Source organism: Schistocerca nitens, chromosome 1 (assembly GCF_023898315.1).
Source record: "Schistocerca nitens isolate TAMUIC-IGC-003100 chromosome 1, iqSchNite1.1, whole genome shotgun sequence".
In the NCBI taxonomy this organism is placed as follows: domain Eukaryota; kingdom Metazoa; phylum Arthropoda; class Insecta; order Orthoptera; family Acrididae; genus Schistocerca; species Schistocerca nitens.
Window position 1 is genome coordinate 382254256 of NC_064614.1, and position 144179 is coordinate 382398434.

At 41.9% G+C, this 144179-nt stretch overlaps 1 protein-coding gene and 1 non-coding gene across 2 annotated transcripts; one reads left to right on the forward strand and one right to left on the reverse strand.

Annotated features, from left to right (window-relative positions):
* Positions 1-9625: 9625 nt before the first annotated feature.
* Positions 9626-102368, forward strand: LOC126248591 (pickpocket protein 28-like). The gene is made up of 6 exons (XM_049949757.1): positions 9626-9780; positions 22953-23118; positions 47658-47815; positions 65675-65861; positions 74877-75075; positions 102208-102368. The coding sequence occupies exons 1-6, from the start codon at positions 9626-9628 to the stop codon at positions 102366-102368; spliced, it is 1026 nt and encodes a 341-aa protein (XP_049805714.1).
* A 25486-nt stretch (positions 102369-127854) lies between these two features.
* Positions 127855-127929, reverse strand: Trnat-ugu (transfer RNA threonine (anticodon UGU)). Its single transcript has one exon. It is a non-coding gene; the product is annotated as a tRNA-Thr (tRNA).
* Positions 127930-144179: the final 16250 nt, after the last annotated feature.

A 144179-nucleotide genomic window follows, 5' to 3' on the forward strand; every position in this document is an offset into this window, starting at 1 on the left:
GACCGTGAGGCTGTGCGCGAGTGTCTCCCACTTGGCGTCAGTGTAATTTCTGCGTCGACATTTGGTGTATGGTGACGTGCATTATCATCAAGCAGCAACATCCTTGTCGCACACCACTCCACGACGGTGATTTCCGACAGACATGCTGCCACATACACATTTCTCATTCTTCGATTGATGTAACCCGTTGTAACACGAGTATAATACACTTTTCCACGAAGTTGGAAAAAATGTCGATTATTTACGATCGATAGTGGCTAAACGGTTGCACCGATTTTAACTTAAAGTGGGTCATTCTACACGAAATTTTATGCTCTTTCATGTTGGTACCGGAAAAAAGTTCTGTAGGATGCATCGTTTTCAAATCATAGGCAAAAAACCGAAATAATTCAAAATATTTCATTGTTTTCCTGTATATATATATATATATATATATATATATATATATATATATATATATATATATATATATATATATATAAGATCCATAGTAAAATCCTCGTCGTACATGTAAGTAAATACAAATAAAATGTATAGATGCTCCATTTGCAGGTAAAGTTTATCATAAGAAGAAACAGTCGCAAACTCATGTAACTCTTACTTGGGGTGCCCAACAACGATTAAAATTATTTCCAGCTTGTGCAACTTTTTTCAGAAAAAGTCTAATTTGCCTGGTCTGCTGGCCCAATGAAGGAAATCAGTCTCCTTGATTGTGCCGTTGACACATTTTCGTTTTTCAGAACTTTCATTAAATGTGAATAATTATGTCTTGTGTTTCTACTATAGTGAAATGTAAAAACCAAGATTCAAGTTACGTTGAAAATAAAATAGTTTTTATTACAATATCCGAGGATTCTATTGCAAATTTTCTTTAGCTTGCCTATTGATAGAACCTTCCCTTATATTTGTCACAGAGAAACTGTATGTTATAACAATCTTTTTTCCCCCGAGTATACATCTTTTCATTGTTTTGTGGCTAGTTGGTTAATAATTAAAAACTAAAAGACTGTTTTAAATTCCAATTATTGCTAGAATTTTTTCTGTTACATAATGCAACGTCCAGCTCTAACACTTCTTTATGTGTGTGTAAAGCCCCACAGTGTTGCAAAGTGTTTCTTACATAATATCAAGCTGTAAAGCTCCACACAACAGGTTGGATAAATTAGTTTACAGCATAGATAAAAATGAAGGCATATCACAACCAGTAAAATCATTTCTAATCATTTTTCAGTTTCAACATTTTGTTGATTCTTTTTTTGACATTTCATGGAGCTTTCATTAACAAATCTGTCACAGTTGCAATGCCTAAGTCTGGTGACTAGTTTCGAACCAACTGGTTCGGTCTGAAGCCTGACCCACCGAGGCTGTACTGAAAGAACACAACCTTAATGAAGAACATCAAAATAGCAATATATGCTTTAAAAACAATTATAAATGACTGTCACACTCAGTATGCCTACTTACCAAGTTAGAATCAAACTCCAGTAAAGCACTGTAGATCTCAAAACAAGTTTCAGAAGACTTCTTCAACAATGAAGGACTAAGGGTAACCACTTTGCCTTATGGTTGCGGTGATGAGTGTTCAGCTGGCACATTAACAACTCTGAAAATATCACTAAGTTTTTTTTACACTGCCATTTCCGAAGCTACCTAACAAAAACAAGGCCTGGATGTCAAAGGTACAGAATGGAATCATTCTGCGCAGCATAATGAGCGGTCTAATGTAGCCTACCCATTGAGCTTTTGTACCTCTTTGGATACAGACGATGTTATTGTACCCATTATACACACATCAAATGGTTAAAATGGCTCTAAGTACTATGGGACTTAACATATGAGGTTATCAGTCCCCTAGACTTAGAACTACTTAAACGTAACTAACCTAAGGACAGCACACACATTCACGCCCGAGGCAGGATTCGAACCTGCAACCGTAGCAGCAGGGCTGTTCCGGACTGAAGCGCCTAGAACCACTCGGACACAGCGGCCGGCTATACACACATCAAAAAATGTTTTGCATCATCTCGGTTCCGAGAGTTCCAGATCCTGTGCAGAAAATTGGAATAGAGATCAACATAAACATCATTTTCGGAATTTTTATTGATAATGAAAACCACACATTCCATGTTGTACCACCATACAGCGAGACCTTCAGAGGTGGTGGTCCAGATAGATGTACACACCGCTATCACTAATACCCAGTAGCACATCCTTTTGCATTGATGCATGCCTGTATTCGTCGTGGCATACTATCCACAAGTTCATCAAGGCACTGTTGGTCCAGATTGTCCCACTCCTCAACAGCGATTCGAGGTAGAGTCCTCAGAGTGATTGGGGGGTCACGTCGTCCATAAACATCCTTTTTCAGTCCATCCCAGGCATGTGTGGAGAACATGTTGGCCACTCTAGTCGAAAGATGGCGTTATCCTGAAGGAATCCATTCACAAGTTGTGCACGATGAGGGCGCGAATTGTCGTCCATGAAGACGAATGCCTCGCTAATATGCTGCCGATATGGTTGCACTATAGGTAGGAGGATGACATCCACGTATCGTACAGCCGTTACGGCGCCTTCCATGACCACCAGCGACGTCCGTCGGTCCTACATAAAGCCACCCCTCTAAGGCGTTCAGCCTGACCGGGTTGCCTCCAAACACGTCTCCGACGATTGTCTGGTTGAAGGCATATGCTACAATCATTTGTGAAGAGAACGTGATGCCAATCCTGAGTGGTTCATTCGGCAAGGTTTTTGGCCCACCCATACCGCGCTGCATGGTGCCGTGGTAGCAAAGATGGACCTCGCCATGGACAATGGGAGTTGCGCATCATGCAGCCTATTGCGCACAGTTTGAGTCGTAACGCGACGTCCTGTGGCTGCACGAAAAGCATTATTCAACATGGTGGTGTTGCTGTCATGGTTCCTCCGTAAGTAGCCGTCATCCACTGCAGTAGTAGCCCTTGAGCGGCCTGAGCGAGGCATGTCATCGACAGTTCCTGTCTCTCTATATCTCCTCCATGTCCGAAAAACATCGCTTTGGTTCACTACAAGACGCCTGGACACTTCCCTTGTTGAGAGCCCTTCCTGGCACAAAGTAACAATGCGGACGCGATCGAACCGCGGTATTGACCGTCTAGGTATGATTGTACTACAGACAACTCGAGCCGTGTACCTCCTTCCTGGTAGAATAACTGGAACTGATCGGCAGTCGAACCCCCTCCGTCTAATAGGCGCTGCTCATGCATGGTTGTTTACATCTTTGGGCGGAATTAGTGACATCTCTGAACAGTCAAAGGGACTATGTTTGTGATAAAATATCCACAGTCCTCAGGAGTTCTGGGAACTGGGGTGATACAAACCTTTTTTGGTGTGTGTATTTTCCATTGGGTTTATTTGTGTCATGGACGAAATAAAGTGGTGTTAACACCTGTAGTTCATGTGTTAACGTTTAAATAAAGATAACAGTAACAGAACACAGGCCTATGTTGTCTCGACCAACTGGATCTCTTGGCACTCTGCTGCATGAGAGGTGTAACGTCCCCTTAGAAAAATTATGAATTACTGTGCTGGTAAACTTCTACATTATTTGATACAAAGACAGCTGAGTAAAACTCAACGTACTGAAACAGTTTTCTCGTTACTTATTCTGATCATCACTAAACTGACACACAATACTTTTTAACGCAACGAAATCTGAATTTCAATAATCCCTACAAAGTAATGGCCCTGACTAACAAATACCTATACTTTTCATGAATCTTCGTTACTACTTCAATACAGAGAGCGCCAATACCGCCAGCTAAATAAAAGATTCTAACTTCTGAAGGCACTAACTACTGATAGGCATAGTTAGCAAGTGAAAGATTTTGATAGAGAACGAACAATGTATTTACCTTAATAATGTTCAAAAGTTATCAGATATATATATATATATATATATATATATATATATATATATATATATATATATATATATATATATATATGTGTGTGTGTTGTTGTTGTTGTGGTCTTCAGTCCTGAGACTGGTTTGATGCAGCTCTCCATGCTACTCTATCCTGTGCAAGCTTCTTCATCTCCCAGTACCTACTGCAACCTACATCCTTCTGAATTTGCTTAGTGTATTCATCTCTTGGTCTCCCCCTACGATTTTTACCCTCCACGCTGCCCTCCAATACTAAATTGGTGATCCCTTGATGCCTCAGAACATGTCCTACCAACCGATCCCTTCTTCTGGTCAAGTTGTGCCACAAACTCCTCTTCTCCCCAATCCTATTCAGTACCTCCTCATTAGTTATGTGATCTACCCATCTAATCTTCAGCATTCTTCTGTAGCACCACATTTCGAAAGCTTCTATTCTCTTCTTGTCCAAACTATTTACCATCCATGTTTCACTTCCATACATGGCTACACTCCATACAAATACTTTCAGAAGTGACTTCCTGACACTTAAATCTATACTCGATGTTAACAAATTTCTCTTCTTCAGAAACGCTTTCCTTGCCATTGCCAGTCTACATTTTATATCCTCTCTACTTCGACCATCATCAGTTATTTTGCTCCCCAAATAGCAAAACACCTTTACTATTTTAAGTGTCTCATTTCCTAATCTAATACCCTCAACATCACCCGACTTAATTCGACTACATTCCATTATCCTCGTTTTGCTTTTGTTGATGTTCATCTTATATCCTCCCTTCAAGACACCATCCATTCCGTTCAACTGTTCTTCCAAGTCCTATGCTGTCTCTGACAGAATTACAATGTCATCGGGGAACCTCAAAGTTTTTATTTCTTCTCCATGGATTTTAATACCTACTCCGAATTTTTCTTTTGTTTCCTTTACTGCTTGCTCAATATAGAGATTGAATAACATCGGGGAGAGGCTACAACCCTGTCTTACTCCCTTCCCAACCACTGCTTCCCTTTCATGTCCCTCGACTCTTATAACTGCCGTCTGGTTTCTGTACAAATTGTTCATAGCCTTTCGCTCCCTGTATTTTACCCCTGCCACCTTCAGAATTTGAAAGAGAGTATTCCAGTCAACATTGTCAAAAGCTTTCTCTAAGTCTACAAATGCTAGAAACGTAGGTTTGCCTTTCCTTAATCTTTCTTCTAAGATAAGTCGTAAGGTCAGTATTGCCGCACGTGTTCCAGTATTTCTACGGAATCCAAACTGATCTTCCCCGAGGTCGGCTTCTACTAGTTTTTCCATTCGTCTGTAAAGAATTTGTGTTAGTATTTTGCAGCTGTGGCTTATTAACCTGATTGTTCGGTAATTCTCACATCTGTAAACACCTGCTTTCTTTGGGATTGGAATTATTATATTCTTCTTGAAGTCTGAGGGTATTTCGCCTGTTTCATACATCTTGCTCACCAGATGGTAGAGTTTTGTCATGACTGGCTCTCCCAGTGGAATGTTGTCTACTCCGGGGGCCTTGTTTCGACTCAGGTCTTTCAGTGCTCTGTCAAACTCTTCACACAGTATCATATCTCCCATTTCATCTTCATCTACATCCTCTTCCATTTCCATAATATTGTTCTCAAGTACATCGCCCTTGTATAGACCCTCTATATACTCCTTCCACCTTTCTGCTTTCCCTTCTTTGCTTAGAACTGGGTTTCCATCTGAGCTCTTGATGTTCATACAAGTGGTTCTCTTATCTCCAAAGGTCTCTTTAATTTTCCCGTAGGCAGTATCTATCTTACCCCTAGTGAGATAAGCCTCTACATCCTTACATTTGTCCTCTAGCCATCCCTGCTTATTCATTTTGCACTTCCTGTCGATCTCTTTTTTGAGACGTTTGTATTCCTTTTTGCCTGCTTCATTTACTGCATTTTTATATTTTCTCCTTTCATCAGTTAAATTCAATATTTCTTCTGTTACCCAAGGATTTCTACTAGCCCTCGTCTTTTTACCTACTTGATCCTCTGCTGCCTTCACTATTTCATCCCTCAAAGCTACCCATTCTTCTTCTACTGTATTTCTGTCCCCCATTCCTGTCAATTGTTCCCTTATGCTCTCCCTGAAACTCTCTACAACCTCTGGTTCTTTCAGTTTATCCAGGTCCCATCTCCTTAAATTCCCACCTTTTTGCAGTTTCTTCAGTTTTAATCTACAGGTCATAACCAATAGATTGTGGTCAGAGTCCACATCTGCCCCTGGAAATGTCTTACAATTTAAAACTTGGTTCCTAAATCTCTGTCCTACCATTATATAATCTATCTGATACCTTTTAGTATCTCCAGGGTTCTTCCATGTATACAACCTTCTATCATGATTCTTAAACCAAGTGTTAGCTATGATTAAGTTGTGCTCTGTGCAAAATTCTACAAGGCGGCTTCCTCTTTCATTTCTTAGCCCCAATCCATATTCACCTACTACGTTTCCTTCTCTCCCTTTTCCTACACTCGAATTCCAGTCACCCATGACTATTAAATTTTCGTCGCCCTTCACTATCTGAATAATTTCTTTTATTTCATCATACATTTCTTCAATTTCTTCGTCATCTGCAGAGCTAGTTGGCATATAAACTTGTACTACTGTAGTAGGTGTGGGCTTCGTATCTGTCTTGGCCACAATAATGCGTTCACTATGCTGTTTGTAGTAGCTTACCCGCATTCCTATTTTCCTATTCATTATTAAACCTACTCCTGCATTACCCCTATTTGACTTTGTGTTTATAATCCTGTAGTCACCTGACCAGAAGTCTTGTTCCTCCTGCCACCGAACTTCACTAATTCCCACTATATCTAACTTTAACCTATCCATTTCCCTTTTCAAATTTTCTAACCTACCTGCCCGATTAAGGGACCTGACATTCCACGCTCCGATGCGCAGAACGCCAGTTTTCTTTCTCCTGATAACGACATCCTCTTGAGTATTCCCCGCCCGGAGATCCGAATGGGGGACTATTTTACCTCCGGAATATTTTACCCAAGAGGACGCCATCATCATTTAATCATACAGTAAAGCTGCATGCCCTCGGGAAAAATTACGGCCGTAGTTTCCCCTTGCTTTCAGCCGTTCGCAGTACCAGCACAGCAAGGCCGTTTTGGTTATTGTTACAAGGCCAGATCAGTCAATCATCCAGACTGTTGCCCTTGCAACTACTGAAAAGGCTGCTGCCCCTCTTCAGGAACCACACGTTTGTCTGGCCTCTCAACAGATACCCCTCCGTTGTGGTTGTACCTACGGTACGGCTATCTGTATCGCTGAGGCACGCAAGCCTCCCCACCAACGGCAAGGTCCATGGTTCATGGGCGATATATATATATCAATTCATGACCTCCATCTTTACAAATTTCCTTTTTCTGATGAACACACGTCCAAATCGTTCGCTCAAAACTCTGGCATCTCTCTCTCCACATCCACTACTGTTGGCCGCTCACCTCCAACTGCCCAACACTACACAAGCGAATATTCCAACAATGAGTCCAAGCAGGCACAGACTGCACACAGCACAGTCAGTGATTTTCATACAGAGCGCTACGTGGCGTTACCAACATAAAAACCTAAACAGCCTGCTTACAGGGGTAGTACAGGCTGGAGACGGAGAGGGGAGCAGGAGGGTAGAGAATGATGGGGAGACTGACAGCTGAAGGGGACAAGCAGTAGGGAGCTGGAACAGGAGCAGTGAGCTAGCCTTGGCGTGGGTATATGGGAGTAGTGTGTGGCATACAGTGAATCATAGAGGGAGCGAGGGGTGTGATAGAGGAAGACTGCAGAGAGAAAAGTGTTTAACATAAAATGTGGACGTAGCTATGGGACGAATTCCGGTCGGATTTGGTGCTACCAGGGCTGCAAGTATTGGGAGGCGTGATGTGAAGCAATTCCCATCTGTGTAGTTGGGAGAAGCTGATATTTGGGAGTAGTATCCAGATATCATGGCATGGGAATCAGCTATCGATCTCGAGCATGTTGTGCCCATCAGTACTGTATAATCAATTTTGCGCTCTGTCGCAGTTCTCCGGTGGCCATTCATTCAAGTCGAAATTTGACTGGTGATCATGCTCACATAATAGGATATGCAGCAGATTTGGTATGTGACATGACTTCTTTAATACGTGACCTTGCCTATGGTAGGTTTCACTTCTGACAGCACTAGAATGGTATATTGGGTGGTGGGCAGATTATCACATACGAAGACGTGGGAAGGATGTTGGTACTTTGAGGGTAGACTGAAAGTTAGTCGAAGCCCTGGAACAGGGTACGGTTAAATTGTTCCAGTTTGGGTTATATTGGGTAATGAGAAGGGGAAGACGTAGCACTACCATGGTGCTGAGTCATAGGAGTTGTTGGAGAATTAAGGGCATGTGTTTATATGGTACAGGAGACTACAGAGATCCTTTGGGAACTCAAATGCGAATCCGTGGATGGATGGCGACGTTCTTTTCGAGGAAAATTTAGAGAATCAGCGTTTGAAGCTGATTACAGGACGATTTAACTGTCACCAACGTACATTTCGCGTAAGGACAAATCTGCAGCTCGTGGTCTAGTGGCTGTCTCTGGATTACAGGGTCCTGGATTCGATTGGGGATTTTCTCTGCCCGGGGACTGGGTGTTTGTGTTGTCCTCATCATTTCACCATAATCATCATTCATGACAGTGGCTACGTTGGACTGTGAAAAAATTAGAGTGTAAAAAAATTGGGACTTTGTGCGGGCGCTGATGGCCGCTCAGTTGAGCGCCCTACAAACCAAACAGCATCATCGTCATCATCATCGCGTAAGTACAACGAAAATAAGGTAAGAAAAATTGGGGTTCATATGGAGACATATAGATAGTCGTTTTTCCGTTGCTGTATTTGCGAGTGGAACTAGAAACGAAATGTAATTGCATTTTTCTGGAGACGCACTGAGTCTCAACATTATCTCCAGTAGGGGTAGAAGCTGAAGTAATGAATTAACATTTGTGCAAAGCTCAGGACTTGAACATGGATCTCCTGATTACTAGGCAATTTGCTATCCACTAAAAAACCGTTGCATTGTGGCTAATACTGTTACATACAATACTCTATCCCAGTGCCCTCTCTAACACCTCAGCCCATCTTGATCTCCACTTCTTTAGTCATCAGTATTGTCGATAAAATTGAGACTCAGTACGTGTCCAGGAAAATGTAATTACACCTTATCAATAGATGTACGGGCAAGGTTTCGTCGTTATGTTCCAATTTGGCGTGCTATATGAATATCGTCGAGCCGTGGCAGCTCTGAGGATTTAAGAAGGGGAAACCGAGATGGTCTGAGGTGTGTTAAGGGAGGCACTGGACTAGGGTATTCCATGCAGCTTTGTTAGCCAGCACACCAGAGTGGTATAGTGAACAGCATATCTGATTTGTAAGTAGGAGAGCACAGTTCACGTTCCGACCTTTGCACAAAGTTTAATTCATTACTTCAGCTTTTGTTCTTACCGAAGGAAAGGAAATCACTATTTGTGGTACATGGTACCCTTCGCTACACACTGCATGGTGGCTTGCCAAGTATGTGTGTGGCTGTAGACGTAGATGCTGTCGATGTAGCACTCGCTGCCACACCTAGAGCTTCCTCTGACACGCCTCCTGATGTGAGTCCAGGCTGCTGTGGGCCGGCGGGGTGTTGGCGAGCCTGGCGGGCGCGGCGCTCTTCATGCGCGACCTGTGGCGGACTGCGAGCGAGACGCCCACCGCCACGTCGGTGGCCACCACGCACCACCCGCTGTCCTCCGTGCCCTTCCCCGCCGTCACCGTCTGCTCCATCAACAGGGTCCAGGCCGCCGCCGCCGCCCGCTTCTACTCCTCCTCGTGAGTATACCTACGGACTCGTCTGAAATGTCTCGTGCTTCTGTTACGTTACTGTCCCCCACCTTGCCTCCACGACAAATTCCGCTCCAGCCGCGCGGGATTAGCCGAGCGGTCTGGGCGCTACAGTCATGGACTGTGCGGCTGATCCCGGCGGAGGTTCGAATCCTCCCTCGGGCATGGGTGTGTGTGTTTGTCCTCAGGATAATTTAGATTAAGTAGTGTGTAAGCTAAGGGACTGATGACCTCTGCATTTAAGTCCTATAAGATTTCACACACATTTGAACATTTTTCACAAATTCCGCTCCAGTAGGTATACTCGCAGTCTAATGCGTGAAAGGATTCAAACAATATTCCGTATCTGTCCTACAGTGCTGCAGGTGGCGTGTAAGAATGCGGGTAGTGGGGCCACACGTAGCGGCAAGGAGCGGAGTACCACGAGTCGCTCCAACCAATAGCGTCTGTAGCGAGCGCTTCTCAGGGCACATTTATCGCTGATTTTCATAACAGTTCTGTTGGGATGCGCTTTCATGGTGATTCAGTTGAATTGCATACTTCTCCTACGTACTATCTATTGTTGGATGTTCTCTGTTAGGTCATGATTTACATGTTCATCTTCATTGCAGTCTTACGAAAACATCTCATCAGGTTACTGCTTTCAGGATACTATAGTACAGTTCTCGCTCAGAAGTTTTTGTTATTATAGTGTCACTTAATTTCCAGAGAGTGTTCACAGGCTAAGTACCAATTCTTTTATGTGAATTTGCCACATATTTATATACTGCCTCATTTTAGCGTTTTCATGGCGGTTTCTCTTTACAGGCTTTGTCCCGTAACCAGTGAGAATGGCGCCTATTTGTTATGATTATAGTAAATTCATTTTACTTCATTATATCTTTTAACTATATTTATCAATGTAAATTAGCATTACTTACGGCGATACTCCTCGCTGTTTACGACACGCTAACCAGCTTCACATGACATACTTCATATCTTTTGCCCACCTCTTTTTCGATTGAGGACTTGGTAGCCTACAGTATTAGTTTTTTAGCCTTATTGCCGTTTCAGTTGTGTGACATACTTTTTCTACACTACTGGCCATTACAATTGCTACACCACGAAGATGACGTGCTACAGACGCGAAATTTAATCGACAGGAAGAAGATGCTGTCATATACAAATGATTAGCTTTTCAGAGCATTCACACAAGGTTGGCGCCGGTGACGACACCTACCCTCTCATACACAAACAGCAATTGACCGGCGTTGCCTGGTGAAACGTTATTGTGATGCCTCGTGTAAAGAGGAGAAATGCGTACCATCACGTTTCCGACTTTGATAAAGGTCGGATTGTAGCCTATCACGATTGTGGTTTATCGTATCGCGACATTGCTGCTCGCGTTGGTCGAGATCCAATGATTGTTAGCAGAATATGGAATCGGTGGGTTCAGGAACGCCGTGCTGGATCCCAACGGCCTCGCATCACTAGCAGTCGAGATGACCGGCATGTTACCCGCGTGGCTGTAACGGATCGTGCAGCCACGTCTCCATCCCTGAGTCAACAGATGGGGACGTCTACAAGACAACAACCATCTGCACGAACAGTTCGACGACGTTTGCAGCAGCATGCACTATCAGCTCGGAGACCATGGCTGCGGTTACCCTTGACGCTGCATCACAGACAGGAGCGCCTGCGATGGTGTACTCAAAGACGAACCTGGGTGCATGAATGCCAAAACGTCATTTTTCCGGATGAATCAAGGTTCTGTTTACAGAATCATGATGGTCGCCTCCGTGTTTGGCGACATCGCGATGAACGCACATTGGAAGCGTGTATTCGTCATCGTCATATTGGCGTATCACCCTGCGTGATGGTATGGGGTGTCACTGGTTACACGTCTCGGTCACCTCTTGCTCGCATTGACGGAACTTTGAACACTGGACGTTACATTTCAGATGTGTTACGACCCGTGGCTCTACCCTGAATTCGATGCAAATCCTACATTTCAGCAGGATAATGCACGACTGCATGTTGCAGGTCCTGTACGGGCCTTTCTGGATACAGAAAATGTTCGACTGCTGCCCTGGCCAGCACATTCTCCAGATCTCTCACAAATTGAAAACGTCTGGTCGATGGTGGCCGAGTAACTGGCTCGTCACAATACGCCAGTCACTGCTCTTGATGAACTGTGTTATCGTGTTGAAGCTGCATGGGCAGCTGTACCTGTACAGGCCATCCAAGCTCTGTTTGACTCAATGCCCAGGTGCATCAAGGCCGTTATTACGGCCAGAGGTGGTTGTTCTGGGTACTGATTTCTCAGGATCTATGCACCCACATTGCGTGAAAATGTAATCACATGTCGGTTTTAGTATAATATATTTGTCCAATGAATACCCGTTTATCATCTGCATTTCGTCTTGGTGTAGCAATTTTAATGGCCAGTAGTGTATATTCGATTCGCTACTCAAATGTTTCCTATATGTCTTTAATTCACATTTCATCTGTTGTTTGACCTTCTTATGGATGCTAACTTGCTAACAAATGGATAAGGATGTCCTGGTTACGCTGTATCAGATTGCCACTATTACTTTTGGCTAGTGCATCGCATTGAATTCATGAGTTACTTCTTAACGGTGCATTCACCTACAGGTTACAAGATATCTATGCATATAATACTTGATATGCTTCACTTTTACTTATAGTTTGTTGACATTTGTACACTACGTTACTTTGATTCTAGTCCTATGGTCTATAGCACTAATGCCTATTTGGTTTATTTAGTCATATTATGTAGTAGTAACAGCTTTCTTTACAACCTTCGCCAGTTATGAACCACTACGGTTATTTTTCGCCTGTGGTTATTAATTTGTTACTTTTCTCTAAGATGTTTATCGTTTCTTACGTTAGGTATACGGCGCTATTCCATAATAGATCTTTGTCACATTATACCTTCACATAGTTGTAGACAATGAATGTATAGAAATAATGTATGCATTAAATTGACACTACTGTTTTACAGTTATTCTTGTTAGGTGACTGTTATGTTTTATGTATGCATATTGTGTTGTATGTTCATGCTCATCTTTCATTATAGATAATGGAAGATAATGAAAGATAACCTAAATATTTCACTTCATTACTGTTTATTTCTCATATATACTCTAATAAGTATTAATTGTTTTGTTCATGTAGTACTATGTGTCACATCCTACTTTGTGCTTATCTGCTGTCTTGTAACTTCATTGTACGGGGCTGAAGATGTGATCGGAACATCCAAACTGTTGTTGCCTAATAAAACAATATCAAAATAATGGCTGTTCCTACGTCATTCTTATATTTCATCGACCAGCCGCTGTTCCACCCTCCTGCCCTCCTGAGCTCAATATGGAGCTACATTCACTGTGAGGCCGTCACGGCCGTCGCGTAGTCCCAGTTAGTGAGCGTCATTCTATTGAAGACGGCCGAGTTCCTGCTTTCGTTTACCTTTTAATATAAAAATAATGTTGCGTGTTTTGCAAAATTTCAGCGCCGCATTCGGCTTCAGTGTAATGTGTGTCTTGTACTGCTTGTTGTTTTGAAAGAAATATCATAATATTTTTGCAACAGTTCATTTAACTTTCCATTCGAATCATCAACTCAAATTCGATTCGCTCCTTCCTGAATTTTGAAGCCCAAAGCACTGAAAAGATCCAGTCCTAGTTATTAGTTGCTCCTTTTGAATGCATAACTATGAATGTAGCCTGTTTCGTAGGTTGTTTATAAATAAAATCTGCCGTTTGACTGGAATCTTCTGGTTGCTGTAAGCAAAAAGCGAAATTTTAAAGTCTGTTAATTCAGGCGATCCTAATTTTCGGTACTCCTTTAGGTTAACGATTGAGCTTGAAGATCGTATGACAATTTCAAAACTGATTTCCGCTTTGTTCAAATGGTTCAAATGGCTCTGAGCACTATGGGACTCAACTGCTGTGGTCATAAGTCCCCTAGAACTTAGAACTACTTAAACCTAACTAACCTAAGGACAGCACACAACACCCAGCCATCACGAGGCAGAGAAAATCCCTGGCCCCGCCGGGAATCGAACCCGGGAACCCGGGCGTGGGAAGCGAGAACGCTACCGCACGACCACGAGATGCGGGCCCCGCTTTGTTAACTCGAAAAGTTACGGATAACGAGTTATTACTGACAGAAAAGATAGCATTCACGTGAAGTTCCCCATGTGAAAGTTTTTGAAATTCGACATGTGCATTATGAGCATTACCTGACTTCTTGTTGCTAAACGGTATTTTTGAGAGTCCGATTTTTTGTTTTTTTTTTTTTGCTTTTTTTTCACACCTCAATTTTGTCCGGTCTTTTTACGGTAATTACAACTTGCGCTCCGGTGGAAACAACTGTCTCTTTTTTAGTTTATGCCACAGCGTGAACAAGATTGTAATTTAGCAGTCCTGAACATGTTAACTGACTGTTTCAAGCAAGTAACATGCTCGTCCTTTGTTTTACGGATTTGGTCATCCTCGTCTCTTGACTGTGCCGATCGTTGGCGCGTAGTGAGTCCTCGCACTGTAACGCTTTAACAGAGAGGCACATTTGTTCGTATTCTCAAATCAATGATAGACAGTCTTGTACAGACAGGTCTGTTAGACTAAGCAGATCCTTTAATTTATCGCCGGCCGAAGTGGCCGTGCGGTTAAAGGCGCTGCAGTCTGGAACCGCAAGACCGCTACGGTCGCAGGTTCGAATCCTGCCTGGGGCATGGATGTTTGTGATGTCCTTAGGTTAGTTAGGTTTAACTAGTTCTAAGTTCTAGGGGACTAATGACCTCAGCAGTTGAGTCCCATAGCGCTCAGAGCCATTTGAACCTTTAATTTATCGTCAGGTATGGGGAAGGCATGAAAAGTATGTCATCAAGCAGTGAATCTGCGTAAGGTACCTCACATTGGTTATTTTCACAAGGAAATTTACATTCCCTAGTCGAGCTCTTTATTTGTGTAATCCACTCTTTAATCTGACTTCTTGAAAAATTAAAAAAAAAGTCTATGTCTGACAACAGTAAAATGTACTTGTCACACGAAATAATTCTCGAGAGCGTGCTTAGTGACAGAATAAGGTAGAGTCATAGGTTCAAAGATGGGTAACAAGTTCTGGAGAAGTTGGCATACAATGCGGCCCGAGTAGGCTAGTAAGAATTATTGCCTTTCCATATCACACGATATCAGAAGCCTGAGGAAGTGCTGCTTCAGACGCTCTATACAGGGTGAAGAAAAAATGCCGCACTTGGACGTCGGCATGCGGTTACTCAAACAGATTCAAGACAAAAGTTTCTCTAGCAAAATTAGATCGGTTGCATTTTGAAAACACATGTTTGAAAACAAGGAGCTGGCAACACTATAACATCATGCAGCGCATCGGAATATAGAGAGGAACGTGTATCACCCAATATTAGCGTACTTGCCGCCATAGCTCACTGAGTAGACTGCTGGAACATCAAACCCGAATCCAACATTTAGCTAGGGTTGGAATTCTCTTCAGGTTACTCTCCTATTTCTTAGACATTCCTTCCTTAGTTCTATCCATTTATAAGCAGGATCTTATCACACGAAAATAGCCTATCACTTGACAGTGCGATTCGTTAAACTAATCCATTTGTCTACAAACCGTGCAGTACATAAAAATAACTCGTCCTGTCGAGTCCATGTAGGGGCGGTTTTCCGTTGGAATACACCAACGAGGAATACGATATGCTTTTGGTGCTGGGAACATCCCATAACCAAGCTGCTGGTGCAACTCGTGCGTAAGCTGCACGATACTCTCGAAGGAGTCACTCCGATAAGAATGTTTTTTGTCGCCTGGATCAAGGCCTTCGGGAAACCGGTAATCTTCGTCGGCAAATAACGGACAGCGGCACTCCAGGGACTAGACGTACTCCGCAGAAGGGGACGCGACTTTTGAAACCGTTCACCAGTCACCTCGGCAAAGTACTCGTGATATTGCAAGGCTGTTTCAGATGTCTCGAAGACTGGGTGTTGAAGTGTTGTGAGACGAATAATCACATCCATATCATTACGTGTTAACTCAATACCAGCGGCCGGAAGATCGCATTCGATGAGTACAGTTTTGTGACTAGCTTTTGCACCAGTTGGAAAATAACGAACATTTTATAAACAACATCATATGTACTGTCGAACCTAGCTTCACTGGTCAAGGTATTTCCAATCTTCACATCAGCCGTTATTGATCAGAACACAAGCAACATGTTACCAGTAAACTTGGCTTTCAGGCACGCTTTGGCATAAACCTGTGGGCTGGAATCATGGTAGGGGTGCGTTCGGGCCCTTACATATTGATCGACAAGTTGAATACGCCCCTGTATCATATGTTTCTTTGCAGTACTTTGCCTGACACATTAAAAAACTTTCGACCTGGTGTTCGGCGACAGCTATGTTTTCAGCATGATGGTACACCGCCTCACCTTTGGAATGAATGGTCCAGATAAATGAAATGGTCGTGGAGGGCCAATAATTGGTCCCCAGATTTCCCGGACCTTAATACATTATATCTTTATTTGCAGCCACACTTAAAGAAACAAGTTTATAGTTCTCCATCCTTGGACGTACACGACCTAATAGCTCGCGTGCATGCCGCTTCGGCAATGGTGGATGGAGATGTGTTGCGTAGGGTCCAGCAACGTATAGTCCAGCGAGTGGTGGCGAAGTGTTTGCCAATGGAAGGTGGTCGCTTTAAGCACCACCTCTAAAGTGAACGTGCTTGTACGTATACGTACCAGCTCTGCAAAGGTAAGCCTGGAGGTCAAACGTACAGAATAGAATTATGGTGCGTAGCATAATGTGTAATCTAGTGCAGTCTACCTGTAGTGATTTTTGTACCTCACTAAATACATACGATGTTACTATAGCCACTATTATTTTCTATTGGCTTTATTTGTAAAGGAAGGCAGAAACTGGAATACTTCCGACATGTAATTGATGAGGGTGGGTGCAAGAGCTGCTCTGAGATAAAGAAGTTGGCACAAGAAAGGAATTCGTGGCGGGATACATCAAAATCGTCCGAAAAATGATGGTTCGAAAAAAAAAAAGAAAGAAAAAGAAAAAGGAAAGAAGGAAGAAACGTTATAAATTTGCCAGGAATGTGCCTGATACACACACACTTACAGTTACATATATACACAAATTGTGTTATGTCAGTTCCGCAGCTTGTTTTAAAAAATAAAAATTCAGGAGACATGGGTTCAAACTGGTATAACAGAGAAAACCGCGTTGATTAGCCACTGCATTAGTTAAGTGTGGCGCAGGAAGTATGGAACACACTGTAACCTCCAGCCTAAAACCTTAGAAAGGAAAGAGACAATAGACAAGTTTTTAAATTTCTACGACGCTGTTATCGTTATCATCTTCTTTCGGACTCACCTGTACGACATTCGCCAAGGTCGGATATTTGGTTCAACTGACCGGTGTCTCACCGCCAAACACTTTTTCCCACAGTTACTCGTTTCTCTTCTGGCACAGCCAGATACAAGACTGAAGTTCTGTACTATGTACTCCGTACTCTTTGGAAAGGCGAATCCTTCAGAAACGATTCATGAAATAGAGTAAGCAGCCAATAAAATCTCTTGCGTCCATCCGGCAACGTAAAATGTAATAAAATCACGATACTTAGCTATAAAATAAGTACAAGTTACGTGTAGAGAACATTCTTTAAAAAAATATCAGTTCTATAATTATTCCAGGCCTCTTAAGACGCCAAGAACATGGCTTGGTACAGACTTGGTATAAAACTTTGGTATGACTAATCATCTCTAAAACACAACTCTTTTCATGGATTCAGAAACTCTTCGTTCCTCACAGACAATTCGGAATAACACTGGCACTGCAACATCATATTTATCTGCCGATGCTGGGCAAGCGACCTTCAAGTACGAGTCTCCCCTGTGCGAGAATATACGAGGGTGAGTCAAATGAAAACCTTTAATTTGTGATAACAAATAGAAATTTCACTCCGTTATCGTGTAAATTGGTAAGCGTGCTACAAACAGCGTGCAGAATGGCCTGTAGGCGGCAGCGTAGTGCAGATGCACACATACCATCGCAGTATCAGTATAAAGATGGCCGCCCCACTTGCGACTTGCGCCATGGAAGAACATCGTTCTGTTATTCGGTTTTTGGGTAGTGAAGATGTGAAACCTATTGAAATTCATAGACGAATGAAGGTTCAGCACGGTGATGCATGTTTGTCACAGCAGGAAGTCTACGAATGGAGTGCGAAGTTCGCAAATGGTGTGACTTCACTGGAAGATGCTCCTCGTCCAGGTCAGACACAACGAGTTGTAACTCCACAAAACATTGCAGCTGTTGAAGCCATAGTGAAGGAAAACTGCTAAGTGACACTGAATGACATATTAGCATGTTTACAGGTTAGTCATGGCTCAGCACACCACATAGCGCATGATGTGCTCCAGTTTCACAAAGTGTTTGCAAGATGGGTGCCACGGCAGCTTACTCCTCAAATGAGAGAGAGACGTGTTGATGCTTGTGAAGACTTCTTTGGCGCTTTGAACGAGAAGGTGATGGTTTCCTTGCAAGAATCGTTGCTGGGGACGAAACCTGGATTCACTTCTACCAACCGGAAACGAAGAGAAGCGAGCAAGGTTCAAATGGTTCAAATGGCTCTGAGCACTATGGGACTTAACATCTGTGGTCATCAATTCCCTAGAACTTAGAACTACTTAAACCTAGGTAACCTAAGGACATCACACACATCCATGCCCGAGGCAGGATTCGAAACTGCGACCGTAGCGGTCACGCGGTTCCAGACTGAAGCGCCTAGAACCGCACGGCCACACCGGCCGGCAGCGAGCAAGGAATGGCGCCATTCCCCATCACCAAAACCTAAGAAGTTTCTAACAGAACCATCAACAGGGAAGGTTATGCTGACTCTCTTTTGGGACGAAAAAGGCGTCATTTTGGAGCATTACATGCCTAGAGGGACCACCGTCACCAGTGCATCATGCACAGATCTCCTAAAAAATCATCTGCGGCCTGCAATCAAATCAAAGCGACGTGTATTGCTGTCAGCAGGTGTCCTTTTGCAACATGACAATGCGAGGCCCCACACTGCCCGTACAACAGTTACAACAACCACAGACCAGCATTTTGAGTGTCTTCCTCATCCACCATACTCACCAGACCTTGCCCCATGTGATTTCCATATGTTTGGACCACTCAAAGACGCAATGGCAGGAAAGAAGTTCCGTTTTGATGAAGAGGTACGCCACGCATTGCATGAGTGGTTGCGTGGACTACCAAAAGAATTTTTTTTTCTAAAGGAATTTATGCACTTTGTAAGCACTGGAGGACTTGCAATGAGCGTGGGGGAGATTATGTTGAAAAGTGATACAGGTTTGTACCACTTCTGCGCAATAAATAATATTTAAAAAACATTTAAGGTTTTCATTTGACTCTCCCTCGTACATATTGAATGTATGAGTAAAGGTTGCACACACATGCCTGACGACATACGGAGGTCTGGGTTTGGCCATGAGTCGTGCTCCGATATCCTAATGGTAAGGCGGCTGCCGCAATAAGCGGGATTACTGATGATGATAGTCCATATTTGCGTCTGCGTTTATATTCCATGTATTTCGTAACGGCTATAGTCGCCGCAGTGTCTCCTTTTTGCCCATGCACGCATGTTCAAAGGAGTATTGTCTCGTAATTTGGAATAACAAAGGCACTGCAATATCGCATTTATCAGCTGACACCGAGCACGCGACTTTAAAATGAAATGTCTCTCCTGTACGGGAATACACATGATGGATGTACGAGTACGAGTTGTAGACACGTGCGTGACTACATATGGAAGTTTGGTCTTGCCGTGAGTCGTACTCGGATAGCGTAAAGGTAAGGCGGCTGCTCGCAATAAGCGGGAAATCCGGCTTTGAGTCCCGTTTTGGCACAAATTTTCAGTGTCATCATTCCATTATACAGCTCATGTAGCTCTGATAGTCGTCGTATGACGGGCCACAGTCATGGTGGTATCCCACCGCTGCCCGGATCCTCTTCATACACGTCTTCGGCCTGGAATCTCACTGGCTGGAGTAGAATTGTCTTCGGAGGTGAGTCCCGCTTCGAACAGAGGCACGATGACCACCCTGGACAGTGGTGGCATACCAGCCTCACTCGCCCACCATACAGCCCGACAACCAGGTGTGATGGCACGGGATCCAATTCATTTCATAGCTGGACCACTTTGGTTGTCATCCGCAGCACACTGACAGCACAGCAGCACGTCGACGAAACTCTGTACCTGATCTGTTACCTTCGTGGCAAGCCATCCTGGGCTTACATTTCAGGAAGATAATGCCTGCCTGCACTCTGTGAGAGTTTATATTCCTTGTCTTCGTGTTTTCCAAAACTTAGTTTAGCCAGCAAGATAGCTCCTCGATTGAGATGGTTTGGAGCATTATGGACAGAACCCTCTAACCAGTAGGGATTTTGACGATCTGACGCGCCAGTTGGACTCAATTTGACATGGTATTCCGCGGGTGGACGTCCAACAACTCTATGATTCAATGCCAAGGCAAATAATTGCTCGCTTAAGGAGCCAACGTATTATTGTCTTGCTCAATTTTTGAAGCTCTTTCAGTTGTATAAATCATCCAATTTTTGTGAAAATATAATAATTTGTTTGTCTTTATCCGTACATCATATCTACCGATTTCCGTCCCATTCGCACAATTCCTTCGAGTGTGTCGTTGTTTCGCTTTTTTTTTTATTTCTGTGGATTGTATATGCCTGTGGTCCAAGCTAATGCCCCAGTTTCACTGCCATCACCTTGTACAGATTCAGCTGTGTAAGGACCCGCGCTGTTTTCAGTGTCCTTTGAATTGTTCCACTCTTTGCCTGGTAGCTTCCTAAATTATTATTATATCTCTGTAGTAATTATATGAGATATTACATTCCAAATAAATAAAATGTTGAATTGTTTTAAAAGTCTCTCGTTCAAAATAATCTTTGCAGTTATAGGTGTTTACCCTAGAATGCCATGATTACTGATTTTGAGACAGAAATTTTAACGAGGCTATTAATCTTCCCGATCGGCAAACAAGAAGATGCTTAACACCGTTCCTGCTAATTTCATCGAATGATCGATCCTACTAGCAATATTTAGCTTCTCCTTGTCCGTCGATCGGAAGTACTCATTAGCGTCGTTAACATTATTACGTTCTACGGCTACTGTTCTTTCCACTCTACGCGTACGAGATGATTCACCCAGGCCTGCAGATTTGTGATTGCTTCTACAGGTACAGGCTGTTGTGGTTTCATTAACTATAGCCGCCTCAATACCAACACTGATTTTCGAATGCCCTACCTGATGTCTTCATTCTGTTCCCTCGGCTAAACTCGGTTTCGCTGGAATGAGCGATGAATTTGTCTTTCCCAGTGGCTTTTCTGACGAAGGATTGTCCAGAGGTGTTGAAACTCACTCTACAGGCTACCAGGATCTGCGACTACGCGTTCTCGGTGAATCAGAGCGCACAGTACCCTATAACGTTGTGCAGTTTGGTAACAATATGTAAATATAAATTCCTGTGAGTAGGTTTGCGAAACCAGACTGTCCCAGTGTTCTTTCAGCTTTACTTTGTATCGTGATTCTCTACCTTCATGATAACCTGAACATTCTGATGAAGAAATTTTACATGCAGACGAAACATGGTCGACTTTTTCGGTTCCAGGAGACCATACTACAAACATGTCGTTTAGACACAGCTGAAAGTCAAGTTTTAACGATGGTGACTGTAGTAATTTTTTTATTCAAAATCCTCCATAAGATCATTGGCCAACACAGAGAAGAGGGCTTCCAATTACCATGTTCTAAGTATTTGTTACTGAATAAAAAGTAAGATGAAGTTGGAACATGCTTTAGAAGCGCTGTAATGTCTTCCTCAAACTTGCTGCCTCTGAATGTAAGAGGATCCTGTAAAAGAATTTTTGTAAACAACAATAAAACGTCAAAACTACGAGATCTGATGGCTTCGGTGAGCGTTTTCAGGTTTAAATGGTTCAAATGGGTCTACGTACTATGAGACTTAACATCTGAGGCCATCAGTCGCCTAGACTAGGTTTAAATAGTTTTATTTAAACCTAACTGGCCTAAGGACATCGCACACATCCCTGCTCGAGGCAGGATGATCCGAAACTGCGACCGTAGCAGCAGTGCGGTTCCGGGCGGAAGCGCCTAGAACCGCTCGGCCACAGCTGCCGGAGCGTTTTCAGGCGACCTCTAAATTACTCATAGTTACAAATATGGTGGTCCAATTTGCGTACGAGTGATCACAGAAATATATAAGATATTTAGCTACAACATAGGTGAGCGCTTATACGGCACGTATAATGAGGTGAAGGGGACACTCAAAGTTGTGGATTTTTGTTAGGCCACAATGTTATAGAGAACGAGCAACCAGCTGGCGCAAATTCTTAATGGTTCTAGTTGGAAGAGAACTCTTGTTGAAGATGTCCAGGATTTTCTTCTAACCTTTCTTGTCGAGTAGCTGTTTAAATGGAGGTATAGAGGTACGCGAATTAGAGGTACGTTTAAATGTAATTGGTACTTTCGTTCTCCTTGTAGGTGGGTAATATGCCAATATCTTGTTTTCTCTAAAACTCTCAGACAGTAGTCCTTGCTGGTGGCACTGTATTGAAACAAATGGAAACAGAGAAATGTAATGCGACAAGTGTTCGGGCTAATTTATTGCTTGGCATCACTTGGGGGCTTCGATATCTGCTGTTTTACTTTACTGACAACATTTCTGATGGAAGCTGTCATGGGTCTAAGTGCGAAGCTTAGGCCCGGGATATAAAATGAAGAAATGAGGAGAGATCATGTAACCGCTCGGTACCAGGTATACCATCTGCAAAGCTTCAAAATGAAAACTGTGTATTTTTAAGGGAGTTACTAACATTTTGTGCGCTATATTTCTACTTTTCACAGCTTTCTTTTCATACTTTGGGTGCAGCTCGTCAAATATGGGAAAGGTCTCCAACAGACACATCGTTAGACCTATCTATTGTCTCTCTGTGAAAAAATGTTACCCTCAGTATGTATCAAGCTATCTTCACTGATTCTTCAAAGTTTCTACCAGTGACATTCTCTTTCTTATACAGGGGCTTAGAGTCAGCGGGCCTCAGCAGACAGGCGTACAATCAGTTCCTCTTCAATATGGTAGACATGGCACTGCCAGAGGAATCCACATCCGTGTCTGAGGACGCCATAGCGGTGCAGACCTTCCTTATGGCCAAAAACTACACGCTGGGGAGCGTAATGAAGCAGGTTAGTTTATCAACGTATTCACGAGGAGCTATATTTCCAATTATGCTAAAAGAACGTGTGAATAACGCCAGTCACAGTGCGAATGTATGGTCCTCAGGTGGCTTACAACTGCACTGCTTTGCATAAATTGAGGTATACAAAAATTATCTATTATAAAAGTAAAAACTGGATTCTGGAGCATCTTGCATCCTTAAAATTGAGTCTAAATCATTGATGTGAAAAGAGTTGATGGAATGAGCAATTGAAAATTGCGAATAATACATTACCAAACTGTTGTTGTTGTTGTTGTGGTCTTCAGTCCTGAGACTGGTTTGATGCAGCTCTCCATGCTACTCTATCTTGTGCAAGCTTCTTCATCTCCCAGTACCTACTGCAACCTACATCCTTCTGAATCTGCTTAGTGGATTCATCTCTTGGTCTCCCTCTACGATTTTTACCTTCCACGCTGCCCTCCAATAATAAACTGGTGATCCCGTGATGCCTCAGAACATGTCCTACCAACCGACCCCTTCTTCTAGTCAGGTCGTGCCACAAACTTCTCTTCTCCCCAATCCTATTCAGTACTTCCTCATTAGTTATGTGATCTACCCGTCTAATCTTCAGCATTGTTCTGTAGCACCACATTTCGAAAGCTTCTGTTCTCTTCTTGTCCAAACTATTTATCGTCCATGTTTCACTTCCATACATGGCTACACTCCATACAAATACTTTCAGAAACGACTTTCTGACAGTTAAACCTATACTCGATGTTAACAAATTTCTCTTCTTCAGAAATGCTTTCCTTGCCATTGCCAGTCTACATTTTATATCCTCTCTACTTCGACCATCATCAGTTATTTTGCTCCCCAAATAGCAAAACTCCTTTACTGCTTTAAGTGTCTCATTTCCTAATCTAATTCCCTCAGCATCACCCGACATAATTCGACTACATTCCATTATCCTTGTTTTGCTTTTGTTGATGTTCATCTTATATCCTCCTTTCAAGACACTATCCATTCCGTTCAACTACTCTTCCAAGTCCTTTGCTGTCTATGACAGCATTACAATGTCATCGGCGAACCTCAAAGTTTTTATTTCTTCTCCATGGATTTTAATACCTACTCCGAATTTTCTTGTTTGTTTCCTTCACTGCTTGCTCAATATAGAGATTGAATAACATCGGGGAGAGGCTACAACCCTATCTCACTCCCTTCCCAACCACTGCTTCCCTTTCATGTCCCTCGACTCTTATAACTGCCATCTGGTTTCTTTACAAATTGTAAATAGCTTTTCGCTCCCTGTATTTTACCCCTGCCACCTTCAGAATTTGAAAGAGAGTATTCCAGTCAACATTGTCAAAAGCTAGGAACGTAGGTTTGCCTTTCTTTCATCTGGCTTCTAAGATAATTACCAAACTAATTTCTTATAATTCGCCATAGTATTTCGTGTAGTCAGTACTATATATTGCTATGTGAGTAAAGGAGTTACGCAGGTCTTTACCATTCCTCAATGCCTGCACCTGCCAAATCTCCATGACCACCCTCCTTCCATTATTATTATTATTATACAAATTTGGCCGTTAAAGACCGTGAAAACAGTTATTTCTTGCGCTTCTGGGAAGTCTTCTTTCTCTCAGTCCACACTTCTTTCATTCTTGCGCTGAAGGCGGCTTTTCTCTCTTCAGACCATTTAGTTCCACAAGTCTTCTTAATTTTCACACCGAAACCCGTGAATGAATTCAGTTTTTTTCTAAAAAGGTTTCTGTTAAATATTGTTTCCTGATCTATGTCCATTTCGTTTAGAGCTCTTTCTGTGTTCATAAATTTTTATTTATTAGATTTGCGATGTACGAAAATATTTGTTTTGTAAGCCTATTCGGGTTCATCCTCATGATGTGAGCATAAAAGGAGCATCTTATTTTTCTAATTTCGTCTGTAGTTTTGCTGCACTTCGTATACACTTCTTTGTTGCTTTTTAGTCTGTATACAGGCTTGCCTTGATCATCTGTTATTTTCCTGTGTCCAAGAATTGTCCTCACAATTCTTCTTTCACGATTTTCTATCTGTTCTGCGTATGTAAAATTTGCCAGTGATTCTGATGCATATAGTATCTGCGGTCTAATGACAGTCTGGTAGTGTCTGAGATATACATTTTTTTGAATACATTTGTCTGCAGTAGTGAGTTGCTGTCTCTAGTTTTGGTATTCTAGCCCTGCAGGCTGGATGACCTTTTGCCACAGGCTGAATTAGTTCACCAAGATATTTAAAATGTTTAGATACCTGTATTTTCCCGTATTTCGTAGTTATTTTCTTTGGTGGATTTTTGATATTTGTAATGATTTCTGTCTTTTCAAATGAAATTTGCAAGCCTGCTTTTTCAGCAGTTTCTTTAAGTAATTCTATTTGTTTTATTGTGTCTTTTTGTGTGTAAGCTGAACAGGCGAGATCGTCAGCGAAGGCAAAACAGTTGGTTTCAATGGCTTTGTAGCACTTCCCTCCAATTTGGATTTTCTCAACTCCATGTTTTTGCGTGAGTTTTCTGCATTCTGCTATGACTTTATCCAGAACACAGTTGAAGAGTACCGGGGACAGCGCATCTCCTTGTCTGACGCCGGTTTTGACCTCGAACTGCCGTGAAATTTCTCCTTGGAATTTTACTTTTGATGTTGTATTTGTTAATGTTTCTTTGATTATGGTGATTGTTGTTTCATCTATTTCATATTCTCGAAGTGTTTTGATGAGTGTGTCCCTATCGATTGAGTCATAAGCTTTTTTGAAATCAATGAATGTTATGAAATATTTCTTGCTCCTTGTAGATAAATAGTTCATTGTTGTTTTGAGGTTAAAAATTTGTTCGGCGCAGGATCTTCCTGGTCTGAAGCCAGCTTGATATTCTCCAAGTTTTCCCTCTATAATTGGTGATACACGATTGAGCAGGGCTTTTGATAGAATATTGTATGGGACTGGGAGAAGCGATATTCCACGATAGTTGTTAACATCCCTTTTGTCACCTTTTTTAAACAAAGGATGAATTAGGGCAGTTTTCCAGTGACTTGGGATTTTCTTGGTTTCCCATACTTGTTCAAGTTCTTTGTGTAGTGCTTCTACTGATGTTTCTCCCCCAAGCTTGAGCATTTCTGCCGTAATTGTGTCTTCTCCACATGCTTTCCTGTTTTTGAGATTTTTGATTATGTTTGTGATTTCCTCTCGTGTCGGAGGTGTTGAATGTGTTGGTAATGTTTCTGGTTGCGTAAAACTGAGAGTCTGCATGGGTGTCTGGCAGTTTAGGAGTGTCTCAAAATATTCAGCCAGGATTTCACAGTTTTCAGTATTGTTGGTGGCGAGAGTCTTATTATTTCTCATAAGGTTTAGGCAAGGGGACTGGTATCCTCGGAGTTTCTGGTTGAATGTTTTGTACCAAGCTGCCGTGTTGCATTTCTTGAAATTCTCTTCGATTGAGTCCAGTTGTTGTTTTTCATATTGTCTCTTGGTGTTGCGAATGGTTTTCGAGGCATTCTTTCTGGCTTGCTTAAATTCATCAAAGTTGTTTTCAGTTTTATGTGAGTTCCACTTTTTCCAGGCTTTAAGTCTTTCATGCAGAACTTCATTACAGTTGCTGTCCCACCACGGGTGTTTCGGTTTGCTCTTTTTTGGAAAGGTTGTTTCTGTTGCCTCAATCAAGTTGTTCTGAAATTCTTGGAGGTTTCGTGAAAGGGAGAATGTCTTTAGTTTTTTCTGAAAATCCTTGAGGTTAGAGTTGGACTTAAGGTTGTAATTTCTCAGGGTTGTAAGATCAAAATTTATTTTATTTCTGTTTTTATACTCTCCGTTTCTGCTTTTCTGTTTGTTTTTTGGGATCAGTTTAGTTTTTATTTTCGTGAGATAGTGATCGGAGTCGAGGTTTAGAGATTTTCGGACACGTGTGTTCAATATTTCTTTTTCACATTTGGAGGAGATGGCAACGTGATCTATTTGAAATTCTCCGATACTCTTTATCGGAGATACCCAGGTTTTTTGTTTTCTGGGAAGATGTTTAAAACGTGTTGACATTAGCTTGAGTTTAAACTGCTTATAGAGCATAATTAACCTTTCTCCATTTTTGTGGGTTCGTTTGTGGGCGGGAAAGTTGCCGACAATATCGCGGAATTTCTTTTCTTTTCCAATCTGAGCGTTAAAATCTCCTAGAAGTATTTTTACATTGTTTTCTGGGATTTATGATATATGATCCTTAAGGTTTTCCCAGAATTCATCTGTTTCTTCCCTATTTTTAGCATTACTTTTGTCATTTGTGGGGGCGTGAACATTGATTAATGTGTATTTTTTATTTGCACATCGAAAAGTGAGGAAAGATGTTCTCGATGATGTTGACCAAAAATGTTCGACAGAGTTCAGAATTTTTGTGTTTACAGCAAAAGCTGTGCCAAGCTGAGGGCATTTCTTCATTACAATTTTTCCAGGTTTTCCTTTAAATATTCTGAATTTGTTTGATTCAAATGTGTTTTCATCAGTGAAGCGAGTTTCTTGTAGCGCCACAATTTGTATGTCTTCCGTGTGTAACTGGTCTGTAAGGTGCTTAAGTTTTCCCACTTTGAGAAGGGAGTTTATGTTGAGAGTTGCTATGTTGAAGATTTTTCTGGGTTTAATCTTGTTGGATTTGCATGGTGTTGCAGACTCTCCAGAATCCATGGGTCTGCTTGCGTCGTTGCCGACGGTGGATTGGCCACCTGGGGTAGTTTCGTTATTGAAAGACATTTCCATGATGCGTTAAGATTGTAACTGTTGAAATTCTTCAAAGTTGGGGAGATTACTTGCGTAACCTACCAGGAATACATCATAATGGCGTTGTTAGTATTTCCTGATATATGTGAGACAGTGTAAGGCGTGCTGCGTGTATGTACGTATGTGTGTGTGTGTGTGTGTGTGTGTGTGTGTGTGTGTGTGTGTGTGTGTGTGTGTGTGTGCGCGTGTGTGTGTGTGTGAGTGTGTGAGTGAGTGTGTGCTCAATTTTGGAACATCCTGCTTTCTTAGAATGCAGGTTTTTTTCACTTTATTTAACCACTTTTTTATCCTTGATCCCACATAACAAACAATTTTGAAGCACTGCTGCTCCACCATAAACGTTCCCAGAGTGGTGTTTTGTTTCCTATTATTTTTATGATAATTTCATTGGTAACAGCTTGTGTGTGAGTACTGTGTGGAGCTACATACACCAGCAAAAGCAAACGGCGTGAGAGCTACAGGTTATCTGCCCCTGCATCTGCAGTCAGCTGGTCAGGGAAGAGACAAACCGCAGTGGCCGCACTAGCTGGATGGGGACAAACGCTGCATGCCAAGGTCACTCCTGGGCTGCGGTGGATGGCAACATCTGCCCTTTCTCACATGCATGTCCATAACGACCACATGCCACCTTGTCACTGGTCCACCCCTCGAAGGGTGTGTACCTCCACATTACATACACACATACACTCACTCACACACTCACACACACACACACGCACACACACACACACACACACACACACACACACACACACACATACACACATACGTACATACACGCAGCACGCCTTACACTGTCTCACATATATCAGGAAATACTAACAACGCCATTATGATGTATCTGTCACGGTAGCCTAGCTTTAAAGGTTAAATGGGTCACAGAGATTCTATGTCTGCATGCACTGCAAGAATAAACATATTGAACATTTTTTAAAAAGTTGCGGTAGGTTGGACACAATGCATTAGTAATAGTAATAACCACTCGCTGGAAAAAAAAGTTTTCATTTACATATGAGCCACCATGTTGTAAACACGAATCATGCACCTGCAGCATTTGCATTTGTTGTACCACAGGAAGAAAACAGTGCAGACAGAAGATAAGTATTAGTTGTTGCATAGATTGTCAATACTGTATGTGTGTCTATGTGCTGTTATTCGAGTTCATACGTCAATGTTGCCATTAGTGCAGGTGACATCATCTCTAACAAAATCACAGTCTGAAACGCCAGTGGCTACAGTATCACTCTTTAACTCGATGTTCACTATTAATGCCACCGACAATAAATGATTTCTTGATGGAATTGCATCAGAACATCTCTTCAGCCCAATGCTGGTTTAAAAAAATCATTGGCATTGCAGTAATAAGGTCGCGTTGTCCAGTAATGAGTGGTTTCATCATCGTGAAAATTCGATGTTCATTGCAGCCATGCTCAACAGAAATGCTCAGACTGTCACAGCAAGTCTGGATGAGCACACGATATGCAGCAGTGCTTCCCATGAACAATGAAAACCTATAGTACAGCAGATGACACACAGAGTACACATGAACAAAAACTATCAAACTTTTCCTTCGTGGGGGACCACAGTCATGTTGAACATTTTGAAATAAATTTCCTCCATTTGACTGTAAATGTGTATTCCCTTATTTCACACAATCATGATTTCGGGTTTGTAACCACTGTCAAGAGAAATATGAAATCTCGGAAGGTATCTGCCCTGCCTAAATGACATAACATCGTCGAAATAAGACCAAATGAAAGTTATTTAGACGACGATATGTCATTAAGGCACGTCGGACTTTTTAAAGATTTCACATTGCACTTGAGAATTGCCGGCTGATGTGGCCGAGCGGTTCTAGACGCTTAAGTCTGGAACCGAGCGACCGCTACGGTCGCAGGTTCGAATCCTGCCTCGGGCATGGATGTGTGTGATGTCCTTAGGTTAGTTAGGTTTAAGTAGTTCTAAGTTCTAGGGGACTGATGACCTCAGAAGTTAAGTCCCATAGTGCTCAGAACCATTTTTTAAACTTGAGAATGGCTATAAAGCTGAAATCATGATAGTGTGGAACAAATTAAAAGAACTCCAAGGTCAAATGGCACTGTTTTTTTCCAAAGTGCATCTAAGAAGTTAACATACAAGAGATGAGCCATCCAGAATGTTGTTGATGAACACATCCACAACTGGTTGCCATATGTCAGATGCTTGCCACAGCTTCTATGAGAAATCATTGAAGACTTTGCTGAAGCTCACAGAACAGACCTGACAACAATTGGAAGAAGCTGTTTCTCAGAATTTTGGCTCATGTTGCACTTCAATACAAAATTATATGTATGACTGCTATGCCAGATGTATGCATATTTAGGCATGTTCATGTGCCCATCTATATACAAAAAATTATAAAGTATGTAGGTACAGCAAACAAAAAAGTGAAAGTAGTTTTATTTTCTTTCTATAAAATACATTGCCTGCTAATGATAATTATGATTAGATGGATGAAGCACCCTTTTCACTGCCATTTAGTAACTGACTACAGAAAAATACTACAGAAAAAAAGAATTCTCCACTTTCGTCTTCAACACATAATTGGTAATTGTGGACCAGTCACACTTTGGCAGCATGAATGTTGTCATATCATTACTTCAATATCCTGATGGAATTTGCTTTGAACATGTACATGTATACTCAAAAACATTATTTCAGATCAAGTCCTAGTTTATTACAAGATACATTGGCAGGTGTTGGTGATGTAACACACAAGGCATGCTATTAAAGTGATTCTTTTCCATCGTCAGTGAGATCCATCTCATATACAGTGTTTATATTTCATAATGTTGCTATGGAAAAACGAGCAGATGCGCAAATAATCATGTTTTTGTAGTCTCATGAAGGTAGATATTTTTTATTCGAGTCAGACACGCTCAAGGGCCCCGAAAACAAATGCTGAGGGATAACGCAAACCTTATCTCTTTCAGACAAGATAATGCGAATTGAAAATACATACACCAAGTACAATAACCATGTTCAGAAAATTAAAAAAAGGTTATAAAACGAAACATTTACATATGATAAAAAATATCTCAGATGAAGTGTTTCCCCAATAGGGATCCACAAAAATTTTGATGCTAGTGATGTTGAGATGGTATTCAAACTGCTATGTCATGAGTACTGTTTTCAAGATATTGCTGGAAACCTTATTTGTGTACATGAAAGCACAGGCATTTGTGTTTGGTGTATGAGATACCAACAGACCTCCAGAAGAGATGGTTGCTTGTTTCAATGAAGCTGCAACCGTTATTTATGAAATATTTTGTTGTTCTGAATCGGTTAGACAATCATTAGCAACCAGACGCCAGTAGTTTATAATTCTAAACAGATGACATTTTCAACAAGATCTCTAAAGGAATATTCATCATACACCAGTTTGAACATCATCTCTGACAATCACTAGTGTCAAAACTTTCATAGACTCCTTGTGCGGAAATGATACACCAATAAATTATTTTTACATAAAAAAGTGTTATTTTTATCTCCTTTAAACAATAAAAATGTTTATACCAGTCTTTTACACTCTGTATCTCAAGCACATAAAGGAACTGACATGGTCTTCAATGGAATTAGAACTTTATATGAAGATTGCGTGAACCACGAACAGTAGCAGTTATTTGTTATTGATAAAACATGACAACTGATTGAGGGACGATGTAGACGAAACTTTGTATGCTTCTCGATATTGCTTTTTAAAAATACATTGAAGTTGCATCACTGCGTAGTGTGTCAAGTGCAAATATGTTTCCAAGTGAATGCATGTAGCCTCAGATCTTTACATAAATGTTAAATATATAAATACAAAGCGCTGGAAAGCTATAGAGAAATAGGAGTTCGTATTTTGACAGACGTAAGACCAAGTAATGGAGCTTGAACCTAATGTTCATTCAGGAGCAGATAGGCCGAGGAGTGCCGTATATAAAAATATACTTGTTAAATAGAATATCCCTCTATAAGTTGTTTCGATGACTGAAATGATAAACAAAAATCTCAGGAACATAAGCGTTCAAACAGAAACCCATACACACTAAAAAAAATTCTAGAGGAAGTTTCGACAGATTAATACAAAATTCGAGAAATTATGGAGTTCAGTCAACACATTAGCTGCAAGGCTTGTGGTACTTGTAAACAAAGTAATAAGATAGAAAAAAAAACTACTCTGAGAGCATATAAATCGCATACTGTCTCAACATCTGTTTAGTGAGCGACAGCATGTCGACTACAAGAGCAAAACATGAAATCTCTGAGACTTGTGAGACAATTTAACAGAAATTACGATTGTAAGACACAGGCAATTCGAGGGAGACCCATACCTCAGAGATACGTTTAAGCCACCTAAACAAATTCTTGAACGACTCACCTTACCATACAAATGAGCAATACAAGTGGGGAAGAAGGTACAATTTGTCATTTCATTAAATGTCACAGCAATATCAGCAAGGGAGGGCCACATATCCTGGGTGTGTGACCTGTAAGAATAAAAAAGCACCTAAAAGGGGTTGCAAATAGCGAATTTGAAAGAACATCTCGTTTTAATCTTAAATTCTTAAGAACTTCGAAAAGTGACTAATATTTAGCGAAAGAATTATACGTGTACACAGAAATATTATGTATGACTAATGTTCATAACAAAAACAATTCCCCAACAGGACGAATAAAAAGTCTGAACAGCAAGAAATACAAAAACAGAATTTGACCAGTGTTAGAGGAACATGGTCGCTTTGCCGTTATTGACAATCAGCATAAAATTCATTATCAGATGATCAAAAGCAATTGCAAAATTATTTAGATACCTGTATGGTGCAAGAAGTGGCAATTGACTCTAAGTAATGAAAAGTGTAAAGTCATCCACGTGAGTACTGAAAGGAATCCGCTAAATTTCGGTTACATGATAAATCACAACTATCTGAACGTTGTGAATTTAAATAAATACGTAGGGATTTCAATTAAATATACCTTAAATTGGAACATCACATAGATAATGATGTGAGGAAACTGAAGTAAAGACTATTTTTGATTGGCAGAATACTTAGAAAATGCAACAAGTCTACTAAAGCGACTGCCGACTCCACGCTTGTCCATCATCTTGTGAAGTGCAGCTGTGCATTGTGGGATCAGCATCAGACAAGATTGACAAAAGACATCGAAAAACTTCAAAGAAAGGCAGCTCGTTTTGTATTATCGTGAAATAGGGATGAGAGTGTCGTGGATATGATACGCGACTTGAGATGGCAATCATGAAAACAAAGGTTTTCGTTGTAGCAGGATCTTATCAAGAAATTTCAATTACCAACTTTCTTCTCCAAATGCGAAAACGTTTTTTGGTGCCCACCAACATAGGAATAAATTATTTTTATAATAAAATAAGAGAAATCAGAACTCACATGGAAAGATTTAAGTGTTAGTTTTTCAGCACACGTTGTTCGAGTGTGGAACAGTAGAAAAATAGTTTCAAGGTGTTTCCATGAACCGGGTGTTTACTCGTATAACTGTTGCATTGGTAGGAAACTCAGCTGTTAGGTCATTAGCCTCAGGAGCAGCAGCCATCATCCAAACAGTGGAAAATGCTCAATAACTGCTTGATGAGGGTACAAGGCATAACAGGGTCATGTGCTCTATGGCTGTCAGAAAAGGACTATATTTAAAACCATACTGACATGAACTAAGATTTTTCGTTAGTAATGAGCAACAAAAAATGCTTCTAACTATACTGTCCACCAAACCAACTACAAATTTGTCCAAAAGATCTAGATCCCAAAATTTTGTGTACTCTGTATGCAAAATATTTTGTCTAATACTACGTGGAAATCGGAATGTGGATCTGTAAATTTAGGTATTGTGGGAGATGCAGAACTTGCTTGGTGCCATATGTTAATAGAGTCTACGACTTTGATTAATTTGGAGAACTGTAGCTGCCTGGTTAATTACTTCACTAACAACCATTTGTTCAACAGTTTTCTATGCCACCAAATATTTCATACATACATGTGTGGACATTTGTGTTTCTCATTTCTCTTAACAGTTTCAAAGAAGAATAATTAAACGTAAAAAGCAATCTTACATCTCCATTCTCTATTTGAGCTTCAGATATGCATTGCACACTCTGAAATTTCTTTTCATGAATTGATACAAGCAAAAGAGTTTGAAGTATCGTATCAATTTTTATTGAAACCTACAAAATTATTCCAAGTATCATGTATCAAACTGTAAACTATGTCCTGAAAGTGGTATAATTTTGCATGTATTAAATGGGGTACAAGATAGTGAAGATTTATACACACATTCCAAACAGTTTGTACAGCAATTGAAGATATGTGGAAAGTCGAATTGAGGTGAGAAGAACAAAAGAGACAATAGACTTTAGAAGGAAGGTTCTGTAGGATTTCTGTTTGGTTTATCAAAGGAAGAATATTTGAAACCGAATACAAAAGAATGTTATAAGCTGGCTAATCCAGCAGATATACTGCCAGTTAACATAATTCCCAGTGAGTGCAACAGCAAATTAGTTACTTTTTTATACTGCCTGCCAATTTTTAAATAGAAGTTCATTATTGTAATAGAAGAAGCTGTCCAAGAGAAGTGATTTTAAATTAGATTTAAAACTCCCTCCATTGACTGTCAGACATTTCATGTTATTATTTCGCGAATACATTTGTCAAGGTAACATATTTAAGTGATTAAGTTGCAAGGTCACAGATTAAAGTAGACATAAAAAAGTCATTGAAAATGTGAAATTCTGATACATTAATAACCTCTGAACCGCCACAATGTTGACTGCAAACATTTAAATGTGCGTGTATTGTATTGTGCAGGTGCTATACGTCAGTTTGTGGGATGGAGTTCCATGTCTGTTACACTTCGTTGGTCAATACGGGGATGGTTAATGTTGTCTGTGGGAGATGCTTGAGTTGTCGTCCCATGATATCCCAGACGTGCTCTCTTGGGGAAAGATCTGGTGATCGAGCAGCCCAAGGCAAAATGCCGACACCGTACAGTATGTTGAATTACAACGGCGGTATGTGGGCGAGAGTTATCCTGTTGGAAAACGCTCCCTGGAATGCTTTTCATGAATGGCAGCACAACAAGTCGTGTTAGCAGATTGTACAAATTTGCATTCAGGATGCCTAGGATAACCAGGAGAGTGCTCTTGCAGTCATAAGAAATCGCACCCCAGACCATTACTCCAGGTGTAGATCCATTGTGTCTAGTACACAGTAAGGTTGATTGCAAACCCTCAACTAGCCTCCTTCTAATCAAATCACGGTCATTTCTGGCACCGAGGCAGGACCAGCTTTCATCAGAAAACATATCAGAATTCCACCCAGTTCTCCAATGAGCTCTCGCTTGAAACCACTGAAACAGCAAGTGGAAGTCATTTGGAGTCAGTGGAACGCGCGCTACAGGGTGTCTGTCTCGGAGCTGCCCTTGACGTAACCGATTTGTTGCAGTTAGTTGTGTCACAGTGGTTCCAATTGCTGATGAAACTGCTACTGCAGATGCAGATAAGATGCAACTGAGCCATACTCCGAATTCAATGGTCTTCCCTGTCGGTAGAGCCACGTATCCGTCTTCTTTCAACCGTACACTCCCGTGATCCCCTCTGCCAGCAATCACGTGCACTGTTTACATTCCTGTAAGTATTTCTGAGATATTGTAGAAGGAACGTCCAGCTTCTCGTAACCCTATTACAAGACCTAATTCAAACTTAATGAGGTGCTGGTAACATCACCTTTTTCACCTTAAAGGCATTCTTGACTAACATCAACTCACTACTTCCAGTCTGAAAGGTAACTAACGCCCACGACCGTTACAGCTTGTATTTAAAGCTTTAAAGAAAACTTAATTTATATACTAACAGTGGCTCCAGGCCCGCTGAGATCCAGGACTGAGGCCAGGGCAAAACATGTGACTGGACTCCATGCCCAAACATTGTTATTTTAAAGACGGTTTGGGATGATTTAAACATAATGCAATTCGGAGAATATTGGAGATACACCAGAAATTCTCCATGGTACAATCGGTAGAATAAATGTAATCCCTTACAGAACATTACACAGATCTCTGCATATGCAACTCGAACACAACAGTGCACGGTGCCAATATGTTCCAAAAATCCGCACGCAAAAAAGCATCTTTTCAGGGGTCTTATCTGAGCCTCTATTTATCAAAGACATAGTGGGTCAATGGTTTTGGGTATCCCTTGACATAGCGGCCATTTGTATATCTAACGGAAGAACGGACACACTGTAGCTGTACTGCAGTAAAGGGTCAAAATTTAAACACTACACGCTTTCTCCAGGCCAGGCAGACCGTGGCAATCCCTGGACTCTTCAGCATTACGTGTGGTCTAGAGTGGACCTTAGGCGGCTTGTAAAAGTATCATTTGTTCATCGGCGATTCCTGAGACAATCCCGAAAAACTACGATCTTTGGGTAGGATAAGTACGAATTCCGGGGACGGCAAATTCTATAATTTCTATTGATGGCAGATCGTCGAAAATTTTACTGTATGTTCTTAAGATGATATTCCCAGGGAACGTCAAAACTTTTTTCGATATCACAATCCTTTTCGGATAGCCAAATGTTCAAAGTGGCTGAACTTATGCGGAACACCGCGAAAATAGAATTTTAGCCTTTTTTACAACATGGGTCTCAAGAATCTAAATAACTAACCATAGAAAATAGCTTAAGTTTTTACTGTACTTTCCTTATACATTCATATATAAATCCCATTTTTAACATTTTCAAAACTCTATATCCTTTATGAAGAAACACTCGAAAAATAATAATTTTTGGGTACTAAAAGTACCAATTTAGGGAATGCCCGTTTCCGTAATTTCTAGTCACTGCAGGTCGTCGAAAACCTTAGTATATGCTCTTAAGATGATTTTCTCGAGGAATTTAGACACTTTTCTTCGTATCATTATCCGTTAACAAGATCCAGAGTTTCAAAGTAGTCGTACTGATGCTGCAAACTAGGCCACAATAACCTGTCTGAGGCGTGAATGTAGTTGTAACTGACTCAGTGAACACATGGAAAGAGTTCTAGATTCATTGCAAGGATCCTGAGGTCACCAAAGTATGTTTTCTGTCATCATTTTTTCATCAATAAAACTATATAACGCAACGTCTCTGTATAATGTATACTTCACGCCCATACAAATATGCGCAAAGCCATACTGCAGTAACAAAGAAAAGGCTAAAGGATTTCTTAAAATACCTGAAAATAACTTGAACTGACTGCCAAGGTTTATATAAAATTGGGTGTTCTCAATGAAGTGTGACCTTTGAGCGAAGTATTGAGTAAAAGCCTAAAGCAAACGATTTTATGTTAACCTTATATGATGCGTAGTTATTTGTTGTTTATTCGTGTCAAGATACCGAAGTATACAAATAAACTTCAAAACTTTAGCGACCTCTAGGATCGTTTTATATAAGCTGCCTACGCCGCTTGGCAAGAAAAGAAGGGAACCAGCGGAAAAATCATCTTGACGCAGCACTAAACAAACTAATATGTTCCTCTTGAAAAGACAGCGGGAGAGAGAAAGTGTCGGTGAAAGAGAGAGAGATAGAGATGATGACAACAGCAGTCGGAGCCAAAGATAAAGGCGATACTGATGGTCAGTGAGAGACAGTGGCTACTAGGGTGGGAGGGAGTGGGGGGGGGGGGGGGGGAGAGATAGAAGCAGCAGGACGAAAAGAGAGAAGAAACTTTAACACATAAGGACTGGTGCATTTTGGACCAAAATTTTAACCACGTGTGTATAAGACAAGGCCGACGGCCTTGTCGCAGTGGTAACAACGGTTCTCGTCATATCACCAAGTTAAACGCTGTCGGGCTCGGCTAGCACTTGGATGGATGACCATCCAGTCTGCCGAGCACTGTTGGCAAGCGAGGTGCACCCAGCCATTGTGAGCGAAGCTGAGGAGGTACTTGATTGAGAAGTAGAGGCTCCGGTCTCGGAAACTGACATACGGCCGGAAGAGCGGTGTGCTGACCACATGCCCCTTCATTTCCGCATGTGGTGACGCCTGCGGGCTGAGGATGACGCGGCAACCGGTCGGTACCGTTGGGCCTTCATGGCCTGTTCGGGCGGAGTTTGGATTTGGTTTGGTGTATAAGAGAAAAATTAAGCTGGAACCACCAGAATTTCCGAACTGCCGAAAAAATGTGGCGACAGTAGCAGTCGCAAAGAAAGACAAAAGGAGACAGGTCATAAGAGAGGAGGCAGTGGCTATCAGATATATTGTAAATCAGTGGGAGAAAAATGAGACGGTGGTAGGGAGACATCGACAGCGCTAATGAGAGGGAGACGCTCAGTATGAAGACCCCACTACATAGAGAGACTGGAAAAAAGGATGTAAAATGTTCTGTGTCAAAAGCGCGCAGGTATGTTCGCATGCTAAAATGTTTGGTGAGGACAACGGAGTGAGGATTGAGTCAACTGGTTCCCCACTTTTCTGGCTGAGTCTTTTTTCAAGAGGAACAAATACGCTATTTTGTTCTCCGACAGGTGCATTTTTCCGCTGGTCTATACTGTGGCACTATACGTTGTATGAGAGTCGAAAGATTTAACAGTTGTTCGTGGTGCAATACGTTGAATGAGAGTGTGCGGTGACATACATACATACATCATCGAATCACTACTAACAGTACTAACTTCGATTGCATGTTGAATGTAGTGTTATCCTATCTATCCTATATTACAGAACATGTGAACTTTCGAGGAAGTTATACGGACCGTAACTAGTGGTAGCATTGCATTTAGAAAGCGAATGCCCCCGAAGATATAGCTCAAATGTTGTGACGTAGAGCAGGAAGTTTATATACAAGTGCATCAGAGTAACTGTGCTTGATTTTCTGACGTCGTAGAGGAGAAGAATATAATAATTACTGGTACTAATCAATAACGCAGTGTCGGAAAATGCTTCATTTTCTATAGAAAAGCCAGAACTCATCGCTCAGGTTTTAGATGTTTTTGTTTCAGTTGTTACTTTTACCATGGAAGCAATGAGCTACTGAACTTAGTTTGTTATTGTAAGTCACAGGATATCTTCTCTGAAATTTGTTTACTTAGTTGCAGGTATTAAAATATGCAACACTGCAGAAAGACAGCTTCCTAATTACACAACTGACACTGAAAGTTAAATTTACTCCCTCCGTTAAGACCTTTTTTTTTTTTTTTGGCCAAGCACATTTTCTGCATTAACATTTCTGATTTCCACACATATTTTCAATCAGAATTAGAGTAGGTTGCGGTAACTACAAATTTAAGTAACACTTATAAATATATTGGCAATTTTCATTGTATTTAATTATAATAACTTAATAGAAAGAAAACAGTTAGCAGCATACCTGCCTGAAGTGCCCTTGCTGAGATGGTGCCCTAAATATGTAACTTCCTTCAACCAAGCGCAATTCAAAATTACGCATAACTGTACACTGGTTTATTGAGAATGTTTAATTTCATGTCCTCCATTATTTCAGACAACTAATAATAGCTACAATGATTCTGAATGTAATAAACTAAAGTAGTTGTCAGCCATGTCTCCAGTTTCCTACAGCGAGCCTCGTGATGACTGGGTGTTATGTGATGTCCTTAGGTTAGTTAGGTTTAAGTAGTTCTAAGTTCTAGGGGACTGATGACCATACATGTTAAGTCCCATATTGTTCAGAGCCATTTGAACCATTTGAACCTACAGCGAGTTTTAAAGACTTAAAACACTAATCAAATCAATCAGGTATGACTGTGCAAAGGTTAAATATATCGAGAAAGAATATTAGCACCATGATGCATTCATGAAGTAGAAGACTGAAAGAATAGTAATAAACTGATTTGAAAAGTAGTGACGAAGACAGTTATAAGGATCCCGAAACTACCACAGATACGGAACTGGAAGATAGCTCAACCATGACCTACAAGGCCAGAGAGAAAACTGATACAACTGACGAACTTACAAGTTCGGCTTCAGATACTACTAGATGATAAATTATTGTGAAATGTAAGTATGTCCCATTTCATTTTATTTTTTTAAAAATGATTTAATTTACCTTCCCTCACTTCAAAACAAAAGGGTAAGTATTACACTAATTTTCATATTGACGAAATATATGGTACCAGTAACACTGGGTTAGGAGTGTTCTGTCTGCACTCACTCCCTGGCTTGCTCACACATTTCAGTAAACAGACATGAGCGCAATCGCATTTAAACCACAGTTAGTCGTGTGACAGGTACAGTACTATAAGCTAACTGACTACAAAACTGTCAATGGCGCTTTGCAAGCCTTTCGTTCAGGGAATGTTTGCGTTACTGTATAGAGTCTAGTAGCCTTGCCAAACTATATTCATTTTGCAAAGTTCCCAAATCTGTGAGACGTTGTGGATGCGTAGACAACTTCTAATCACTGGAAGAGTGTAAAATATGCACATAGACACGAAAACAAGCTCAAAATTTTAAGTTTGTGTATCTTATTCAAGAGTTCCAATGCTCCCAAAATAATGTATTCAAAGGATGAAATACGGATTGTTATGAAATATTTAATTTCGTTTTCTACATCTGTTCTGACATCATTAAGGTATTCAGTGATAAATCACTTGCATGGCTCAGCGACCTGATCGTCAGTCATCTTCCCATAAAACCCAAATGATACATCTACAATTTTAAGAGTTTCGTGTTGGCCTTTTAGGCTAGGCACTAGACTGCCAGTAATGATATAAAATACGTTTATATCGAACAAAATTCTGTTTCCACACCTGTCTCGCCGTTCCTGGTTTCACAATGAAATGATTTTCTCTTCTTAGTGTGCATCTCCAGAAGTTCAGGATCGATATTAATTCCAGTGGCAAAAAAGTAGATCACGGCGAATGATGTTCCAATTTTCGTGAAGATATTTTAATTCATTTATTAAGCTCTCAGAGTGTCTTACCTCAGCATCGGTGGAGTATTTCGAGCGTGTAGTAATTTGCTTATGTAAGTAATTGGTACAACAACTTTGGCGAAATTGATGTCAAGATTAAACACTTGATTCCTCTCACATAATTCAAAGCACCCCGTACCACAGAACGTGTTTCAGCAGTCAAATTTAACTTACTGGCAGTCTAAACAACAATGACAATCTTGTCGAAGTCAGCTGCAGCTAGTACTGCAGCGTCAACCCTAGCACTCCAGCAGGTATCAGACACGGAATATAAAGAACTTCAATACACTGTTTCAGAATTTACCGTCGTTGTGGAACGCTACTGAACAAGTTGTAAAGAAGTTGAATTACTCCAAAAAAGTATCTGCTTCGTGAAATTCTCAGCCGCATAACAACACATAAAGCTATAACAGGCACACACAGAAAATTATGCAAGAGGATTTCCCTGAAGAAAGTGTGTAAGAGTTTCTTCGTAAAGCACTCTAATATTACTTCCATTATCATGCCCTTGTTCGCAGCATTCACTGATAGGAACTGAGTGTTTTACATGTGTTGACAGACTCAAATGTGCAATAACAACTCTCTTTTTTTTTTATTACAATCTACGAATTCCAAAAACAGTTTATTTACTTCATAATCATCAGTTTCCTTCTTGAAGTAAAACGCAAGTTGAATGTTGTTTGCTCAATATGATTTGAATCAGCAGTTTCATCAACAATGACTAATACTTCTCGTTTTCTCTCTAATCCAAGATGGTGCTCCTGACATGATGAGCACAGCTGGAAATCAATACATTCTATCACTTGATAATGCACTTGTAACTGCTTTCCAGCTTCTTGTCGAGTTCTGACCTTGCTAAGGTATTTTACAAGAAATGGGTCACAGTGACTTAAACGTTTTAGTATTTCTAAGAATTGTCCTTTATTTCGATCTCCAATTTTCTGAGCTGAATTTCTGAAAGCAAAGCCACTTTGAGCAGCGAATTATGACACATCAAGTTCCCATGTGAGTTGGCTTTTCGACGGATGAAATAAAGAAAATTATTACCTCTTTCACTTCCAAGTATCAACATGTCCAATGCACCGCTTTCTTGTCGTTTCATATCTTCTCTTCTACTGTTCTGCCAGGACACCTATATACAAACAGAAATATTTTATTTTTTGTTTACACTCGGACTCAAAATATTGTCTATATACTCGTTTTTCGTGCAAAATCTCCTTTTAATGGAATTAAAAGTACCTTAACTTTGAATATTGTTGGCTAACCTACCAAATTATAGTGACCTTTCACAGTTGTTGATGCGTACATTTATTGTGGAAATCTTTTGGTAGGATTTTCAAGAAGAAAGCGCATCTTCGACTCCATATAAGGGAACTTTAGTTCACGATGTCTAAAGAATATAGTGAATTCACGATTGAACACGAAACAGAGTTGCACAAGATGGTTTTACTGCGCAATGTCTAAATAAAATACAGTGCATCAAAATTAAACACAAAATAGCATTGTGCGCAATTGACCTGTATGACTCAAAAAGCCGGAGAAATGAAGTGGAAAGGAAGAGCTAATTTGGTTATTCTGGTGCTGGGTTAATGTTCTTTTACTTATCATTTCTAATTCTGTATCGAGGATACAAATCTTTCTTCCCTGTTCCACAATTTTCTTATCTCGGTTATATAATCTACAACATTATGGAACACCCCCATCTGTCACTTTTTTTTTATCTTTCGCCTCTGCGTTCTCCCCACTGAAACATCAACGCACTGTACAGACACGTTTCTCCTACATCAGTTAATCTACGGCAACATCCACGTTTGTCACACTTGTCACTACTTTTATAGTAAACTAAAAAGCGTTGCAACACACTTCAGCTGTAACAGAGCTACAATCAGTAAAATCTTATCTTTCCTCGGGTTGTGCAGCTAACTTCTAGGCGTCAGGCAGACGTGGAGTAACATGATAGAAGTTTTTTGAACATAGGTATAACAAGACACGAAGCGAATGAAAACTGTAAAAGCACGGTATTTTCCAGTAGCACCCTTAAACTGACGCTATCACGTAAAGCACTGTAGTGGATCCAAAACAATGCGTAATGATTAGAAGACAAGAAGAAGTTAACATTAGTTTGTAAATACAACACCGATTTTCAATTAACGTATGTTTTAAGTCACAGGAGATACGAAAAAATGAAAACTCTAAAAAGCACACTATTTATAACAACAGTATTAGGCAGACACAATTTGGAAATTATGGAGAGAAAACACCGCATTCAAAACCACTCGCAACGCTCCGTCATTGCTGTTTTCTGAGCGCCAGAAATATTTAAATTAATTCTTAGCTCAATGGCAAATCGTTTCGCACAATTCTTCCTTATTGTTGGCTGGGCAATAAAATTTTTGAGACACCAGACTACGCCATATGCCTTCCGATGACATTTCAGATACAGGACAATCTCGAGTTGAATATTATAGATGTAGGCTGTAATCTCGTCGACTTTCACAATTAAGAAATCATGATATATTAACACTATAAGTAGCATGAGGTTACAGTATAAAACGGATACATGAAACCATCAGTGTTTAACTTCACAGAGGAAACGAAACGTGGTAAAGTGAAAGAACTACAGTTTCCTTAAATCGCTACGCTTGAAACCACACAATGATGTTGTTCAATATAATTGCCCTAGTAGACTGTGGTAAATGTACTGTCTTGCACAACAAGAATATTTGTTACACAGGTCTTTTGCTTCAGCAGTGTTTAATAACGGTGATGAGATTAGGATCTAGATTCAGCACCAGGATGCTTCAACAGTTCCAAGGAACAGTTTCACGTATTTGGAAAGAAAATTTGTGAAACCCGATGGAGCTCCCACAACGTCACTATCTTACGCATAATACTTCCACATTTCCATTTAGAGAAATAAGATATGAATTTCTTGGTGTTAAAATTCAGCGAACGAGAGATATAAGCATCATGTCAACCTTTAAAATATATTTTTCTGCATCGAAACTGGACTTCAGTGGTTTATAAAACGCAGAAGGTCCACAGGGAGAAAACCCTACATCGAAAAATGAAAAAAAAAAAAAAATGCTTCAGAGTGTGTAGCTCACTCAAAATGCTAGTGGGAAATTTTGAAGATATTAAACGTATTTCTCCTCAGTGTAAAACAATAATTCATTCCGATGCGAAGCACAATAGATATCAAGGTTTACATTTAAGTGCTGACTGAACCTGAAGAGAATAAGGAGTTGATCAATAAACTTATATGGAAGATGTTTCATATTACAGTAACGGAAGAGGAAATGTTTAAGCGATTACAGATATTAGGAGCAGAAGTTTAGTAGCCTTTAACTTTCCATTTATGGTAACTGTTTAAATGCGTTTCACTACCCACCATCTCCTTTCAGACATGGCGTATTAAAACAGCAGTTCAATCAGATATGCCTCAGTTCATTATACGCACACTGCAAATTGACAGGAAGACGAACGCAGAACACTAATGATCACACCTGTAGCACCATTACCTCGTGCTGCTGTTATAGCTCTGAAATCATATGAGCTGAAGGCATTTCATCTCCTTCCTCATATATTTCAGCCTTAACGCAATGTTTAATCTTGTGACATACTACTTTACGATTAGAAGCACGTTATCATTATTCGCAGGAATCCTGATAAATTCCTTTCGATCAGAGATATTCTGGGAAAGCACTAGAATGATTAGTTTCAGACACTGGTTTCTGAGCATGAAGAAATCACACGACTTGTGTACACTACTGGCTATTAAAATTGCTACACCAAGAAGAAATGCAGATGATAAGCGGTATTCATTGGATAAATATATTATACTAGAACTGACATGTGATTACATTTTCACGCAATTTGGGTGCATAGATCCTGAGAAATCAGTACCCAGAACAACCACCTCTGGCCATAATAACGGCATTGATACGCATGGGCATTGAGTCAAACAGAGCTTGGATGGTGTGTACAGGTACAGGTGCCCATGCAGCTTCAACACGATACCACACTTCATCAAGAGTAGTGACTGGCGTATTGTGACGAGCCAGTTGCTAGGCCACCATTGACCAGACGTTTCCAGTTGGTGAGAGATCTGGAGAATGTGCTGGCCAGGGCAGCAGTCGAACATTTTCTGTATCCAGAAAGAACCCGTACAGGATCTGCAACATGTGGTCGTGCATTATCCTACTGAAATATAGGGTTTCACAGGGATCGAATGAAGGGTAGAGCCACGGGTCGTAACACATCTGAAATGTAACGTCCACTGTTTAATGTGCCGTCAATGCGAACAAGAGGTGACCGAGACGTGTAACCAATGGCACCCCATACCATCACACCGGGTGATGCGCCAATATGGCGATGACGAATACATGCTTCCAATGTGCATTTACCGCGATGTCTTTAAACACGGATGCGACCATCATGATGCTGTAAACAGAACAAGGACTCATCCGAGAAAATGACGTTTTCCCATTCGTGCACCCAGGTTCGTCGTTGAGTACACCATCGCAGGCGCTCCTGTCTGTGATGCAGCTTGACGCTGCAGCTTGACCGCAGCCATGGTCTCCGAGCTGACACTCCATGCTGCTGCAAACGGCGTCGAACTGTTCTGCAGATGGTTGTCTTGCAAACGTCCCCATCCGTTGACTCAGGGATCGAGACGTGGCTGCACGATCCGTTGCAGCCATGCGGATAAAATGCCTGTCATCTCGACTGCTAGTGATACGAGGCCGTTGGGGTCCAGCACGGCGTTCCGTATTACCCTCCTGAACCCATCGATTCCATATTCTGCTAACAGTCATTGGATCTCGACCAACGCGAGCAGCAGTTTCGCGATACGATAAACCGTAGTTGCGATAGGCTACAATCCGACCTTTATCAAAGTCGGAAACGTGATGGTACGCATTTCTCCTCCTTACACGAGGTATCACAACAACGTTTCACCAGGCAACGCCAGTCACCTGCTGTTTGTGTATGATAAATTGGTTGGAAACTTTCCTCATGTCAGCACATTGTAGGTGTCGCCACCGGCGCCAACCTTGTGTGAATGCTCTGAGAAGCTAATCATTTGCATATCACAGCATCTTCTTCCTGTCGGTTAAATTTCGTTTCTGTAGCACGTCATCTTCGTGGTGTAGCAATTTTAATGGCCAGTAGTGTATATAGTTCACAATACAACTTTCGTAATTTGTGTTTTGAACTTAGCGTACGTAGCCCAGATCTGTGAGCCGTAATGTCATCAATATTCCAAGATATATAAGCACGGAAAAAAAAATCGCAGTACTAAGAAGGAATTGTGAGACATAAACTAAAGTTGGTGGGCGTCTTTCTACACCTTAAAGATGATGTCTGTTCAGATTTCGTGCCAGTCGTTTAAGAGTGGCACTAGTAGCGCCATTATGAAGATACAAATCATGTTTGCTTGAAATACACTCTGTTACGGTTGTGTGAGTTGGTTACTTTTGAGGTTGGAGGTAGTGAGTTATTATTAGTCAAGAATGCCTTTAAGGCGACGAAGACACCACTACTGACACATCATTTATTTTGCACGATATCGTGTTATAGAGCTACAGAATCTAAACGTTCCTTCTGCGATATTGCAGAAAGACTTGGAAGGAATGTAGCCATTGCACATGATTGCTGGCAGTGGTGGTCACAAGAATGTACCGTCGTAAGAAGACCGGACTCCGGACGGTCACGTGGAACTACGAAGGGGAAAGGCCATCGTGTTCGGCGTTTGGCTCTGGCGCATCGTACTGCGACTGAAGCAGCAATTTGAACAGCAGTTGGCACCCGAGTGACACAGCGAACTATTACAAATCGGTTACTTCAAGGATAGGTCCAAGCCAGACGCTCTGTAGCGTGCATTCCACTGACCCCAAACGACGGCCGTTTGTGACCTCAGCAGTATCAAGCGAGAGGGCAGGGTGGAGGTCTGTTGTGGTTCCTGATGAAACTTGGATCTGCCTGGGTGCCATGATTGTTGTGGGTTGATTAGAAGGAGTCCAGTTTAAGGCCTACAACAACCTGTCTGTGTGCTAGGCACAATGGACCTACACCTGGAGTCATGGTCTGGGCTGAGATTTCGTGTGACTGCAAGAGCACTCTTGCACTCTTGTATTGATCCCACACACGTTCACTGCAAAATTGTACGTCGGTATGGTGATTCGAGCTGTCGTGCTGCCATTCAAGAACAGCGTTTCAGGGGATGTTTTTAAACGGGACAACGCTCGCCCACATACCGCCTTAGAAACTCAACATATTCTACAGAGTATCAGAGTACCATCGGGCAACAACTCCAGCGTCATCCGCAAGCAACATTAACCGTCCCTGTACCGACCGACCAAGAGCAACAGGTATGGGACTTCATCCTTCGAACTGACATCCGGCACCTGTATAGCACAATGCATGCACGTCTGCGTGCTCACATTCAACGTTGCAATGTCATACTTCGCGCATACCTTAAAGTGTGATTTTGCAATGTTAATCGCAAAAATATGTTACCTAGACAAATGTACTCCTGAAATTTCATTACTCTGCATTAATTATTTTTGGTGTTCCGTTTTTTTTCCGTAGTGGTTATGTCATGAGCGATTTTATCTCTTTACTTCTCTCTGGTATCTGTTCTCGATATATAACAGATAGTTAAGAAAACGAAGAAACATGTTATGCACGTATTATGAAAATACGTTCGAAATATTAATGTCTTGAGCATTGTCTGTACATCATCAGTATGTCCACGCTACTTTTTTTTCTACTTCGACAAAATGTCTTATTTATTTAAATTAGAAATGTGTGTTGCAGAGTCAGGTATTATTTTCTGCACCTATGTTCCAGCTAGCTCAACCATGTGAAGAAATGGCCCTCCATTGTCGCTGGAGGGGGAAGTCCTGCAAATGCAAGGAGCTGTTCAGACGCCGGAAAACTGACGCTGGATACTGCTGCTCTTTCAACTACGAGGGGTTAGTTTCTCCAAAAGCTTGATCATGGACTTCTGAAACAAATGTTTGACATCTAGATTAGTTTAAATTGTAGCCTACAGGTAAAATATTCAAAAGCCTCGTGCCTTATCGCTTTTGTCAGTATGCTCTGACAGATTCTAAAAATTCGAATAAAGAAGCTACAGATGGATAATTTTGAATGGAAATCTTTAAATGATCCTTTACTGAATTAAGAAAAAATGTTGGCTTGATACGTGTCCGATTATATGGAACATTTACTGATCATACAGATGTTTTTTATATTTCTTATTCATTAAATATTCCCCTGCAATACACCTAGGAGATGTGTACATTACCTTCACAGAAAACAGTCACCCGAGCAAAAGCTGTAGTATCACTGAGATATATCCTGATTGCAGAACGGATGCACTGCAGATTATGAAAAACTTTTTAGCCTTTATATGTAAGGGTAGTTACGAAGTACCAGAATTTCTGAAATCTGGATTAAGCGTATTTCAGAAAGTGTGCAGATTTAAACTATCCTAGCATGTATAGTACCACTTCATAGCCTTAGGCGAAAGATAGCTTATGGTCCCTATGGATGATAACAAACTAGGACTGGGCAACGATAAGAAAAGGTATAGATGTATCCTTGTTTTAAGAAAATGTACCAGTATTTGTCTAATTACTCGTGGCCACCCATAATCACCCCGAATACGAGTCCAGTTTCACACAACTTCGCTTGCTGTTCGTACAATCATTATTTCATCACTTTCTTTGGGCCTTTATCCCACTTCAACGCGGGTTCGACCGTGTTACTATGGAATTGGCGTTGTTAGAGGGTGGCGGATGCCCTTCCTGTCGACACCCCTTACCCCCCCCTCCCCCCCCCCCCAGGACAGGATTAGTGTACCCCAGCTGTCTGCGTCCAGTGTAAGCCATGAAAGAGCGCGAACGTTTTCAAGTGTCTGCGAGGCGTGTAGCTGAGGTGGGACGTCAGGACCAGCCCAGTATTCACCTGGAGGGATGTGGAAAACCGCCAAAAACCACATCCAGGCTGGCCGGCCCTCCGGCCCTCGTCGGTAATGCTCCAGGCAGGTTCCATCAAGGACCGGGTGCGGCCTACCCTGGTCCAGGAGAGCAGCACATTAGAGCTCTCGGCTAACCTGGAGGGTTACTTGCTGTTCGTGCAGTAGCAGTAGTTTATTCATCTGTGGATCACTGTAACAGGTATGTTTGCCGTATCACGATATTACGATGTAAGAACAACAAAGTATCGTAATCCATACATACAGACATTTAACACTTACAGAGGTTTCTGTTTTACAAGGATGGTACAAATGCTCGGCCGTCGCTTTACAGTAGGAAACATCCCAGCATTTGCCTGAAGTAATTCAGGGAAATCACGGAAAAGCTAAATCACATTGGCTGGATGAGGACTGAAGCGGTCAGTGTGTTTGAGGAGGGACTTTCATAAAATTGACCGAAAATGTCAGCTTTTTGTCTGTCTTTTGTTTATTAGTGGAACTCATTGACAATCATTTCCCAAAGTTTCAATGATGGAATCGTACCAGAAGTCCCTGAAAAATAATTTGTGTGAGATTGAGGGTTTCTTGTTAGGAAGGTCACAGCAAGTAACTTTGAATGGAGTGACAGATTGTAATGTGTATACTCTTTTCAGCAATGGCTGCATATTATGCTGCAGAACTACTTACTCTGATTGGAAGAAAGTATGACTTGTAACAGACCCAGTAATGACGCAAGCAACTCATTGACAAATGCTGTCTAACTTCGGTAGGAGCAAAAAATTAGCAACACACGCTAACGTTAAAATGCATAATCGAAAATATCAGGCACAGCATTAGAAATTGAAGTGCATTGATGATGAATATCACTCACCAGATTCTAGCAATACTAAGAGTATGGCAGTGAGCAACTTGTAGTTTATCTCTCTAGAATAGGGCTGTAGGTCTCTTACTGTAATCATTATAGTTTAATTCGAAACACAGAATATCTTCTTGTAATACGATTTAAAGTCAGTTGAATAATGTTACAGTTTGAAAGATCTGAATATTCGTTTTTAGACATAGCGAGGTAATACTCTATTCGAGGTAGTTTGTAATATATGAATAAATATTCTTTTGCAGGATCATGCACAGCCTTTCTCCAACAAGCATGTGTTGTTAAGACCTACTTTTGCAGCTGAAAATGCATGCATCGGAAAGTAGTTGCGTATTGTGAAAAGTAGGGGATGCTATTTGTGAAATTAAATATTCTGTCAAAGTCGTTAAGTGCAACCAACAGCTTGTCGTAGTCCTTAATCATGAAATAGAGGCCGACAAAGATTATGACAACGTTTACTTAAAAATCTACTAATTCATTAGGAATTTGTCCGTCCCCGGTAGCTGAGTGGTCAGCGCAACAGAATATCAATCTTAAGGGCCCGGGTTCGATTCCGGGCTGGGTCGGAGATCCTCTCCGCTCAGGGACTGGGTGTTGTGTTGTCCTAATCATCATCATTTCATCCCCATCGACGCGCAAGTCGCCGAAGTGGCGTCAAATCGAAAGACTTGCACCCGGCGGACGGTCTACCCGACTGGAGGTCATAGTCACACGACATTTACATTTTATCAGGAATTTGAAGTGAGAAATATTATCTGAATTTAAATCACATAATTGGTTCAAAACCGAATGAACATAATAGCACGTGGTTCCCTGTCATCACAAAGACCCGTGAAACACAAGTCGAATGTAACAGCAGCACGTGAACTCAATTCCATACACGACAAAAAGAAAATCATTGAATCAAATACGCTGAAAAAAAGAGTGACTGAACTGACGGCACAGTTTTGTAACCAGACTCGTACCTACTGACTACACAAAGACACAAATTGCTTGCAACTCCCCGTGGATAAGCATATGTTCACTTACACAATTCACAGCAAGTTTAGCAACACGAATGAACAGTTTCAGTTCTTCAGTCAGCCAAGGCGTAGGTTTCATTCTTAGTTTTCTGGTCTTCGGGAGGGCATATTCGTCACATAGTTGATTAAGTTTGTTAGTAAATCCTTGAAGTTTTTCGTTTATGTCTGAGAAAGGAATAGAAGACTTCTCAAATTGTTTCTTGCGCCTCAGTTTCAGGTTCGGATAAATTAATAAGTTTGAAATCTCGGTGTGTAGCCAATTGTGGTTTCTTTCTAGGACATTCTACCGAGTAAATCATGAGAATTATGTCATTGACTGACATGCTAATTGCAGATATTTGAGAGATACGAATTGCTATGTTCGGGTATTTCGTTGCAAATATATGTATGATAGTGTGGCTACTGTTCATATTAAGGGTAGGAGCAAGCTGAAGTAGCAATACTTTTGAACAAGAAAGCATCCGCTTAAATTGATCACTGGAAGGAGTATTGTATATAAATTTTGTCTGCTGTCACCAGCTACAATTACGTGCCCTTATGTCGATTAGAGACTTGTAACAGCAGTCTCGAGGTAGGCGCAACAACCTGGTTTAGAAGGTTTCTAGAAGATATACAGGGTGTCCCAGCTATCTTGTCCACCCAAAATATCTCTGGAACAATAACAGCTATTGGAAAACGACTTTTACCGGTATCAATGTAGGGCTGGGGCCCATGAATGTACATATCTGGAAACATTCTAAAACGAAAGCATATGTGTTTTTTAACACAAACTTATGTTTTTTTAAATGGACCTCCTATATTTTTTTTCAGCAATCCATAGCATGACAAAGCACATACACAATGGCGTTGATTGCATCGCAATATTCCTATTACATCCCGAGATACTGAGACGCGAAGTTGACGCTTGAAACACCCGACATGCGCTGCTAGCGCACGTCCTGAGGCTCAGGCGTGAACCCCATGCTGCCCGTAATCGCGATGTGATTGACATGCGTAATCACACTTCCATACTTATCAAGAGGTCCGAAACGAATAATACGGTCTGCTGCCATCCTGCATTCAAAAATGGCTCTGAGCACTATGGGACTCAACTGCTGTGGTTATCAGTCCCCTAGAACTTAGAACTACTTAAACCTAACTAACCTAAGGACATCACACACATCCATGCCCGAGGCAGGATTCGAACCTGCGACCGTAGCAGTCCCACGGTTCCGGACTGCGCGCCTAGAACCGCGAGACCACCGCGGCCGGCATCCTGCATTAACGTCGTACGTCGTACATTCCAGCAGTATGGGGTTCACGCCTGAGCCTCAGGACGTGCGCTAGCAGCGCATGTCGGGTGTTTCAAGCGTCAACTTCGCGTCTTAATATCTCGGGATGTAATGGGAATATTGCGATGCAATCAACGCCATTGTGTATGTGCTTTGTCATGCTATGGATTAATGAAGAAAAAATATAGGAGGTCCATTTAAAAAAAAACATAAGTTTGTGATAAAAAACACATATGCTTTCGTTTTAGAATGTTTCCAAATATGTACATTCATGGGCCCCAGCCCTACATTGATACCGGTGAAAGTCGTTTTCCAATAGCTGTTATTGTTCCAGAGATATTTTGGGTGGACAAGATAGCTGGGACACCCTGTATATCAGGCATTTTCTCTTAAGGTATTTGATTTTTATAAAAATATATTCCATTTGTTTACCTTTATTATTGCTGGATGTGTGTAGCACAGTATGTGATAAATCAGAGAGCATGTACGTTCATACTCCACCCTCTCGTCTGTTACATCTGTCGTGTCTTAGAAAAATGCAGCCGTCTAGATTTACCGAAGATGTGGGAATACTTGGTTTGAGCCAGGTCTCAGACAGAAATATTACACGGACGTCTGTGTCTTGAAATATATTGCGTAACTCGTAGAGACGAACTGTCAGAGACTGAAAATTGCCTTGTGTAATGTAGAGCTTGGAGTGTTCTAATGCTGGACGCAGCTGCTGGACACTTGAGACCCTGCGTCAACGCTGGTGAGGCAACAAATTTAGCAGGTAGTTTCTGGGTGGAGGAAGACTTTGTGGCAAAGCCCAGAGTGGTTTGAAGCGGTCGTCAAACAGGGAACTGGTGCCGACAAAAGGAACTCGCTAAACATGGCTAGAATAATTTATACGTAACAGTACTGAAAGCAAGATAAAAGGAATAAAAGTAGAGTGTAATATTAATGGTGCAACTGATTAGTAACGACAATAATATGATAATAAACTCCTAAATAAAAATTAATGTAAGACTAAGTTGGCACAGTAATCGACAAAGTAAATAAGAAGCAATAAAAAACATGAATTCTTAATGAAATAAAACAGGACAGCTGACGCATTAGTTAAGTTGTGGTTGACTTCAGTTTACAATAACAACATAAACACACAATCTAGCGACAGCAAGAACTGGTATGTTCTTAGCCCCTAAAGGACAGGTTTCCGAGTTCATTTGCACTGCAAACTGATCTTTTTCCATTTTTGGTCTTCGCCATTATTTTGCCATCATCTGTCCATACGTTTTGTAGCCCATGTCTCGAAATCGCGCAGTTAAAATGTTTAATCTGTCAGAGGTGGGAGCTTTTTCTGTTGTCAGACCAGATTTCGCGAGTTTCATCTTCGCTCTGACTATTTCATATCTGTACGTGTACGACACGAACTTCACTTTTAGTAGTCTAGGGTCTGCAGATCCTGGCGTTCTACCTTCCTCTGTATGACTTCCGTCAATGTCATTCAGTCCACCTGCAGGCCTAGCTTCTCACAGACAAGATTCATCACTAATTCGTCTCTATGCCCTCTGCTATTCTCTGGAATTCCGAATAATCTGAGACTGTTGTATTTCCCATATTGTTCAAGTTGGTCAAACTGCTCGAGCAGTGTGGTTTCGAGCAATTGTGCACTATCCTCCGTTTCTTTTGATTACCTGTTCAGAGGACGGATTCCTCTCGCATTCGTCCCCAGAGTTTGCTGTATTTTGTCTGTCAGTGCTGCAGTGACAGCATCAGTGATTGTCTGGACGACGAACCCAAGCCTGTCCTGTGCTCGGTAGCGCGGCGCTAATCTCAGCCTTGACGTGCGCGGCGACGTCTGCGATGCCGGGCGATTCGGTCGGAGCTCCCGACCCCCAGCTTTCTCGGGCGCTCACCGTTCGCGGTGCTGCACGTTGTTCGACGGTCTTCCGTTTTAAAAGCAGATTCACGTGACATATGCTCATAAATAATTGCTAATGTGAAGTTCCAGAGCTGTTTCCACAAACTCTGCCAGTTACGTTTGACCGCAATATCGTTTCCAACCACTTAAAGGGCAGAGCAAAGATCCACAGATGGACATTTTATTCATAAAAAGTAGAGAGGTTTCGGTAATCTGGGAGAGTTGGTTTAAAGTTTTCCACAGAAATCACTTGGGCCAAACCTCAGTATTTTGCATTTAACGAGACACTGATGTATTCCTTCCGTTGTTTGCGTTCCACGATGAGATGGATGTACAGCTCTAGGCAAAAATGAAACTGATGCATAACTGAAAAGCAAGGGAACCGTCGAGGCAAAGACGTACATTTTTTTTTCTTATTCGAGCGTGGCCTACATCTCACAAATTTGTTTTGACAGAACATTGTACTGACACATTCAGCATGTGTCGTTGTCAACAAAATACCTACCCACCTGCATTTGTTCGGTGTATTCCTCTCTGCCATGATTTTCTACAAGCATGAATTATTCCTTAAAAAATCTTCTAAATACGATCTGCAGAAGAAAAATCTAGTAACGTCCACTATAGTGGTAAGAAATCAATGATGTACGTAAAGTTTAACAGATGATATGTATTTACACAGTGTAAGTTTTCTATTCTAAAAATGAACCAGTCAATTAGCACTTTTTTGAATTGTTACGCACACTACAGGTGAGTACCACTACGCGCTGTTTGCAGTAAAGTTAAAACTGGTGCGGAAGATATTTACAAACGATACAATCCGGAAGGCGACGATATTCGATTTCACTCAGAAACTGTAAGCCGACAAGTTTCAGAACTGATGCCAACTTCGTCGTAAAGAATGTATAAATAGTTCCTTTTGTATCCTAATCGAAATCCAAGTCCACGGCGACGTAATAAACACAACACTATCTACATCTACGTCTACATGATTACTCTGCTATTCACAACAAAGTGCCTGGTAGAGGGTCCAATGAACCACCTTCAAGCTGTCTCTCTACCGTTCCACTGTCGAACGGCGCGCGGGAAAACTAGCTCTTAAATTTTTCTGTGCGAGCTAAGATTTCTCTTATTTTATCGCGACAATCATTTCTACCTATGTAGGTAGGTGCCACAAGAACGTTTTAGGAGGAGAAAAATGGTGATTGAAATTTCATGAGAAGATCCCGTCGCAACAAAAAATGCCTGTTTTTTAAATGTTCGCCACTCCAATTCACGTATCATGTCCGTGGCACTATCTCCCCTACTTCGCATTCATACAAAACAAGCTGTCCTTCTTTGTACTTTTTCGATGTCATCCGTCAGTCCCACCTGATGCGGATCCCACACCGCACAGCAGTACTCCAGAATAGGGCGAACAAGCGTGGTGTAATCAGTCTCTTTAGTAGACCTGTTGCACCTTCTAAGTGTTCTGCCAATGAATCGCAGTCTTTGGTTTGCTCTACCCACAATATTATCTATGTGATCGTTCCAGTTTAGGTTATTTGTAATTGTAATCCCTAAGTATTTAGTTGAATTTACAGCCTTCATATTTATGACACTAATCGCGCAATCGAAATTTAGCGGATTTCTTATAGTATTCATGTGAATAACTTCACACTTTTCTTTATTCAGGGTCAATTGCCACTTCTCGCATCATACAGATATCTTATCTAAATCATTTTGCAATTCGTTTTGGTCATCTGATGATTTTACAAGACGGTAAATGACAGCATCATCTGCAAACAATCTAAGACGTCTACTGCAGCCTATATCGTTAATATAGATCAGGAACAATAGAGGGCCAGTAACACTTCCTTGGGGAACGCCGGATATAACTTCTGTTTTACTCGATGACTTTTCGTCTATTACTACGAACTGTGACCTTTCCGACAGGAAATCACCAATCCAGTCACACAACTGAGGCGATATTCCATAGGCACGCAATTTGGTTAGAAGACGCTTGTGAGGAACGGTGTCGTAAGCCTTCTGGAAATCTAAAAATATGGAATCAATTTGACATCCCCTTTTCATAACACTCATTACTTCATGAGTACAAAGAGTGCAGTAGACGTCTTAGATTGTTTGCAGATGATGTTGTCATTTACCGTCTTGTAAAATCATCAGATGACCAAAACGAATTGCAAAATGATTTAGATAAGATATCTGTATGATGCGAGAAGTGGCAATTGACCCTGAATAAAGAAAAGTGTGAAGTTATTCACATGAATACTATAAGAAATCCGCTGTGTTTCGCAAGAACGATATTTTCTGAATCCGTGCTGACTATGTATCAATAAATCGTTTTCTTCGAGGTACTTCATAATGTTCGAATACAGTACATGTTCCAAAATCCTATTGCAAATCGACTTTAGTGATAGGGGCCTGTAATTTAACTGATTACTCCTACTTACCTTTTTGGGTATTGGTTTGACTTGAGGAGTTTTCCAGTCTTTAGGTATATATCTTTCTGTGAGCTAGCGGTTGTGTAGAATTGCTAAATATGGAGCTATTGTATCAGCATACTCTGAGAAGAACCGGACTGGTATACAATCTGGACCAGAAGGCTTGCCATTATCAAGTGATTTAAGCTGCTTTGCGACACCGACGATATCTACTTCCATGTTTCTCATCTTGGCAGTTGTTCATGATTGAAATTCAGGAATATTTACTTCGTCTTCTTTGGTGAAGGAGTTTCGGAAAACCGTGTTTAATAACTCTGCTTTAGTGACACTGTCATCAGTAGCTAAAATGGTTCAAATGGCTCTGAGCACTATGGGACTTAACTGCTGAGGTCATCAGTCCCCTAGAACTTAGAACTACTTAAACCTAACTAACCTAAGAACATCATACACATCCATGCCCGAGGCAGGATTCGAACTTGCGACCGTAGCGGTTGCGCGGTTCCAGACTGTAGCGCCTAGAACCGCTCGGCCACACCGGCCGGCTGTCATCAGTGACCTCACCGTTGTTATCGCGCAGTGAAGGTATTGACTGCGTCTTGCCACTGGTGTGCTTTATGTATGATCAGAATCTCTTTGGGTTTTCTGCCAGATTCCGAGACAGAGTTTCGTTATGGAAATTATTAAATGCATCTCGCATTGAAGTACTCGCTGTATTTCGAACTTCTGTAAATCTTTACCAGTCTTTGGGATTTTGCGTGGTTTTAAATTTGGCATGCTTTTTTCGCTGCTTCTGCAACAGTGATATGACCCGTTTTGTGTACTATGGGAGATCAGTACAATCACTTATTAATTTATTTGGTATTTATGTCTCAATACTAACACTTTGAAATCATTTCACAAATTTTCTATGCTTGCATGACCAGATCGGAAGGAGTGAATTGCGCCTAAACGAGTGCTTCATATTCAGTACGTAAATTGGTTTCCCAGTCGCAGCTCACTCTTGAATGTGGCCAAGAAACCGAAGGATTTGCCCGAGTCGCACCTACAGTTAGCCTCTGCTGTCACGGAGCTCACAGGGGAAGTATCTCGTCTCCAACGGAAATTCGGTGTTCCGAATGTATTCAGAAGCCTTACGTACCACTGTGATTAGGATGGTGATAACATTCGGCGGAGTTATCCTTAGATTGCCCAATATCGGCCTTTAAGAATGTACGTGAGGTTTCTCAGAAAAAGGGATGAAACAACATGTAGAATCACAATAGTTACATTTGTCGAAAGCAATATCTTGAGAATCCTCGGAATCACATTCTCAATCTGCAAAATCAAATGCCACTTGAATCACATTCTTGAATTCAGCAAGTGTGGGAATACTGTACCCTGCCGCTTGACAGGGATATTGAAGCATATGTTGATGATACTGCAGCAGACAGCTATTTATGAATAATAGAATGCATTTTTTAAGCATGAAAATTCCATTTCGTAACTCAGTGTTGAAGTCAATGCAGAGAGTTCTCAGAGAGTCTGTTAACCTCATTTCATATATTTTATAGTTCCGGAAGAAGCATATATCCAAAGTATGTATGTATTTTGTTATATTTAGCGGTGTGATCAATCATTCAATGTGTTAGGCGACAAATGAATCATTTACTATTGTTGCGTCCTTGTGAGCACTCTAAGAATCAAAATGTAGTATGCACTTCTGGCTATTCACAGCATTGACGTGAACAACATTCACGATAAAGGAAATTAAATGGTCTTTTGACATTTTGCCACTTATACTAGCCTCCAAATGAATGTCTGGTGAAATATTATCTTCAGTAGCCTCTTTAACTTTCGGGTCGAAAGTTTTTTTTTCCCTGAAGACAAATATACAGTTTTTTGTTGGGTGTCCACTAATTGAAAGTCCAACATCTATTGTATAGGTATGAGTTATACTGTGTGGAGACGGGACCAAGGCAACTGTTGATTTTTCCTCTTTTTTAGTTAGTGTCGCATCAATGAAATCCACTTTGATCAATGTTCCAAACTCATTGTGGCATGTATCTGGGAACTTGCAGTTTTCTGGCTTACTCCTTCGACAAATCGAGCCCCAGACTGGCCAATATCTTGGTCTTCCTGTGCATCTTTGGCTGCCGTGAGAGCAGTGATTTGTCTACAGCACATTCTGTATTCTTTCTTGAGACGTGCTACGAAAGCTGCAGAACATTTGAACTTTGCGTGCCCTATTTCTTTTGCTTTATTGCCCAAACCCTGAGGTGCCAGTAATGGACACATTCCTTGCTACGTCAAATTGGGACTGAATGGTTTGTTTTATCCCAAATTCTTTGATTACCTTGTTTCCTCGAAATGGATGTTCATTACGTCTTTTTTTCTCCACATGACGAAATATTACTTTCATGTTCGACGTGCTTCTCACAGGTGGAAGTCTCTTCAATGACGAGCTGTGCGCAGCAATGTTACGTGGAGGTGTATGATAATCATCATAAATACGTTGAAGGCGCTCTTCAGAAACTTTTGTTAAAATACTAATTGTTCTGAATGTCTTATCTGGTGAAGGTTCAGAGTCAGCAGAACTCTTAGAGTCTCTTTCCGCCACAGCCGCTAGCACTATGTCTTGAACACTATTAATCACGTTATCGTCTGTAAAACCGTTTTCTTCATCCACACTGTCCTCTCCAGTGTAACTTCAGTTGAGCACTCAAATGATTATTTATGTTTCTGAAGAATCAGATCTACAAAAATACTGCAAAAGTGTCATCATACCGTCCTACACCGTCTTCCATTGGATACCACTTTCTTAACTTGGGTGCCACAATATTTAAAAAGTTCGAAATATTAATGGATTCCTTTATTTTTATTGCACATGTACGACCATACTAACACACGTATACTAAACACATCAACTACTTTGTGGCATGTTAACCGTCCCTCCCCCAAGACTGCATGCAAAGAAAGAGCAACACAATCACACGCCATCGCAGGCGTGGTTAGAAATATGAGATGTGTCTGTGAACAAATATTGAAATACATATTCCTGTTCGAGCCGAGAGACGTCCCTTGTCAGCGCCCATGCTCTACCCACTATGGGGGCGACTTCTGTGTTCCACCTCCATATAGCTGCCCGTTGGTGATATATACTCGCCGCTTCTTGGCGGAAATACAATAACTTTGTGGAATTGACTGAATATTCCAGAGTAAAACCATGAAATCAAGAATTTTCAAATATGATCTATACGAAAATAAATAAATTGTTTCATTCTGGATGAAACAACAGGAAAAGTGATGCTGCATATTACAAATTACATCTCTATTATACGAGCGTACAATCGAACATTTAACCTACTGCATCTACGCAAATACGCCGCAAGCCACCATTTGGTCCTTGCAGGAAGGATACGTTGTACCACTATTAGGCATTTCCTTTCCTGTTCCACAAGCAAATAAGAGCGGGTAAAAGACGACTTTCTATATGCCTCCGTTCGGGTCCTAATTTCCCTTGTCTTATCTTCGTTGTCCTCACGCGAAATGTTCGTAGGCTGCAGTACAATCGTTTTGCAGTCAGCTACAAATAACGGTTCTCTAAAATTTCTCAGTATTGTTCCTCGAAAGGAACACCGTCTTCCCTCCAGGGATTCCCATTTGTTCCCGAAGCACCTCTGTAATGGTTGCGTATTGATCAAACCTATTGGTAACAAATCTAGCAGCCCGCCTCTGAATTGCTCGATATCTCCCATTGATCTGACCTGGTGGCGATAACAAACACTCCAACAATACTCAAGAATGGGTCGCACTGGTGTTCTATAGGCGGTCTCCTTTACAGATGAACCACGCTGTCCTAAAATTCTCCCAATACACTGAATTATCTCAATAAATTGAAGTCGACCATTCGCCTGCCCTACTGCAATCCTTACATACTCGTTGGAATTTCAGAATGAGATTTTCACTCTGCAGCGGAGTGTGCGCTGATATGAAACTTTCGTTTCGTTGGAATTTATATGGCTTTACAAGGTTACGCTTAAATTTTTAGTCGACGTGACTCTGTCAAGCAGCCTTTCAATAATGATGTACTCGAACATTAAGGGATTGTTTTTCCGTCTCATCTGCACTAACTTTCATCTGTCTACACTTAGAGATAGCTGCCATTCATCAGAGTAACTAGAAATTTGATCAAGAGTAAATCCTCTTGTATCCTCCTAGTCACTCATCGACGACACCTTTCCGTACACCGCAGTATCGTCAGCAAACAGTCGCAAATTCTAGCTTACGTTGTGCGTCAGATCATTTTTGTGTGTAGACAATAGTAGCGAACTTATCACGCTTCCCTGGTGTCCTCCTGACAATAACCTGGACTCTAATCAACACACCCTGTCGAGGACAACATCTTCGAGGTACTCGCATACCTGGAAACCTATTCCATACACTCGTAGCTTCGTTAACGGTCCACATTAAGGCGCCGTGTCAGACGCTTACCGGAAATCTAGGAATATGGAATCTTCATCCACGGTTCGCAGGATCTGATGTAAAAAAAGGGCAAGTTGAATTTCGTACGAGTGTAGAATGAAGGCTTTCACGACCGGGTGACATGGCTGTTGATATACTTTCCGGGATGTGAGGTCGTGGTCCAAGAACTTTTCTGCTCCTTACGTTTCGTCCAGAACTGCGCTGGACTTCCTCAGAGGCGCTGCTCCGCTTGCCGACGAGTGATGCTCTTTAAAGTTGTAGCTTTTCGTTTCAAGGAAATTTATTGTGTTCGCACTGATAAAATATGTCCAAGAAATCTGCAGCAGGCCAAAGTTATAGCTTATTTCTCGAGCTAAGCAATGACCATATGACAACGGAAGAGGTTTGTAAAAGAGGAGACAAAATTATGATTGAGAAATGTCAAGGACTCCTCCTTTGTTTCCCAGAAACCATATCATACTCCAGAGCAAGAATAGCAAAAAGCAGCTCCCAGTTTAGGAGAACAATAAAAGTATCAGCTTCCATTTCATTTACCTTCCGCCGGTAAAATTAGTTTTCTTTAACAAAAAAGAGGAAACTGATCATTGGGAACTTCTTTTAGTGACTTGAAGTCCTGTTTTCGCCAGATGAGACGCCGCGGTCCAGAGGAGAGACGTCTGCCGCACAGACACAGAAGATACAGCTGCTTAGCACCCGATCTGCAAGAACCTGTTTGAAGTATGATGCCAGGGGCCTAAACAGACGCAACACGGACTCTTCTTAAATTCTACCTTATATCTAGTCAGGGCCTAGACAGCTATGGCCCGAAACGTTAGGTGGAAACAAAGTATACTCTTATGAGGACCTATTCAAAGACAGACGTGACAAAAGGACACGGCCACAGGAGTCAGTACATCGGTGCCGAGCGAGGTGGGGCAGTGGTTAGTACACTGGACTCGCTTTCGCTTGGACGACGGTTCTAGTCCGAACCGGCCATCCAGACTGAGGTTCTCCGTGACTTTCCTAAATTTCTCCAGGCAGAGGCCGGGATGGTTTCTTAGGAAGGCCATGACCGATTTATTTCCTTAATCTTGAAACTAACCGATGTTGTTCTCCGTCTCGCTTGACCTCGCTGTTGACGGGACCCTGAAACCATAAAATTTCTTTCTTTCTTCCGTCCAGATACTTGCAAGTATCTTTCCATAAGAAAAGACCAAACTAAGAAAAGTACAGGCCGTGGAAGGTCCAACGGTAGCGATGGCCGCCGTGTCATCGTCAACCCACAGGCGTCAGTGGATGCAGATATGGAGGGGTATGTCGTCAGCACACCGCTCATCCGGCTGTGTCAGTTTACGAGACCTGTAAGAAAAGACAACCCTCCGACAAAAACATTTTTGGCAAGCGTGTATGTACTTCTTTAACCATGGGAAATAAAAGTGGTACGCAGCAGATATGTAGGTAGTTGTAAAATAATTCTTTTCACAAGAAGAAGAAGCTTTTCTGGCTATTTGGATCGATGGACACACCCACAGAAGTACTTGCATAATGCTGGGAGAAGGAGCTACCTAGTGCGGCATTTCACTGCGAGACTCCAGTGTAGACGTTTCACTGACAGACTTCACGATAGGGACTTGGATGCTAGCATTGAGGATACAGATCGGAAGTCGCTAACGTATTTGCTTCCTGAAGTCACTGCGTCTAACGCTGGAGATCTGCCACAGCCTTGGCCGCCATCAAACACGTCACCGCCATTGTTGCCTGCATCCATAAGGATGCTGCATGGTAATGTGCTTTATCATGAGCTCACAGCTCCAAAAAGGTCCCATTGCCAACGTTTTGTATAAACCAGCTGATAATGAGACGCACAAATGCACTTCCGTTATAGTCAGCACCCCGAAGTTCCAACTGTCTCTGTGAAAAAATGGTTCAAATGGCTCTGAGCACTATGGGACTTAACTGCTGTGGCCATTAGTCCCCTAAACTAAGGACATCACACACATCCATGCCCGAGGCAGGATCCGAACCTGCGACCGTAGGCGTCGCGCGGTTCCAGACTGTAGCGCCTAGAACCGCAACGGCCACTCCGGCCGGCTGTCTCTGTGAACTAGCCGGTGCTAAAAAACATGTTTAAGAGGTTTCCGTCAATATATTAGGTGTATTAGTGTTTTACCATTTTAATCATACTGAAGGAAAAATATCATTTATTGTTGACAATGATTTTTAAAGGACAACCAAAGTTAACAGCCGTGATCAAAATACACTTTATGGAAATAAATGTTTGTGATGTAATCTGCTTACTTCCCGATAGCTGGCACACTTAACCCGTTTCTTTATTATTAGGGGGGAGATTCAAAAATGATCTACACTTTTCGTCCTGCAGTGTACTTACAAAAAATAGTGATCCTATATGTACGTTATTTTTCAAGATACTCTCCTTTCTTTTCAATTCCCTAGGTCCAGCGATCTGCAGCCTTTCTTATTACTGCATATCTGGAGAGAATCGTCGACCTCGTAAATTACCCTTGAACGGCTCAGACAAGTGAAAGTTGGAGCCAACGAGCTCTGAGCTGCAGAGAAGGTGTTCCAGCAGCTCAAACACCATTTCTTAATGGTTTCAACCGTATGATGAGCCGTGTGCGGTCGTACACTGTCAAGCAACAGCAACACGTTTTTTTGACAATTGACTTCGTCGTTTGGTGCGACATGCTGCATTTAGCTTTTTCCCAATAATTCACTGTAACGCTCTTTGTCATGCACTCTTCCAGAATAATCCCATTTGCGTCCCAAAAAGTGGTTGGTATAAATTTTCCTGCCGATGGCAGAGTGTTGAAATTTTTTTTAAAATTTTTTTTTTGGCTACTTGTGTGTCTACTTCATATTCTGGTTCATAGTGGTGAACAGACGTTTCATCGCTGGGGACTCTGTCGAAACAATAAAGCAAACCTTGGCAACAGATAAAAAATGAAATGAGCGTATGGCATCGTTGGCCGGGAGGCCCCATCTGGAGATGGTCGGCGGCCAAGTGCATGTCTTATTTCAGTCGACGCCACATTGGTCGACTTCATGACATGATGATGAGAACAGCACAACACCCAGTCTCCGAGCGGAGAAAATCTCCAACCCGGCCGGGAATCGGACCCAGGCCCGCTTGCACGTTACCACCCAGCTAAACAGGCGGACCCTTGGTAGCAGATATAGCGAGTCTGAGTTCTTCAGTAAGCTGTGTTAGTACCTATAGAGCAGAAACTTCATCAAAGCCAACTTCATCGTGGATGAACTAATAGGCGGAACCATGACCGACGTCCAGACAAGACGCTACGAAAGCGATGGTATCTCGCTCATCTGCTTAAACCATTTCTTCAGTTGCTGAAACTTTTCGACTTTGATGAACGTTGGCATGTGCTCCACTCCCTTTTCATGTGTCACGCCGTCTGGCCACTTTCAACATCTCGATCCACAGATAAAACACTTTCACATGGAACTACACTGAAGCCATATTGTGCTGAAAGTCTACAATGAATCTTTCCGGCCATAGAAATGGAATCACCGGTCGTTGATCCTCCTTGGCGCAAACTGCTGTAGGAGTGGACATATTGACGCTGTCACTGACAGGCTGCAGCTGAAATGGTAGGGGTTGAATGGTGGTCACATGTCCACAGTGGTACCAGCTGTAAGAGCGTATGCGCAGAAGGTAGTCCAAGAATTTTAACCCCACAAGTGTACGCCAGCGCTAATCTGGCCTTAGAGATTTTTGTTACTACGCGTGGGCCACCGCACATACACAGCCCGCTAACAACAAAGTGAATCCAGTACTGAGTGAGACCTAGCAGAAGACTGATGTTCGGAGATGTGAGACACTATTGGTTAATTAATTTGACGGAAATATTTTTTAATGGGTCACTGTGACCCTGGAGTACAAAAATTGTTGAAATGGCACTGAGCCACATTCATGCCCGAGGCAGGATTCGAACCAGCGACCGTTGCGGTCGCGCGGTTCCAGACTGAAGCGCATAGAACTTCCCGGCCACTGTGGCCGGCCCTGCAGTACACATTGAGTAACTACTTTTTCGCTGAGTGTGAAATACATTAATGTGAAAACGGCACTAAGAAATGACATTTTACTAACGGAAGTACTGTTAGAACAGTTCAATCGTAAAAGTGACATTAAGTGACTTTCCTTTCCAGCAGCAGTTATGGAAAATGCCAAAACTGATCAGTCTGCCGACAGCGATGAAGAAAATACAGACGTGCACGAAAAGAATGGTCATTGTTGCAACACAACTCTCCCTAATAGAAGATTCTGGCCAGCGGCCGGTAACATTGTAGTCCATACTCTAAGAGTCTAGAACTAATGAGTGAATGGATTTGTGGATAATGGAGAAGACCTCAAAATATTTGTATAATATGTACATTTCATTACATGAATAACATCTTCATCTAGTAGAAGGGCGTATAAAATCTTTAGATTCAGATCACTTTCAAGTTCAATCACTGAAAAGCTTACATGCCGGTTTTTTCTTTGTCTCGAATTTTAGATGCATGCATGCTAATGTTGATTGAAAAAGAATGTGACAAAGGTGAAATAAAATGCGTTTAGTATATGAGAATCCAGTTTCATCAGAAAATGTTCAATATTCAGCAATTTCTCCAGCACATAATTGAGGGTCACTGTGACCTGGTGTACAGGTCGTGTAGCAATTTTAGAGATGTGCACTATTAGGGTTAAGTATGTGCTACGAAGAAAGTATAGTAATTTTTTACTTGTCCTCATATCTTGCAGATGCTATACACAATTGCAATTACAAAATATGAATATATGTAACCTTGATTAATTAAAAAATTGGCGTCCATGGTTGGTCCAATTTCTATAACGTACTGCTCAGGTCCTTGGGCCCGACCAGCGTACGCACGAACGCTGCCGGCCTGCTGTCGGGTCTGACGGTGCTACTGGACCCCCAGCTGGAGGACTACCAGGCGGCCACCTTCTCCTTCTACGGCTTCCAGGTGCTGGTGCACTCGCCGGTCGAGTTCCCCGACGTCATCGCCAGGGGACACGTCGTGAAGCCCTCGTCGGAGGCGTTCCTCCAGGTACTGGGCTTGGCCCGTAGACATCTTAAATCGGCCGCTCACGTAACTTCAAGCCTAACAAGCATCCTTGTGCAAGAATGCTTGAGCAAGCATGCTCAAATTCCTCGCACCTCAACACGGTTCAAGCATGCTTGTACAAACATTAACTTCTTTGCCAGATAATGACGAGCTCAGACGACGATGCGCTAGCTTTGCCAGTCGTTTGGCCTGTGTTAAAATAAATAAATAAATAAATAAAAATAAAAAGAGAGAGAGAGAGACGTGGGGGTGGGGGTGGGGGTGGGAGAGAGGGGGGAGAACGTCAAATGATATGGAGCAAAGAGTGGTTAAAGAAACTAAAACATCATTCCCTTATTAGCTATTCACGTTATATTGGGTGGTCCATTGATCGTGACTGGGCCAAATATCTCACGAAATAAGCGTCAAACGAAAAAATTACAAAAAACGAAACTTGTCTAGCTTGAAGGGGAAAACCAGATGGCGCTATGGTTGGCCCGCTAGATGTCACTGCCATATGTCAAACGGATATCAACTGCCTTTTTTTAAAATAGGAACTCCCATTTTTTATTACATATTCGTGTAGTACGTAAAGAAATAGGAATGTTTTAGTTGGACCACTTTTTCGCTTTGTGATAGATGGCACTGTAATAGTCACAAACGCAACATTCCGCCAGTCTGGACGGTATTTCCTTCGTGATACATTACCCGTGTTAAAATAAACCGTTTACCAATTGCAGAAAAGGTCGAGATGGTGTTTATGTATGGCTATTGTGATCAAAATGCCCAATGGGCGTGTGCTATGTACGCTGCTCGGTATCCTGGACTACATCATCAACGATTACGTTGGACACAAGAATTTCACCACGTTATCTTCTCAATGAACTTACCCTTGAATGGAGGCTCCTACAAGAATGAAAGTTGCCAGATTTCATTCATTACCTTCACTATCCTCGTACAGACATACAACCAGGCATGATAGTATCCAATGTCATTGGGTTCTAGATCGTATGGATAGTAACTTGGAAATCAGCAGTTACATTTCTGACATTTTAAGGACAGTGATTTTGCCGTATCTTCGAGGTCTCCGAGATGTTATCTTTCATCCAGATAATTCAAGGCAGCATGTTGCTACCTTGATCTACCTCGGTCAATGATTCTTTTATCCTCAACATGGGTCAGGTCTAAATTACAAAGAACATTCCATTTAAGAATTGTTGCCTGTCATAGTTTCAGCCTGAAGGGCTAAGTCGTCTGTGAATCTAAAAAAAAAAATTATTGGTTAGCCTTTGACTTTAATTTATGTTGCGAAATTTTCTCTAATATTAAAATGTTAGCTGAACCACTTATTTACAGGATGAATAACAGCAGAATTCACACGTTTCGAAGGTAAAGCATTCATCAACAGAACTACTGTACAAGAAACTCTAAAAGCGATCAATATAAAACATAAACAAGAGCAATAAAAATAAGATAACGTCGCTACTTCTCTTGCAACCATGCTTTCTTAAGATGTACATGCACAACACCGTCAACTGTTAAAATATACCAAAACGTAATGGCAGCGTCACAATAGCAGTCAAATGCGTGCAGATAAACGCTTCTTCTTGAAAGCCACAGCGTGCAGATAAACGCAGAAGTCACTCGAGTGAGCTCCTCCTGAATGTGAACACAAAATCAAAGAGGTGCTGAAGAAACAAAGATGATGTATAACCACGTATAGCCCGGAAATTCAAATCCCATCACGAACGGAAAGCTAACGGTGTATTGTAAAGTCGCTAAATGGTTACAGATATATAAAAAATGTGCAAAGTTTCTGAAATGTATTTATGTCACCTGTAAACCGTTCATTTAATGTATCACGATTTCCTACGCTGTGTATAGTAATCTCTAATTGTTCTTGTAGACCCACTTTCTTGCCTTTATCTTGTATAATCAAAATTGCTAGATTCTCGTCTGTTCCTTATATGGAATGGCCAGTTTCATGAATATGTATGGGCACGACTGACTTCTCGAAATTGTTAGGCCGAAAACCGTTCCCAAACACCACCACCCCACAGCCTAAAACACAGCAACATTTTACATCGGAAACTAACCATAGAAGAAAGCAGTTACGTACAAAAGGGCCGGCCGTTGTGGCCGAGCGGTTCTAGGCGCTTCAGTCTGGAACCGCGCGACCGCTACGGTCGCAGGTTCGAATCCTGCCTCGGGCATGGATGTGTGTGATGTCCTTAGGTTAGTTAGGTTTAAGTAGTTCTAAGTTCTAGGGGACTTATGACCTCAGATGTTAAGTCCCATAGTGCTCAGAGCCATTTGAACGTACAAATACAAACCCAACAACTGCGAACTCAACGCTTTGCAACAACACCATCTGTCGGCTTTAAGAGATATGACGCAGGATACAGAACAGAAATCACACACACACTCGATAACTCCCTAATCGCGCACAGACGAACATAAGCCGTCAGAACTCCTGCTACACTTATCGAAACCTTATCGTCATACGCCTTACACCTCGCGCCACATGCGAACAGCAACACGGCGTAATGTTCTGAATTACTGCCAAGTTTTAAAAGCTTTTTGAGTGTGTGTGTGTGTTTTAAAGCAACAGCAAGCCGACCAGCGAAAGAGGGTACATGATAGATTACGTAACAACTTAGTGCCCATCAAAATTGTATCCACAATACTACCGTAATTCCCAAAAGTACAACACTGACGTATGTAAGATTACATTTTCATATTTTACTGTTGCAGATGACATGCTGTACACCGAAAAAGCGGCAGCAAATCGCAGATATTATGCCGAAAAAACGGCTACAAACGTAGAAACCATGTTGTGACTTAAAAGTAAATAAAGTGTTATAAAACTATTTCACGATACGGTATCTGGAACCAAATAGTACACATGTAATAACATTTTGTAATGTTTCTAACGATGCTAATTTTGCATGTTATAGAATAAATAAAACCCATTGACGCTGGCTATACAGTCGCTGAAACTAGTTTGAGGAAGGCCTCAAGATGGACCAACAATCTCAGATCGTTCCTATGTTCTTTATATCTTAACTTAAAAGGTCTTACCAGTTTCGACTATGTAGTTCACATTGCAGGTGTTACGTTGAATTCTGTAGACACCAGCTCTATCGTGTATATCGACTTCATATGGTAAGTTGGTTCTTAGCTTAATTTTCTTTCATCAGCTTTGTGATTTACACGTTAAACAACAGTGGAACTATGCTGAACTGTTGCCTTACATCAATTTTACATCAGAGGGTGATAGACTCCGCAGTTAATCTATATTCTGCACAGGACTACGACTATTGCTTATTCTATACTAGATTGCCGATTCCAGTATTTTCCAAAACGCCGCTCGCGAAAGTGTAATATTTCAGGGGTTCATATCTCAGGTTCTATTGACCAAGTGTTTTGGGTAGCCGTTGCCCAAGCGACCATTTCTATACTTTTCTATCCTATAGCGCAGGGTCAAAATTTATACGGCACTCACCACTCCCTCCAGCCCAGGAAAATTTAGCACATCGGTTGGATGTTCTGCATTAGGTATTGTCAAGAGTGGACCTTAGGTGGCTTATAAAAGCACCATTTGCTCATGGGCAGTTCTGAGAAAATCCCGGAAAAAACATGTTTTCAAGAATAGCCCCTTGTATAATTTCTGCTCATGGCACATCGTAGAAATTTTAACAAATGTTCTTAAAATGATATTCTCAAAGAACATCGAAATTTTTGCAGTATTATTATTCTTTCCCGAAGTCCAGAGGTTCAAAGTTATCCTACTTAAACACATAAAAAAATTTGCACATAATATGCCGTCTGAGTGTAAATGTAGTTTTAATTCAGGTAGTGAGCAAATGGCAAGGGTCGTAGTGTCACCGCAAGGATTTTGAGATCACCAAACTATGGTTTTAATCAGCATTTTGTCACCAATAAAACTTTATGACGCGCTGACTCTGTATAACGGTTACTTCACGCCTATATAAGTACGTCCAAAGTGGTACTGCAGTGACAAAAAATTGGCAACAAAGAGTCCTAACGTGCCTTAAAAAAACTTAGAATGACTGCCACAAAATATGTGAAAATTGGGAACCTTCAAATTCAGTTAAATATTTCTAACAATATTTTTGCTCTTATAAGATAAAAATTTCAAGCCGAGAGTTTCCGAATAACTGCTATCGATGAGCAAAGTTTCTAGAAAGAATGTAAAGGAAACGATTATATGTTACCCTTGCACAGGGTGACAATTATTACACTACACGAAATGAAATCGTCATAACTTCTGACGGGTTTGCGTTAGGACGTTCAAACTGCACGATTGGCCGCGGGGCATGGTGGGAATTAGTATGCGCATGATGGTTTTGGTTTTGCGACGAAGCCCTCTTTCATTTGGACGGGTTTGTCAATAAGCAAAACTGACGCTTTTGGAGGACTGAGAATCCGCATTTCACGATCGAGGAGACTCTTCACCCTCAACAAGTGACTGTGTGATGTGCAGTGTCCAGTCACAGAATAATTGCTGCGATATTCCTAAATGGCACGGGGACTACCGAACGGTACGTGAAGGTTTTGGAAGAAGATTTCATCCCCATTATCCAAAGTGAACCTGATTTCGACAAGATGTGGTTCATGTAAGACGGAGCTCGACTCCATAGAAATAGGAGAGTGTTTGATGTCCTGGAGGAGCACTTTAGGGACCGCATTCTGGCTATGGGGCACCCAGAGGGCACTGGCAAGGGCCTCGATTGGCCCCCATATTTTCCGGATCTGAACACATGCGAATCCTTTTTGTGGGGCTATATTAAAGACCAAGTGTACAGCAATAATCCCAAAACTCATTTCTGAGCTGAAAATAGCCATTCAGGAGGTCATCGACAGCACCGTTGTTCCGACACTTCAGCGGGTCATGTAGAATTCCGCTATTCGTCTGGGCCACATGATGACAGGCATATCGAACATATCATAACCTAAATCTAAATATCTGTAGTGACGTTTCATGTTGAATACAGTGTGTGCATGCCATAGCTTGTAACTAATTTATGTTTTTTTCATATAATTGAATAATTGTCAGCATGCATCATGCGTACTTATTTCTTGTTTATACCTTGTACAACTAAATTCCTTTTATAGACTTTGAGGACAGGTTCCTCCCACCAAAACAAGGGAAAAATTTCTAGTGAACATCGGCTTTAATATACATGCCTTAAGAGCTTTGAGCACGTGTTAATCATTGATACTGCAAAACCCATCTTTTCTACTGCACGCTCTTTGCTTTCCAATTTTGAAATGAGATAGTTTGGACAAAAACACGAAAAAAAACACGAATACCATAAGATCTATGAGCATTCGTTCAGAAGAAGAGATTTCACAGTAGCGAAGAAGAGCAAATGCTCACAGCTCTTACGAAATTCATTTTACGGCTCAAGTTCACTGGAAAGGTTTTCTTTTGTTTTGGTGCACACTACCTCTACCCAAAACATGGAAATCAAAGTGCTTCCACATATCGAAGATGAAAAAGTGCTCGTAGCTCTTAGGATACGCATTTTAGAGCCCATCTTTACTAGATATTCTCTCCTGTTTTGTTGTAAAGAACCAGTCCTCAAAGTATGTAAAGGTAATTTAGCTACACTCTGTACGTGTGAAAGTATAGAAATGTGTTGAAGTATATAAATAAACTGCCAAAACTTTACTAACCTATAAAATTCGTTTTATATCAGCAGCACACTCTGCTGTAACAGCGATAAAAAGGGAACCAGCGAACTTTAAAACACATGTAAAGGGCATGGCGCATTTTGGACTGAAATTTTGAGCAGTGGATACAGGATAAATATAAGTTAGATTCTCCCCTCCCCCTAGACGTTTTTAGATGCTAAGGTATGGAGGAAACAGGGGCAGTGGGAAAGAAAGCGTAAGTGAGAGAGGAATCAGTGGCAGTGCGATATACGAGTACTACAAACCATTGGGAGAAAAAGGAGAGAGTGGGAGAGAAACACATGTAGAGATGGAGAAGCCGAGTATGAAGCCTTAATACAGTGAGAGACTGCGTAAAAGGATTTAGAATATTCGCCATTAAAAGAGCTTGAATTTGCTTGCCAAAATATTTGGTGAAGAAGGCAGACTAATGATTGAGGCAGCTGGTTCCCCGTTTTTCAATGAGAGACTTTTAAAGAGGAAATGTTCGCCTTCTTTGTGCTCCTATAGGAGCATTTTTCCGCTGGATACGTGAGTGTCTTGGTTTTTCTTTATTAATTTTTCATTAACTAACACTAGTTCAGGATTATTTTTGTAAAATATGTCTCTTTCGTGTATCTAAACCGTTCTTTGTACAGCAGTTCTTCAGTTTTTCATACTATTTAGAAGTATATTATGGCAATCAACTGTATAGAGATATGGGATGACAGCCTGACTTCTCAAGCTTATCCGCTCATTGCTTTTTAGATTGTGTGATGAACTGACGATAATGATTTTCTTGTAATCTAAAGATGCACCGTTACATAAATACTTGTCATCAGGCCAGCAAGCTTTAACGCTGTTAGAATGCAACACATTTTTTCTCAGCCAGTTCCAGTTGAGAAATTGCGGAATTTGTTGTGGGACATCGTGGAATATTCCCGCTTCAATCTCTATAGTTCCATGCAGTTTCGATATGTAGCGACCTATACGAAACCTTCAAAATGGCGTCTACAATGGAAGAGCGTTCCAAGCAGAGAGTTGTCATTGAGTTTCTTTTGGTGGAAAACCAGAGAGTCGTAGATATTGATTGGCACCGAAAAACGTGTGCAGAGAAGTGGCAGTAAACAAAAGCATGGTTAGTCGTTTAACGAGGCGTCTGTTTTCATCGAAACAAAGTCGCGCAAACCTGTCTGATCCCCCGCGTCGCGGCCGGCCGCACATACATGTGACTCTTGCAATGTGCTACCCTCATGAAATTGAAGAAACGACTTCACCATGTTCGACACCACAAAAATGCAAACGAACTTCTTTTCCACGACATCGCAAGACTTCACACAAGTCTACACACCCATGAGGAGCTCACAAAACCTCATTGGACTGTTCTTCCTCATTCACCCTACTGCTAGGATCTCGCACCTTCCGACTTGCATCTGTTTAGCCCAATGAAGGTTGCACTCCGCGGGAAGCAGAATGTGTTGCTGGAAAGGTTATTGATGCAGCAATACGTTAGCTGCGACGTCGACCAGTGGAGTGATACCATGCGGGCATACAGATCCTCGCCCTAAGGTGGCGTAAGGCCGTCGCATTGAATGGAGATTAGTTCGGAAAAACGGATTTTGTAGCCAGAAGATTGGGGAGTAATATTGTGCATTGGAATCATGCATAAGATCAACCTGCCTTCAGAAAAATTTGTTGTATGACTTACTGAACGCCGCATGTAGTGAGAATGGGCAAGAGCTGTTGAGAAAATTCCAAGGGCTAAGTACACTTCCTGTATTTCAGACAATTTATTGATGAAGTTTAATTCCTAACATGCAGAGTTAAAAAATTGCGACGAAACAGGAAGTGATGGAGGACTGCATGCTTGAGAATGGGCAATAGATGGTCACCAGGAGTGTTGAATAATGTTCACGGTACCCCGAATGAGTGGTCTCAAGTCATGGTACGATAAACAGACCACCTCCAGCCCCCAATTAGTGCGGTTGAACGCCTTATTGGGCCGTTGGTGTGGTCGAAGACTTGCATAATTAGAAAAGACGCAATCTCGCGATTCGTCGGACCACACTACATGCCATGGTCAGATAAGATCTAGTTGTTGCGTTGTTAGCCTTAGCTTTATGTACCGCTGTGATAAATCGCCTTATGAGAGGTACCTGTCTCCAAATATGATTTGTATCGAGTTCCCTTCGTAATGTTTGCCCTGAATTTGGTTCAGCTGGATCTACATTGACAAACAGAAGAAATCCCTCTTGTGTTTGAAGGTGATTGTGTTTGAGAAGTGGCGACTCTCGTCTCCATTTCCTGCGTTAAGTATCTTCTTGTAAACACAGTTATTACAATGTGTTACATGATTGTGAATGGTGCACCGTTCCTTGTAGACATGAATGGTACACCGTTCATTGTTGACACACTGGACAGTTCATCTACATCTACATCTACATGGATACTCTGCAAATCACATTTAAGTGCCAGGCAGACGGTTCATCGAACCATCCTCACAATTCCCTATTACCCCAATCTCGTATAGCGCTCGGAAAAACGAACACCTACGTCTTTCAGTAAGAGCTCTGATGTCCCTTATTTTATTATGGTGAGCGTTTCTCTCTATGTAGATCGTTTCCTACAAATTATTTTCGCTTTCGGAGGAGAAAGTTGGTGATTGAAATTTCGTGAGAAGATTCCACCGCAATGGCAAACGCCTTCGTGTTAATGATATCTACCCTAAATCCTGTATCATTTCAGTGACTCTCTCGCCCCTATTTTACGATAATACAAAACGTGCTGCCCTTCTTTGAACGTTTCCGACGTACTCCGTCAATCCTATCTGGTAAGGATCCAACACCGCGCTGCAGTATTCTAAAGGAGGACGGAAAAGCATAGTGTAGGCAGTCTTTTTAGTAGATCTGTTAGGTTTTCTAAGCGCCCCACCAATAAAACACAGTCTTTGGTTAGCCTTCCCCACAGCATTTTCTGTGTGTTCTTTCCAATTTAATTTGATACACCAACAAATAGGGCACCTACGCTCATGGCGTGGTGAGAGGTACATCCAAACACGATAGCTCTTTTTTGCCATTCTGATAAGTCTCCACGTCGATCCATCTTACTACCCCGATTCCCTACAACAGACTAGCACAAACACACCAGCTCGCTACCAAGACTTCAGTCAGCTATAGAAGGTTACGCGATCACGTGGTGACTGTTGTGCTCCACCTACAGATCTGCAGAATAGTCAGCGTGTTCTTTTAGGGAGGGTGGACCACCACTTCGTCTTGTGTTTAATGTGTGTCTGTATCTGTAGAGAGTGACGCCGCTGGCTGCGCTGGTCGCTGTGTGCAGGTGACGGCAGAGCAGACGATGAGCACGGACGCGGTGCGCCGGCTGTCGCTGCAGCAGCGCCAGTGCCTGTACCCCAACGAGGGCGGCTACGCCACGGCGAGCGTCGACTACTCGCGCTCCAACTGCCTCACTGCCTGCCGCGCCAGACACATGATGCGCCATTGCCGCTGCGTCCCCTACTTCTACCCGTCCGTCCTCAGTACGTCCGACGCCGTAAACGTTGTTCAGCTTCCTTAAGAGCAAGCTAGTTACTGTACTGACAAACAATCGGGATCAATGAACATATTACTGAAGATCGAGGTATGGCTGCACACCTGTGTTTCTAATCCATACATACACTGAGGTGACAAAAGTCATGGGCTAGCGATATGCCATGTGCAGATGGTGGTAGTGTCCCGTAAACAGGGTATACAATGGCAGTGCATTAGCTGCATTGTCATTTGTACTCGGGTGATTCATGTGAAAAGGAGTCCAAAGTGATAGCCACCGACGGCAGTTAACAGACTTTGAACACGGAATGGTAGTTAGATGCATGGGTCATTCCATTTCCGAAATCGTTATGTGATTCTGTTGTGTACATAGTTCCGCGTAGTCAGCGCGTACACAACTTTCCCAGTAGAGCGCGCCCCGCTAAGCACAACAGCGCAGGCGCAGCGCTCGTCTGTCTCCGCACTATGAGATGGCGCTGCCATAGAGATGGACCAAATTCTGCTTCCGCCGATCCGCGTATTAATATGTAACGCAGCCAATGAGATTGCTGCTAACGTAGAACCTTTTCTCCTCGTGGATCACACTCGCTCAGTGATACATGAACGCGCGAGGTATTATAACGAGTGGACAGACATTCGATTAGTCAGTCTGCATTAGTCTGTACCAGTCTACATTTGTCTGTACCAGTCTATAGTCAAGTTTCAGTCTGCGCCTAATAAGATTACCATATTCCTGTACATGGCCATGAAGATAAATGTATAGACACTTTTGTCAAGTATCAGAGATATATGTGAGAATAAGATTAACGTACCAATACCAAAGGAACTTCAGATTGTCAATTGTAAATAGCATCCAGAACCAAGTTAAGTAATTTTCATTCTTGTTATTATTTTAATAAATGTGCGTGAAAATTAATCGAGTTCTGTTTAAAGTTGGTCACCATCAATCTGTTACTCTAAGCGTGCAAGTGGCATTTCTACCGTCTGACCTAACGGCAGAAGATAGACACGCTACGATAAGACCACGAGACATATTGCCGACACTCACCTACTTCGTTAGAGCGACAAGTCAAATAATCTGATGGTGTGTGTACTGAAGGTCTTACAGTATGCGCATCACAAATTCATTATTCCGAGATCCACAGTATTAAGAGTGTGCCGAGAACACCAAATTTCAGGCATCGCCTTTCAACACGGACAACACAGTAGCCGACGGCCTTCACCTAACGACTGAGGGCAGCGGCGTTTACATAGAGATGTCACTACTAACAGACAAGCACCAAGCGCGTGATATAACAGCAGAAATCAATGTGGGATGTACGACGAAAGTATCAGTCAGGACGGTGTTAATGGGTTATGGCAGCAGACGACACATTCGAATGCGTTTGCTAACAATACATCGCCTGCAGCGCCTCTCCTGGGCTCGAGGCCATATCGGTTGGGCCCTAGATGACCGGAAAACTGTGCCCTGTTCAGATGACATCCAATTTCGGTTGGTAAAAGATGATGGTAGGGTTCGAGTGTAGTGCAGACCCAAGTTGTCAATATGGCACTGTACAAGGCGGTGGTGGCCCCACAATGGTGTGGGCTACGTTTACATGGAATGGACTGGCTCCTTAGATCCAGCTGAACCGATCTTCGATCATTTGCAGCCGTTCATGGACTTCATGTTCCCAAGCAACGATAGAATTTTTGTGGATGACAATTCGCCACGCCACCAGAACACAATTATTTGCATTTGTTTCGAAGAAAATTCTGGACAAAATGGTTCAAATGGCTCTGAGCACTATGGGACTTAACTTCTGAGGTCATGAGTCCCCTAGAACGTAGAACTATTTAAACCTAACCAAGCTAAGGACATCACACACAGCGATGCCCGAGGCAGGATTCGAACCTGCGACCGTAGCGGTCGCGCAGAAAATTCTGGACATTTCGAGGGAATGATTTTGCCACCCAGATCGCCGGTCATGAATCCCATCGAACATTTATATACGGAATGGAGAGGTCAGTTAGTGCAAAAAATCATGCATCGGGAACATTTTTGCAGTTACGAACGGCTTTAGAGGCAGCAAAGCTCAGTATTTCTGCACAGGACTTCCAACGAATTATTGAGTCCGTGATACCTCGAGTTGCTGCACTACACCGGTCAAAAGGAGCTCCGACACGATATTAGGTTGTATCCCGGAACTTTTGTCACTTCAGTCTCGTATGTGTGTGTGTATGTATTTATGTATGTTCCATATCTCCTTCTAAATCAACTGTCCGATTTCAGCTAAACTTGGTACACATATCTCTTACTGACAGACAATAAACATCATCAGGGTAGAAAGATCTAGCTATAGTTCAGTACATGTGACGCCATAAACAATAAGGTGCTTGAAAACTGTCACATCATGCATGTTATTTAAATTTCTTACTTCTGTACTACTAGCTCTAATCGCAATACATTTTTCAGATAGTATCTACGTATGCTGCTGAATGTACCTCCAAAATTATATATATTTTTTAAATGTGTGCGAAATATTATGAGACTTAACTGCTAAGGTCATCAGTCCCTAAGCTTACACGCTACTTAACTTAAGTTATCCTAAGGACAAACACACACACACATGCTCGAGGGAGGACTCGAACCTCCGCCGGGACCAGCCGCAGAGTCCATGACTGCAGCGCATTAGACCGCTCGGCTAATCCCGCGCGGCCCAAAATTATATCATTGTATTCCACATAGATCAGGAGGTCCTATGTCATAAACACTGACATGCGTGAAAAACTGCCACATCATACATTACGTTTAAATTTATTACTTCTTTGCTACTAATTCTATTCGCAACATATCATATTTCGCAGACAATATCCAAATATACCGCTGAATGTACCTACACAAATATATCATCGTTCGACACATAGTTCAAGATATAGGGAGAGGAGGAGGTGTACAGAGAGAGGAGGAGAAAGATAGGATAGAATAGGAAAGAAGATGAGATGGACGGAGAGAAATGGGAGGAGGAGATCGACAGAGAGAGGGGGGATGAGAAGATACATCGGGGTGGAAGGACGAAACGGACTAACAGGATTGGAATACATACCCTGTAAACACCGGGAACTCAGCTGGTTGCAAAATAAGGAGAAATTCTCTTTTGACGTGTCCTCACACATCCACTGCATTTTGGTAAAGTTGGAACTAAAAGAAATGCTTCACTGCTGTTCATGCTGCACTGTACGACCAAGCAGTATTACGATAGTTCGCTGATACACCTCACGTCTTGCGAGGATCCCTATCTTCGCATCCCAAAAGTAGTAGGGAGCTGGAAGTATGGGTGCAATTTTAACGTCAATGCGTTAGGTGTTGGCAGCTGTACTACATTTACAAGCAGTTTTATAACATGGGACGAGAAGTGATGTAATGATTGCATGTATAGAAGTGACATAAAAATGCCAGAAAACACGTATAAATCGAGGGAAAATACGACGAAATGCTAGGAAATTGAGAGGGTACTTGCATGTCTTCTGATTGGTGCAGAAAATTCTTGTACATGGAAACGAGGGTATGACATCAAGCGGAATACGAGAAAACGTTGAGATGGAAGCACAGGGTACTGGTGAAATAGTCTTTTTATTTTTCGTCGAGGCAACGTTCTACTGTATGTCAATTGAGGTATTAATGCTACACGCGAGTTGACTGCTGTCTTTAATGCTTTCCTGGAAAAAAGAGAACCATTTGTCTCTAAACTTACTTACATATGCGTTAAAGGATGACAGAGAGTGGATGGAGTGATCGGTTGAGGTGGAGTCGTAACGAGGTAGGATTTAATGAAAGACTGCTGATGCTTTCCAGAGAGAGAGGGACATTTCAATGTAGGTCATTCGACCAATTTTTTTCGTTGTTCTGTCGGGATGCACCAGCTGTGTGACATAACCTGCGTTCCACTCGCATACAACTGCCTGTTCTGAGTGTGGCTTAGAGCACTGTCCACGTGCGATCGTTAACCACAAACCTCTCGGTCATCAGAGGACTTCCACCCTGTTTCGACACGTTCCTCTAGATAAATGAAGATTTATGCGACGTACTCCATTCCTTTGCCCCATCTTGGGCATAAAATAGAGTCTTCAGTTTCGTAACTACGGTGACTGTAAGTTAGCGATAGGTGTTTGTGAGGTAATACAATCGCCGTGTATACATTTGCTAGACAGATATACTGTTTACAGAGTTAGAGGCAGCATGACGTGTAATTTCACATGTCAAACACCGCTGCTATGCGTTTGTTTCTTTCTTTCTAAGAGGCATTCTTCGTTACTAACTATCATTTTATGTAGGGCTGATGCGAGCTTCGTATAATTTCTGAACTATGATTGGATGTGAACAGTGGGGGCTCTACACCTCTGGAAAGCTTATTGTACACTTATGTCACTGAATCGAAGTTTTAAGGAAGTAGTTTTTCATTTTACAGTTTGTCACCACAGTTTATCGTAGAGAAACCTGCAAGGTGAATGTTTGTCATGCTCTGGAAATATATTTCTTTCATTGGGATACTAACAGCGTTGCATTCCATGCTACTAATATGTCAGAAGCCACAAATATCTAACACCATAGAGTGTTTTAAGTGCAGAACCTTGTAGCCTTAGGAGTGCATGTGTTTATGTTCTCTCTTACCAATACTTTCTTGGTAATGACACCAGACAGTAGAACAATACTTCAGAATTGATAGCGCAGTTGATTTACTTAAAATGCAGCAAACTCCATCCGTCTGGAGCTCCATCATGCATAAAAACCACCTGCTTCTTGTTGTTAATTGTCTCTTATATCATCACAACAGTTTCATATCTACTGCACACTGATAAGGGGTGCTAACCCGCTCGACATTCGCGCATCTGGAGAAATCTTGTGCTATTGTATGGGTGTAGGACAGCAGTTACAGTCTCGGTGTGCACTGTTCCTCCACGTAATGTGGAATGTATGGAACGTAGTGGTCTACTTCTGCAGGGAGCGCTGGTCAAAGGCAATACGAGGAGATCTTTCGGTCTCTAACTTTATCCTACGAATGCGAGAATGCCCAGTGACTCCCATCCACATAGAGAAAGATCGTAAATTACACACTATGATCGAAGTGCTAAAGATATGTAGGTTGCTATCTGGTATACTTTGGTGTATCTGTTCGAGAATTAATAATGAATGAAGATACTGCACAGTCATCTATTTACATTCGCGATGGTACTTGCAAAGTAGTAGAGGGGCTGTGTAGCGATGATACAGAAATTGGTAAGCATGCTGCTGTGTCATTGGTCGATGTTGAAATTACGATACAATTGCTAAAATTGATCGTACTATCAACTATAATGCTTATTATTACAGCACATCAAGTGTGTCTTTTCCACCCCAACCGTCCACTGGTACGCTGTTGATTACCACATAGTGACTGACTGACATCGGTTGTTTGAGATGGAGAAAGTGTCTTGGTGGAGGGGGCAACACTTTTCAGGGATGGATAACACCGAAACAGTGATCGCATGCATGGAAGCAATACGAGGAATCAATCAAACAGAACACAGCGCTATCAGCTATCCTGTAACTGTGAATGATGAGTTTAAATGTAGAGGTCATCAGTAGCCTTCGAACAGGACTTTGTATACGCTCCACAATGCCTCAAAACTGTTACAGTTCCCTTACGTTGTGACTGTCTTTTATATCAATCACCCAGTGTGTAGGTATGTTGTGGGATCAGTAGCAACAACATGATTCACACCGTGTGATGTCTAGTTTTCTGGGGGAGTCAATGGACCAAAACATGTTAATGTCAGTTTAGAAACTGACACAGATGTCGAAGTAGTGGCGGAAAAAAAAATGTATGGCAATGTACAAAGCGCGTATAGCAAGAAAAAGTGCTGTAACAGGGACCATCTCCTGCGGCTGATAATCTGTGTGAGTAGGCTCCCATATAGCACAGGCGATGAAACTGTACACCAGTCTGTGCAAGCGCCGTTGATCACTGGCTGCCTGTACCAATGGATCAATACATGTATATTTAATAGGATCGCTGCATATGCTCAATGCCACCATGGAGACGGTATTCGTTTTCGATACATCAGAAGAGTGAGATGTGGTAAAAATCTGTTGCATGAAATTAGCGGAGCTTTTATAGTTCGTAATTTTTCTCTGCTTGATGGTACAGAATAGCGGTGTTAGAATGTTTGGGTGACAGACGAGAGTGGACCCTGAGGGACGTGGATCTGCTTCAGACTGCAGTACCTGTATGATGTTGAATCTTCCTAATTTTCCTGATAAGAAACACCATCATAGCTGTTTGTACTGTCTTTTATACTACGTCGTGTTGCAGGAGCAGGCTTTGTTTGGCGCTTACATTACACGTTGTACACGATTGGCGGAGCTATGACAACATGTTCCCATTTCCACTGAGTGGTCAAACACTCTCCTATAGCATTAACTCAGCTCACTCCGTTTCTGCACATGTTGCAGAATGTGGTAGATATTGCTCTCTCCAACATGTGGGTAAAATTGCTTGAATTGATCTCACTATCAACTGCAGTGTGTATTACAGCACATCGTTCCATATGAACGGTGCCTTTCCCATCCCGACCGTCCACTGGATATGCTGATGATTACCGCATAATGATTATCTGATGGCACTCAGTTGACATGGAGGGAGCCTTGGAGGAACACCAGATATCTGATATTTGTTGCTGTGGGGCATGGGATTTAATGTAGAGGTCATTATCTCCATACAGTTGTTTGGTAGCGTTCCTCAGTGCTACAGACTGGTCCTACTTCCAAATGCTGCGATGCGCTACACATGTTTTTATTCATTTTCACCAATACGGTGACAGTACCTCTTTCTATTTGTACTACCCTACGCATGTTGTGAACAGCACCTTCCGGCAATGGTCAACACTGGAACAGTAATCACGTACATGACTACAAAATGAGGGAACAATGCTTTTTGAAATGGACCACCGAGACATCCACTACCTTGTCAATGGGGAAGATGAGATTAACTGTACAGGTCATCACTTTTGAATAGCTGTTGGAAGCACTCTACAATACGGCAAACTGTTCCAGTTTTATTTCTTTTCCAGTTTTATTTCTACCATTTGTGTTGTGGTAGCTGTGGATTTTATGTCATGCGATGTTCAGCTTTCTGTGAGAGCCAGAGGATCAAAACGTGTTAATGATGGTTTAGCAGCAGCTGAAACAGATCTCTAAGTCATGCTAGAGAAAACAAAGCGAATGGCTATGTACACTATGTACACTGATTGGGTGTGTTACAACCTAAATACAATGTATTAAACTGTTTATGAAGGAACAATACAGGATACCTCTTATGTGACTAATAGTCTGTTGGATATGGTCATCCTACAATACAGGTGAAAGGAACTTTACACCGGTCTGTGGAAGCGACTTCGATCATGATCAAGATGCAGAGGGACTGTCTAAAAAACAGCGCTGGTGTTTTTGCTGTATGGGATCCTTAGCAGGTAGGTTCGAAGAAGGTGACTCATTTCGAGATATGAGAGTGGCACGAATATAATTCACCAGTGTCTGTAATCAGTAAAAGACGTCTACAGGATCCAAGCAAGTACGTGGTAGAATGGATAGACTTGATTCCAAATCGCATGCAGCATTTCTGCCCGAAAGTGGATCACTATCAGTGACTCGTATGTGTGCCTGTAGACTCAAGACCGCTTTTTAGGTAAGGTGATGGTAACATAGTCACTACAGCCATGTTTCTAATAGCGTAGTTCTTATGCCAAACGTATGTTGTGGGTCGTAGAATGCCCCTGCGGTCAACTTCAAATGTCGGTTCTCAATAGTATTCCTCGAAAAGAACATTGTCCTTCCTCCATGGATTCCCATTTGACTCATCAGTTGAGTGTAATCCGACTACTGAACACAAAAATTACTCACCATGCAAACTGCCTCTCACGATCAATTTAATTACTTAGCCTCTCAAATTTATATCACTGACGTGCCACTTGATGGGTGAAGGAGATGACTGGGGCGCCACGGAATGATTCTTGGTAGGGGTTTCTTTTTTTTCGTTCCGGCGATATCTTTTAACAAAATTTCAGTCTCCCATCTACACAGGGCAAGACAGGCTTTCATGAGTTGTTTCGTAAATGCCACTGTGATGTAGCATCGCATTGGTGAAAGGGGACCTGTCATAGTACATTGTAGTTGTCGAAGATGGTCTGAAAGATTGTCTGAAATGTTTGTAATACACACGTGCATGACAGTTTATTTACAGACACTGAATGAGAGAGATGCTCTCAGGTCGTGTAATTTGTTACCGATCGAGGTGGCGCAGTGGTTAGCACACTGGACTCGCATTCGGGAGGACGACGGTTCAATCCCGCGTCCGGCCATCCTGATTTAGGTTTTCCGTGATTTTCCTAAATCGCTCCAGGCAAATGCCGGGATGGTTCCTTTAAAAGGGCACGGCCGACATCCTTCCCCATCCTTCCCTAATCCTATGAGACCGATGACCTCGCTGTCTGGTCTCCTCCCCCAAACAACCCAACCCAACTCGTGTAATTTGTTCAACAAGCTGAAACAAATTGCTTAATACAGATTTTTTTTTCTTTGGAGCTAAAATTCTCGTTTTTTCTTTACTCCGATGACGGTTTCGAGATAACAAGGACATTCTGCGGTGATCGGTAATTTTCGCAGCAAAATAGTCAAAGTTTTTTCCTGATTTTACACATGGTGGACATGTCTCTGCTAATTATTTGTGATCGGTGGCAATGCTCTTCATTGGATGTCACAAAATAACGAGATGAGAATTATATCCTGCTGTCGAACATAAAAGCTCATAAAACTAAAAGAAAATATACTTTGCTATTTTTGTGGAGAGAGGACATTTATTATCGTCGCGATTGTGTTTTTCTTTTTTAATAGTTGCTCTATGATAGAAGTTATATTGATGTTAAATAGTCCTGTGCTCGCTATGGTGTGGTGGGAGTTCCGTAAAGGGTTAGGACTAGCGCTTTAGACGAAAAAAATGGCTGGCTCTGAGCACTGTGGGACTTATCTTCTGAGGTCATCAGTCCCCTAGAATTTATAACTACTTAAACCTAACTAACCTAAGGACATCGGAAGGGCTTCCTGTTTCACAACTAGCTGACTTTCGAAAAAGCCATCTGGAGCGTTCTACGGATGGGCAGGGTGTGCTGCTAAATTTCCTTTCTGTGTTGTCTAGGACCGTCTCCTCAAGACATGCCACATATCGCAACTGACCGCGGAGGGCCTGGTGTTGCTTGTGGCCATAAAGGGGTCGGCAGTTGAGCCACAGAACAACAGCTGGCGCCTGTATCAAATTAAAAGGGTAAAGAACTGGAGCACCGGCGAAGGGTTGTTAAATGATATTCACAGCTCCCTCTTCTCACGTGAACCATAGTTTGTGGTATAGCTGATCGTAGTTGATTCCATTCGAGTGCTGGCCGGGGTGGCCGTGCGGTTCTAGGCGCTACAGTCTGGAGCCGAGCGAAAGCTATGGTCGCAGGTTCGAATCCTGCCTCGGGCATGGATGTGTGTGATGTCTTTAGGTTAGTTAGGTTTAATTAGTTCTAAGTTCTAGGCGACTGATGAACTCAGAAGTTAAGTCGCATAGTGCTCAGAGCCATTTGAACCTTTTCTTCCATTCGAGTAGAGCTGGGCCTCACAGTGGATTCATGTAAACAAAGTCAGATTGCGTTGCAAGAGCGATTAATTCAGGGGAAACGTTGTATAGCTTCTACCCCAATGTACGCTTTACATATAAAACACCGTTCCCTATCTGGTTTGTGTTTGTTATTTCTGTGTAAGATTTGCCAGCTACTTGTAGTTACTAAAGGTTTAATAAGACGTGTCATTATTTTGTAAACTTGAATACGGCACTGTTCTCATTCACACTCCCTCTGCTATTCACAGTTTTTATTTTATAGTGGCAGTACACGAGTAACTTCGCTCAGACATATATTTATGATTAAAACGAGCTATGGCTTGCAGTACAGTGCTCTGTATTTGCTCACTTCTGACGTCTTATAAGGAGAAACTTAAAACTTAAGAATCCATTCATAGTTTCCAATGAAAATATAAAGTAGCTCATCTGTTGTCTGTGTCTACTTAGTACGGGGACTGATGACCTCAGATGTTAAATCCCTTAGTGCTTACAGTCATTTGAACCATCTACTTAGTACGCTTTTATCTGCCCTCGAAAACAAATTAACAAGAAAAACAGAGTTCTCGAAAATCAGTTTTCAGCATTTAGCGCTGACTATTCGTAATACCCAAATGGTGGTAGGATCCTCTATTACAACACGATTTTTGACTAAAATTTTAAAAAATTGAAGTCAACAGGAGAATACTGACGATTTTTTTTAGTTTTCAACCACTTATCACTTTTCGTGAAAAGCACGTTTATTACAGGAAATAATAGGAATAAAAAATCGAAAATCAGTTATTTCAGAAACAAGTGATTTGAACGGTTGTAACAGTCAGGTTAAACTTACGTTGAAATAAAAAAAGGAAAGAAAACGACAGAACCGAAAACCGGTTGCTTCAGCGACAAGCACCATCCCTACTTAAGAGCCCTCGGGAGATTTAAATAAAAAACATAGACAAGGATTTATGTGTTCACAGTAGTGTAGGGGATAGAGGTGTTGAGTTGCGAAGTGAGATGTGGGTGGTGCGCTGGTGATTAAATCAATAGAAAAACGAAACAACACTATTTTTCTGGTCATTGTGTCTGTTTTTATTTGCAGATTAAACTTTTATTTTATGTACAATAATTTTATGATATGTAAGATAATTTTACGGCCCTGAACTCATAATTCGACCTCTTCCAAATGTCAACGCTAATAAAACTAATAGTTTAAAGGAACAAATAATTTTGAGATAGTTGGGAAAAATTTGCCTAGTTTGTATCATTTTGCAGAATTTTTTGGATGCTATGGGAGACTTTCGAAAACTCAATCAGGAAACGCTGGTCTAGCTGAGTACAGTCTGAGTCTAGCGGTTGGGTTGAGACGATCCTTGAGTCGCCGCTGTTCCGATTAAACTGCTGATTCGTTTGGAATATCATAATCCACGTTGCGTTATTCATTTTATAGTTTCAGTGTGAAAAGATCGATGGCATGCGGAATATTACTAAACTGTGCCTATTTTGAAGTGAGTATTTTTTTGCTCTAAACCGTAAAGTTCGTGATCTGCTGTGCTGATAACCTCGCTGTTGAGGGCCCATAAGCTCCTCTTTCATCTGCTAGCAATAACTCTTGTTAATCGAACCAGTCATTATCCGCTTCTTTAAACTGTCAGTACCTTGAATGAATGTCTTTGAATTACTGGAGCTGAGAGGAGCAGCAGCGTCATCGTAAAATATTGCGCTCCCAGCGGTCGTGTTTTAGTCTTCGGCTTTTCCTTGAACCCTTTGCCAAATAACTGTGGTAAAGCAGTACTGTGTGCCATTTCGTTTCGTTACGTGTTATCTAATGTGTCTTTGTACTGGAAAATTTTTGTTTACTCTGTTGATCACTGAAATTGCAACACCATGAGGCTGGCGCGCAGCAAACACCAAATTGGCACGAACTGCACTACATAGTTGAATGTGCATTTTACCAAAACCTCAAGAAGTAAGTAGTATTAACGTGATCTGAATTATGTGTATAAGGAAAGGTTAGACAGACGGTTTGCTATTCAGATATCGTATTTCAATGTTGCTTGTTCGTGAGAAAATCGTGTTATCCCCACGTAAGACTGAGATACGTCTAGCAGCACACGTTCAACTCGACCGTGGGAGTTCGGCGGCCTACTGATACTGCAATTTATCGTTGCTCCATATTGCTGCTCATTTGGTTAGGCCCACGACAGCCATGAGAATATACACTGACGGAAAAAAATCGCAACACCAAAAAATAATTAATGTAGAGCAATGAAATTTCGGGGACACATGTCTCTAGGTAACATATTTAAGCGATTAACATTGCAAGATCACAGGCTAATGTAAGAGTGAGCTAAGCCACTGCAAATGTGAAATGATGGTTCTTTGATAACCAGTGTAACCGCCGGAATGTTGAATGTAGGAAAGCAGACGTGCATGCATTGTATTGTACAAGCGCCGTATGTCAGTTTCTGGGATAGAGTTCCGTGCCTGTTGCACTTGGTCGCTCAATAAAGGGGCGCTTAATGCTGGTTGTGAATGACGCTGGAGTTACCTTCCAAGGTTCCATATGTGCTCGATTGGCGATGTCCCGTATGTGCCCAATCGGGAACAGATCTGGTGATATAACAGGCTAAAGCAACATGGCGACCCTCTGGAGAGCATGTTATGCTACAGCAGCGGTAGGTGAGCGAGTGCTGTACTGTTATAACACACTCCTTACAACGCTGTTCATGAATGGTGGCACAACAGGTCGAATGACCAGACTGGTGTACAAATTTGCAGTCAGAGTGCATGGGATAACCACGAGAGCGCGCTCAGTGTCGTATTGAGTCGCAGGTAACTGCAGGGTAGGTCCAATTTGTCTATCAGGCAGGCAATTTGGTTTCTGGCCCTCAACTGGCCTCCTCCTAACCAACACACGGCCGTCACTGGCACCGAGGCAGAACCAGCTTTCATCAGGAAACACAACAGACCTCCACCAGGCTCTGCAGTGAGCTCTCGCTTTACACCGCTGGAGAGGCAAATAGCGGTGGTTTGGGGGCAGTGGAATGCATGCTACAGGGCGTCTGGCTCGGAGCTGTCATTGAGGTAATAGATTTGTAACAGTCTGTTGCGTCAGGGTGGTGCCAACTGCTGCTCGAACTGCTGCAGCAGCAGTACAATCCACCAGAGCCATAAGCCCAACATGACGGTGTTCCCTCTCTGTAGTGCCACGCTGGAGCCCGGAGCCCGTTCTTCTAGCGACAGTGCATTCCTATAACCACCACTGCCAGCAGTCTAATACGGTGGCAACACCGCTGCCAAGTCTTTCTGCAGTATCGCAGAAGGAACATCCAGCCTCTCATAGTCATATTACATGACCTCGTTCAAACTCGCTGAGGGGTTGATAAAGGCATCTTTGTCACCTTAAAGACATTCTTGACTAACATCAACTTCCTACGTCCAATTTCAAAGGAACTAGCGCACACGGCGGCTACTAGCGCCACTCTTATGCGAATGGCACAAAATTGAAACAGACATCATCTTTCAGGAGTAAAAAGATCCCCACCAACTTTCTTTTACGTCGCACAACTCCGTCTCGATGTTGCGACTTTTTTTCCCTTAGTGCAGAACTGACAGGCTCACGAGGCCCGTACCGCGATGCAGGATCTAAGCTACCAGCGCGACTAACACAGATGGGGACAGACATACTGTTCGCTCGGTCGCGCAGGATTATACAGCCACATCAGGAAATGGGCTCGTTTGCAGCAAGACTTGTATAGTGTGACGACGTCCAGCGCACCGCGATCTCTCAGTACGCCATCCACTGTTGCAGCCTCCTTTGTGTCAGCACACAGAGACCAGCAACACTGGGCAAAACAGTGGCACCGTGTCGCTGTTTCAGACAAGTCCCGGTCCTGCGTGCTGCTTCACTTTGAGGGGATCCACGTGGAGAGGCTCCGACGACAACGAACGTTGACACATGCATTCGTCATCCTCAGCCACTGACTTGATGTTACGAGGGCCACTGCGTACGCTACGCGATCACCTGTGGATGTAGCCAGTAATTTCGACAGTAGGCATTACACTTCCGATGTGTTAACATTTGTGACTGCTTCCTATCTTCAAGGTGTACGTAACGTTACTTCCCAACAAGAAAACACGAACCAACATGTTGCCTGTCCTGACGAAGTGTGTTCGACTGTTGGACTGTGCAGCACTTTCCCCATATCACTCACTCACTGCCTCATAGGTTGCCGGGGACTAGCACTGGCACGCCACCATACACCAATCCATAAGTTTGATGAACTCTTGTGAAGAGTTAAAGAATAATTGAATGACAGATCCGCATCTGTCATCGAAGTTCAGTTCCATTTCATCCCTAGCTAAGTTAGAGGTATTGTTATTGCCAGAGAATGCATCTGTATCTACTGAAGTTCTCAACCCTACATACCCCCAGATCACCGGCAAATATTAACATGTAGTCTTCCTATTACGCTTTATACGCCCAATAAGTAATATTTCGATACTTGGTAATTTTGTCGGTATTGCGATTTTAATAGCCAGCAGTGTGGATTACACTGTGGTGACAAAAGTCATGGGATACCTCGTAACATCGTGTCGGACCTCCTTTTGCCCAGAGTAGTGCTGCAGATTGATGTGGCACGGACTCAACAATTCGTTGGAAGTATCCTGCTGAAATATTGAGCCATACTGCCACTATAGGCGTCCATAGCTGTGAGCATGTGGCCGCTGCAGGATTTGGTGCGCGAAATGACCTCTCGATTATGTCCCACACATGTTCTGCTGCCACAGCCCATTAACGCCAAATTTCGCTGCACTGTCCTAACGGATACATTCGTCGTACGTCCCACATTGATTTCTTTGGTTATTTCACGCAATTATTGTTTTGCTATTAGTACTGTCATCTCTACGTAAACGCCGCTGCCCACAGTCGCTAAGTGAAAGCCGTCGGTCACTGCGCTATCCGTGGTGAGAGGTAATGCCTGAAATTCGCTACACTCGGATCGTTTTTGACACTGTGCATCTCGGAATATGAATTCTCTAACGATTTCCGAAAAGAAATGTCTGAAGCGTCTAGCTCCAACTACCATTCCATGTTCAAAGTCTGGCGTGGTCATAATCACGTCGGAAACCTTTTCGCTTGAATCAGCTGATTATAAATGACAGCTCCGCCAGTTCACTGTCCTTTTATACTTTGTGCACGGGATACTACTACCGTCTGTCTATTTGCGTATCGCTATTCCATGACTTTTCTCAACTCATTGTACGGGAAACATTTAAGTTACGAAATGTACAGGGGATGGAATAAAAAATGGAAACCAGAATCACAACATATTACCGTACCTAATACGGTGTAGAAAAGCTGTTGGCATTAATAACAGCTTCCAGTCGACTCGTAATACAGGTGCTGTACGGTTTTCAAGGGAAACTTAGACCATTTCTCCTGTAAAGCACTTGCTAGTTCTGGTAACAATGGTGGAGGTGGGTAGCGATCACGTACTCTTCTCTCCAAAGAAGAGCGTAAATACTGGTTACAGGAGAGATGCGACAGTTCGTCTTCGTGCTCACAAAACCTGTTCTGAACGATGCGAGCTGTGTGAACATGGGCCTAGTCGGCCATCACCATTGGGGAATAAACATTGTACCCTGGAGCGGACTTGAGCAGCCGAAATGCGACCTTGCAGAGTAACAATGACGCCCATGGAATACGACGGTAAGACCACCCAAATCGTCACCAATCGCCCGCCAAGTTTCACTCTTGGGAAGTAAACTCGGTTAGAAGTTGGAAACAGTTTCAAACAAGACTCATCCGACCAAATGACTTTCTTCCATTGCTCCATAATTCAGGTTTGTTGGCTTCGACTTCATGTTTTCCTTTTACGGGCATTTGCATCACTGGTGAGTGATTTTGGAGTTTCTGCTCTCCCCGCAGTTCACTGCTACGTTTTGTTTTGGTGCTGACAGGGTTCGCGTGTGCGACATTCAATTGTGCAGTGACTTTTTCAGCTGTCGTTCTCTTACTTTTCGTCCCCGTCGTCCGCAGTGACCGTCTGCCTTGATCACTCAATACACACTTTCCTCCACACGGTGACTTAGCGGTTGATATTTTTCCGCTTTGCGTGCATGAGGTAAAAATAATCGATGTGGTGCCTCTTGAAACACGAAACATTTCGACTGTCTTTGTTACAGAAGCATTCACTATTCGACCACTAACAATTTGCTAATGTACGACTTCACTTATCTCTGACGTAATGCACTCACAACTGTACTGTACAGTGTTCTGGCAGCGACGGACAGTTGCAAGGTATTGGGAACACCGCACAGGTGCCCTTCATTATCAGATGCAACACCACATCCTGCAGGCTAGGCTACTATCTGTATATATGGATAAGCAAGCATTTCTCTCTGTGTCTTCACATTTTTCTCCAGCCCTTGCACGTCACGTACACGAGTGTTTACTTACTCTAAACTTGTGCTATTACTTAATGTATAGAGTTTTCGATAAAGAGACAAAAAAAGTCCTATATTTTTTCAAAGTATTTTCGCTTTTCCTGGTATTACCACACGGATCGGTGTTAAGTTAGTATTACTTCTAATTTTATTTTTTGTGGAACGTGTAAAGCAATGCCTATCAGCAGTGAAGCAAAGGAACACTTTCCACTGCTCACACCGTATAAAGGTAAGGCCTCTGCAGCCTTCTAGCCGGCATCTTTACCTGTTCTGAACATTGCAGTCAAGCCAAGTAAATAAGCTAGAAAAATATAGCCTCACGTCTGCTTTCACGTTGGCACTGGGTCCCGAGGTATTGTATATGATACTCAAAAGTTTAAAGGATATAAATCCGTTATAACATTAATTTATACGTAGGTATTAACTGAGGAATGTCTGAACTGATTTAATAAGTGATTGAAGCTTGTATTTATAAAAAGATATGTTTTTTTCCTTTATTTCGCTCAGACGTGCTATGCAGTTGCAGAACCCGAAGTTTGCAATCAATGTTGACTTCTTGTGTTGCTCGAGAGAAGAAAGGACAAGTGAGGTGTGCAATTGCGATGTGTATCATATATGATACCTCGGGACTGAAAAGGTTATTTTAAATAACTTCGTAAAAAAATGAATGAAAGGAGTTGATAATCCAACTTTTTGCTGGTAAATAGTTAGTGAGAAATTGCATTGTTTCCACAAAAATCCAGAAGTCTGTTGGCTAGGAGCATCCCCGTGAAGAAAAGTGCTACAGATGCATTCGTCATCACCTAATGTAAATTACTTGCTGGCTGACAATTAGGGATGAAATCTCCATTAGGTTTATTGACAATACAGAACACCTATTCCACTCACTGGTCAAACTTTGTTAATTCAAAGAAATCACAGGGCCTTCATCAACAACAGTCACCAAGACAAACAGATTTTTTTTCTTTTTAAATCATCGACGCTGCATTCCGTTTTGTTTTGGAGAAATATCATTTTTCTATACTTCTTATTTGTCGCACCGGCCATTTAGAATATTATTTTTATTGTAAAATTATTACACTGGTATCTCTTTAACATCGCAGCACTGCTGTTTACGGACCCAATTTCAAAACTTTTTAGATCACAACTTTCACATACACTGAAATACTATAGTGGCTTACATAAGATACAGTATATTGCGCTAGCATTGGTGATAGTTACGGACATATATTAAGTCGAAGGCATTTTCTCCGTGTAAGGGCAAATATTTTACTAACGGTTTTTTTTCGCTGTGATTTTTGCTGTTTCTGAATAATCTGTGTGCCTTATCTTCCAGATTCAGGAAGAGAGTGCGCCTTGGCGGATCTTCCGTGTCTTGCGAACAACAGTTGTAAGTAATCTACCATATACGGTTGTAAAAGCATAAAACTACAACTTGTCAAGTACTATGCGATAATTTTGATTTCAACAACGTGAGAAATGAGAAGTCCAGCTGTACCATAGGTTACATTTAAAACTGCTAAAAAGTTGGATAAATTTTTTAATTTTCCTCAAGTTTCAGCCGATACTTAATTATTATGGAGAGACTAACCTCGACTATAAGGCTGTTTATCTTAATTATTTCACGCAAGACATTCGTACCTGTTGGTGATGTTTTATTGTACAGGATGAAGTTTATTAAGACTTCGTTAAAACTGAGACTGGGAGCGCTTGCTATAGAAAAACGTTAAAATCATATAAGATTATTTTATTCTGTTCTGCTGAGAAAGAAACTCACATTTCTTCTGACACGCAACCCCTTCAAAAGAATGTTGAGTGTACCGATGGGTGAAATGGATCAAATTTAAAATGAAGTTATCGGTCTAGTCTTAGAATCTATGCGATGCTATAGATCGTTCTGGAAAAGAGTTGAAATGAGTAAATAATGAGACGCAAGTGTCAAGTTAGAGTGTACCGGGTGATCAAAAAGTCAGTATAAATTTGAAAACTGAATAAATTACGCAATAATGTAGAGAGAGAGGTAAAAATTGGCACACATGCTTGGAATGACATGGGGTTTTATTAGAACCAAAAAAATTTAAAAATTTCAAAAAATGTCCGACAGATGGCGCTTCATCTGCTCAGAATAGCAATAATTAGCATAACAAAGTAAGACAAAGCAAAGATGATGTTCTTTACAGGAAATGCTCAATATGTCCACCATCATTCCTCAACAATAGCTGTAGTCGAGGAATAATGTTGTGAACAGCACTGTAAGGCATGTCCGGAGCTATGGTGAGGCACTGGCGCCGGATGTTGTCTTTCAGCATCCCTAGAGATGTCGTTCGATCACGATACACTTGCGACTTCAGGTAACCCCAAATCCAATAATCGCACGGACTGAGGACTGGGGATTTGGGAGGGCAAGCATGACGAAAGTGGCGGCTGAGCACACAATCATCACCAAACGACGCGCTCAAGAGATCCTTCACGCGTCTGATAATACAGCTTCACTAAAAGCGCCTTTTGAGGTAACGTCAACATCCTGCGACTGCTGGCGCATGATTCTCTCTCTCATTACAGTTCCTTTTATACACGATTGTCATGCGCAGTCACTGACGTTTTGCTGTCCAGCGCCATCTGTCAGACATTTTGTGAACTTTGTTTTTTTTTTTTCGTTCTAATAAAATCCATGTCATCCCAAGCATGCGTGTCAATTTTTACCTCTCTATCTACATTATTCGGCCGGCCGGAGTGGCCGTGCGTTTCTAGGCGCTACAGTCTGGAACCGCGAGGCCGCTACGGTCGCAGGTTCGAATCCTGCCTCGGGCATGGATGTGTGTGATGTCCTTAGGTTAGTTAGGTTTAAGTAGTTCTAAGTTCTAGGGGACTGATGACCACAGCAGTTGAGTCCCATAGTGCTCAGAGCCATTCGAACCATTCTACATTATTCCGTGGTTTATTAAGTTTTCAAATTTAAGTGACTTTTTGATCATCCAGTATAAATCCGCTATGGGAATGAACAGTGTTTAAAACGGAAAATAATTGTACGTGTCATGCATCATGGGATGGTATCTGTCCTACTCAATTAGCCTTGATCATACGGGCAGAGAAAGCAGTCAGCCTGTTAGCACTGTACATGATACTAGTCAGCTTGAATATCCCATCATTAGGGGCCCGTCAAAAGAGTGAATTAATGCCATGAATTGATTCCTGCAATTTAAGAATCCAGCAGAAGTCATAACGGCTTTTGTCCTGGTAGTGTGGTGAGTGGTACAGCATTTTCTAGCCCCATAGATTGAACAAATCAGTCTCGACTTGCGCAATATGTGTCCGAGCATTGTCCCGCAAAATGCTGGGCGGGTTCTGTGGAAAGAGTCATCGCTTCTTTCTCTAAGCTGTTCGTCACACACCCGCCACCAGCTTTGAGAAAGAAGTGGCGTCGCTTTCTGAAGGATCCGCCCATCATTTTTCAGGACAATTTCCGGGCACATATGACCCATACTACCGACATTTAAGCCATTCTTAGCTTCAATTTCATTCCTAATGTGTAGGAAGCACTTCATGGTATTCGCTTAAGAAATATTGCAGAGACTCATCGGGCAACAGACCACTTCTCGCGATCTTTCAACACAACCGGCGCTCTTAAGTGTATCCTGCGACTTCCACATTGATGGCCACAGGTTATATACCATGCTGGTGACTACTCTGAAGGATAGAAAAACTTTTAAACATGTATCTATTTTATTTAAGTTGTAAATAAAAGTTGCCACTATTAAACTTCCAACCCTCGTAGATGTAAAATCGCAAATAGAATACTTAATTCCCTATCACCTATGCCGCAGGCGGTTCCAGCGTGCTGTGTGGGGCAAAGGCTGCCCTCGCCCGCCCCCGCTCTCGTTCGCAGGCAGGGCTGTAATGCAGACTACCCGCCAGGCGGCCCGATGTCACCCGTCCGGCGCTTGCGCAACCTGCTTGCTCACCGCTGGCCCCCCTGCATTCAGTGAATGCATTGCGTATGCTACAGCCCGTCTGCGACACTGCATGTCCATCAGCCGTTTGCCGAAACTTCCCACCCACTCGTATGCTCGTGCACGAACAACTGCTCCCGGGACGGCGGGCGTGAGGATGAGGCACGTGAGCTGGGCCTGGTGGTCTAGTGTGTCACGAAAGCGAGAAGTCGGTATCGAATTACAGTCGGCCCACGGATTTTTCAGTCTTCTTATTAATCCAGCCTTCATCTCTAAATAATGCCAGGAGTCACCAGAAACTAGAGGTGGTTGGGATTCCACGTTACACTGTAGGTCCCCCTTCTCCATTTGGATGGCTGGTTTAGGATAAGGACTCGCAAGTCGCCTAGATGGCGTCCAATAGTAAGACGTGCACCCGACCCCTGAGTCACACGAAATTACACAAATCAAAAAAAGTTTTGCATCATCCCAGTTCCCAGAACTCCTGAAGACAGACGTTGACTATGGATATTGTATCACAGACACAGTCCCTTTGAATGTTCAGAGATGTCACTAAACCCGCACAAAGATGTAAGGGGTCTGACAGCCAATCAATTCAAGTCATTCCACCAGGAGGGAGGTACACGGCTCGTGTTGTCTGTAGTTCAACCATGTTTAGACGGTCAATACCGCGGATCGATCACGTCCTCATTGTTACTTTGTGTTAGGAAGGCATCTAGACAAGGGAAGTGTCCAGGCGTCTCGGAGTGAACCGAAGCGCTGTTGTTCGGACACGGAGGAGATATAGAGAGATAGGATCAGTCGATGATACGCCTCGCTCAAGCCGCCCAAGGGCTACTACTGCAGTGGATAACCGCTAGCTACGGATTATGGCTCGGAGGAACCCTTAGAGCAACGCCACCATGTTGAATAATGCTTTTCGTGCAGCCACAGGAAGTCGTGTTACCACTCAAACTGTGCGCAATAAGCTGCATGACGCGCAACTTTATTCTCAGCGTCAATGGCGAGGTCCATCTTTGCAACCACGACACCATGCATCGCGGTACACTCTGCGCCAGATATCTGAAAGCATGGGTGGCGTCACAGCGAGGAATGCTGCGGAGCTCGGAGCAAGCGTATGCACGCCGAGCTGAGAACATTGACTGCGCTCGGCTGACCAGACGTCTCGGCTTTCACATAAATGTCCCGACGTCTTCAGATAATCACTCCGGACAAGTAATTGTCCCTGTTTTAATCGAGAAACAAAATGCGTGCAGTAACATTTCTTACTTAATTAAAAATTATGAGAATTACATTCCCTAGTAGTAGGACGTTAGAGAAATGTATTACACAATATTTACCATATTTACCGTATTAATAATAAAATGTCTTCTTTCTAACGAGGAACTGCTAAAATCAGTCCATTCATTCTTCTGATAAATACTACTAAGATAAATCTTAGGATAAAATATTTACTTTGTGTCTTATTACAGATTAGTAATATTTACATTTCCCATCTCAATTCACAAATTGAAGATACACTCTTTTCTTGAATTCTTCAACTGTAGCATCATCATGGGCCTATTATCAGCTTCAAAATATCACAGTACCTGGCAAAAATAAAAGCAATACGTAACAGCAGTAATGAAGTTATGTATAAACTATAAACAAAAGTGTCCTTGTTTTTTCTCTTTGAAATCTGATCAGCTTAGAATGCGAGCACTTACCTTCAGTCATTATTAGGTAGCACAGCCACTCCTTCCAGTTCTTCGTCATCTTCAGAGCTAGAATCACAGTAATTAGTTCCGCTATCACTGTCTGCACCAACTACATCTATGATTGTCTTATCTATTTCATTGTCGATAAATATTTCTTTCTGCATGTATTCCCTCTCAATTTTTAACGTGTTCGCACAACGGAATCCAGTCTTCTTTACTCATGGATTTAAATTTCTCCTCGCATAAATTTTTCACAGACGTTACTTTGTAGAGAACGTTCCTAGAAGCTGCCCTACCAGTTACAATCGACCAAATATCTCCTATTGGATTTAATTCTAGATGGTAAGGAGGAAGGCGTAAAGTAACGTGATCAGCAGTTTTGAGGATTTTATCGACGGAATACTCGACGGTCGTTGCCTTGGTTCTTCGAACGAGCTCATAGAGAACGAGCTTCAATATATTATCCGAGAATGGGATTCGTTCCTTTGTTAGCCACTTTCTGATATCGTCTTTAGTTGAGTGAGATGTTGGAGCGCTGTTTATTTTAACATTGTGATATGGCGCATTGTCGAAAACTATTACAGAGTTAGATTGGGAATCAGCTTTCCTGTCAACCACTTCTCCTCATTTCGTTGGTTCATTTGGTTGTCTTAATCTCCCATTGCTTGATTTGTCTTCCACATAACAAGCGCATCAGGAATAAAGCCATTTTCGCCGGCTGCTTGAGTTATTATTAGGTGTTGTCCCTTTGATGCCGGTTTGAGGAGACCGTGAGCAGTATTATCACTCCATGATTTCCCAGTTACATGTGACGATAAAATAAAAGTTTCATCAACGTAAACAATGTCTTTGTTTTCTTCCCTACATTTTTTATTTACTTCAAATACGATATACTATTTTCTCTAATATCGCTTCTCTCTAACAATATCAGCCTACTTGATTTTGTTTTTTTTTCCAGCGGAAACCAAATTTCTTTAGTAGCCGCCTTACACTAGTGTTACTACCTTGAAAGTCTACTGCTTCTTTCAACTTCTGTTTAATTCCTTCCACTGGAGGCACAAGTTTTTCAGCCAGATAAAAGTTGTAAACAGTTCTCCTAACAACGGCCTCATCAAAACTATCAACATCTATAAGTCTTTTGCGTTTACGTTTTTTGTCTGGAGTTTCAAATTTCCCTTTCCCGCGATATTCTGATAGCCTGCCTTCCCTTTTAATTTTCTGGATACCGCTACGCGAAACGCCTGTGGCCACTTTAGCTCACAGCTGAGCTTGGTTCACCGGAATGTTCATCCCCTGAGAGGGCTCAGCCTCCATAAACATTAAAACCTTATGTATAATCTCCTGTGACTGACTATTCAGTTTTCTGCCTTTTAGTTTTGAAGTACTAATAGACGTCATATTCAGTATGAAGTCACTGTGCACTAGTAATATAAATACCGAAAAAGAACACAAAGGTGGAACTTGCACTGTGCTCACAAAGGACACACGTGTCACACCGAGGACAACCGAATGTATCTGGGCAGAGCTGCACACTTCCGCGCATGCGCAGTGGCTATCCAGCTCTCAGATACCTGGCGCGGACTGTACAGATGGGCCCAACAACATGCCGAATGGACCGCTCGGGACTGACATCACGTTCTCTTCACCGATGAGTGTCGCTTATGCCCTCAACCAGACAATCGTCGGAGACGTGTTTGGAGGCAACCCGGTCAGGCTGAACGCCCTAGACACACTGTCCAGCGAGTGCAGTAAGGTGGAGGTTCGCTACTGTTTTGGGGTGGCATTATGTGGGACCGACGTATGCCTTTGGTGGCCATGAAAGGCGCCGTAACGGCTGTACGATACGTGAATGCCATCCTCCGACCGATGGTGCAACCATATTGGCAGCATATTGGCGAGGCATTCGTCTTCATGGCAACAACTCGCACCCCCATCGTGCACATTTGTGAATGAGTTCCTTCACAATAACAACATCGCTCAACTAGAGTGGCCAGCATGTTCTCCACACATGAACCCTATCGAACATGCCTGGGATAGTTTGAAAAGGTCTGTTTATGAACGACGTGACCCACTAACGACTCTGAGGCATCTATGCTGGATCGCCATTGAGCAGTGGGACAATAACCACTCTGAGGGATCTACGCCGGATCGCCGTTGAGCAGTGGGACAATCTGGACCAACAGTGCCTTGATGAACTTCTGGATAGTATGCCACGACGAATATAGGCATGCATCAGTGCAAGAGGACATGTTATCAGGTATTAGAGGTACCGGTGTGTACAGCAATCTGGACCACCACCTCTGAAGGTCTCGCTGAATCCTGGTACAACATGTAATGCGTAGTTTTCATGATCAGTACAAAGGGCGGAAGTGATGTGTATGTTGATCTCTATTCCAATTTTCTGTACAGATTCAGGAACTCTAGAAACCGAGGTGATGCAAAACTTTTTTTGATGCTGTGTATTATTATTTATACATGAGCGTAAACTATGGTGTACATCAAAGATCTGAAATGGGACTTTCTCTTATGATGATTTAGATCTGTGATCAGGACATTTATACCGATTCACATAAAACAACTGAGGGCCATTTTAACATAACTCAACAAAGGCCATTTACAAAATTTTACAGGAGGCATGTTTTTTAGTTGTATTCAATATCGTTGGTTCCAAAAATCCCAAAAATTGATATCGATCATCCATATAGATAATAATTGATGAAGGACTAATTGAAGTTCGTCATTAACAACCTTTATTGAGAAAAAAGTTACAAATTGCCAATTTTTACAAAACTCAACATATCAATCTTTCATGCATGATTCTTCTTTATTTTATCAAGCTAGGTGTTACAAGCATACATTCTAACTATTTGAATTCAATGGGCTCTACCTGCAGACCCAGAAAAGACCACTGTAAGTGTGGCCGAAACGTCGGTTTCTCTAGAATGTTTATGTTTTGACTCAGTACTGTACTCAGAAAACTTTTATGTCTAATGAGAATATCTGCATTTGTACTGAAGGTTGTCCTTCTTAATGAACTGCATCTGCTGCACGTCCCTTTCATGTTGCTTGGGAGCTCGTCCATCTCAGTTTTCCTTAGACAGTTATTTTCCCTCTACAAACTGTTTCTTTACACTCAAAATAAAATCGACTTAGCTGCCACTTTTCTGAATGTTGAGACACGTACAGTGATTATACGAATGTGTGGTGTCTGTTCTTCCAGACATCCCTCCGAAAGAATAGATACCAGGCATTCATAAATATTCGATTCGCCTGGATAGGCAAATGAGCCACCTTCTTCACTGCGGATGCTCAAGTACGTCCTACCTCCTGCAGGAATCGCGGAGTAGCTAGCATGGAGAAAATGAACAGGGACTATGGATACGTGGCACTAGATAGGGATGTGGGTCGGTCGTGAGGCATGTCGAGATAGTCCGCAGTGCTGCGATGGCACCTTTCCTGGATAGCGCAGTTGAAGAACCTGCCTAGTAAGCAGGAGACCCCGGGTTCGAACCCCAGTCCGGTACGCATTTCCACTCGTCCCTACTGATTCCACGTAATGTCCCGACGCAGCTGACATCAGTAATCCCTTCCGTTTCCTTTCCTTTCTCCACCCATTCACCTTAAATTTACACATACACCCATGTCTCTGCAACCTTTTTCTGTTATACGGTATGAGATTGACACATATCTTTGTCTACATTCTGTGTCTTTTAAGTAAATTCACTCTCATGTATCGTAATAAGAAATTATCCTGCTCAGCTCTTGTCTTACTTTTTATACAGGCTATGTTTAAAATGACTAAGGTCAAAGAAACACAAACATGCTGCTTACCATGCCGTTTCCTTTGTTGTTTCAAAACCGTTACAGTCTGTATCCAGATCTTCATTTGAGAGTGCAATCGTGCTCTTATTACTATTTTGACGTTGTCGTCTCCTGCTTTTTCCTCCACTTTTCACCCGCTGCACTGATTTAGAATATTCTAGATCTTCTAATATCTTTTAATAATGATGTTCCAACAAGAACGGTCTACGACAGCTACTATTCTTATAGTGGAACAGTGGCTGAACACGAAAGAGAATTGCAATAAGCACTTTTTTAATAATCGCAGCAAACAGTTCGTTTATCTTGCAGGATGTTGTGTCATTGCCCGACAATAAACACTTGCGACTGTAAAGGTTATTGAATGTAACTTTTAAGATCAAAGTTTCAACCAACCAGAATACAAGAACGATTAGCTGACGTTGCGGAATCTTGAGAAATGGAGTGTAGAGTTTTGTGAAATGTTGTTATAATCAAGCGCCTTATATTCAGTTTCGTAGTATTTTTTGTTAGCCATTGGATGAGGCTCTTATAAAGGAACCAGGATCCGTTAAAGACATTTTGAAATAAATGGTGTTTGTTGAGTTTTGTTAAAACGGCTTCAATTATGCTTGCTGATGACACAACGTTAGTAAAAACAGCAAAAAAAAAAAAAATAGATATCCAACATGTAGTTAGCTCTGTTAGAAGTCAACTAAGTAAATGGTCAACATGAAGCAGTTTATAAAATAAACAACAGGAAAACAGTATTAACAAATTCGCATAACTCCCAAAATAGCATCTTACATTATCCTGATGTCATCATCAACACTCAATCCATTTTAAATAAAGAAGCAACAATATTTCTTGATATTTGGACACAATGTGACCTAAAATGCAACAAATATATTGGATGCAACAATTCCAAGCTGAGTACAGGATGTTAGCTTTTAAGGGCCCTAAGACGCTGCATAAATGAACAGTCACTAATGAATTGTCACTCTGGATATTTTAATGTTCATCTAAAACATGGCATCATATTCTGGGGAAATTCCGCAGCAGATATGGCGATTTTTAGGATTCAAAAGAGTGCCATTGGGTATATTGCAAGGAGTAGACCTAGACAGTTATGTAAACCATTCTTTGAAATACTGAACGTACTAGCTTTACTATGCACGTACATTATGTGCACATTAACGTGCAGGGTGTGTCAAAAAGAACTTTACAACTTTGAAATGATATAGAAATTTATTGAGATAACTTATAGAATCGATAGTTACGAAATGCTATATTCTTATCTCCTGAGTCTCAGTCTAATATTAAATGACATGAATGATCGCAAAATAGCTGCAAGCATACCTGAAACTCATGATTCAGCGAAATGGAACATTAAAATAAATACTGTGAACCAGGACACAAAAAACTATGCTAAATATAATGACGCGAATTATTCTGAAACCAGTAATAAATATCTTGGAATGAAGTCTTAATATCGTAACGCATTTAAATTCTACGTTAATCGGCTTTTGCTGTTGCTGTAAAGGGTGTTCTTTGTTAAACTCATTCTCATGCAGGGTTCTTCAGCAGCTTCAAACCAGACAGTGGGGAAGTGTCTGGAGATGAATCAGGCATGTCCTGCGACTGCTACCCTGGTTGCTTCGACACCGCTTATTACCTCAGTACTACGTCGGGATGGCTCTTCCAGTCCCAGTACGACACCACCAAGTTCTTGTAAGTACATGTGCTTCTGGGTAACCTAGATAATAAAAGTCCAAAGAATACAAAACATTTCAGTATTGTCTCCTAAAGAGCTTAAAATCTGAGAGCCAGATTATCGAATGAATGACACTCCTTTCTGACTTCTTAAAAGGAGTTCTCCAGTTAATTATATATTCAGCCTTACTCTCCTGCCTCTTGCACAAACTCATCACTCTACTTACAATTTCCATAACATCTACCTTCATTTGTTAAAGCATCCTTTTGTTTCCTACTGCCACAGGGGAAGCTCAAGTAAAGGAAGGTGTACTGATTGATTGTTGCTATAAGACAATATAAAAATAGAAAATGATGTAATACAGTGAAAACTATGGGTAAGAACGGAGTCTGGTACCACTGCGCTGGCGCGCACACGCATGTCTGTGTGTGTGTAAGGATAGGGGCATTTGTGTGAGGGGCAGAGAAGGGAGAAGAATGGGGAGGGAGGGAGCAATCGTCCATATTACGAAAGTATCAGCTTGCCAATGAGTCTTTGGCTGCACTTACTAGAGACTGGGGCTAGTTGATATAGTTTTTGATTTTTGATGACCATGTTTCTCACTTCAGTACTTAATGCTTATGAGACTGTTGGAGCTGACAGTGTTACTCTTTCGCTACTCATTAATAACGAAAATATCACTAAAAAGCTTGTACATTGAGTTCGTAAAAAAATACAGAGACTTTAGAACTATGCCAAGTTACTTCAGACTATGGTAAGTTAATATTGTCCCGGAAGTAGGTTAGAATACAAGGTTGATTAAGTGCACCTAAGAAATAAATGCACCATAAGCTAATAACGACGAAAATTTTATTCGTATGTAAAATACTGGAAAAAATGATGTGCACGTTAAGCATCATTATTAAAAAAGGTAAAAATATATGTATGAAGAGAATGTACATAAAAATCAAAAAGGATAAGGAAGGCCTCAATTGCAACCTCATATACACGAAGAAAGTAGGTCGATCAGCCACTTTACCTCCTTGAGTCCAAATAATACAAAAAATTAATATTAAAAATATTTACGAAATACTTCTTTATCATCACAGTAAGCAACTAATACAGGGAGAAGATGGCCAAAAGCAAACAATCAATTGTTTTAAGAATTTGGTTTCACTTTGGAACATGCATTTTTAAATCACCCATAATTTCATGAGATATATCTGAAAGCAATTTCACGTTTATCCGACATCTCGAAACTTTCATGAACTCATAATATCTAAAACAATTTACAGTCCTAAATAAAAATAAAAAATGGATCTAAAATTTAATAACGTTATATCAAAAGTATATACTGCCCCAGTGCTTTCATTTCGAAACTATTCATAAAAGCAGTAGAATAAACTCAAATTTATATTACAATAGCTTTGGTTATATATACTCTATTTTGTCAATGATCTTTTCAATCTGATCACAGTAAAAGAGTCACATATGACAATCTCCTATAACCACATAGCACTATCTCCACGCCGACTGTTGCTTTTACTGCTGTAAGTGCCTGCTACCATGCACTACATTCATAGAAGTACCTCATTGTACCACGAGATGTTTATGTCTCGCAGTGGCATAGGTGGTTTCATGCAAAAGACTCTGGTACGTAAAACGGTTCTGGTTGAAACCGCTGGTGTCAAAGATTAAAAAATAATTTTTGCACAATTTTGTTCCGGTTATAGCAGCTCGTGGCAGGAAAGTATCGCCATTGCCAATTTTTTTTTCTTTCATCAAGGTGCAAACAAATAATTTATTGTCATCGATTTCCTTTATCTTTCCAGTTTATAGCTGAGCACCATACTTCACTATACTCAGCACAAAGTCATCCACGTGTTGGTTATTTCCCGAATCTACATTCAAGGTGTACTCATTCGGATTTTTATACTGGCACTTTCGAAATCTGATGGCTTGGATTCGCATGGCAATGTTTAATAACATGTCGATATAATAGTAAACAGTAGCTACCCTCAAAACCAGTGTAGCTTATTAAATCTAACATTTTTTTAATTGCAACGCTTATGCCGTTCCTGCATAAAATAGGCCTAGTAAATAGTAAATTTATTTTTTATTTTTAGTGTCTTCTAAAATCGAACTGTGACCTCCTTACTGCACTGATAAGTTTTGATGCTCACCAAGTCTTAATGTGCAGAAGCAAGTTATGTGTTTCCCATTTCTAAATTTATCCAGTACTCTTTCAACTCACAGCTAAAATCAGTAACTGCTGATAAATTGATTTTGCTGCAGCAGCAACATCACCTTAAGGAATCATACCATTCTACACGTCTACTTCAAGGAAATATCGGCTGTCCTTTTCCAGAGAGACACCGTATACAACTGGAACGACTTGATAGGTAAGTCTGTGTCTCTGCACGTAACATTACAGCTTAATTGCAGAATGGAGAGAGATTTTTAAGAGCCATGTCAGTGAAGTCTTAGTCAAGCACCTATGTGAATCGTGTGACTATTAACCGACGACATTATTATTGCACTTGGAGTAAGGGCGGTTCTGTCGGCTTATCATGAGTCAGCGCGTAATCGGGGTTAATAGTTTATTCACAACTGACCTAGTATTGACACTGCCATGCACTTTCCTTGTTTTTCCAGTACCTGCTTACTGTAACGGCACGGTGTGTTTCCGGTAACAGCCAAGCGCAATAATATCGTAGTCGAGCAGCACTCCGTCTACATTTTTCTCGCGTACACTGTACAAGAGATGATTATGACAATGGACTACACTACCTATTTACCGTACTTGTGTAAAGGTCTACCTTGTGCTGCCTGTTTACTGTACTTCTGTTAAGTCCTTCGACAACTAGGCGAGTCGCATATTTTCTCTTTCCTTTGCCTTCGCTTTCGTTGATAGGCCCGCACTCGACTCTGATCAGAATGGCTGTGGCACTTGTTTCAGCGACCAAATTGACTTTGTGACAGCATGCAGTCACCTTCACGTAAGCAGACGAATGACACGTAGGTCCACGCATTTTCTCTGTGAGTTTGAAAACTCTTCTCTGTTTCCTTTCGTGTATTTCTCACGTCGGTCTGTTGTACAAATGTTCTAGGTTAGCTATTATGACATTTCTGGAGATAGAAACTCTCGACTGTAAGTATCAACATGGGTTACGAAAACAACGATCGTGTAAAACTCACCTTGCTCTGTTCGTCCACGAGACCAAGAAAGCATTAAATATCGGCGCCCCAGTTGATGTCGTGTTCCTTGTCTTTCTGGAAACAGAACACAGCACGAGTACAAGGTCTGTCCATAAAGTAATGTTATTAAGTCCATAAAAATTAATTCATTGATCAGAACGAAACATTGCATCAAAATTCTTAAAAATAAAAATTTTTATCATCGAAATTTCCAATCGTTACATGCTTTCCGGAAAGCATAGGTTGTAATGTCCTTGAGGCACACGTAACAGCAGCTCCCACATTGTCGGTGGCCCCTAAACAGTGCCTTTTCAAAGGTGTCTTGAGCTGCGGAAACAAAAAATAAAGTCTGTTCGATAATTGCTCACCAAGAAGGCAGTGTGGTTGCGTGCATTACCTTGGTGGAGCTTCCAGAAACTGTCGATGTGTGGCCTGACACCGGCAAATCTTTTTTCTTCCAGACTTTTTAGCACTTCCACATGAAAGCCAGTACTGACGGTCTATCCAACTAGTACAAACTGTTGGTGACCAGTACCACTAGCATAAAGAAGATAATGCGTATTGCCTTCACTTTGGATCCGCTCGTGTAGAGTGATAAGTGTCAGGGGTGCTAATTGTAACTCTGTCCCTCCGTCTCAGGGTTGTAGTCTAAAATCTACGAGTCATCCCCCGTTATAACATGCCCAAAACAGTAGCACCATTTGTACATAATTCCAAAAGGTCTTCAATTGGACTTGTGATCATAAGTCAAATGTTTTTGAACGAGTTTTGTGCACATTTTCTTCATCTTCAAGTGTTCAGTTACAGTCTCGTGGACAATGGTTTTGTTTATCAGAGAAACACTCATTCTATTGTTTTCTTCAAAAGTTCATGTACGTGAGTCACACTGTCTTCACCTTTCGACGATGAAGATCGTCCAATGTGAATTTCGGCGTTTACATCACTGTGGCCTTCAAAAAACGCCTTGTGACACTGAAAGATTTTTTGTTCTGAAAGACATTTTGTTTGTTTGCTGTTGTCCATGTAAACATTGCACCACAGGTAGAAACGGACGATCGAGCAGAGGTTCATGTAGAGATACATCCAGACCCTCTGGGGGTTTGAAGGAAGCTCGTGCAGGTAGGTTGTGCTCCAACCAGTAGAAGCTTCAAAATATTACTTTTGACATTATTTTGTGGACAAACGTTATTAATCTTCGTATGTGAAAGTAACTTTGTGTGTATTCCACGAGAGTATTATGAGACCATTACTTTTCACAATACATATAAATGACGTATTACATAATGTCAGATGATCCATGAGTTTTTCTGTGGATAATTATGTTTTATACCGAGAAGCCACAATACTATGAAGTTATACCAAAATGTAGGAAGGCCTGTAGAGGATCGACACTTGATACTGGATTTTGCAGCAGGTCATCAACATAAACGAATGTAATGTATTGAGCATAAACAGGCAGAAAGACTCATTATTCTAGGATTACACGGTTGCAGAACAATCACTGGAACCAGCCACACCCATTAAAGATCTAGGAATATCATTACAGAATGATTTAAAGTGGAACAACCACATAAAAACTAATAGCAGGTAAGGCGAATGTCAGACAGAGATTCTCTGGAAGGATCTTGACGGAAGTGTGTCCACCCACAAAGGAGATAGCTTACAAAACTCTGGTATGACCAATTCATCAATATTGATCGTCGTTCTGAAATCCATACCACATAGGACACATAAAGGAAATATAAGAGATCCAAAGGAGTGCAGCATATTTCATTACACAGGGTTTGGACAGAAATATGGAAACACCACGAGAAATGTGTGCACGAAGATAAACGCAGACGCTAACCATGCCTGCACGTTGCGCTGTTGTGTTTGACCATGAAAGGCAACTTTTCAATGTCTCCAATACGTTGAAAGTGTCAATTGTGGTCAGAACAGTGTTCTGTGTAGTTGAGAGTGCATCATGCTCAAGGTAAATGAATTTGAACTTAAGCAAAGTGCTGGTGCTGGTTTGGTGAGTGCTTCCCTAACCAAGGGAATCGAAGTGATTGGTATTTCAAGAGGCGCCATATCGAAGACTTGTTATGTTGAATACCAGGAAAGTGGAAAAAACGTTATCCGCTAAGTCACAACGTGGACGAAAGTACGTGTTGAGTGATCGTGACAGACGATCATTGATGAGGATGGTGACGAAAAATAAATAGACGACAGATGAAAAAGTCTCTGCAGAAATGAATGTCGCACTCACGAACCATATCAGCACCTAAGCAAAACGAAGGCAGTTCCAGAAGCAGATAATTGCACAATAACAGGAAAGAATGGTGCTAAAGCCATAAAACCTGGTCTGCCTGGTCTATGGAACTACGGATGAATGTCATTTGCTTGTATGTGTCACATTAGTAGCAAGGACTATGAGACCATTTTCGCTGCTCAGGTCAATCCCTAGGTGCATTGTTTCTCCCAAAATGGTGAATCTGTATTCCTAGATGACACAATCTCTGTTCACAGAGCTTGCGCCATCCAAGACCCATTTTGTGAGCATGGAGATGAACTGCCATTTCTCTCCTAGGCATCTCAGCCACCAGATCTCAATATTATTGCGTCTTTGGGGTCTACTTTAGTGAGAAGAGTACGTGATCGCTACCCTCAGGTAACATTGTTGGCTCAACTTGCCACTGTCTTGCTGGAAGAGTGGTGTCGCTGATCAGCGAGAACGTTATGACCACAGACCTAATGTCGACTTAAGCCCATCCAGGCGATAGCAGCGCCTCCAGGCGAGGGATAACTGCTAGTCAGACACACTCACGGTGCATGTATTACCAGACAGTGGGGAAGGCGTGCGATCTATCTGAGTCTGACCGAGGGCAGATTGTAATGGCCTGGAGGCTTGGTACGAGTATTTTTGAAATTGCACGACTTGTTAGGTGTTCAAGGAGTGAAGTAGAGATTGTCTTCAACACGTGGTGAAACCGAGGAGCAACCATGTCCAGGAATCTCATTACAGATGTCGGACATTGTAGGCTGAACAGACTGGTAAAACAGGACAGGCGACGAAGTGTGGCGGAACTGACATCAGACTTTAATGCTGGGCAGAGAAGTACCTCTGGACATACAGTGCACCGAGCACTCCTAACACTGGGCTTCCACAGCCAACGACCCATGCAAGTGCCTATGTTAACACCATGAAATTGGCAAGTACGACTAAAGTGGGTACATGACCATCAGCAGGAGACGTTGGCACAGTGGCACAGTGTTGCATGGTCTGATGAATTCTGAAACCTTCTTCATCATGCCAATGGGAGGGCGCGAATCCGTTGTCTTCCAGAACAGCTTGTTGAAACCTGTACTATGGGACAGAGACAAGATGGCGGCGGATACATTATACTCGGGGAAACATTGACGTGGGCATCTGTGATATCTATGGAGCTCTTAAAAGGCACCATGACAGCTAAGGAGCATCGTACACTGATTGCAGGCCACGTACGCCCCTTCGTGATGATCATGTTTCCCTACAGCAATGACATTTTTCAACAACAAAATGCGCCATGTCACAAGGATAGGTGTAGTGGACTGTTAAGGCAGCCAGTCCACAGTGAAGTAGCCGAAAGGGCACGCGTCAACTCACGCCGTCTGGCGTTAAGTCTGGAACAGGATTCGTAATGAATGTGATAAAGAAAAGAACGTAGCTACTAGAACACTTAACTTTTATATTGTCCTTTGGTATACAGCATTCTGGATGATACAAGTGAGACTATCTTGAGGTACATGCAACGTTACAAATGGTTAATGGCGCCTTGCTAGGTCGTAGCCATTAACTTAGCTGAAGGCTATTCTGTCTCTCGGCAAATGAGAGAAAGGCTTCGTCAGTGTAGTCGCTAGCAAAGTCGTCGTTCAACTGGGGCGAGTGCTAGTACGTCTCTCGAGACCTGCCTTGTGGTGGCGCTCGGTCTGCGATCCTGACAGTGGCGACACGCGGGTCCGACATGTACTAATGGACCGCGGCCGATTTAAGCTACCACCTAGCAAGTGTGGTGTCTAGCGGTGACACCACATTCCTCCCCCGCAAATCGGCGAACGGTCGTGTGATAAGGCTTCCGCCCGCCGTGGGGAGGACCCCATGTTGACGTATGCGATGAGGTGGGGAGCCTAACAACGGGCGAGGCCGTGCCACCCGCACCCTGCCATTCAGTCCGAGGGGAGCTAGGAAACGCCTGAAAACCTAGTCCAGGGTGCACGTCAACATGCGGTGAATGCGCCCGTAATGAGACAGGAGGGGCCGAAGGGTCGACCTCCATTGCGTCGGGGGATCCGACGCGCGATGACGACATCTGGTCCGGAGCGGGCAAGAGTTCCATGGCGGAGGACAGCTGGTCACGGGAAGCGATCGGCGGTGCGTGACCCAGGGAGGCGCTGGGCGGCTGCAGCGAAGCGTCCACTGCGGGCGGCACCGACGGGAGAACAGGCGGCGGCGGCGGCGGCGCGTCGCCATGAGGCAAAATGGAAGGCAGCGTCGGTAACACCTGGGGATGAGGCGAGCCAGGAGATGGGTCCCCAGGGCGCTGACCGGACGGCACCGTCGCTGAAAACAGACGGGGAGCGGCAGAACCCAGGCGACGACAGAGGCGCAGCTGATTGATATGCCGACGCACCTCACCAGGGGCCCCCAAAACCAAATACATCGCGCGGCCGAGGCAGCGAAGAATGCGCTTTGCGAGCCAACGCCGTGAACCGCGATAGTTGCGATAGAATACAACGTCTCCAGGAGCAAAAGCAGGAGTCTGCCGCTGCACAGGAACCTGATGCGGCGGATGCAGCAAAGACATCAAGGTTCGATGAGGACGACCGTGGAGCAACTCAGCCAGTGAGCGACCATCGCGGGGCTGAGAGCAATACGAAGACAAAAAGAGCAACAAAGCGTCCTCCCGAGAAGGCGACTCCTTCAACTTTAACATCTGTGACTTGAAAGTCCGGACCAATCGTTCAGCGGCACCGTTTGACTGAGGCGAAAACGGCGCGGATGTTAGGTTGAATACCATTGGCCTTGCAGAATGACTGAAATTTGGCAGACATGAATTGTGGGCCATTGTCGGAAACAATAGTCTGTGGAAGACCTTCAATGCAAAAAATAGCAGACAACGCTTGGATTGTGGCAGAAGACGTCGTGGAAGACATCCGGACAACAAATGGAAAATTACTGAAGGAATCGACAACAACCAACCATCGAGCATTCCAGAAGGGACCAGCAAAATCTATGTGCAAGCGTTGCCAAGGGGAAGTGGCTTTCGGCCATGCAAAGAATTTCCGCGGCGGTGCGGATTGGTGTTCGGCACACACCATGCAAGAAGAGCACATATTCGTAATCGCTGCATCGATTCCGAACCAAGTACAGTGCTGACGAGCAAGTTGTTTCGTTCGCACCATACCCCAATGTCCTTGGTGAAGAAGCCGTAAGACAGAGGACTGTAACGAACGTGGGACCACGACTCTGGACTGATCATTATCAGAACGCAACAACAAAACACTACGTCGTACAAAAAGTCACTCCTTGTGAGCAAAAAATCGGCGAACCAACGGATCGTCGATCCGTGACTTCGACAAGGGCCATTGCGTAGCAACAAAACGCAAAACAGTAGCAAGGACAGGGTCAGCAGCTGTGGCTGTAGCTACACGACGAAAATCAATCGGAAACGATTCGACCACGTCATCGGTTTCCGAGTCAATGAACATGCAAGCAAGTTCGGAAGAATCGAATGCTTTATCCTGAGCAACAGGCAAACGGGACAACGCATCAGCGTTTCCGTGCGTAGCAGCGGACCGATACAAGATATCGTAGCGATTGGCGACCTCATAATGCAATGCGTGGGGAACATTGCGCGCCCTGAAAAATTTCGGTTGCGCGTTTACTTTCAGGTCCAAATGTGCTTCATAGTTCGTAGCGCAACCAAGGCCCGGTGCAAAAATGTCTGCAAATTCGTCACATAGACTAGAAACACTGGCTGAAGGCACAGTCTGATTCACTGATAGGACCTGATTTACGATAGACAAGTTAAACAACTGAAATAAATCTAAACCAAACAAGTTCACTGCAGTAGAAGAACGAAGAACGTAAAATGACAGTTTTGTTTGTTCCTTGTATGTAGCCAGAAGAGCGCACTGTCCTAACACAGGGATAGCTTGTCCGGAATAACTATGTAACTGAACACATGCAGCACGCAACGGAGGTTTGCCCAGTTGTTTGTACGTGTCGTGATTGATCAATGAAACAGCAGCTCCGGTATCGAGCTGGAACGGTATCACTTGTCCGGCAAAGTCCAAATCTACAAAAAGTTTATTGTCCTGCTGACGACAAGAGCGACTGTTTTGTGCAACGTGAACAGACACTGGTACAGAATCACGTGCGACGTGACGGGACTGCCGTCGACGTCGACGCACACTTTTTGTGGGACGAACACAGTCACTGTTAGTGAGAGGAACACTGGGCGGAGTGGCAGTAACTACATGAATGTCCATGGGCGAAGGTTCCCGAGCCTGAGTGTCCTTGATTCGATTCCGGCGCGAAGCAAAGGGCCTGGAATGGTTGTGATTGTCTGATCTGAGCTTTTTCTGGCAAACACTTTGAACATGTCCTTTCTTGTTACAGAAAAAGCAAATAGCTTGGCGTGACGGGCAATTCTCACGCGAATGTCTAGTTGCACACCGCGGGCATGATTTCACTGCAGTTGCTTGCTTGCGCGGGACACGTGGCTGCGCGGACGTGCGCGAAGGCTGTTTACAGGTCCGCGCAGCGCGCCCGGCAGGCCGGTTAATGCGACACACTGCTGGCGAAGTTTCAAATGATTCCTGAGCAAAGTCAAGTGTGTCTTGCCTATCCAATATGTCTATCACTTGTTGAAGGGAGGGATTAACTAGTTTCAAAATCTGTTCCCGTATGCGAACATCAGAAACGTTCTGTGCAATTGCATCACGCACCATAGTATCTGAATAAGGAAGTCCACATTCACATTCAAACGCACACTCCCTAGTAAGTCCTTGCAATGTTGCAACCCACTCCCGATTAGTTTGACCAGCCGTACGTTTTGTACGAAAGAACGTATACCTTTTTGCAACGACATTAACTGTTTCTTTGAAACAGGCATCTAAAGCAGACAAAATTTCTTCGTATGACAGAGTTGCTACGTCGCGTCGGGGAAACAATTTCACTATCACACGGTAGGTGGACACACCTACACACGAAAGCAAAAACGGCTGCCGCTCATTACCTTGAATTCTGTAGGCGGCGAGATGAAATCCAAATTGTCGGGACCATTCTGTCCAGGATTCAATGGCTGCATCAAAGCCACGAAACGGGGGTGCAACGGCATGTTGTGGCTGCGGTAGCGATGAAGCGGCGGTGGCCGCATCGTTTTGCAGCACACATTGACCCTGGACGAGCTGTCCCAGGGCATCCAATAACGCCTGCGTCTGCTGATTCTGCAAGCGATAAAATTCGGACAGTACATCTGGAGAATGTGGCGAAGCCATGACACAAGTAAATGTAAGCAATGAGAAAGAACAAGATCCTGATTAATCCGCGTCGCCAATGTAGTGGACTGTTAAGGCAGCCAGTCCACAGTGAAGTAGCCGAAAGGGCACGCGTCAACTCACGCTGTCTGGCGTTAAGTCTGGAACAGGATTCGTAATGAATGTGATAAAGAAAAGAACATAGCTACTAGAACACTTAACTTTTATATTGTCCTTTGGTATACAGCATTCTGGATGATACAAGTGAGACTCTATCTTGAGGTACATGCAACGTTACAAATGGTTAATGGCACCTCGCTAGGTCGTAGCCATTAACTTAGCTGAAGGCTGTTCTAACTGTCTCTCGGCAAATGAGAGAAAGGCTTCGTCAGTGCAGTCGCTAGCAAAGTCGTCGTACAACTGGGGCGAGTGCTAGTACGTCTCTCGAGACCTGCCGTGTGGTGGCGCTCGGTCTGTGATCCTGACAGTGGCGACACGCGGGTCCGACATGTACTAATGGACCGCGGCCGATTTAAGCTACCACCTAGCAAGTGTGGTGTCTAGCGGTGACACCACAATAGGAGTGTGTCGGAATGGTTCGAGAAATAGTGTCGAGTTCCAATTGATGTGCTGGACCCCCAACCAGCCAAATCTGAACCTGTTCAAAAACATCTGGGATGTGATTGAACTTGGCGTCAGAGCTCGTTGCCTCCCTCCCCAGAATTTGCGGCACTTAGGTGACTTGTGTATGCAGATGTGGTGCCAAATTTCTCCAGCAACCTACCAGGGTCTCATTCCTTCCGTGACACAATACATTACCACTGTTACCCTGACAAAGATGTAAATACCGGCTGTTAGGTAGGTGGTCATAATGTTCTGGCTGATCAGTGTCAGACTCCCTTGAAAACCGTACAGGACCTGTATTTATCCATTCTGAGACTACTGGTAGCTGTTTTGGTTGTCAAAGTTTCCCTACACCGTTTTAGGTGTAGTAATGTGTTTGTGGCGTTTCCATATTTTTCTCCGCCCTCTTCAGGTTCATTTAGTAAGTGCGAAAGAGTCATGGACATGCTCAGCCAACACCTAGTGGCAGACACTGCAAGGGAGGTATTCTGCATCACGATGTGGTTTATTGTCAAATTTATGAGACTATATTATCCTGGACGTGTCAAGAGATATATTGTTTCCTCCTACATGTATCTCGCATTAAGATCATGAGCACAAAATTTAGAGAAATTCAAGCTCAAACGGAGGCTTACCAAAAATCATTCTTGTCGCAGATCACTTGTCACTGGAACAGGAAAGAGAGGAAGTGACAGTAGTACACACTGCGTAGTATTCATGTAGATGTAGATTACTTTCCTAACATGCAGTCCATTTTCACTGAGCACTGCGCATTTCAGCCATAAATATACAGAGACACACACGAACTCGCGTTGACAAGACGTTTTCACTTGAGTGTTAGCTGTTTTAATGTCTCATAAGCGCGGCTTTCAACAATTCTGTGCCAGCGCCCTACCATCTCTTGCTTGCGGGGTGGGTGCTGGTCGTATGATAAAGTTAGAACCCACACCACCTAGGCAGTTCAAGAAACATTTTCCACTCAAATTGCCGTCCCTGGCTCGTGGTGACGTGAACTGGAAAGTCGGAACGGGAAATCCACGTTTTTAGGGAGGCCCTCGCTGTCGTTTCTGTTTGGCACTGAGGGACAGTGGCGGCTCGTGAGTGTAGATTCTGGATATTCACAAATTTTGAGATTTAGATAAATATGAGAATGTGCAAACAATAGCATGTGCTGTATAACAGTTATCCTTATCAACATATTTATACAACTACAGCTGCTGTAACAATAATAGTTATAATAGTAATATGCATAACTTGGCTGAAAAAAGAAAGAATTTTCTTTGAGAATTTAGTTGTTTCGTACATAATTAAGTATAGTTTAGGGCAAGAACGAAATGATGTTTAAACTTTCGCTCCCCCTGATTCGCATTTTTGCGTCAATGGTAGTTTTCATGCTATTTTTCTGACAAATGTACAAAATCCCTAACACATGTATTAGTTAACGAATTAACTTCCGGGCCGAAAATCAGACATTCGTACGTTGCACCCACCCAACAACTAACGCTTATTATATACTTCATTGTTAAATGTTCGCTTATAGTCCTGCGTCTTTGATTTCTCACTCAGTCAGTCAACAGATCTCGTCTGGGAGACGCTAGTTCCTTTGCAGCTAACTTTCCCCGGTATTTTCTTTTCTGTTAGCACTTAAAATAGATTTAACAGAGTTCATGTAGAGACTGCACACAAAAGCTGATTCATGATCAGTAAACAACCAACTTCAAATACAAACTGCTGTTTGTGGAAATGATTAAATGAAGGGCTTATTTCAATAGTGGTATAAGTCCGTTTTTGTTCATTCTGAGATACAGAGTCCTAAAGTATATATATATTTCTGGTATCTCAACTGCAGATTTTTCAGCGCTCATTTGACATTAGGACTCTGTATCTCAGGATGAACAAAAATGTACTTGTACCACTATTGAAATCAGCACTTCAAATACAAGTAGTATTGTCTAGGAACACTATCAATTGACAAGAATGCAAATCATGTGCTGAGAGCCGTAAGGACGAATTGTACACCGTCTTCGCTCCCACATTTAAGTGAATATCAGAGAAACCAGTGAGACAGCTTTTCGTGGTTGATTGGTTGGTTTGATGGAGGGGACAGCTTTCGTGAATGCTCATATATACAACATGGGGCTACAGTGCAGATAAACCTGACCCACTATAAGATCATCATATGTCAGAGACATTAATAAATGATAGTCCCACAATTGATGGTGATTTGCGTTATGGTTCTCAGTGCCTCAAGTGGATTACTCTATGATAAAATCCAAAACTTAATATACTGTATCTCATTCAGAATCCGACAAAATAGATTTTTCCATCATTATAACTAGAACCTATTCTGGCGTTCGATCTAATTATACTATATAATGAATGAACTGGAATATCTGAAGAGTGTGCTGCCGTCTGGTGGGATTTATACCAAGTGGAAAGGGATAAAAATGTACTTCCACCTGGTAGCTTTGATATAAACATATACTTGACTGGGAAGGACTAGCTATCCATGTTGTTTATCAAAGCCATATGTATCTGGCGTACAAGGCAATTATGTTATGCCAGTTGCACATGCGCAAACACTCCTTAAAAGGTGCACAGCTGAAACTGTGCTCGCAACCCTGATGCCAAGTTTCACAAAGTCTAGAGGACTAACAACGTAGCCGGCCGAAGTGGCCGTGCGGTTAAAGGCGCTGCAGTCTGGAACCGCAAGACCGCTACGGTCGCAGGTTCGAATCCTGCCTCGGGCATGGATGTTTGTGATGTCCTTAGGTTAGTTAGGTTAAAGTAGTTCTAAGTTCTAGGGGACTAATGACCTCAGCAGTTGAGTCCCATAGTGCTCAGAGCCATTTGACTAACAACGTAGCATAGCGGTGTAGATTTAGTGCTCTGTATTTCAGATTACTGCATCTACATTACGTTTAACAGCATTCAAAGAAAAATAACCAATATATCCGCAAGATGCAAAATTTAGGGTGCTCATGTGCTCTTGTGCTCCTACACAAAGTCGTGGTAAACGTAGGCAACCATGATATATATATATATATATATATATATATATATATATATATAACGATTTACTTCTGACGGTGGAAGGAGGTCCGTGAGATCTATATGAACACAAGAGAAAGAACTTGTTTTAGGAAATTCTGCCACTGACTTGTTTCCATTCTTGACATGCTACATATGGTCTGGACTACTCGCTACAGTCTCTTTTAATGCTAGGCCACACAAATTTCTCCGTCATCCGTTTAATGGCGCCTTTTGTGCTGGGATGGCTGAGGTTGTGAATACTGCCAAAAACTACTCTTCGTAGCATTTTGGGCACGACTGGTCTACGTGAGGGTCTAGGCACATCGCTCCAAACAATGACCTTTGTATCTAGCAACTGCACTTGTTTGAACTGAAGAAATATTGAACTGTCTAGCAAATATTGTTGTACCTTGCACTGCCCTAAGCTGATCATAATTTATGTCAAAAAAATTGCGTCGACTCTAAAAACAATCAGCCACTAAGTTTTCTGTCCCTCTTATGCATCTTATATCTGTTGTGAATTAGCCGAGAAACTCTAGCTGGCAGCGGACAACATTCCTTGATTTTGTGAAAAGCAAAAGTGATTGCCTTATGACCTGTGTATATTGCAAATGGTCTAGCTTCAAATTAAGGGCGAAAGTGTCGAATAGCTTCATAAATGGACAATATTTCTCACTTGTACATCATCCAATTGGTATGAGCCTTCATTAGCTCCTGAGAAAGAAAAAAAGCAAAGATTTCCAGGTATTCTCGACAGACTGACGGAGAGTTGCCCTGATAGTCCGTTCGTTGGCATCCACCACTATCGCTAATGGTGCATTATGGACTGGGAGGGATAAGGGGATTGCTTTTTGCGAACTAGCTCTTATCCTTTCAATGGCATCCCGCGTCATTGGCTACCGTAGCAAGGGATGCCTTTCTGTAGCGTTGTTATTTGCCAGCACATTTGTCATCGGAGCCTGCGTCTCTATTGCTCTGGAGAGGTGACGACAATAAAAGCTGATGGTTCCCAGGAATCTTTTTAACTGCTGGCAATGCTTCAGACGAGGAATGTTCTTAATAACCTCCAAATACTGGCAACTGAGACTGTACGACCAATAAATGTCACCAGTTTTTGACACAGAACACATTTTGCTGCGTATATCACCAGACCATACAGACATGTATCCTGTCAAACATTACTTGTTCCTCATGTGATTCAGCTGTCTTTTAAAAATTGAAAAATCATTGAGGCAGATGCCGAGTAAATCCAAGCTCCTTAGTTCTTCGTCTAAAAACCTGTGCCATGACTGAAATACATTCCTTAAACCAAATGGCAGGAGTAGGTATTATAAGAGAGCAAAAGGCGTTATCATAGAAGTACAGGAAATATCTTCTTCTGGGGCTGTACTCCGGTATCTGCTTTTTCTTGCAATTTTGATGTCATAATTTATAGGCAGCTTCTTTCATTTCAGACGTAAATATGCACAGCAGTTCATGAACTCTGGTTAACAAGATTTATTCACTTGATTAATCAGAGTTTAGCTTGATAACCAAACAGTAAACAGAGAACTGTCAAGTTAGATCCAAGAGTAAATGTAACAGGAAAAACCCAGCTGGTTGGCCAATCACTGTCTGAATTCAGCGCTTCCCACAGATTCATGCTTGTCAATAGCCTAATATCATAATGCACGTCTTTGCACCACTATGCACATGCTTGAACAGGAAGTGGTTCAGAGAGAAAATAATAAATAAAGGTTGGAGACTGACATATACACAAGTTAACTTTATTATTGTTTATTTGGTACCTCTCTCCTTCAATGACTGTTGTATACAATACTTTTTCTTACTATTCGGGAGCTCCCAGTACTCTCTATGAGGTCCTCATTGGATTCCTTTCTATTTGTTCTCTTCTTCTCATTGATATGGCTCGTTGTTCTTTTTTGGACTATGATGTATTTCAGATTATTCTTGTGTTGTTCTTTGTGAGTGTGTTGGTTCAGTTATCAGACATAATGGTGCGCTAGCTAGTTCTCTGTTTCAAAATTGTAAGTTTATATTTTTTATAATGTGATGGTTTCAATAGTATAGTTAATGCAGCACAAGCAAGTTCTGTTATGGATCAGTGTGTTGCTGCCTCACTTCTTTAGTGTGATATTCCAGTTATCACGTTTAATGCTGCACTTGATCGTTCTGCTGATGAAGCCATGTGCTCTTTCCATAGGAGATTTTCTTTCCTTTCATACAATGGTTTTTACTGTACTCGTAATACTGTGGGGCAGGCCTATTGTGATCTGTATTTTGGATGTTAATACACCATGTAGTTTCTTTCTTCCATCTTTCTTATTTGTGTGTAATCCTTTCCTGTCTTCTTAGGAATCTATTTACAACTCTCTACATGAGTTATCTTATCACATGTCACAGATTAGACTAGCTGCCATTTTTGCACCCAGAAGAGAACTGAACTGCAAACTGAATTTCTTCAAAAGATGATTCCCACCTGCAGTACAGATCTGAAATAAAAATAGTACACTTGTAGTAAAACTGAGGTACTGCTGTATTTGCTGGTCACCTTAGGAAATAGCATGGTACAGTCAATAGCTTATTTGAGACATAGTTTATGGGAACATTCCAATCAAGATTTTCGTCAAACAGTATGCTGGCATTCTAAAAGTACTTACATTTCCTAAATATTCATTCCTTAAGGATATTTTCAAGCTTTCTTGCTTCTGTATCGAGAGATAGAAACTGATGTGTCTTGTCTTTCTTCATTTACAGCAAGATTTTTCTCATTGGAGTGTTTACTCAGTGATGTGCATTCTTCAAATTTTATTTATTTTTAATACAATCACTTTTTTACGACGCAATCATAACCGGTTTTCACATAGCCTACAATAGCCATCTTCAGATGCTATGTGGAGGGGGGGGGGGGGGGGCAATTTGGCATACAGATGTTCACGCACTGTCAAAAATAACAATATGGTATTCAGGTGATAAAGCCGTGTGGTACACCGTATCTTCCATGAATTCTTTTTACGCTGATGTAGGTAGGTGCTCTTCTGATCACACTTCACTTTCACACCTTTTTAAACTAGCCTTCACACGAAAATAATGTGGCATGGTTGTCTAGCGGAGCCAGCATGATAGTGCAGAGTACTCAGTCAGGACGCAGGCTGCCCTCTGTAATAAAAAAAAACTGAGTCAACTATTCAATGATCAACTTAAAAAGCTCTCATTTGATGTCTGCCCAGACCAAATGCCAGTAACAGTAATCTCCGAAATTGAAAAATGGTTGAAGTACACGCTTCGAAACTGAAAAATGGTCGAAACCTGGTTGGTCAATGGAATTTTTCAGTCTGTTTTTAAGCTACCTTTATCTGTCAACGTTGTGAAGATTCACAAGGAGTGACACATGGTTCAGATTCCATGTTAAACTGTAGGTGCCCTAGGGACATTCAACATGTCAAAGGGGATACTGATTAAAAGACCTCTCATCAGGCCATTGAGCCACGTGAAAATATTATTATTTTTATTATAAGTGACAGATAAAAATTTTGTTATAGACTAATGATTTTAGAGTTGTCTAGTTGTATTGAAATATTCATGTATAACCATTGATGTTTTTACTTTTCCAAACTCAATTTAGTGCTTTGATTATAAAGAAAATCTGTTTCCAGTTTATGGCAAAGAAAATATTGAAATAATTCCGAAAATGTGCTGAACTGATACTGTCATACAATTTATCATATGATTTCTTGATCCTTTAAGGTGATGGAGTAACTTAAGGAACTGTCAGGACGTCAGGAATAATGTCCTTTCACAAGGATTAATTTACTACACAGATTAGTCTTTTTGTCATGTCGTCCTCATATTTATTCACAATTATGTCTGGCATACTGTTATTGCCACTCAAACATTTATTTTTTTAGTATAATTATCACTGAAAGAATGTCAGTACTTGAAGCTCTGTGGAAAAACGTTTACACTTTTATCACTTTTACATGGGATGGGAGATAGGTATTGGCTCTCTTCTGGTTCCTTTTGATCACATTCTTCATTATTATACCAAAATAACCATTGAAAGTCTTTCTACTTTTCCAGGGAAAATGCCACCTCATAGTTTACATTCCGTTTTAAAGTTTTATTTCTAATATGTGGCCTGTTTTCAGTTTCATTTTTAATATCTTTCCTAATGTTTCTGACTTCATTGTCAGATACCTTTATTGCACAGTGGAAATTACTTTGCTTATTATATTAAATGTTTCTAGAGTGCAAACAAAATGTAGTGTATGGTATGTTCTAAACTTATTACCAACTTCATTGGATTTTACATTTATGTAGTTAATAAGTAACATGTTTGTTTGCCTACAGATTTTTATTCTAATCGTTACTTAACAAACAGTATGTCTGTTTCTAAGTTTCAAAGTTTCATTGCAAATGCAGTATTGAATATTGATTAAATATTTTATGGAAGAACGCAAACATATATCAACAAAATTATCACAAAACATCTATGTACTTGAATTGTGTCTTAAAACACTTAAATTTTCTTCACTAAACTGTCTTTGAATCATATCTTTTATAGAATATTGTCTCTTGCAACTTCGATTCACTATTATTTTCTGCACTATAACCTGTTTTAATTATGTCAAGTCAGTAACTAAATTTGCATATACTTACAACCCCATGCCCCACACTCACGTGCATGGTGTGGCTTCTGTGTCTCTATGATACCAATAACCACAACACGGGTGCAACCATATCAGAGGGGCATCTGTGGACAGTTCAAACAAATAAATGGTTCCCAAAGAGGGGCAGTAGTCTTTTTGCTTATTGCAGGGGCAACAGATAGTATGATTGACTGGTCTGGTCTCACAATGTTAGCCAAAATGGCCTTGCTAAGTTGGTACTGGAAACAGCTGAAAGCAAGAAGAAAATACAGCCATTAGTTTTCTTGAGGACATGCAGCTCTACTATATAGTTCAATGATCATTGCACCCTCTTGGGGAAAATATTCTGAAGGTACATCATGATCCATTTGGATTTCCATGTGAGAGGAATGTTAGCTCCCTTAATTGGGTAAATAGGCTAGAGAATTGAGAAGTAGAAATGGATAGGTTGAAGTTCGATATAATCTGAATTAATAAAGATCTAATGATGAATGAGAAAATAGGAATGCAAGTATGATACTATGAACTGTGTACTGAATACACTATTGCATCTAAGACTGACAGGAAACCAACAGCCAACACAGTAGTATTAGGGACTGTCAATATTTAAAGATACAAATTGCTGCAGAAATGAAACAGCTTGTAGGAGGAGTTTTGTACTCTCATGCCTGTATCACTGGGATGAACTGAGAAACACCAGAAGGATAAAAATTGTTTTCTTTATAACTTCAATATTGCATTTAACGGTGGCATCTCTGCTTGAAGTTTCCACATTAACTGAAAACATTCAGTGACTCATTTTTTTGAAAAATTGGGTAAAACAGTTTTTTTGAATGATTTCATAGCTTGGTGAAAGTTATTATAAGTGTAGAAATTTTATAAATGAGTAAAACAGTTTACAAATGGTTGAACCTCATTGTCTGATGAGCAACTTTCTGGCCAACAGGTCGGAGAGTCAACTCCTTCGCTTGAAACCCATATTGATGACATTGTTTGTGAAGACAAACATGTTTTAGTTGAACATACAGCAAAACCAGTTGCAATAAGTGTTGGCAAAGTTCATAAAATTTTCAGCCACCAACTCTAGTACAGCAAAACATATGCAACAAGGGTCCCAAAAGAGTTAACACCACAACACAAGAAACAAAGTGTGTGCTGACTTGAAAGAACACTGTGAAGGTGAAGGTAACCCTTTTCTAAACAAAACTTTAATGTGTGACAAAATGTGGATTTTCCATTTTGAATCAGAGTTCAAAAGAAAAATCATGGAATGAAAGCAGGCCTGCTCACCTGTCAGAAGAAAATTCAGAATGCAAGTATCAGTGTGAAATCTCATCTTCACCACCTTTTAGGATGCACAGATTATTGTCTTTTATGATTGTTTGAAACATCGGAATATAATAAACATGCTGATGAACAAAGTAAAGTCAGCAATGACAGAAAAATGTCAAGATTTTCAAAGAAAAGGCATGATATTGGTACATGACCACCTAAGAAACCATTGAAAAATGTGTTACAGATTTTACCTCATGCTCCCTACAGTCCATGCTTGGCTCTCAAGGATTTTCATTTCACTAGTCTACTCAAGGAAAAAATTCAGCAACAATGAAGAGGACAAAGAATTTGTGGTAAAGTGGCTCAAAGAACAAGACAAACACTTCTTTACATCAGGTATGAAACACTAATTCATTTTTGGGACAAGTGTGTCAATATTAGTTAGGATTACATTGACAAGTTGTAAAACTCCTATTTTTCAAAAAAGTCTTTTTTTTCTTTGGCAGTTTGTCTCTTTAGTTACTGACTGTCCGTCATACAAGATTATAAGCCAAGTAGCTCCAGAGATGATGAGGAGATAGAAAGAATGTAGCATGAGTTGAATGAAATAATTTAGAAAGTCCAGAGAGATTAAAATTTAATTCTGATGGGAATCTGGAATTGGATTGTGACGCAAGGAAGAGAAGGAAAAATACCAGGAGAATAAGTACAGGGGAAATGGAATGAAAGAGAAAGTTGTCCGGCAGTAGTCTTCACAAAGCATAATTGTTCACTGCTGATACTTGTGTTAAGAAATTGCGAAAAAGACTGTATTCATGGAAAAGACCTAGAGACACAGGAATGTCTGAAATAGATTACTAATGGTAAGACAGAGATTTCAATACTAGATTGTAAACTGCAAAACATTTCTACATGTACATGTGAACTCTTACCGTAATGTATTGATTATCGGCTGGTGATTATAACTGAAGAAATTGCAGAAGAGCGGAAAATTAAACATATGAGACCTAATTAAATTGAAAGAACCATGAATTTTTCAGAGTTTCTAAGGGAGCTTTAGGTAATAATTGACCAAAACAAATTTGAGGAATGCGAAAGAAAACAAATAGCTAGTACTGAAGGAAGGCATGTTGCAGGCAGGAGAGGATCAAATATGGAAAAGGACAAAATCCAGTGGAAATCTTTTGGTAGTGTATGAAGTATTGAATCTAATTGACAAAAGGAGAAAATATAAAAATGCAGCAACTGAAAGTGGCAAAAAAGGAACACAGATGTGTAAACATTGAATTGAAATTAAGTACAAAATGGCAAAGCAGGAACAACTATGCAAGAAATGCAAGTTTGTAAAGGTATGCATAAATAGGGGACAGGTAGATGCAATGTACAGGAAAATTAAAGAAACCTTTGGAGAAAGAGAAAGAGCTGTACAAATACAAAGAGCTCGGATTTCAAGCTAGTAGTAAGCAAATGTGGGAAAACTGGAAGTCAAGAGGGATATATAGAATGGGTACACAAGGGAAGTGAGCTTTCAGATAGCAATATAGAAAGGGAAAAAAAGTAGATGAAGGCAATATTGGAGACATAAAACTGCAAGAAGAATTTGATAGAGCACTAAAAGACCTACATTTAAACAAGACCCCTGGAGTGGACAACATTCCATCAAAAGTACTGATATTCTTGAGAGAAGCTGCCTTGACAAAACTGTTCCACCTGGTATGCAAGATGAATGAGAAGAATGTAATAATTCCAATTCCAAAGAAGACATGTCTTGACAGGTGTGAATGCTACTGTATCACCAACACTAAAAGAATTATCTACAGAAGATTGAAAAACTTGTAGAATAACACCTTGGGGAAGATCTGATTGAGTCTCAGGGACGTGTGAACATGTTAGACAATATTGACCCTATGACTTATCTTAGAAGACAGACTGTAAAAAATCAAAAGCATGTTTATAGCATTAGTAGATCTGGAGAAGCATTTTGACAATGTTGACAGAAATATGTTCTTTGAAACCCTGAATGAACAGGGATAAAATACATGGAGCGGAAGGTTATCTACAAATTGTACTAAGTCCAGACTGCAGTCATAAGAATGAGATGACATGTAAGGGAACAGTAGTCACCTATCCCCTATGTTCTTCACTCTGCACATTGAACCAGTAGTAAAATAAATCAAGGAGAAATTTTGAGAGGGAATTAAAGTTAAGGGAGAACAAGTAAAAACTATGAGGTTTGCCAATAACACTGCACTTCTGTCAGAGCCAGATAAGGACTTGAAAGTGCAGCTGAATGGAAGGGATACCATCCTGAATGTAGGATGTAAGTTGAACATCAACAAAATTAAAACTATAGTAATGGAACTTAGTTGAATTAAATATGGTGATGGAAAAAATTAAATTATGAAAGTGAGACATGGTTGAAAAGCAGTGCAGAGAAAAATACAAAAGGACCTTTAAAAATGTGGCACTACACAAGAATGCCGAAGATTTTATGGGCATATTGAATAACTAATCAGGAAGTACTGAATCCAATAAGGAAAAAAAAATTTATGGCACACTTTGATTAAAACAAGGAACTGATTGACAACACATCCCGAGGTATGAAAGAATCAATAACATAGCAAAAGAGGGAAGTGATAGGGTAAAAATTATAGAGTGAGACCAGTGGATGAGTACAGTACATGTAGGTTCAAATGGATCTATGTTTCTGTAGTTATTCAGAGATGAAGAGGCTTATATAGGACAGAATAGCATGGAGAGCTTCATCAAACTATCTCCAGACCAAAGACTTCAATGAAAACAATATGTTCACAAATATCTGTTCAGGAGGTGATTTAGAATTCTCAACCATAGCATCAAACAAGTTCTGGGATAAGTTTCCCTAAGTTGTGGGACAAATGCTCCTTCCACATTGTTAATATTTTGTGTTCTGTCATCCTCGATTGAGTGTAATATTGTGTTGGTAATTATTACATTAGAACAAGCTAATCACAATCAAATAAAACAACTTTTTCTTGCCATTCATGTTTTGCCTTTATTTATAATTATTGCTTGGGAATTGTGTAATCACAACTGCATAAAACAGTTTTGTCTGGCCATATTGTCTTTATTTACAGAACAAAATCTACAAAATTTGCCACTGAAGATTCCTTAATACTACTGCCATATTATTCATATCCACCCTCAAAGGTCTGTGTTAACTGAAAGAAATATAAATGTAAAACTCTATCCGCCCTTTCTGATGGAGAAATGGAGTGAAGCCTAAGAAGAAGGACCCCACTCCACTATCTTACATAATGAGCACCAGGATTCTTTGCCTTGATGACCATCTAGACAACACAATCTGTAACATTTCTGTAGAGCTGAATATCTTCTCTTTCAACAGTTTAGATTAGTTAAAATGCGCAATATTTAACATGTTTTCATATCTATTTTTTTAAATTAATAGGAGCTTTTGGAGGTATGGCTAGCCTTTTTCTGGGCTGCAGTGTGTTGAGTGTACTGGAGTTCCTGGATTTCTTTACCCTACGCCTAGCTTTCACCTTCCATAAGCAGTTGCATAAGAAGAGACAGAGGCTCAGACATCCAAAGATTACTTGGCTGTCCTGAGAACATACATACAGCATTTGGATAGCCCATCTATGGTTTCCCACATCCCAACAACCTGCTGATTATATTCTTGTTACCTGTGTCAGCTTTTCCTCCTAAACACAATGGCAGTAGGCAAATATTCTAGGTTTCAGTAATTTTTCAGCTATCTAATAGTATTAGTGAACATTACTTGTATATCCATGATATTCATTTAAGATAGTGTCTAAATTACAACATGTAATAGAATTATTTTCCAATGAACAAGTTTTAGAACTTTCACCAACAAATCGAAAACAGTGTATTATTAGTGTAATCATGGTATATGTTTCAAGCATAAATCTTTGTTCAGATCACAGAGATAAATATAATATTACCGGGACAAATTAAGTGGTACTCCACAATAGGAGTCATTAGATACTTCTTTAGTCATACAGATGTTCTAGAAGGATTTTATTGTATTTTTGAGCATAAAATACTACAAACTAAGAATGTTTAATCTTATAGGCTCTAAACAATAACAAAGTAGATAGTAAAGTGATCATACAAAATATGAAAACAGATAGATCATTAGGCCTGTGTATCTTAAGGCAAGTATTTGCTGCTGTCTAATGATTACACCATTCCAACTATTTGTTACTTGCTAATTTGTCCAGAGCATATATTAGAATTTTTAACTGACTTATTGCCATGTTATATACATGTAGCTTTGATGAAGTTTGTTCGTATAGAGGAAAGTGTTGTACCTAGAGGATAGTGTAGCTAGGAACACATGATGTTTTTTGGCTACTACTTTGGTCTAGATTCATATGAAGTAATTTGCACTAGAGACCTCCATAATCAATTTCCATCATTTTCTACAGTTTTGCCATTTTTAGACATGATGTTCTATTTGTGCAGCATTTGTAAATATTTTGAGTTCTACATATTTAAGTGTTGTGTAATATATTAAAGCTATTTGGAATACATTGTTAATTCTTCAACCTTACAGAACTTTATGGTGATTAAAACGCTATATATATTTTAGATGTATGACATAACATGTGAAAAATTAATCTATACTTTGTTGGTCGTGCATAATCTTGTACATTGAAACAGAAAAGGCTGGGTTACCATGGAACATGTGACACTTGTAAAGTGAACTAAGTTTCATTAGTGTCCTAAAAATTTTGCCTGCCATGAAAGTAGAAAATTTGTGTTAATTTCTAATAGTTTCTGTTTCAAAATGTATTTAACTAATAACTGCTTTTTTATAACACTTCTGCTTAATTTGAGTTCACTTGCTTGTTATTGATGTGTAGCAGAGTAACAATGTATTAGAAAGACTATTAAATACAGCACTGACAATATTTTCTTGAATTCAATGCTTTTAAATTTCAGTAGCATATTTATTCCTAGGTACATGACCACATTGTGACTTGGCATAATTTTTCACATTTGGAAAAACCTTAATTTCCTAGAGTGATAAAAAGTGAATGCCATCATTTAGAAATGGAATAAGAAACTTCTGTTACAGTGCTGACTAGAGGTGAAAGTGTGAAAAGTGTAGCAAGGTACAGTATTCTCTCCTACTGTATAATTTTTATGAAATGATAATTAAATGGACACCCTAGCTGCAAACAGGCGTTGATGTTCTTCATTGGGGACATGTTGAAAATGTGTGCCCCGACCGGGACTTGAACCCGGGATCTCCTGCTTACATGGCAGACGCTCTATCCATCTGAGCCACCGTGGGCACAGAGGATAGTGCGCCTGCAGGGACTTATCCCTTGCACGCTCCCCGTGAGATCCACATTCCCAACATGTCCACACCACTACATTCATATTGCGCCTAATAGATGTTTGCCCATCATACTCATTACTCGTGGCAGATTAATCTACCAAGTCCCGTACAAGTTTGGGCATAGCGTGTGCTAGTTAAGTAAGTAACTCTAAGCAATTGAGCAGAGAGTATTTCAAAAACTGGAGAAGAAACACAAACTACAGACAAAAACTATAAGTTCAGTTACAGAAACAGAGAACAGAAAGGAAGGAAATAAAATACACAAGCATTTAAAAAATAAATGGAAAGTAAGATTTGAAGTGATTTTACAGCACATAAGGTACAGAGAGTAGATTAGGCAACTGCATCCCCATTGTGGTTTTCCAGAGCATATTCAGTACAAATATTAGGTTATATTAGATTTAATGTACTTTTCCTCCTATGGATCCAGAGTGAGGAGATCCCCAAGTATGTAGAACTTGTCATAAAACTAGAATACACAATATAGATTTACATAGAAGAAAGAAATGCTAATGTACCTTGAGTAGTAAATTTACTTGACACAGAAAAGCTTCTTTCCACAAATCAACACAGATTTAGAAAGGATTACTTGTGCAAAACCTAGCTTGCCATTTTCTCACCTGATATCACTCCTAATGTAAGAATTCTTTAATTTATTGCTTGAGCAATACATACACACATGTGGAAGGAAAAGTACAATACAATCAGCAATAGACAAATGGCTGATAGAGCCTTTTGCTCCAGCCTATATAGTTGATGGTTACAGCAAGGAGTGCAACTGGCAGGCTGTTGCATTAGGAGATTGGGTGGCCTCTAGTGGCCAAATCAAGAACACTTCATGTGAGAACTCTGCACATGCTAAATCAGTAGTTACAGCAGTCCTCTTACCTTGCGCAAAAAGTGAGCATTGTGCTCATATCCATTTCTTCTGCAGTCAACATAGGTTGTCAAGTTACACTCTGCACAGGCAACAGTGTGTAGTGTCAGAAACAGTGCAAGTGCAGACAGCTACAGTGCTCGGTCCCCTGTGAAAGGCCATGTGGTGGGACAGACAACATCGGCATAACTTCCATAGACATCCAAGTCCAAGGTGAAGGTTGCTACAAAGGCAGCAGAACAGGCAGTACTGGCTGTGATGGATGCAAAAGTGGTGGAGGCATTGGCTGCAACAGCATGGAAGCCGAGATCCTGCCATGGTCTCCGACAGTTGAAGGAGACACCCACAGCAGAGAAGACAGTTGTGAAAACGTTGGCAATGAAGAAGGTGAGGGCACCAGCTGCATTGTAGGAGTTGGCCAGGCAGACAGAGGATGTCGGGGGTGGCTTTGGCACACCTGGTGCACAGCCACCCATGTGGGGTTGCAGCTGGTTAACGTGTCATGACGACTTCCCCTGAGCCATGCAGATGATTCAGAGGCATCAGCCATGTGTTCTCTTGATTTTCACTGGCACCCATTTTTTTCCAGCTACCAAATCCATGACCCCAAACAGCTGTGCCAATGTGGTGTCGCGGAATAGTAAAGAGTTTGAAACGTGGAATATTGTCAAAGTTTCGTTTCCTATGCCGAGAGCCAGAGGCAGTAGGTTAGCCAAGAGGTAAGAGGATTGCACATGTATTGGAATGTGTCGTCACTCAGGGGCAATGGCCTGGTTACACACAACAGGCGAGGGAGAATTGCTTAGCACGCGGGTTTGTGTTAGAGACTTTCGTAGAGTGTAAGACAGAGGTATAGCGTCAGCTGTACTGCATTTCATAACTTCGCGTAACTCTGCCGTAACAACACGTAACTCTGTCACAAGAACACCTAAGGGGCGAGTACGATGGGTAAATCAGCAGTATAAGTGGAACGAATGTGTTCATTACAAACGAGTAAGACGTCAGGACATCGCTCGTGCTTCCTTTAAATACACCAGCTTTGATAGCAACAAGGCACTCGCAGTTAGACTTCCAGTTAGATGTGTACAGGGACGCTGCGTAGCACTCAGCTCGGTGATCGACATGTTAATCTTTATAAGGAGATGTTGCAGTAAGGGCGGCCCATCCAGTAGTAGACGTGAGGGGACAGTGCCAGCTCTGGTCCTGTCTGCTGCTGCTCAATCATCAACCCAGGATTAGCAGACATTGCGGCAGACTCGCTCGCCACCAATGCTGACCACATCAGTGAGCCGTCATCGAGATCGCATGTGCCCTAGGGCCTGTGCATCTGCCATCACAACCGGGTGAGCCAACGAAACTGGGGGATTGCAGCCCGTTCCACCTGTCCACCGCGGGCGAGCCACCATGAGGAGCAGGGAAGAAGACGGTGTGGGATAGAGTACACTCTGCACTATGAGGACGCTTCTCGTGCCGACAGCGTCGGGACTCCAACCTGGAGCCTCCTAGGCGCAGCTGCCTGCTGTCCACCACTGAGCCGGCCAGCCAGCCGGGCACCGCCAGCCACGCGCGGCCGAAGTAAGGGCATTCCATCACTACGTGACAGCACGCAGTGCTGCACTAGCAAGACTGGTGCGGCCCGTAGCTGGTGCCATCGCTCCAAGTCCGCGAGGACTCGGGGAAAGTCGCTGATATCACCAAGCTCAACCAGCCTGTGTTACACGGTCCACATTGTATTCGGGAGGAATAAATGTGTCATGAATTAATAATGTTTCTTTGGCGTTTCTGACGCATCCACAGTCATTTCCTAGCATCCTGACAACTGGAGAGGTCACCGCTCGGCCTCCAGTCCACCGTAGGCGTCCGGGACCATCGGGGCGCCTACACCAAGCAGAAATGTTGCTGTGCTGGTGCTGATAGCTGATCTGGCATCAGATGCGGGTGTAACAGAGTTTGGGGCTGATGACTGTGCAGCAACTCTGACAGGCTCTTATCGCCAACAGGGATGAATCTATAAGAAATGAGGAACCAGTTAAGAGCTACTTCTAGTGACACATCTGAAATATATTTTTTCATTTGAGTCTAGTACTAGTCATTCTGGTTCCCTGTTCGCCTGAGGATGGAAAGGAGGAGCCATGATGTGGTGAAAACTACTTTTTTTTTTTTTTTACAAAAGTCTTCAGGGTCCTGAGGTGCGAACTGGTGGGCCATTGTAACTAACACTTACAGAAGACCTCCCATTGCAAAAATCCAGACAAAGCTGAAATTATTTCTGTTCCAGAAGTAGACAGATAACACACCACATACAGAAACTTATAATAAGCATAAATGACAACAAGCCAATAGAAATTTAAAAAAAGATGCAGCAAATGAATTCATTCCCAAGGCTGTTGTGGATCTGGCCGGGGTGACACACACAAGAAGCCACCTGATGGGTGGCATGCTGTGGGCAGGCTACTTTCCCATCAATGCCTGGTTGAAAAACATGTTTGCATGCTAACGCTTCTGTGTATGAAACACCCCTGTTGTCCATATGTAATAAGCACATAATCTCAACCCATAGGGTGGATAGGACTAGAACTGTGGGGGTGTTGTCCTCTGTAGCTAATAGCAGCACTCTGTCCCAAACAGAAAGATGATTTTGTAATGCAAAATAATCTCTCAAAGGATCAGAAGCATGGCCTGGAGGTTTGTCCAGCCAGCCATGTTGTACAAAATAAACAACTTTACTTAAAACAGGAGTCATAGCTGGAATTTTCTTGCTAATAATAGCAAAAACAATCAACAATATTCTGAGCTTCGAAGTCTTAATGAAAGCAAAGTACTGTAGTTCCTCTTTATCAAACTCTGGATCTGAATCTATCACCAAATGCAATAAGGCGTCAACATTTGCATGTTGCGCCGTAGGTTGAAAATGTATCTCATAATAGTATCATGGCGGGAAAAGAGCCCACCACTGCAAGCAATATGTGACTTTGTCCAGCAAGGATGCTGAAGAGTTGAAAAGAGACACCAGTGGTTTGTGGCCTGTAATCACTCGAAACTTAGACATGTATTGAAACACACAAAAGTTTTTGAGAGCATACACAATCACCAAAGTCTATTTCTCTATCTGAGAATAACATTATAAAATTTTGGATTACCAAAAATTTTACTGGTTGGAAATTTAGAAAAATATATCTACACTATTATTCTTGTGTTATGTGAATCTGTGAGTGCCATATTAAAAACTATGGCAAATTACATGAAATTATTTATGATTAATTATTAGTGAGTTTCTTAACCAGTGCCATATGTCATTTTGTACACAAAAATGAAACTAACAAAAAATACATGATGAAAATCAATAAGTTAACAGAGCTTGCGTCTCTGACCTCACCCCTCTTGTGTTCCCTTTTGGACCAGGGAAGATTTTTATAACATTCTTTCTCAGTGTTTTGGACTGATCCTTGTCTGGAGTTTTACTCCACGGAGCAGAAACATCTTTTTCCACATAAAAATTGTCACAGATTCTAAATCAGATTCAATTTCCTCTATGTCATCTGGCAAGCAGTTTTAATTTCACTAAGATTATCATTACTTGTTGAAAGAACTTGTTGTGTTTCCTCATCTGTTAGACCTGCACCACGTTTCCACTTTTGCATTGTACAAGAGATTTATCAAGAGCTAAAGTCATCTTTATGAAATAAAGTTAATTTTAGGAGCATCCTATTGTTATGTTATTAAATTTTGTACAAGAAATAATTACTAGAAAGAGCTACGAAGTCGATTTTCAAATAAAACTAGATATAATAATTATAAAACAATAAAATCTATTTACATAACAGGCAGCACGGTACCAAGCCAAGAGGATGCGCAGCAGCAACAGCACTTGTCTGATAAACAGTAAATTAATTTAGTCTTTGTTTTTTTTTTTCACGTACTTCTGCATAGAAATGAGCTATACGTGTGTACTTTACTGTGTAGACTAGTGGTTAGAAAATTAGTCGTAGTTTTTGTTTTTGCGTAGGTTTTCTGAACATGCTTGTATAGGGCGGCCTCCTGATGTAAATTTGCACGTCGCCAGAAACTCCGTCACGTCATTAAGTTTTAATTTTGTGCTAGTGGACAGCATACAGTTTAGATCATTGCGTTCTAGTTTGAATATTTATCTCGTGCAGTAACTTTTCGGTAAACTGGATTTATAATAACAGTTATTTGTAAATAAATCAACTTCAATAGAGAAATTTATTTCTGTTTAATAGTTTGCTGTCTCAGAGTACAGCGAGAAATTTACACAGCAACTTTCAGTGAACATTATTCTCTTTGACATATTTTGTATACATTTCAAACTCAGTGGCGCCAGTTGAGACCTTATATCTATTTTATACACAGGACGCTATGGCTAGGGACTGTGCTTGTTGTGAGCAGACACAAGGAGAACTGGCTGCTGTCCGTAAACAGCTCAAAGCTGCGTTGGAGACCGTCGACAAGTTTCTAGCCAATGCTCAAAGTTGCGGTGTCGTCGGGGCGCTAGTGACGAGACCTGCGACACCTTTGGTGCCACTGGAATACCCTGGTGACCCGGACGTCGCTGCGGCTTCTGATACGCAACATCTGACCCGTCCGTCATCACTCCAGAGTGGGTAGCAGACAGTGGTGGGTTTGCCTGTCACTGGGCGGAAGTCAAAAGAGGGAGCAGGCCGTGTGGCTGGCTTCCTACGTCTTAGCCACAGGTACGAGGTACTACCCAGTGTTGATGATAAATCTGAGCCAGCACGGGATGCCTCTCCTGTTCGGCCAACGGTCGATTTTCCTGCCCAGTCCAGACAAGTACAGAGGGTGGGTATGCTAGTCATTGGGAGCTCCAATGTTAGGCGGGTGCTGGAGTCCCTCAGGAAGATAGCAAGTAAAGCGGGAAAGAATTCCAGTAAGCATTCGGTATGTATGTTGGGAGATCTCATCCTCGATGTGGAGGAGGCCCTGCTGGCGGCTATCGAGCGCATTGGCTGCAACCGGCTGCATGTAGTGGCACATGTCGGCACGAATGACGCCTGCCACTTGGGTTCCGAGGCCACCTTCGGCTCCTTACGGCGGCTGGTTGATTTGGTGAAGGCAACTAGCAACGCACGAGGGGTGCAGGCTAAGCTGTCTATTTGTAGCGTCGTACCCAGGGTTGATCGCGGTCCTCTGGTTTGGAGCAGAGTGGAAGGTCTAAACCAGAGGCTCAGGCGACTCTGTGACGGTATCGGATGCGAATTTCTCGACCTCCGCTATTAGGTGCAGAAATGTTGGGTTCCCCTTTACAGGTCAGACTGCACTAAAGACAGGAAGCGGCTACTAGGGTAGAGGAGTACGTGTGGCGTGCACATGGGCCTTTTTAGGTTAGAGAACCCTCCCTTGGAATCAAAGACGAGATGCTTCTTAAATCAACCACAGTGACCTCAGAGAATCTTGGTTCTCATAGATCGGAGATAGAAAAGATTAATATGATTTTAGTAAACTGCAAGAGCATCTAAGGAAAGGTCCCAGAATTAGTATCGCTTACTGAAGGTTATAATGCACAGACAGTATTGGGAACAGAAAGCTGGTTGAAACCTGACATCAATGACAAATTGAGTATCAAAGAGCGGTCAAAAATGGTGATCGGATGCTATTATAAACCATCTGCGTCAGGATCTGTAGTTGTAGAGTGCTTCATACAGAACTTGCAGAACATCATTAGTAATTTTCCTGGTCGTGCCGTTGTAATATGGGGTGACTTGAACTAGCCAGTTTTGGGAGTCTTGTGCCATGAAAACTGATGCTAGAGACAGGGATTTGTGTGCCACTGTTCTGGATGGCTTATCCGAAAATTACCTTCAGCAGATAGTTAGAGAGCCAACTCATGAGGGTAACGTCTTAGACGTCCTGGCAACAAACAGACCTGAACTTACCGAATCCCTTAACGTAGAGGAAGGTAGCAGTGATCACAAGGCTGTGACAGCATCTATGACGACGGGTCCTACAAGGAAAGTTAAGAAAGGTAGGAAGATATATTTGCTCAGGAAGGGTGACAGGATACAAATTTTAGAATATCTCAGCAGTCAGCATCAAATATTCGGTGACGAGATCGAAGATGTGGAGAACAAATGAAAAAAAATTCAAAGGTATCGTTCAATATTCCCTAGACAAGCATGTTCCGAGTAAGGTTGTAAGGGATGGGAAAGATCCACCATGGTTTAATAGCCGTGTTAGAAAAGCGCTAGGTAAATAAAGAGCACTTCATCTCAGATTCAAGAGAAGTAAAAATCTAGCTCACGAGCAAAAGGTGAACGAATCGAAAATGAGCGTAAGGCGAACAGTAATAGAAGCGTTCAATGATTTTGAAAGTAAGACGTTGCAACCGAGCTGAGCAAAAACCCTAAGAGATTTTGGTCGTATGTAAAAGTGGGTCATAATCATCTATTCATTCTTTCAGCGACCACACCGGTGCCGAAAAGGAAGATAACAGAGAGAAGGCCGAAATACTGAATTCGGTCTTCCGAAGCTGTTTCATCGCGGAAGACAGTAACACTGCCCCCCCTTCCAATCGTCGTACGAACGTCGAAATGGCAGGTATTGAGATAACTGAAAAGCAGCTACAATCGCTTAGTAGTGGAAAGGCGTCAGGACCAGATGAGATACCTATAAGATCGCCTGAGCGTCAGGACCAGATGAGATACCTATAAGATCGCCTGAGCAATGAAAGGTACGTAACGACTGGAATAAAGAGCAGGTCATTCCCGTTTTTAAGAAAGGCCGTAAGATAGATCCACACAATTATGTACCTATATCGTTGACGTTAATCCTTTGTAGAATTAAGGAACATGTTTCATGAGCCGGCCGAAGTGGCCGTGCGGTTAAAGGCGCTGCAGTCTGGAACCGCAAGACCGCTACGGTCGCAGGATCGAATCCTGCCTCGGGCATGGATGTTTGTGATGTCCTTAGGTTAGTTAGGTTTCACTAGTTCTAAGTTCTAGGGGACTAATGACCTCAGCAGTTGAGTCCCATAGTGCTCAGAGCCATTTGAACCATGATTCATGCTCAAGAATTATGACATTTTTGGAATATCTCCTCTGTAAAAATCAGCATGGACTCCGCAAACAGAGATCCTGCGAAACTCAGCTCGTTCTGTTCCTCCATGAGATCCACAGCGCAGTGGACAACGGCGCTCAGGTTGATGCCGTGTTCCTTGATTTCAGGAAGGCATTTGACACCGTCCCGCATTGCCACTCAATGAAAAAAAATGCGAGCTTACGGAGTATCGGAGCAGACTTGAGACTGGATTCATGACTTTCTTGCAGACAGAACTTAACATGTAGTTCTTAACTGAACAAAATCGACAGTTTTACAGGTAATATCCGGAGTACCACATGGAAGTGTGATAGGACCGTTACTGTTTACAGTATATATAAGCGATCTAGTAGAAAGCGCCGGATGCTCTTTAAGGCTATTCGCAAATGATGCAGTTATCTACACTAAAGTAGCAACGTCAGAACATAGTAAGAATTTGCATAACGACCTGCAGAGAATTGACGAATGGTGCAGTCTCTGGCAGTTGACCTTGAACGTAAATAAATGTAATATATTGCGCATATACAAAAAAAGAAATCCACTACTGTACAGCTACACTATTGATGACAAACAGCTGGAGACGGCGTTTGCTGTAAAATATCTAGGCGTGACTATCCAGAGCGACCTTAAGTGGAATGACCACATAAAACAGATAGTGGGAAAAGCAGATACCAGTCTCAGATTCCTCGGAAGAATCTTACGGAAATGTAACTCATCCACGAAAGAAGTGGCTTATAAGGCGCTTGTTCGCCCGATTCCTGAGTATTGATCATCTATCTGGGATCCCTATCCGAAAGGACTGACAGAGGAGATAGAGAAGATCCAACGAAGAGCGGCGCGTTTCGTCACGGGATCGTTTAGCTGGCGAGAGAGCGTTAGGGAGATGCTAAACAAACTCGTCTGGCAGACATTATGTGGCGTCGATAGTTACGATGCCACTACGAGAGGACTAACTACGCCGACCACAGCGCCCTCTAGCCGACGTTGTGGAGCTCATGGAGTGCCGTCTTGATTTCCGCCCATTTCATCAAGAGCAGACGGCCTGCAAATATCGCTCCTACTACCGAGTGGGCTAACTTTCTATTGAGACTTTGTGTCAATTACGTTCAGTTAAGCTTTGGACAGCAACGAGTACTTGTTAGTTTTGAGATTATACAGAACAGTCATCTTAACTTCACAGGATTAGACATAAACTAGAGCTTCACACCTACGTGATCATCCTAGCCAAAGTTATCTATGTATTTAATAATTAGGGCCTCCTTGTGTTTTTGACTATATTAAAAGTGTTAAAGTTACATGCAGTACCGAAGTGCTTCACCTCTCCTGCTCCTCCTCGCTTCCTTCACTCTCGACCTATATTACAGAAGTAGTTCACAGGAGCAGATCCACGCACCGCCTATCAATGCGGGAGACAAAACATTACAAGAGAGGCATTGTGCATCACAGAGATACTTACTACTGAAATTTCAGGCCAGCACTTTTCAGGAGGAGTCGGACAACATATTACTCCCCCCACCCCTCACATACATCTTGCGTATTGACCATGAGGAGAAAATTAGAGAGATAGAGCCAATATGGAGGCTTGTCGACAATCATTCTTCCCACGCACTATTCGCGAATGGGACAGGGTTGGAGGGATCAGATAGAGGTACCGAAAGTACCCTCCGCCACACACCATTAGGTGGCTTTCGGAGTATGATGTTGATGTAGATGTAGATCTGCACTAGTGATGCATTTTTAATGAAACTTTATTTAGATCTACATCTACGTCTACATCGATGCTTCACTAGACACCATGTGATGGATGCATGACGGAGAATACCCCATACCGCTACTTATATTTTCCCCCCTGTTCCACTCGCAAAAATAGTGAGGGAAAACGACTGTCTGTACGCCTGTGTGTGTGCCCTAATTTCTTGTATTTATCTTCATGGTCCTTACGCACAATGTACATTGGTGGCAGAAGAATCGTTCGGCAGTCAGCTTGGAATGCTGGTTCTCTAAATTTTCTAAATAGTGTTTCTTGAAAAGAACTTCGCCTTATTTCCAGGGATTCTCATATGAGTTCTTGAAACATCGCCATAACGCTTATGTGTTGCTCGAACCTACAGGTAGGTCGCACCAGCGTCCTATATGCAGTCTCCTTTACAGGTGAACCACTCTTCCCTTAAATTCTGCCAATAAACCTGTCCACCATTTGCCTTCCCTATCACAGTTTTCACGTACCCGTTCCACCTCTCATCGCTTTGCAAAATTATGCCCAGATATTTAAACGACTTGACTTGTCGAGCAGGACACTAGTAATACTGTTTTCGAATACTACAGGTTTGTTCTTACTACTCATCCGCATGAACTTACATTTTCCCACATTGAGGGCTAGCTGCGATTCATCACACCAACTGGATATTTGATCTAAGTCGTCTTGTATCTTGCTACATTCACTCAACTTCGACACCTTACCATATACCACAGCATCATCAGCAAACAACCGCAGATTGCTGCCCACCCTTCCGCCAAATCATTTATGTTGTGTCTAGACAAGACAGCCTAGACACAATGAGAAGAAGCCGAAAGGCACGCGCTTAAACTCACGCAGGCCGGCGTGAGGTCTGAAACAGGATACGTAATGAATGCTATACAGAAAGGTACGTAACTTCTGGAATACTTAACTTTAATCCACATTTGTAGAACATCGCTCTTGATGATACATTAATAGAATCTCAATATCAATTGAATACGGCGCCTTGCTAGGTCGTAGCAGATGTAGCTGAAGGCTATGCTAACTATTGTCTCGGCAAATGAGAGCGTAGTTGTCAGTGAACCATTGCTATGAACGTCGGCTGTACAACTGGGGCGAGTGCCAGTACGTCTCTCTAGACCTGCCGTGTGGTGGCGCTCGGTCTGCAATTACTGACAGTGGCGACACGCGGGTCCGCCGTATACTAACGGACCGCGGCCGATTTAAAGGCTACCACCTAGCAAGTGTGGTGTCTGGCGGTGACACCACAATTTATGTATGTATATCACCCTTCCCTGGGGCACTCCCGATGGCATGTACCTTCGTTAACAGCCTGCAATGGGGCACCATGTCAAATGCTCTTCGGAAACCTAGAAATATGGAACCTGCCTGTTGCCCTTCATCCATAGTTCTCAGTATATCACGTCTGAAAAGAGCAAGTTGAGTTTCGCAGGAGCGATGGTTTCTAAAGCCATGCTGATTCATGGACATAAGCTTCTTAGCCTCAAGAAATTTTATTATATTCAAACTGAGAATATGTTTAAAGATTCTACAGCAAACAGAATTTATTTATTTCGTGGGTTCGTTCTTTTACCTTTCTTATATACTGATGTCACTTGCGCTTTTCTCCAGTGGCGTGGGACTTTGTGCTGGGCGAGAGATTCAAAATAAATGGAAGCTAGCAAGCTAGGTAAGGGGATAATGTCGTAGAGTATTTGTAAAATCGAACTGGGATTCCATCCGGACTTTGTGACGTTTTTGTTTTCAAATCTTTCAGTCGTTTCTCTACGCCAGGTATGCTTATTTATGTGTCGTCCACACGGGAGTCGGTCTTTTTTTATTTAGCCCTGTGTGAACGATTTCTTGAATGTGAAATTTAAAACTTCGGCTTTCGTTTTGCTATCTTCAATTGCAACACCAGACTGGTCAACAAGGTACTGAATGGATGCCTTAGACCCGCTTAAGGTTTTACAGACGACAAGGATTTTCTTGGATTCTCTGTCAGATCTTTTCCTAAGGTGTGACAGTGTTAGTTGTTGTATGCTTCGCGCATAGATCATTTCACAGGCGTAAAAATCTCTGTTAACCTTCTCTAGTTGTCATTTGTGCGTCCCCTTTTGAACCTAGAGTGCAACCGCATTTGTTTCCTCGGCATCTGACGAATTTTTTTTATTTAGTCATGGTGGGTCTTTTCCATCCTTTATCCAGTAATTCTTACAATCTGTTTCTACTTTGTCAATAATTCCTCTACATCCATCTTACTGGAACTAAATTATGCCAATTCACTTTCTAAGTGAGATTTTAATAATTGCTTATCTGCTCCATCTAGCAGAAACATTCTAACCTTCTTGACTGATTTATTAACTTCCGTAACAATAGTTGCTATAATGACATCATGATCGCTAATACCCGTTTTTATACTGACATTGCCGATAAGGTCCGGCCTATTTGTAGCTACGAGATCTAAGATACTTCCATCCCCTTGTGGACTGCCAAGCTAGCTGCTCTAGGCAATTTTCAGAAAACTTGTTCAAAAGTATTCACGTAACTGTCTGTCTGTACCCTCTGCAATGAATCCATAAACATCCCAGTCTATACTCGGCAGGTTAAAGTCGCCTACAACTAGTATTGCATAATCTGGATATTTACGCGCTATTGACCGTAGACTTTCTTTGAATGATTCTAGAACCGTCACGGTGGAATCGGGTTGCTGGTAAAAGCATCCAACGATTAACTTAGTTTCACCTACATCTGTTATAGCGACCAGATGACTTCAGTGTCACACTCAACTTCAACCCCAGTAGAGAAAATATTTTTGTCAACTGCAATAAACCTTCTCCCTCCTATGGCATCTAATCTGTCTTTCCGATATACGTTCCATGACTTGCTAAATATGTCAGACCTTTCTTTATTATGAATACTTTGACAGTTTACTGATAAAATTGTGACAATTGAAGTGTCTTTATTCTGAACGCCGTTTGACTTCCCTTGCTGTGTATCGACTGGAAAGTGTTCATTAGAGCACCTCAAACTACAGCCTAGCCTAAAAACCCTCGTCTGCACTCCACAAGTACTTTGCTATCTGAGTAGCTGCTTCATTTGTGCGGTGCACCCCTGACCTATCAAGGGGATCCTATAAATCCCCACATTATAATGCAGGTCCCGAAATCTGCACCCAAGACCAACACAGGGTCAACAAAGCCTTTGGTTGAGGCCATCCACTCAGCTCCAAACCTGAGGACTCCAATCAACTCTCGAAATGCTGCTGGAAATTGCAAGCTCTGGTTGCATCCCACATGTAAGGTCAGCAGTCTTCACCACCTCCACCAGCCACCTGTACGTACTGAGGATGCCTCAGAACCCCTGCGACAGGTGTCGTTCGTGCCGACGTGAGCCACAACTTGCAGATGACTGCACCCTGCATGCTCGATAGCCACAGACAAGGCCACCTCCACATCTCAGATGAGGTCCCCTGGCAAACATATCCAGTCCACATTGGCTTCCTTTCCAGCCATGAACGATATGCCTAAGAGGCTCCATAACATGCCTAACATTGGATCTCACAATAACCAATACACTCACAGGGTGAACAGACAAGGCTAGGTGGCCAGTCTACACGTTGGCCTTCCGGCTCGAGCGAGACAAATGCGTTACTACCCGCCACTCACTGTGCTGTGAGGACGGATCCACCAAGTCAGGTACACTAGTATGTGCCTCAGAAGCAGAGCCTGTGGTCAAAACAAGTGACACCTGAGGTGACCCATGCGGTGTGAAAGATTCTTCACCACTGCTACACCCGAAGGCAGCCCCCCTGAAGCTGATTGACTGCAGCCAACAGCATGTTCAGCTGTTCACAAACTGCATCCAGCTCCTCTACCATTCGCATACACCATGCACATATCCCATCCATCCTAACAAGGCTAACGGAAGAAGTGAACTATAAAAGCAGACGATCCCAGATTCATGAATTGCTACCGTCCTGGTATGTCACCAACAGACTCTGATGCATTAAAGATCTACGTAGCGAGCTGTTCAGTGAGCAACAACTGCTCTAAGACCGAATGAATTTATACATATAAAAACGCGAGTTTAACCCTGTTAAACAGAGAAACACGCAGGAAATTTAATAAATATACTCATGGAAAACACAGAAAAGGATAAACACTTAACTTGTCGCCCTGTAGGCGCACTCGTATCACAACCGAGAACTGGAGCCTAAAGACATGTGCTACAAGGTCAGAAACTTCACTGACATCACTGCTGAAGCTCAAAAGAGGAGTAGTTAAAGTATGGCATCTCCATTACTGCGACAACAATGAGCATTAAAAAAATGGTAGCATATTTGCATCAGTGTTGCTGCTCAAGGCATAAGGGCCAAGTCGAAACAAGTAAAGTTACTGCCCTAAGCTCAGTAATGGTTCAAAGTTAAACACTGGGCAGTGAATGCCTGATGATGATTCTTTAGTGAGCTGCTGATTGATGTGCTGTGGATGTAGTCAGCATCTCACCCAGAGAACTCGAAGGAATAATTGGTACAGTAGCGGAGACTGAACTGCCGATGTACACTGGCCTTTGTCGTGGTGTACAGATCTGGCGTGAGATGCTGGTAAGTACGTGACAAGTCATACGAAAATAGTGTGTATTCAGTCTTAGTAAAGTTTACAAAAATCGTTCTTACTGCACTAGACAAGTATGAATGTGCAACAGGTATATATATTGAGATCTACCAAAGGCTTCTTATAGAACTAATCACAAAATTTTACTAAAAAACTAGAAACATTAGGGAAAAGAGGAACTACCAATGACTAGTTCTGATCATATCTGAAAAACAGGGTATAAAGGATAGACATGACAATGTCTATGAATAAAGCAAAATTTTTAGTGAAACATTTGTATGATACCTAGTATATTAACATGAGGGTCTCACAGGGCAGCTTTTCAGGACCAATACTCTTTTTGATATACCCCAATGACATTCTAGACAGTGTTACAAATGGGAAAAAGCTCTTCTTTCTGATGATGACAACATTTTAATCACAAGTAAACCACCAGAACTCCTAGTGGAGAAAGACAGTTTACCCCAGAGAATATGTGTAATTGTTCATCATCCAATAAACTTACATTGAACATGAAGAAATAAACAGCATGAATTTCTGCTTAAAGAGAGAAAATCATTCCATAAAACTAAATGTGGATGAAAATTTCATAGACTATATAGTAAACACAAAGTTTTTAGAAATTAATATTGACTACCATCTGAAATAGAATGGCAAAGAAAATGCCACCAGCATGCTGTCCCCTATGAATCCTGTGATGACTATGTAACAGACAGTATGTTATAGTTACATACTATTCCTATAGGAACTCCAGCTTAAGCTATGGAATCATTTTTGGGGTTCCATTTGCAAAACATGGATACAGGCTTCAAACTACAGAAGAGAGCCATGACAATAATAATTAAAATAGTAACCAAGCCCTCTGTAAAGATGTCTTTAAACAACCGAATATTCTAAGTGTACCAGGTGAGAACATCAACCAATAGAACATCAACCAATCTGTTGTGTACCTAAAGAAGAATACTAGTAATCACTTCATAAATAACAATGTATCATACTGTGAGACAGAAACAACATCATGGGCATAATGAACGAAAGGATATTCTTCTTCCACATACAAGCAAACAATAGTTGTGGACATTAACACAAACACAGAAATGATATGGGTACTGATACAAGCAGTTGCTGACAATAAGTATGAACACAATGTGAGAGTGAGGGCTGGATGCACTGCACTTATAAAAAGGAGGGCTCTGGTAGATGGTGCAGCAGGTACTGTGCCATGTTCACAAGTCATGTGACCCATCATAAGGGGCCTCTGGTGGCTGACCTCACAGTTGTTGGCAGAACATTCAAAGTATAGTGCACTGGCAGCCTGGTGCCACAACACATATCCAAGTATTATGTACAAGGCTATAGCACCCTTCTCCTCTTGGGGAAAGGGCACTCCACTGGTGCTGTCTTGTGGCAACTGTTGAAACATCCATGGCCCCTGAGGTGGATGTCAGAGGTGATGATGATGGTGGTGGAAGGTTGGAACTGATGAGTACGGATGGAAGACGCTAGCAGCCATAGACACGTGCGGTGGCCACTCCCCTAAAACAAAGGAATGGTGACAAGGGTGTGGTAGCATCTCAGCGTATGGTCCCTCGACATGGTGGAACTGTGCCAATGGTGAAGGTCCCACTGGTGGTGAATGAGCCAAAGGCTCCACTTTGGTTCGCAACAGAATTGCCGTTGGCTGTGAAGCATCATGGGAAAGCCTGGCAGCAGGGGCCAAGGGACTAGTCAGGAGGCAATGACATCCACAAGGAGGGTGGGCCTGTCCCCACAGGAGGTATGCCCTGTGAGGCTGGTCAGGCATTAGGGGAGGAGGTGGAGGTGACAGTGGTGGACAGGAGGCCTTTGCCCTAGCAAGGGACAAACTCCCAAACTGAGACCATGGAGCCAGAAGAAAACTG

Excerpts from the sequence above, each read along its gene's own strand:
- LOC126248591 (XM_049949757.1), top strand. The coding sequence starts at position 9,626 with ATGCGCGACCTGTGGCGGACTGCGAGCGAGACGCCCACCGCCACGTCG. Across the intron at positions 9,781-22,952 it reads GCCCGCTTCTACTCCTCCTC|GGGCTTAGAGTCAGCGGGCC; the intron begins GTGAGTATACCT and ends TTTCTTATACAG. Across the intron at positions 65,862-74,876 it reads CGTCGGAGGCGTTCCTCCAG|GTGACGGCAGAGCAGACGAT; the intron begins GTACTGGGCTTG and ends CGCTGTGTGCAG.